At 27.6% G+C, this 144,179-nt stretch overlaps 5 protein-coding genes across 5 annotated transcripts in view; all 5 read right to left on the bottom strand.

Moving 5' to 3' along the window:
• LOC132935173 (uncharacterized) overlaps window positions 1-7,193 on the bottom strand; it is an 11,383-nt gene extending 4,190 nt beyond the window's left edge. The window contains exon 1 of the mRNA XM_061001644.1: window positions 7,006-7,193. The gene's annotated coding sequence lies outside the window, so the exon portion shown is untranslated. The remainder of the gene's footprint in view (window positions 1-7,005) is intronic.
• Window positions 7,194-50,712: 43,519 nt separating this feature from the next.
• LOC132943672 (zinc finger MYM-type protein 1-like) lies at window positions 50,713-52,187 on the bottom strand. The gene is made up of 6 exons (XM_061012715.1): window positions 52,140-52,187; window positions 51,927-52,092; window positions 51,619-51,814; window positions 51,192-51,513; window positions 50,872-51,124; window positions 50,713-50,777 (listed from the first exon to the last, which is right to left on the bottom strand). The coding sequence occupies exons 1-6, from the start codon at window positions 52,185-52,187 to the stop codon at window positions 50,713-50,715; spliced, it is 1,050 nt and encodes a 349-aa protein (XP_060868698.1).
• A 3,391-nt stretch (window positions 52,188-55,578) lies between these two features.
• LOC132937105 (uncharacterized) lies at window positions 55,579-56,405 on the bottom strand. Its single transcript, XM_061003931.1, has 2 exons — window positions 55,952-56,405; window positions 55,579-55,885 (listed from the first exon to the last, which is right to left on the bottom strand). Exons 1-2 carry the CDS (start codon window positions 56,059-56,061, stop codon window positions 55,657-55,659), a joined length of 339 nt encoding a protein of 112 aa, XP_060859914.1. The 5' UTR covers window positions 56,062-56,405; the 3' UTR covers window positions 55,579-55,656.
• An 11,604-nt stretch (window positions 56,406-68,009) lies between these two features.
• On the bottom strand, window positions 68,010-77,793 carry LOC132936187 (acyl-CoA-binding domain-containing protein 5). Its single transcript, XM_061002880.1, has 7 exons — window positions 77,301-77,793; window positions 73,676-73,869; window positions 72,810-72,939; window positions 72,248-72,339; window positions 70,671-70,818; window positions 70,489-70,595; window positions 68,010-70,404 (listed from the first exon to the last, which is right to left on the bottom strand). Exons 1-7 carry the CDS (start codon window positions 77,359-77,361, stop codon window positions 70,249-70,251), a joined length of 888 nt encoding a protein of 295 aa, XP_060858863.1. The 5' UTR covers window positions 77,362-77,793; the 3' UTR covers window positions 68,010-70,248.
• A 5,207-nt stretch (window positions 77,794-83,000) lies between these two features.
• Window positions 83,001-130,904, bottom strand: LOC132933479 (whirlin). The gene is made up of 17 exons (XM_060999750.1): window positions 130,135-130,904; window positions 123,444-123,839; window positions 119,322-119,651; window positions 116,933-117,063; window positions 116,626-116,874; window positions 116,435-116,560; window positions 116,188-116,366; window positions 111,328-111,514; window positions 110,464-110,571; window positions 110,260-110,381; window positions 109,218-109,314; window positions 109,029-109,148; window positions 103,665-103,745; window positions 101,574-101,702; window positions 94,418-94,540; window positions 86,315-86,393; window positions 83,001-86,201 (listed from the first exon to the last, which is right to left on the bottom strand). Exons 2-17 carry the CDS (start codon window positions 123,787-123,789, stop codon window positions 86,059-86,061), a joined length of 2,550 nt encoding a protein of 849 aa, XP_060855733.1. The 5' UTR covers window positions 123,790-123,839; window positions 130,135-130,904; the 3' UTR covers window positions 83,001-86,058.
• Window positions 130,905-144,179: the final 13,275 nt, after the last annotated feature.

The raw sequence follows: 144,179 nt of genomic DNA, 5'->3' as shown, positions 1-144,179 counted from the left end.
ATGTTTGAGTTTGAACGTCTGAATGGTTCGAACACGATAATAATAATTAGAAGTTCGAAACCAACAATAGAACTTAAGTAGACAGTCCTAATATAAATTGCAAAATATGTCGTATTTGACCACTATTTACTATTTCACTATTAAGTAATAATCTCGTTAAGTACTTAAGTCGGTGGCCAATTCGGGTCGTTAAGAATCAAAGTTGTTTACCCCAAATATTAATCTATACCAACACGACACGTTCGTTTTCTGGTGTAACAGTTGCTCCGGGTAAAACATTTCCAACTATATACATAAAAGGCAATATTTGGCAAGATAGTGAAATCGAAAGAACGCGTTAAAATGTAAAACTCATTTGGGCCAACTACGATCATTGTATAGGAGGTAGGTAAATTTTTTTTATGCGTATTGTGTATTGTATATGCGTATTGTATTCGTAGTATTTTATATTGCCTATTCTGTAAGATTATAATATGTTATTAAATATGTGCGCAAAAGTGTCCTCCGCCGATTCGCGGAATATATACAGCGTCGATATGTATTTTGCAGTATCTAATAAACGACTACTTTCCCGTCATTAATATTTATGTATTATTACTATTACTCGCGTAAGAATACAGTGAAAGGTTATAACAATATACGTATGCTGTTTAGGTATAATATTATTATTTCGTGTGTGTACCTACACGATTCACGTCTGAGTCATTGCGCCCGTGAAATACGGTTAACCCTCTTCGACCTGTGTTTATTTAGGTACTAATCTCCATTCAATAACGTCTTGCTCTTGATCGATGTCTATTCAAAAATACTGGTCCGGAAATTATCGTTGGTTCAGTGAGTTGTTGTATTTTATATATATTATATATGTATCAGGGTATTGGGTGCTAATCGTTTATGAAAATAAATTAAGCAAATGTCCATCTAAAGTTTAAAGTTTAAATGATTATTAATAAAAAAAAAACCATCTACCTACTAGTCGTCAGTACTAGCTTCCGAGTAGATATCTATATATTATTTTATAGTGTACTTGGCCCTGGGTAATACTAATCAATATGGTCATGTTATAATAGTACATTTAACTCGATTGACCAAAACCGATCGGTTTAATATTATAATATTTACACCATACAAATATATATATATGTGAGTTTGTGCGCGTGCGCCTTTACACACAAATATCTAATAATGTATTCGAATGCGTGTGTGCACAACGCTTTCACTTCCAGGAGATAAAATCAAATCACGTCCACTTTCAAGGACCAACTGTATATTATGCAACTTCCTTCAAGGTTTCAGTTTCACATTTAAATTAGTGAAATTATCGTCTGTTTCCAACTCGCTCGCTCGCGTTGCCGTATTTCTGCGGTTCACTGATCGTCCTCTCCTTCTTCTGCAACGAGTTGTAGACAAATTGATTTTTTTTTTTTTCCCCCATTGGTAGCCGGTAGGTATAACCCGCGTTTACTGCCATGTTTTTAACATCTCCGACATTACGAAATCGACTTGAACAAAATCGGTTTCCGCCCGACCATGTATAATACACCTACCGTTCTGGTTTCACACTCGTTTCGGTACGGCTAACTGATATTATTAACTATATAATAACAGGTATACGACATTGTTTGCGTACGATTCTTGATAAACGTTTATGGATAGGTGGGCAGTCAGGCCGGTACTACTGTTTTTCCCGTAGGTATGATTTAGATTTTAGATTGCAGTTTGTGGCAGAGAGGGTCTTACTGATCTTCAATCCACTCTGAGTGCATTTCTTGCTATAGTACATATATATATATTATATAATAAGATTACATTGACTCTGTAGCCTCTTTTGTATGTATAGGTATACAGGGCGGGTCACCGAGTTTTCCTAATTTCCCATGTAGCTAACATAGGAAATCCCGTGCAGTATATTGTTCTAAGATATAAGTGCTAGAGAGCCCCAGAGAGACTTTACAATATTTATTATTTGAGCCACCTGTTTGAAATATATTGTCGTCGCAAACAATCTCGACTACAGTATAAATAATAATATTATAGTTCATTGGATCGATGAATCAATTTGGCCGGGCCCGTTCTATGTTCTCAAGTAGAACTTATACAGTTGTATAAAATAATTGTCTCTCAATAACGTACTTATGCGCTAGAGCCTAGATTATGAAGGTCGAGTCGGCGATAGGGACGAACGTGCCCAGGAATGGATCTACTTATAGTGTATTCAATATTACCTAATAAATATAAATTATCCTTCCTCAAAAATCTGCAGAGCTTATCGACATATCGACATGGACATCCTTTTTGGGGCAATAGGGAAAATTCTTTAAAACAAGCACATTGCATGGATACCTAACCTAACCTATAAAGTATGCGACCACTGCGTTGAAATGTTGAATCATCGCTTGCTGGGACCTTGCAGACTGCATTATAACAAATAAGTAATAACAATAACAATAACAACAACAATATCCGATACATATGTAAATATGTAATGCTCCACACCCGTGCACATATTATATAATATACAATATAATAGGTAGGTACATTGTACAAGTGGACAAAAAACGACGGTGTGCGTATGACATAATATTATAATATATTGTTATATTATATTATTGTAGTAGTCTTTATGGAATACACCGCGAAGACGACCGTCCGAGATGTTCAAGAGAAATTCTGCATAATGACATGTTATATCATACTATGCAGGGGCAGACATGTTTTCGAGGACGAATCCTCGGGGTCGTCGTCGATCGGTTCGCGTCGCCGGCGGGCCGTGGCGACAAACAGTTTTCGTTATTTATTTTTAATTGTTATTATTTTCGTTCTTCTTGCGAGATGCGACACCGACGACGGTGACTAGAAAATCCGCAGAAAACCGTGTCCGGTTTCTCTTTCTGAACGCGAGAAAACAGTTTCCATTAATCGTTTTATTTACGGTAGGTACGATTTGCGCGCATTTTGATACCGACAAATGATATCTTGACGTGTAAAATACAATAACCATCGACGCGGTGGTAGATATAAAAGTAAGTAGGAAACCGTACCGAGTATACCGTGGTATACGTTTAATATAGGTGCACCGGTATACACATTAAAACGCGCGTTGAACCTTGGTCCAAATCCAATCCTATGTGTGCCGTCGTCATTGTGCAATACGTATTCGTCTCGTCATACTCATTGTTGTTTCGTCGACCGAGTCGAATAACGACTGATAATTATTATTATTACTCATCACCGCACGCGACGTTGTCTTCGTTACGTATTATGATTTACAGGTAATTAGCGCACGTGTCCGGCACTCAGCCGAAACCACCGATTTCGATTTTCACGGTCATTATAATGTGTATTATTTTCATTTATTATAATATACGTACGATGTACCTGTCGTTGTGGTCGGCGTGTTAAAAAAATATTTTCGCGCGATATGGTTAGGTAGATAAGTAGTGGTTATATTTAGTTTTTACCATTTATTCACAAATATAGGTACATCATTATGCAGCGGTGCAGTCGATGTTCCGAGGTATTTTTTTTTGGTTTCCGATCGTTTTAACGCCCAACGGGTAAACGCATAGGTACCTAACGAAACGGAAATCTCAAAAACATTAGCATTTCGTTGGAACGACTTATTGCGTTAGTTCATCTTAAGAGAGAAAAAGAAGAATGCGAGATTAAACAAAAGTTAAAAAATATTAATTTGTTGTAACAATAATTTATAAACTTTGAATTTCTGAAATATATTTCTCATCTTGGATGTAAGCATGCCGTCTTTACAATATGACTTATCAACAATAATGAAAATTATAGTAAAAATGTAAAACTGTTTTTATTGTTGTTTAACAATACTTCATCCCGCTGTCTAAAGAAGTAAAGAATACATAATTTTTAATTTTCATACGACAGCTGCTGCTGTCCATTAATATTTCAACCAAAGAAAAGGCGTTATTTATTTTGAATTAAAATAGAAAGTGTTTACCTGAAATGTGTTATGTTTGTAGGTGAATTATGTATCGAACAAGTGGCTTACTAATTATTGTCTATTGGTATTTATTACTATTAGTGGGTACTGGGTTGTACCTCCATACATAAGTACATTATTTATGCGTATCTATTCATATACAGACATTATATTATAGTAGGACACTATTGTTACGAACTCTATAGACTTATATTATCTAACAATAATTTTAGGATCATTGTAAAACAACTGAAAAACGAATGAACTTCAAATAAATTATTGATTAGAATACTCACAAAATGTATTTAAGCTATGCCTGGATATGTTATAATTTATAAATGAAGTAATTTAATTCGGAATCAAGATATTCATAAGCAAAATGTAACTGTAACTCATGTTACGAATGTTACGGTTATAAGTGCTGTAATAGCTATAGCCTATATTACATAAATTGTAATTTTATATGATATAAATTAAATATACCACATACGCTTTATTCCATCAAATCTATCAACAAGATATAACAAGATATTTATATATATATCCACGTTGCTTAAAAATGTATTAATTTAATGGTTCAATAAAATTTAATGGGCCACTAAATAATGTTTAAGGGACCATTAGCTCACTATTGGTTCGTTAAATGTTAATGATTGTTCATGCAACCCGGCATTAGAATTTAGATATTATCATAATGTGAAAAAGCTATAATAGTGTATGGTAGCAGATAATCGGATTTGCGGTGTCAAAATCCAACCATGTATTATTTATGTATGACTTCATCTAACTTTGAAATTTATTCTATTCTTAAGAAATATTTTCTAATAGTAAATTAACTTGATATTTTGTATTATACTTTTATATGACTTAATATATTACTCTTGTATATTAAATATGTAGATAATATAGTGAACATACGGAATATATACCCCGGTAACCTCATACCGCTCATTTTAACAAATAACGGATGCTAAGAATTAGCAAGTAAAACTAAAGTAATTATTATTGCATGGAAATTTTAACAAAAAAAGTATTTCCGTGTAAGTACATTCGTACGTTGTTTAGTGTGAAATTTCGAAAACATTAGAATAGAATCGTTATGAAACTTAAATAATAACAATTAACAAGTACACTATAAACAAACAGTAGGTAGATATCACCTTCAAAAAACTAATCACCTACAGTATTCATTATTATTTCTAAAACGCCCTGCTGCTTACTGTGGATTAATGGTATTTTAATGTTCCTTTATTCTCGATCAGGATATAATTTAAAATTAGAATGCTAACTATTTCAATTAGGTTGATGTAATAAATACATTATTATAAGTCAATTAATAATTAAAATAAAACCTTGTACATTTTATTTAACGTTGGATAATCATCATTATAATCACCTCATACCTAAATAAATATTTTAAAATAATCACAGTAATCATCATATTATTGTAAACAACGTCTAACAAGTATTTTAAATATATGTTTGTTTTAAAATTGATATTAATATAATTTCTAGAATAATAATTATGCTAACTTTTCATAATTTTGTTTTTCCTGGGTAAATTATAAATTATAATAAGACTTGAAATCGTTAAAAAAATATATTATACATACATATATTACATAAGACACATATAAAAATACGATATTTTTAGTTTAGTTGATAACCAAGTAAATGTTCTGATGAGTATTTGACTGTGTTTTTTATTTCATATAGTAAATATATTTACAGTAATTACGTACGATAATATATGTATAAAAATACTATATGTTTAGCTTAGTTGATAACTACGTATACGATTTGACGAGTATTTGATTGTTTTTTTTTTAATTCATACAGTAAATAAAATTAAAATATGAGTTCCCTAGTTTACAACATTAGAAGTAAGTACGTAGTAAGTATAACTTTTTGGGAGCAAAATATAACACTATAATATAAAAAAAATAGCCATTATTAGCAGTGGTACGCCGGCATTACAAATAGATAAGTATAAATGTATTTAATTTTAATGTCGAATGGTTTTATTTATCGTTATCTTAAGATTGTGTTTTTATTTAAAAGATTTTTGGTAATCAATATTTTTATGTTGATTTGCGTATAATATAATATATTATAACTCGACTCGATAATATTTTGAATTACATATTTTAGATTTTTCTCTCTTAATAATAGGCACATTTAAGCATCAAAAAAAGTATAAAATCCAATCACCTAACTAAATTTTTATTCAATAAAATGTTTACGATCAGCTGCTAAAGATTGATTAATGTATGCTATCGGCAAACATCATATTGGCTTTGTTGATTTGCAATCAGTGAGATAATAATATTATAAAATTAAAGTATTAAAAAATTCTAAATCGTAAAGCATGTAATACAACAATATAATGCTCAAGTTTAGTTCAATTGTTGCTGACACGCGATGTGTGCATTATGGTGCATTTGTATTAAAAGCAAATAAAAAATATGAACACACAGCTATTATAGCTTATACCTACTACCAATATTGCACGAAAATCTCGCGTACCTATTTCAAATTCAACGACGTTAACGACACGTATGTGTAGTTACGGACGCGTTTTTTATTTCGAAAATCCGCAGATTCACTGTAAAAAGATTATCAACACAAAGCACAACGTATTATCTATTAACCGGGACGTTAAACCACTCGAATGACCGGAGAAAACTATTTTTTTTTAAATATATATATGATAGTGTAATTTTTTCCCTCGCCATAATATGATCATACCTACCACAAGGTACCTATACAATTCGTTTGGGTGGAGGGTATGTCTGATGTTTGAACCATAAGTAACGATAAACACATGTTTTTATCTAGTGTTATTTTATTGTCGAATGTCAAAGACGGTTAGACAAGTCGTAACCACGCTTTACACGATCTAGACGATCTATAGGCGTAGTTATATTATAATATAATAATATGGGACGTGAATATTAGTAAAGATGATACATTAATATTATAAGTATAACTATGTATAATAATGATTGTTATAATAACCTTAATAGTAGGTACATAGTATATCATATACTTACAAGAAGGTGTCTGTCGCCGAGTTATATAGCAGAGCTATATGTATATAATATGTAAATTATATATAGATGCGGGTAAGTCGGGTCCGGCGGGTGTGTTGACAGGGTGGCGCAGCTTCGAATGATGTCTGTATGTGACAGGTACGGTGTGCAGCAGTCGGTGCTGTTTTAAATGAACCACCTCAAGACCACGTCCGATTGTTTTATATAGGTACATACAGGTGGCGGGGTGGGGGTGGGGACGGTCGAAATCGCGGCGGCGGCGGAGGAGGCCGCCTTCGCAGTGCATTATTATTATTATTATTATTATTATTACTACTCATAGTCGGCCGCGGTGGGGAACTTTGGTTTCACTCTTCGCGTCGGGTTGTAGGTACCTACATTAAATATTATTTTATTTTTCTTAGAAATTACGAAAATAAAAGTACTAAGTACGCATATATATTTAGATCAAGGTATACATCATTATTATATTTGGTATAAGATACTTATTAGTTATTATATGTACATCTTTATTCTTTATACTGCAGAGGGCCAACTTATTTTTATTCCTGGTTTATAAGTTTATAGTCAGTGGAGAAATATATTTTTACTACTAGCCTTATTGCCCCAAAATTGTTATTTTATAATTTTATCAGGACCTTAAACAAACATTGCTGTTAATTTGTACAGTTGTACCCATTTATACATTTATATTATACAATTCAGCATGGACATCAGATAACACACAAACAATCAACCCCACCAATTTGCTTTGCATTAAGAAAGTAAGTTTACCCCACGCATCTGAGTATCTTTACATTGTAGGTATAGCATTTTAGTTCTACCAATCATCTATAGCTATATCATTTGTCGAGGCAATTTTTTTCTGGATGACTGAATAACTATACTTGCGCGACGCAATACGGATACACAATGAGTTTTACTTTTTTATTCATCTAAGTCAGTGAACAATATTTTAGTTTTTTAATTTTTAAAGTGTTTGTAATTGATAATATTTTTTTATATAAATATATATTAATTCGTTTTTAGGTCAAACTATATTGTCTTTCTGTCGTTGTTGTTTTTTTTGGTGGTATATAGGCATTTTAAATATTTAATGTTGTATTTGTATCTGCAATCCACGTATATGTATATATGTTTATCATATGGACGTACCTACTTTTCTATCACGTCTTATACGTATATTCGTGTGTTTTTCTTGACTCTCGTTATATTTTTTCACATCGTTATGCTGGCTACTATGTATTACGTTTTCTATGCGCGTTCATGAATTATTTATGTGTATATCAATTCCAGTCGGCTGGAGCTGCTTGTTTAAATTATGAATTATGATCATTATTATTATGTATTACGCATAAACTTTTCAATGAAATGTTAAGATATTATTGTTCTGTTGATGTGTAATATTCTTACTTCTTTAATTTTTCCTTGTAAGTTACACGTATATATAAAATATATTATATACATATATGTCCTATGTATACCTATGATATGCATCATGTATGTACATGCAACCATGCAAATTAACAAAAATAATTATATTGAGTTACTTTAGTCAAATTTATAAATTAATTGTCAAAAAAAAATATTTAACTCTATAATAATAATTTTTTTTTAATTTCCACCAGTCATATATAATATGGGTGATTGGGGTGATATGGTGTACCTGTAAAATGTTTGTTTATCAACCGGTTTGTTCAATATTCATCCTAATTAATGCACCACTATAGTAATTATATTTTTGGCAGTACGATATTTACATTTTATGTCTAGTCTAAATCATCAATATTTGATTTAATCAAGAAAAAAAGTTATTATTTTTATTTACAATTATTGTGTTGATCACTAATTAAATAAAAAATATTTGATTGTTTTTTAAGATTCATCACGGTTCAGACATTCAAGTACCTACCTATAATTGTATAAATATGGTTTCAACTTACCATAATATTTTTTTATGATCTGAGGAAAAAATGTTTAAAAAATAACTCTATTTAGTATACCTGACTAGTAATATCCTCCTGTAATATTTGGGTATATTAATAAAATATGGGTTGAATATTAAATCAACGATGATTATCGAAACAATAACATTGTAGAGATAGTATAAAAAAATTAAATAATAAATATGTAATAATAAACGTTAACAATATTATATAATATAATTTTGTTAGCGTTATTTGAGCGTACTACTTGTTTATTTCTAAACCGTACGGAAACATTTTTTTACCCAATTATTTGTCACAGATATTATTGTTATATTTTATTATGCTCTGGTAGATTCTTGTCTATTATTTCTTTTTCAATGGAATTATTAATTATCATATTTTCCAGTTGTGGTATGAACCGAGAACAAAAAATGTCCAATAACGACCTTGGAGACAATGATTTATTCCCAATTATTTTATGTAGTAGTAACAACTATAAATACGGCATGGTTATTGAACAATCTATATTGTACAAATGACCCAGAATGTACCTAATCCGCATCATTGTTTGTTGTAATTTTTTTATAGCTCGTGGTTAATCTATATATTATATTTTCCTTCAAAATTTTCGGAGGTAATAAAAAAGTGATACTAGATTTACGGTTTTGTTTTTCATAGAGTTTTCATTTACAGAATTCAATACCCAGCTATACATTTATACTAGTTCAATATTATTTATTACTATTATGCATTTTGTTGCACAATAAAAAATAAACTCATATAATATAATATCTGTTTATGTAAATGACGCGCATCGAATTTCGCGCTTTAACTCGACATAATGAATGTCATAAAATATTATGATTATTTTTGATTTGATATATTTGTTACCTAATGGTTGATGTATAATACACGTTTTAAAATATTATGATATTTATAGTTTTTATTAATAAAAGTCTAGTCACAATAAACACATCTTATGAGATCTTTTAAGTGCGTAATGACTACTCGAGTTTTTATCGTTTTTATATCATAATATAAGACATTAATATTATTTGGTTTTGTTGGCAAGACATGCCGGAGTATAAAATTGAAATTAAATGATCAAAAGTACATAAATGCGAAATTAGGTAGGTACTACACAACACGCTGCCGTCGTTGATCAATAAAATGTCCTCAAACTATATGGCCATTCGAGTTTTTTCGATCGCTTTCTGGGCAGCTGGACGTGATTATACAGAGTTGTATAATATAATATGATAGCTATTGCTGTTACATAGAAAATATAAAAAATGTTTTGTCCGTTATTTTTTCACATTTTTCAGCAGAGAGGTTTGATTGTGTGAAATGAAAGCTTTTGAAAGGCACTATATAAAAATTGTTACTGGGGTTCCCCCCCCCTCCCAAATGTTTTATTCTGATTGCGAATATATGCAATGGTACAGTAATAGATAAACAAATTCAACACAGCTAACAGCTTAGATAAATAAACACGTAAGAAATAAGAACATTAAAACATAAAACATGAAACAGTATTACATAAAAGCGTTATTATGATGGCTTTCAATACTTGGCCTCACATTTTATTACCAGAAACGTTTGCTTGCCCTACGTGGTTTTACTCTGCAGCTGTTGTTTGATATTATACACTGGCCAGATCCCAATATTGCGTTCAGTACGGCACCCTAATGATGGACTAATGATGCACCACGAGATTTAATGACAGCATTAAAAAATTTAAGAGCGCAATTTTATTTTAATGGGTTGCAATTAAATTCCACGAATAATTTTGTTTTAGTTATGTTTATAAACATTATTTCAGTAGATATAGGTATTTGAGCATTTTTAGGCGCAGATATTGTCTTTTGAATTATTAATAATTTAATCGCATCGAATTGTATAATAATATAATATAAAATGCACCATAGTAATAGGATTATGATAATAATCGCATAAACTGCAACTTGATGGCTATAATATATAGTGAACCGGTTGCCGAGTGTTATGTGTTACCCGGTCCTAAAGTCGTTATAATATTATTATAATATAGCCAGTCGAATGATTTATTCACAACCACGTGTGCTGCATTATTACAGGACCTTCCGGCCGCGATCTTTCGTACGGAGCGGTGCTATTATGTACATAAGTATATTGTACGTGTATCGTACATATTATATCTGTTAAGTCAAAAGTTGTTTCACGACGGGTTACTAGACAACTGCACGATTATAATATGGTAGGTAGTATAGCCGTATAGGTAATTAAATATAATGCTCATTATTGATCGTAATAAACGTGACCGATCCTAATACTAATAAGTACGTATGAATACGAACCAAAAAAAGTACCTACCGTAAAACGAGAGGTTATTTGGATCGATACACTGCATATATATATACGAACAAATACATATAAATAAATAATTTCTCGTATTATAGTACCTATATAGATTATTATGCGTCTACTTTCTCCTTCGGCTGCAGATATCGTACCTATTATTTTGAAAGTGGCGAATTCAAACTTTTACACTTTTCAAATGTCGACTGTATTAAAATAAAAATTCTAAGTGCATAATATTTATTAAAGCCAGAAAACTAAAATTTCTAATTTTTCGTACTGATATCTTACGCCTATATTGGGCCACACATTTCCGTGCGAGCCTCCCTCACAGATCACAACAATCACTATAACCATACATACAGCTACTGTTTGAGTGTTGAGCTGTATCAGTAGATGGACCTATGTTGTTCGTTTATTTAAAATGGACCAATTATTTTGATCTAATCGGCCTTTTTGTCTAGATTATTGTAGGTGATTAAATTAAGTTAAATTGTTTTTTTTGAATTAATGAAATAAGTATTTACATTTTCAGAAATTACCATATAGGATTTTAAAATTACTAAAAATATAATATAAAAAAATGATTCCCACAAAACCTAGAAAAACTAAAAAAAAAAAAAATTCTTATACTATTACTAATACTGCAGAATTGAAGAATTTGGTTCGTTTGAAAATAATATGGTTCCATTTTTTTCTAGCTTTTTGGTAAACAATAGTACAGGAAATACACCATTCTCAATCTTTTTATCCTATATAATATATATTATTATGAATGTTAGCTTTAAAATTAGGATTTGCACGATGCGCCTGTGATAATATATACTTAAGTGCGATAGTAGTATATTTAGGTTATAATTTCGATCAAAAGCAGGAGTGAAGTAGAGGACATGCGCCACATTCAAATCCGTTGTCAGTTTTATATCAGTGAATTTACCTATACCTAATAATATTTGAAGATAACAACATAATTTCTATTATTGTGTTATTATGTCAGAGGTTTTTTCAATTTTTAATTTAAAGCCAGTTATTATAAGTAAGTAATAAAATATTACAATTCAAACATGTGGTTGGAAAGTAAATAGGAGAAATCTGATTAGATAAACATTTGTTTAGTGATTTTCGATTTTTAATTTATACAATTTTGGTGCAGGCTTTGTTATCATTATTTTCTATGAATAATACATTTGTTAATTTGTATTGCATAATTTATAACTTTTTTAAATATTTGAAATAATTTATAGAAAAGGAACATTACAGTTTCGTTTTATTGAAATATTTTCTAACATTTTAGATGTTGAGCGGAGCGATGAATGTATTGGTTTTTTCAATGATGTGTGTTTTTATTATTATTTTTTTTTATGTGTGTCTGCAGACGTGTCATCATCACGTATTATGGAGAGGAAAAAAAATGTTTCAATCTTCTACGTTGATTGTAGAGGGTGGGTTTCTGGTAGAAAATTGGATCGGGTTGGTACTTTGGCGGGTCAAAATACACAGTAATAGAAAATTCCCAATACCTTTTAAAATAATTGAGAAAAAATAACAAAAAACAGCGGAAAATGGGAATATTTACGCTACACTAGTTGTCAGCAAAATAGATTTTATTCTTTTATCTTAATTTGAAAAGAAATAATCGTAGAGAGTTGAAATGTTCACAAAATATTTAAATGATATATATTAGGTATTTTTAGTGTATTAAGTCTTGAGTTCCAAAGATAAAATACTATTAAATTCCATTTTCTATGTAGGTGGTTTTGTTGTTTTTAAATTTTTGGATAACCTATGATCAAATTTAAACTTTAAATACTATATGTTGTAGGTATCTACCTAATTTTGTCTGTGTTCTATCATAATTTTATTTTTATATATTTACCTTTAAATAGAGTTAAAAATATTTTTAAACTGCCAGATTGTATATAGGTACCTATCAATAAATTCCCTTTAGAATTGAAAAAATTAATTTAAATTTTATAGTAAGTAAATTAAATCTGAACAATCTAGTACAATAAATTGTAAAAGAAATGCAGAATGCGTACCTAAATTGTGTATATTATGTAAGTGCGTGAAAGATAAAAAACAACTACTGATGTGTATGTAGTTTTGTGTGCGTCCTCTCTCAATGACACCGTGTCAGAAATGGATTTTCATTTCCTCACGAATATTCTTGAAAAAAATGATATAATACCGTATAATATAAAGCCATAAGACACCTATATAACGCAAAAAAACCGGTCAGTAAATAATTATTACCTAACGATTTTTTTTCCATTTGCCGGCTGTCGTCCGCAGCGCGTAAAAAGATTTACAAATTGCCTTCTTATTATAATGTTTATTATATTGTTATTATCGGTGCGTATTGTATAGGTTCAGCTGCGCGCGTCGTAAATTGAGTAATATTGTTCAAATAAAATAACTAGCCTAACCTATACCTGATTGTCCACTAACGAACGGACACCGAACACGCGCTTTTCGGCTAATTATATTTCGGTACATAATACATAATATTAATACATTGTGTGGGTGTACCTATAAATGATTTAAAGTGTTTTAACACCAATAGCCATTTGACAGACGTCTGTGTTTCGTGCCCGTATTATCTTATTATAGGTACCTAATTTACAGCTTCATTATTTTTGAAAATACAATATAATATAATATGAATATTTTATTTTGAACAAACGATGAGTATGGATTTTGTTATTTTATCAAACATTAAGACACTGGCGTGTGTATATTTATAAATAACTTTATTATTACATACTTTCAATAAATAATATTATAATTTATAATAATATCAATACACCCCTATCATCTTTGTATTTCAAGTAAAATACTAAAATCTAACTAATGCTGTATAAATCATACACAGTAATAGTGAAAATATATAGAGCAGTAATTCATGGTTCCGAGATGATTATAGTCTGCTATCCATTTTATATAAAGCCCGAAAATGTTATTATGTCAATTATTTTTTATGTAGGTACATTTTTTAAGACGTTATTATTATTTGGTCAATTTTATGAAGTTCATATATCAGAAATATTGTGGCTTGGTGTGGCGCAGTGCGTACTCTCATCTGCGCAAACGCACTGAGTGTACTTAACGGCTGGCGTTGCTAGTTCCCGGATGGGTGACCACCCGGGATATTTAACAACGAATCCTTGCCACACATACCAAACGTGTTTTCTTCCCTCCCCCTACTTAAAAACCTACAAACAAAATAAAAGACCAACAGATAACGGCCTAAACTGCCAGGCTCAAGCTCAATAAAAAAAAAAAGAAATAAAAAATACACACGAAATAATAATATTTTAAGCATAATAATATATACTATAAATTCATATTTAAATTTGAATTATTACTTATTAATAATATATAATTACCAAGATTTAGATTGCTAAATACACCTAAAGAAATATACCATCAATTTAAACATAAAATAAAGGCAAGAAAATTCTGGTTCATAATTATAAAATGTCTGAAATCTGAATGTGTCAATTCCATTCAAAATGAAAGATCTTTGAGAATAAAGATGCAAAAGACAATTAATTTGTAATGCAAGAAGTACCTTACACAAATTACGAATGAAATAGTTATACACGATTATACGAAGCTTATCAGTTGTATTCAAATTATTTATTTGACTTTAGTCTAAATAACATATAAAATATAAAATAAGTTATTTCTTATTAAACAACATATAAAATAGGATATTTTCGTAAGTGCGCATACAAAATCATTTTCATAAACGGGCACCGTACGTTTTTAGACATAATTATATGGACACCTTTTTTTTTTATAAAATTGTATAAAGTATGAAATTAATATACTTAACAGTTTAATAGCAAACTGAACCAAACAGTTAAATCATAAAAAGTCGTAATTATTAAATAGTACAGGAGTTTAAAATAATGTGTGGGTATAGTTGTAAATTGTAAATTATATAATGATATATAACATAACGATGAATGATTTTCTGCATTATGAACGACCACTTGATATAATTTTATACTGCCGATAGAACTATCAGAAAATAACATCTGCATGACTCCCCTTATCATGTCGACAGAGGAGGACTGGCCAGGTGGGACAGTGGGAATAGTCCTACTGGGCCGCAGGCTTTCTAAGGCCGCCGGCCTGAATCATGTATAAATTTATATACTTTATACTAAAACAAAACAAAATATAATAATAATTATCAAAATAAATCTATTTAGGCATATCTTATACAATAAATTATAATGATATTAAAATCTTTATAAATGTGGTTATCACTAGCATTGGTTTTATAATATACTATATTATTAGTATCAAATCAATGTCACTAGACACAAATAAACAATAATATAAATATAAGCAATATAAATTTAATTCAGCCCAGAATTGCTATTTATAGCTTTTAATAAATAATAAGGATAATTTCGTATTTTCATTGAAATACATAGGCTGGGTGGTGGTCAACTATGTAGCTATGTAAATTCATATTAATGTGAGTGAGTTATTTGATCCAAAAATAACAATATTGTTATTTGCCGCAATTGCCGACTGCTAATCTGTAAACAATTCTAACTATAAGCACATATTGCCCATATTCAAACTAATAATTTAGCCATAAGAGCATCATTTTTAGTACAGTGCACCCGTTCAGTTTGTCGTTTATTAATGTTTTATTACATATTGTCATATTGATACTGTGCATTTTAATTTATAAATATGAATTCTAAAAAACAAAAAGGAGGAGCTGCCAAAGAACGTGAAAAAAAAAAAATCAAATTACAAATTGCTGCCCAATCATGTCATAACTTATTAAATTTGTTTAAGAAACCAATAAATCAGACTGATCAGAGTGGCGATCAAACAAATAATGAAAATTCAGTAAGTGTTCATTTTTACAGTTTTAATTTACATATTTACCCAATGCAAAAATATTTACTTTTGATTAGATAAATCATTGGATATGAAAAACGATTCTAAATAGAGATAATCTGTCAGTCTAGGATATTTTTTTTCCCCATTTTCCAAATTTTTCTATTGTTTTTCCTTATTATTTTGAAAAATATAGTGAATTTTAAGACAGGACCTAACTTAAAGTACTAACTAGATTCAATTTCCTAAATTAAAATGTGCAAAAATCAAGCATTATTTCTGCTCCAAAAAGTGTAATTAGATACATAAAAAAAAATACACATCTTTGTAAAACAATACATTCATTGTTCCACTCAGAATTAGTTATTTATACTACACATAATAATTTATGACCAACATTTAATGAAATATTAAATTTATGTAAATAAATCAATGCTGTAAAAAATTATTAAAAAATGTGTTTAGGTATCTATATTATTATTTTTTACACACTAAACATACATTATTATTATACAAATTATATATAAAAGTACATTTGTTCAAATTTTAGCGTGATAGTAATTCTACTGCTATAATTCAAAAGAATCATCTGTATGAAAGTGATTTAACAAGTCACGTTGATATTAATTTAAATTCATCCATTATTATAAATCAGGTAGACACAGCCACAGAGAATTTATTGGTAAGATTTTCAATATTATATTATTAAAAAAGGTGTCTATCTACATTATTATTTTGTACACCCTTAATATACAATATTATAAGAATGTTATCGATTATACAAATTATGTATAAAAGTATATTTGTTCAAATTTTAGTGTGATAGTAATTCTACTGCAATAGTTCATAAGAATCATCTACATGAAGGTGATTTAACAAGAGATATTGATATTGATTTAAATTCATCCATTGCTATAAATCAGATATGCCCAGTCACAGAGAATGTATTGGTAAGGTTTTTAATATTAAATAACTAGTAACTGCTAATTATATTGGTCTTACAAACAAATTAAACGCATTTTATTGCTAAAAGTAAATACACAGTATAATCAGTATAGCTCTTTTTATTTAAAAAAATATTTTAATGTTAATAACCCTTCTAATTACATCTAAATCAAAAAAATATTTAAATCTTCAGGTACACAAATATATTTTACACTTTTGCATCCTCTTTCTAACTTAATTTTAATTCAAGCACTGCTACAAAATCTCAAAAATGTATTATAAATAAAAATAATAAAATCATAATAGATGATTATAAACTATGGATACATAGGTCATCGATTATCATACTACTTATTAAAATGATTTTCAATTTGATTTAAGAGTGTTTTTTTTATTATTTATAATGTAAATATACAATATGTGGACACAGTTAAATCTTAAATAGTTAGGTTTTTATTATTAATTTAATTTGAACTTATATTTTAGGAAGCTGAATCTCTAGAGTATCATTTGCCATCTAATGATGAATTATTCAAACTAAACAAAAATGCTGATATCCTCCAAAAATTAAACTTCATCAAAAAACATCCTATCCAGCCATCATTCTTCAGCAATATCCAACTAGATTTACAAAAGCTCTATTTTAGAAAAACATCAGATGGCAAAAAAATTTCACGAAAGTGGTTATCAGTCCTCTGTATTGATAATGAACTCAAAGCTTTATACTGTCCGTTTTGTATTGCATTCAGTTCATCTCCTACTACATTTTCTAATGGCTGTAATAATTTTAAACATATCCATGAAGTTGTTAAAATACATGAAGAATCGTTAACACACAGGCATTCAGTAGAAGCCTATATTCAATCGTCAAATGATAATTCTGTTGAATTTGGTATTAATAACAATTTAATGGCATTAAAAAAAAGTCAAATACAAGATAATATCCATGTTATAAATGAAGTTTTTGAAATAGTTAAATTTCTTGGTCGTCAAAATTTACCATTTAGAGGTCCTAGAAACTCTGAAAGTCTGTATAAGTGGAACGATGAAGACAATTTAAACAAAGGCAATTTTTTGGAGTTGGTTAAATTTACAGCCAAACGGGATGCTACATTATACAAACATTTGAATGCGGCTATAAAAAACAGCAAACGCAGGAAAGACAATTTGGAAAAAAAATCATTAATTTCTTGTGGCAGGGGTTCACTTGTAACTTTATTGTCTAAAACTACTGTGAATAAAGTTATTTTATCTATCGTGAAATCGATAAGAGATAGAATTAAATTAGAATTAGGTGAACAAAATTTTAGTTTACAGATTGATAGTACACAAGATGTTGGTGTTGTAGATCAGGCAGCAGTATGCATCCGGTACATTTATGAAGGAGAAGTAAAAGAAAGGTTATTTGCTTTATTAAAAGTTGTCGATTCATCAGGAAATGGCTACTATGATATGTTAAAAAAACTTTTTTCTGAACATTCCATTAATTTTAATCATATTATTGGTGAATCATTTGATGGAGCAGCTAATATGAGAGGGGAGTATTCAGGACTACAATCTAAAATTAAAAGTCAAGAAAATCAAAAAAGTGTTTATATATGGTGCTATAGTCATGTGCTTAACTTATGTGTATGTGATACTTGTAAAGGCGTAGAAGCTAAAAAACTGTTTGGATTTTTGAATCGATTATCAACATTTTTTAGTGATTCTTATAAACGTATGCACGTATGGTTAAGTGAAATTGATTCAAGTTTGGGGTCTAATAAATTGAAAAAACTTCAAAAAATAGGAGAAAACAATACGCGATGGTGGTCGCGAGAAAAAGCACTGTTTTGGATTTTTGATGGTGATAAATGTCTTTTTCCTACAGTTGTAAGTGCTTTGCATCATATTTCTATTTCTAGAAATTTTGAACCTAAAGTTTGTTCAGAAGCATCTTCTTTATTAGATAATTTATGTAATTTTAAAATAATTCTCACAGCTCATATATTTTTGAATATCTTTAAAATTATTGGGCCAACGTCACGTTATCTTCAGACAAGAGGTATGGATTTATTATCAGCTTGGAGTATGATAGATTCTGTTAAACAAGAAATTGGACATTTAACCTTTGACAATATTTTAGAAAATTCTGTACATTTTTCCAACAATATGAATGACTTACTTAATAGTATGAATCTTCCGGATGATTTATTAGTACCAAGTACTTTACCTATTACTAGGCAAAGCAGAAAAAAAAGAATGTATGATGAGCTATGTGCAGACGAAACACCAGAGTTACCATTAGACAAGTTCAGAGTTGAAACTTATCAAACAATAGTTGATCAGATTAATAATAGTTTAAATGAACGCTTCACCGACAACAATCAATTGATAGCGGATGTTCAATACTTGATACCTAAAAATTTTAAACAAATAGAACAAATGCCAAACACAGCTTTAAAACACTTGGCCAATTTAGCAAATTTAGATCACATACAACTTTGCTTAGAACTAAATAATTTTTCTAAAATGTATCCCAAGTTAAAAATGTCTACAACAGAAAGAACTAAACAAATATACCGTCAATTTGATACTGATTCAGATGAAAACACAGATAACGATGAAGAAAATATGAATTATGATGCAGCATTTTCTTGTGAGTAAAATTGTGCTTATATATTGTTCTATATATAATTTAAAATATTATTTTGACTGAACTTTATGTTGGATTTTAGGTGACAACAAAAACAGCATACATGATACTAACAATTGTTTACAATGTGTATACAAACTTGTATACAATTTAAACATGCATGTCTCGGCTTATACTCAACTATGCGCTTCATATGAGTTTTTTCTTACTTTGTCAGTCACCGAAGTCAACTGCGAAAGGACATTCAGCAAACTTAAGCTTGTTAAAACAAGACTCAGAGCCAATATAAGTCAAGATAATTTAGAAGCACTCTTAATTATGAGTGTTGAAAAACAATTACTCAATGAAATTGAAATTTCAAATATCATTGAATATTTAAAAGCTAGTTCTACAGTAATGACTAAAATGTTTTCAATATAAAATTGTCATTTCAGTTTTGTTTTATATAATTTAAGTATTTTCTTACCTATAATAAATAATAATGCATTAATTTGTATGGATTATGATTCTTCTTCTTCATTCTCTGGCATGACTACTCTCTAAGAGATTTTGCTGACATTACTAAACTTTGCCACCTATCTCTATCTATGAATTATATTATATGAAAAAAATTCTTTTGAGTCTAATTGTTGATTATCATGTTTTTTAATGTTGAAACTAGACCCATAGTATCAGTATGTAACATAACACACACCAGAGTACGTATTTGACCTAATTAAATTAAATTGTACATGCTATTTATAGGTACCTTATAACAATTAATTATATTTATTTAAGATTTTTTTTTTTTTTGGGGGGGGTGTTTATTTTTTGGGGGGCTAATCACCCTTCAGCCCACCTCTATTTGGGCCGGTGACCGTGATTTCCCACTGGGCCGAACACCCCTCAGTACGCCTCTGCATGTCGATATTCTTTATAATGATTATTGATTAAATAATTGTACCCGTAAACTTTTTTAGGACTACATCACTGATGGCAAATGATTTGTCAACGATATAACTGCAATCAATAAATAATATCACCACCGTGTGAATGAAAATAGAGTAACCATATAGGTTTTAGAGCGATTAAATACTTACACCGATAAATGATAAAAACTATGTTGACTCCAAAATCAGACCTTGCAAATAGAATCCAATTTACAAATAATTTAAAAATTATAACAAATCGTTCCAATTTAATATGTTATAAAATAATGATGTTCATCAAACATGGAATGGAAAATATTTTTTTTTTGGGGGGTTCGGGAATGTTTCGATGGGAGTAAGCCCCTTATTGTCATGACTGCCGATCTACTGAAATAACGCGCCAACAACTTTTACTCAAAGAGTCAATTTTCCTTCAAACAGGTGGCTGCTACTGTCTACTTTACTACTTAGGTTTCTTATACAGTTATATACGTTATACTTTTATTATCGGACGGATGGACTTAAAATTATTTTTACACGAACTGCACACGGCCGTCTACAGTTGCAGCATATATTGTCGAGTCATGATGAGAGCCTGTGATAAGTACTAAGTAGGTGCATCGTTTGGTAATTATTGTTAACGTAATTATTATTAGGTATATTATCATTGCACGCATATCCCAACTGGAACATCTCGGCGGCAAATTGTTATGTTTGACGTTTTGCAAGCTAGGTAGATGGTAGGTACATGACGTATAATATATATATTTAGCTGGTATGGTACGTAATACTAATAGGTTTACCCATACGTTGTTTTTCGTCTTGAATTTTGCAAATCAAACCAATTTTATTGCAATGACTTTCTTATGAAACATAATTTAACGTATGTTTATTGGTAGCTGTACTTATTGAAACAATGCCAGCCGCGCGAAACGCGTATTTAGGCTGAGTTGCATAGTTCATATTAATTATTAATATAATATTATGTTCTTACTTGTGTTTTCTCTAATACACACTACACATATTATTATTGCCATAAACATTTATTTTCGAAAATTAATTTTAACTCTTTCTCACCACTTAGTCGATTTATATAAGAAATAATATATATATAATATATACTTTACTACATTTTAAGACAAGAAATTTCCATCAGCGTAATGTATTTTTTTTTTAAGTGTGTCATAAATTGGCACATTGACCAAATCCTATTTGCCATCCCTGCTATAGATCATGGGAACAACGTCCCTTACAACTGATTTTGAATTTTGATTTTGTAGGAAACTAAATTCTAGTTACACCCAAGAACATTTGAGAACTTCATAGAAATTATTTACCAACTTTGTATGATTTTTGTTCATACACACTTGTGTATAGTACATACTTATGTATAGTATTTCAACACACAATTACACAAATTACATCGATTCGTAGAAACGTAATATATATGTTATTACTATAGGGTTGTGAATTTGTAGAAATATATAAAATATATGTAACATGCACCTATACCTATATATTATATTATGGGTTACGAAATTCCGCTACACTCGAACACTTTGCTTCAGCGTGCTGAACGTTGGAACGTTGTGTATCCAAGCACAAATACAGCCTAATATACGTTTATACGATTAGGTATATGGGTACAACTACCGTGTACAAATCCGAAAGCGAAAAATGTTTCAATAACGTGTCTGAACGCGGTACCTACTACCTTACCAATATAGCAGTGGCGCATAGATAATTTTTGTATGGGGCGGGGGTCTGAAAAAATTATTTAGACCTAGGTACCTGCACATAATAAATAACAAAATACAGATAATATAACATTTTTTTTTTCAAAACCACAAACCACAATTTTTTTAAATGCCTATGGGGGGGGGATCTGACCCCCACATTCACCCCTTAATTTATACGCCCTTGCAATATAGAGGAATTTGTATAATACACGTGCAGCTATATATTATTATATCGATATGGGTGTGGACTGTGGACAATATTGATCACGGAAAAATTAGGATATATGCCTATTATTGCGCAAGAAAACTATAGAGTACTCTAGAGTACAAGAAAATTGAGAGAGCCGTAAAAAATGTGTTTTTAATTATTTTTAATACCTATACCTGACTATATATCAGCGTTTTCCGTCAATTTATTGCCAATATTGAGCCAACCCCCCAACCCTTCCTTGATAAAGTACATATATTGATTAGAAAGAATAAAAACCATTCGTAATCCTGTATTTAAAATATAGGTCATTAAACATTGTTTAAGAGGTATTGTGCAAAATATTAAAAAATTTTTACCAATGTGATTTATGCGTAACAAATTTGTATGGACGCATAATATTTTATTTTATTTTATTTTGGAATTATTCTTAAATTATTTTTTAGTATGACTATAATATAATTTTTTTTTCATATTGCTTATTAATGAAATGAATATTTGAATTTATTTTTTAATAGTACACAATTCATCATTTACACCATATCATACATAAGCATATAAATGTATTCAAGCTAAATGTATAACATGATATAATTTTACTATCTTAAATTTAATTTGAAACATATTTACGGTGTACTTATTATTATTGCACTCAAAAGTCACGTGCTTTGGTTTCCTTGGAATTAATTTCTTGAGCTTAAAGTCTGCATTCAATTGTTATAGATAAATCGAAATTACTAAATGTATATTGGGCATATATGTTCACAAATTGAATTTTTTATTTTAATTTGCTTATAGCTTGTATATTAATAGAATAATATGTAACTATGCGTATGAGTATGACAAGTTTTTAATTTTGTTATATTCAATACCAAAAACATGATCAACTCCTTAACCTATAAACCAGCTGGTACCTTTTTTTTTTTATTCATTTACCAAAATTGTATATTTCAATCTGTATATACTTGTTATACAATGAGTACATTGGATGATTGACGTGATGGGCAAGTCGTTGAATTGACGGCACCCCGAGAGAAAGTAAGCTGGTACCTGAATACATTGCGAAATTAATGGGGTAATATTTCCGGCTGAACTCCCTCCTTTGGACATAGCAAATATGAAATTTGCACCCATTACCTCAGTGGAAGTCGAGCGCTCCTTTAGTCGGTACAAATCTGTGTTACGACCAAACCGTAGATCATTTAACTTTGATACTTTGAGTATGTATATGGTATTTCATTGCTTTAAACATCATGATCAAGATGAATAATGTCGAAGTAAAATAAGTAAATTAGATAATAATGTAATTTATAAAGCAATTTTTAATATTTTTTTCAGTTATGTTTTTTTGTAATTTTTTTTATATTCCATATTTTCATTTTTTTTATCACATATAAAGCGATTTATTGTTACATATACATTTACATATTTTGGTTTTTTTAATACATATAAATCCGAGCCTTAATAATGACCACTGGAGTGATATAACAAATTATTCAACCTACATTATTATTAGCGGGCATTTCTAAAAATCATATGATTTGAAACATTGATGTATAAGTTAGTGAAGGTATAATATATTAAATGAACTTAAGGGATTGGGGAGTGTGTGTTTCTTTTTTGCAATTGTAACGATTATCGTCATCGACATCGTACATTACTACCTACGTCGAGCACGACTAATATGCTGAGTATTAGTAATGACAAATGTGTATATATGTATGAAATATATATTATGCTGACCCCGATGTTTAGCTCACATCGTGTAAATAACCGACCGGGACGCCTGGCGGTAGATAGTTATGATAGAGTCTACAGTCTACAGGTAGTCGATAGAGTCTATAGTCGGCGGTTGATAATTGGATGGTCAAGAATGAAGAGTCATAGTCGGCGGTCGATAGTGGACACTCGAGGGCTGACAACGACCTGAAGAGGACCTGCGGACGACCAGCTCAACCCACATTTGGACATCGGCACCCACGACACACCATGGCCCGATCGGTAACCCGGAGTTATAATTTATAAGTATACTTTCGATGTTGTAACTTGTAGTAGATAATAATAATACAATAATATTGAATAACAGATATACAGATATATATATATATATATTACGTTGAGTACTTTGCTTCACATAAGGTACCCCTGATCCCTAAAAATAATAATATCACACACCGAGGTCGAGTCTCCGATACCTCGTTAATATAAACAGAACGACACCTGAACGGGTAAGAGTGTATAATATTTTATATTGTAATGTGTAACGTGTTGTAATCGATTTCCGTGTGCATATAAAAACATATATTATGTATACGCGAGTTTTGAAACTTATCAGCCCTCAGGTCTGTACCTACGCTAGAGTGCCAGAACGTCGCAAATATTGGTGACACAATATGCATTCAATTATTTTAGTTATGTAGAAAACAAAACAAACACTCCAATCGAGTGCGTACGGACATGAAATAAATGTAATATGTACATTACTATATTTATGCGGTGAACGGTTAAGGAAATTCTTATTTTAGTACAGATTTGTGTTCGAGTACCTTACACGCACGATACACACGTATAATATATATTTGCTTATACAGAGGCTTAGACATGATTTTTTTAACTTTTTAAGGGCAGTGGTGATCAAAATATATTTTAACCATTACCTTATTAACTATGGTTTTAAACCTTAACCTATTAATTGTTAACTAAAAGTAACCTATTATTATCTGGTAATTAAATTCTTAGTAAAAATAAACTCAAGACTCATCAGACATTAAAATAAATAGGTAAATGTTTGTAATAACAGCAAACATGCAAATTATATTATTATATCTTCGTAAATATTATGTAAAAACCGTCAGCCAATCACCGCTCAGTACTAATATGTTTATCCCAATAAAAAAAAAACAATATATTCATAATTCAAAATTAAATTACCTATAGTCTATAGGCTATAGGTAGAACATTTTAGTAGTTTATTCTAAATGGATTTTTAAATAAATTACTTTTTCTACTAATACTTTTCCTCGAATAATGAAGCTAGAAGATTGGTGGGATTAATAAATGTTAAATAATAGTATAATATGTAATTTAAAAGTTATAAACATTTGTCCTAAAATATATATTGCACCCTTGGTACAAGACCGCCACAACTCAAAATTACGATGTTTTGAGTAAAGCATACAGTTCGATAGCTATTATTTTTCTCTACTAAATGCTATACTGCCACAAGTCGTAGCATAATTAACGTATCCGTAATACATTTGTGTCAGTATTGAATTTACTCATTTTTGCAGTAAAAGAAAAATAATACCGCCATATTTTGACTTATTGCCTTGTTGCGTATTTGTATGTTTGTTTTATTAGAAACATGAAAAATCATAAATGCTTCATTTTGATTTGAGGCGTTTTAACTTAATAATTCTCAACTGGATTTCTACCTTTGAAAAAATGAAGACTGCCCCATTTCATTTTGTGGCGTATAAAATATTTGGTTTGAAATGGAATACCGACACAAAACTAAATGTGACAGTTTTGTTATTCCGATTCCTATTTCCAAACTGCCATAACCTAATTTACCTGTGTCTGATTGAGATTTAACGAAGTAGATCAATAAATAAATATTCAGTTTCAGGTAACATGGATAATTGGAAAGTATTAAAACTTAAGTTTTAAAAGTAACGACTTGGGAGCAGATTACAATTTAAAATTTAATTTTCTCAAATCTATGTTTTCTGAGTTGGGGGTCTTGTACCAAGGATGCGATATATTTGTAAAAATGTATAATATGCCATATTATATGTTTTAATTATAATAGAATTAATATAATATACCTATAACATATAATATACCTATAATATACCTATTAAATACATTAAGATAAACAAAAAAAAATTCTTTTTTCGTAAGCTGAAAAAAAATTATGTGTGACCTACCCTTTAGCTACCTACACAAATTGAAAAAAAAAAGTGGATGTCGCTCTGCTGTACAGTAGGTTACAAGTGGGTCACTGTAATGGATGGTGTTAAATTTGAATTCAATGATATAATATCATTGTATAAGAAAAACGATTCTGAGCGAAAACGGTCAGTCAGCCTATGATATTACCAAGTATATTTGATGATATTATTGTGAATAAAGTAATTTATATATAACCTATTTACGTGGAGCCTTGTTTTAAATTTTAAATCCTTAGCCATAAAAGTTAAACATTTTATACATTTTTAACCACAAAATAATTAATAAATTATAAATTTGATAAATGTTGTCAAAATTTGAACTTTAAATGCTTATAAAAAAAAAATTGTGCCTATGTATTTTTAATATTTTTCAACTGCTATTAGAACGATATATCAGGAGCCTTATATTAAATTTTCACGCTTTTTTACCCGACAAATAAAAATTTATTGTTATTTATAGAAAAAAAAACTAAAAAAATTGAAAACTGACAATGTCCGTAAACAGCTCAAAAAGAGTCAAAATATTTTCAACATTTTATGGTGTATAGAAAATGCTAATATGAACATTCAGTGAAATTTTCAAGTATCTACAGTCATTTGTTTTTTAATTACAATAAAATAAGAAAATTGTTACATGAGAAATCGAGTAAATATCAAATGTTGTAAAAATATAAATTTCAGACGCTCATAAAAATTTAATTTAAGTTTCTTCTAGACATTTTTTTTTTGATAAAGGTAGACAAACTTATGAGTAATCTTATATTACATTTTCAAATCTTAGATTTAAAAAGAAAAATTTTTATGAATTCTTAACTCAAAATAATTTGCTATTTTTCGTGATTTTTCCGTATTTTGTCAAAATTTGAACTTTAAATGCTTATAATTAAAAACTGTGACTAAGGATTTTTAATTTTTTTCATCTGCCTTTGAAACAATAACCTAGGAGCCTTCTATTAAATTTTCAAGCTTTTTTACTCAACAGATAAAATTTTATTGATATTTATAGAAAAAAAAACTAAAAAAATTGAAAACTGACAATGGCCGTAAACAGCTCAAAAAGAGTCAAAATATTTTGTAAATTTTATTGTGTATAGAAAATGCAAATATAAACTACCAGTGAAAATTTCATGCATCTACGGTCATTTGTTTTAGAGTTACACCAATAACCAAAATCGATTTTGTTAAAAATCGATTTTGCGTAAAAATTCCCGTTTTTCCTTAATTTTTCTTTTGTTTTTCACATCGCTTTTGAAAACTACTGGGAAATTAAAATTTTGACCTCCCCAATGCACCAACGATATTCACTTTCCCATCGAACAAGATACTGAAGTCGAAAATCGAAGCATTATTTCGACTACTTATCGTGTACACAGACACAAAAATAAAAAAATAAAAAAAAAAATAAAAAAAAAAAAAAATAAAAAAAAAAACACACATCATTGTAAAATCAATACATTCATCGTTTCACTCAGAATCTAAAACTATAAACACCCCCAAGTCCAAAAAATTCTATTGATGTAACTTTTATTGAAAACTGTCCAGTATAGTTTTTGAGTCTATTTAACTTCGAACCAACATTAGTGTTTAGCTATATAACCCGACTTAGCCAGAAAAAAATTGAAAAATATAAAATATAAGTAGCACGATATAGGTTTATCTTGATTCTTGGGGGTTTTGGTGGTTTGGAACTTCAGTTCAATGGAAATTTGCGTCGATGTACCTCATTCATGGACCTTATTACCTCATATTGCAGTGAACTACTTCGACCGAGATGGACAATTCCCCTGTGGCTGATTGGGTATAGCATTTGGGATAAATCTAATGTGGTTCAAACTACTCTCTAAAATTTGATGATATTTCTAAAAACAATTAAAATTTTTTTCAAAGTCGCTTATGTATTTTTTGAGTGCCTATATAAGCTACAAACATAAATTCAACTCTCATATATATTTTAAGATAGAATTTCTTTATTCGAAACCATAAAATAATTTTAAAAAAAAAAACAAACAAACTAATATCTCCTATTACTATATTGTTTTACCTGTTACTTTACCTATTATAATATACCTACGTCCTACATAATAATATACTATTATAATATACAGTGTACCTAGGTACGGGCATATTATGTATACAATAGCTACAGAGATATTCTTAGTCATCGATGAAATTCCTAGCAGAAATATAAATTAGTGCGATTCTAGAAAGATATTATATATTTTGTTTATTCAATTTTTTTTTCGTCAGTTTTATCTTTCGTAATTTTTTCTGGCGGAAGAATGTTTGATCCTGTTTAATGTTTATAAATATAATTTATGTACGTGTATAATTTTATGAATATCCATACGTTATTTTACATATTATAATTATTTAAAATTCAAAAATCGTACGTCAAACTTCTTTTTTATCTTCAGATTTTATCTATATAATGGATTTTTTTAATCTTACGACAACGTCATGTTAATTTACATTTTGTGTTTGGACATAATTTGTGGGTAGCTTTTTTTATTGACTATATACGCGTATTCAGATTATATGACAGTTAAATACATCGTTTTGAGTCACTCACAAGTATTATAGGTATGCATATAAATATTTATAATTAAGCTCTCGAAACGAGACGAGTGTCTAACACATTGTATCCAGGCAGTATGGGTTTTGCTGTGATGTAGCCAACAAATCGACAAGGTAAAGGTAAAAACATACTATGGCTGAGTTAAAACGTTATCAAGGTCTATCAAAATACGACTTTAAAGTAGTTACCTACTGTAGTTGTTTGGTGTAGAGATATTTTTTTGATATTCTGTTACGTATATATTATTTTATTCAAATAGGTTTATATCTTTATTATTATAAGATTATTTAGTTTCGAGTTTTGAATTTAGTTTTGGTTTTATTTTATTAAAAATATATGTATATATTTATTTTTGTATTTAGATACAACTCTAATATTCTCTGGCTTTATAAATATTTGCTTAAAATATATAATAAGTTACTATAAATAACTAATATATCTTCGTTCTTAAGTTGACAGTTGGGTGGGTCCCCGACCAGCAATTCTGTGCGATTGAATTGATACCAATAATAGAACTGAAATGCAATAATGAAATAATTAGTTTAAATAATTTGAGTTCAATATTGTATTATTTTCGCATTTCATAAATTTGTACATTATTACAACAGGTAGGTGGTAAGTATACATAGGTATGTAATATAATATTATGTTTAGTGCGAAGTGAACATCGCCGGAATAGCTTTAGTTTTTTCTATAATTTAGGTAGTTAGGTACGTACAACAATAAAAACCGCTTTACACAAAGGAATAAAAGGATATTATTTTATCGTCTTTCCTGGTAGTTATGTTTAAAATGTTTAATTGTTACGATATTCCGCCGCGGGTATGATTAGGTAGAATATATTTATGCATAGTATGTCTAATAATAATATGCATAGGTAGGTATAATATGTATAAAAAAGGTTTATATATTATATTATAAGGCGTAGCCGCGGTGGCATTCAGGGTAAACGTCAATTTCAAAATAATATAAGTAACTTGCATGCATGGATAATATTTTATTATTTCTTTGTTGTGGATTACTTAAACTTTGAAGTGCATAATATTTACATATAACGTAAGTAGGTCCATAATATTATATTATATTAAATCTGCATAGGTATTCTACACGCACGTTACATACACATACCCCGAACGAGAGGAATGGGTTTTCCTATACGTGGTAATTAATTATTCATTCGCGAGCACAAATACCTATATAATTACAGTAGGAATTTAATCTGCACGTACACCGGTATATATAATATATTTTTTTGTGTTTTAATCTATATACGTATAGATATTTATTTTTATTTATTCGAGTACCTACCTACGCAAGTATGCATTGCCACGGCCGTCTGCATACTTGCCCGATTACTTAAATACCGGCTAGTGTTACAATTTTTAACTTTTTGTTTTTATTTAATAATATATTTGAGTATATTATTATGTGTATTGTACAATATAATATACTCAATGATAATAATATGTGTACTGTGTTCTAAATACTTTTTAAAAACTATTTAATGTTTGTTGACAAACTAATAATTATTAACAGAACTAAATATTGTACCGTACAATTATTAATATGGTTCATTGATTTCCTGTATTCTGTTTAAAATGCTACCAGGAGCATACAAAAGTGGGGAAGTGGGAATCAGATCCCCCACCATGGCCTTTTTTTAATTATGAAATTTATATAAATTGTATGAAATAAAAACTGGGCACTTCGTTTGAGGGGGTGCAGATGGTGCCGCACTTATTTTTGTACAATGCATTTTTTGGTCTACCAAAAATAAAACGAAGCCGTCGATATCTTATATTAGAGTACGCCGTGTCTTCTTGAATCTTATATTAAGTCATTATTTACTATTTTATAAGTTATTTTTTAGATTCAGAGCGGTTTATTTCTGTTATGGGCCACGCCGAGTTGTACCTACTGTAAACAAAAGAATACAATTAGGTTTTATATAATATGTAATAATAATTGCCTATCTGCTATATTATAATATAATGCAGTAGCCAGAAAGTACTTGTCGTTCGTTACTTTATAGGCCATTTTTATGGTACATGCGCGATACTATATTATATACTATATGCATGTTTACTGCCTCCCTAGTCCCTGCAGGATCAAAAATAAATAACAAAATGTCCTTAAAACTTAATCAATTTAATTTTTACTATTATTTACAAATTGATATAGTCACCTACACTTTGTTTTGCCTTAATATGTATGATACATATTTTTTTATTTAAATTCATCAGATTGTATTAGTACAAAACGTGCACTTATGGATCAAGAACACCTCCACGTATTGTATATATGAATTACTTTGAGAGCGAGCTATAAAAAGTCCGCCCGCAAAACTAATACTTACTTAAGGAGTAACAACTTAATAATCTTAAGAGAATGCACATTATTGGAAAAATGATCATTTAATAAAAATTGTGATGGCTCAAAAGTCTTAAGCCTGGAATTAAGGTCACAGTTGAACATTTCTGAATACTCAGTTCTTACTCAAGTTCACATCTTACCAGTTTACCACACCATTATTTTTCATAAGTATTCAGTAAGAAAACATATTTAAACGTTATATATATATATCTATACTTATATCTATTACACAAATTAAACTTCGAATAATGTTATTCAGACGTTATTTATTTTTCTGTATAAGTCATTGTCCGTACTATACTAGCTATCCTGCCCGACGTTTTCCAGGCCAAAGATTTGTATTTTTAATAAATATATTTGTACACAATGTATATGCCATATTTCTTCTAATTTATTATAATATAGCTCATCCCACACACTTCGTTGCCCGTAAGAAATTTCAACTCTTAAAAAAATTGTGATTGTTCAACTCCTTTTGGATGTAGGTGCAACTCAGCCACCCCGCGGACAATGTGCGACAGCATATCAAGGCATTTTGTGAAAATTCGATTGTGTGCATGCTTGATCTGCCCGATTAACCAATGGCAACCAATATACAAATAAAATACTAATTTCTACTAATTATTATTTCTCCTATAACCAATAGGCAATAGCAACCATTAATAAACATAAATTTCCATCGTAAATCTTTATTTTATTTTTTAATTACCCTTTTTAAATTATTAGTCTATGTCACGCAGGGATAACGTAGAATTATAATGGTGAAAGAATTTTTGAAATCGGTCCAGTAGTTTTTTAGGTTATTAACGTTACAAACATCCAAATGTTTCTTCTTTATAATATTATAATATTATTATTTATAAGTATAGATATACATTATATGGATTATAGTGTTAAAATTAAAGCTTTACATATAAATTAACGAATTCCAAGTACACTATGTATTGCCCAAGCCTCAACTCAAATAAACAACTCTACATATTATTAAGAAATTAATACACGTATATTTTTATTATTTTTATGAAGAGATGTGTTAGATTTGAAAAAAAAAGATTTATTCGATAACGATTTGATGTGTCTATTGTGTATATTTATATTGTGTAATACTGTAGTACTATAACATACACATAATGTATATAATATAAACTATAAAGGTTCCACCGCGTGGTGCGCAAGTAACACCTAATGAATAATGATGATTGTTATCTAACATTATATTATTACCACATTTTACAAAAACAAACTAATAGTACACATCGTATTAACAATACCATGTGCGTAGATAATTAATTATTCAGTGATACAATATGTGTATTCAATAACCGACATCAAACAAATAATTAAAAAAATAATTTTCAATATCTGGCAAAACGAATGGAAAACTTCTAACACCAAATTAACTGAAATTAAAAACCACATTCTCCCTTGGCCAAACAACACACTCACCAGAAAAGAAGAAGTAGTTATCAATAGGCTCAGAATAGGCCACACTAGATTAACCCACGCCTTCCTAATGAAGAAAGAAGACCCACCCATGTGCCCGACTTGCAACGATCCCATGACAGTTAAACACATCCTCACCGACTGCAGAAAGTACGAATTACAACGTCAAAAATTCAATCTAACTCACCATCTGGCTGAAAACCTCAACATCAATAGAACTAACGTTCTCAAATTCCTAAGGGATACAGAACTTCATAAAGAAATTTAATATATATTATAAGTATAATGTACCTACCATATCTAATTTAACTTATCTATTATTAAATACTGTGTAATATTTTTTTGTAGCCAATGGCCCATAGTTGCCGAGGCATTTGTCACAATAAAAAAAAAAAAAAAATATGTGTATGTATTTCTTGTTGCTCGGAAAACTCGAAAACATTGATTGCTTGACATATGATATTATTTATAAATATAATATAGAAAATATTATATAGCTATAAGTACCTAATATCATCGAGTAATTGATTTGTGATGATTGATGAAAGTGCCTGTAGGTAGTGATTAAAATAATACGAACTGACACGATAAACAAAAACATCTATGTGGATTTTATTTGTAGGTAATGTATATACTATTATATTATACTCAATGCTAATATACATAATAATATGCAGTGAACGCATATCGATAATTATACCGATCTCTATAAATTATAACTGTATAATATATGGTTTATGGTGCAATATTCTTAGAAATTTTAACAAGGATCACTATGCACATATTAAATCATAATGTTACGTATGATACAGCGTATGATGACTCAGTGCGGAGTCGTTTAAAATTTGTCATCAAATGACGTTGCCACTGAGCAAAGTCTGTTCTATAAAATTACCTGAACTATTATACTCATTATATTATACTACAGTGGTATTTTGACAAAACATTGACGGAAAACCTATAGAAATGCCATTGAATTATATGCTTTTAACCAACAAAAAAACACAATGGGTATAAGTGTGTTTGTGTGTCTATATGGACGGGAGGCATGACCACTATTGCCTCATAGATGCGTCCATATATGATGTCATCTGAAGTTTGGCTATTAGTTTGTAGTTTATAATATACCTTATAGGTACTACTTTATTCGGTGTATTCCTATAAGTATTCAAAAAAAAAAACGTATAATACGAGTTGCTTAAAAAATGCACCGGTTCTTTCTGCAGTGGAATCAATTACCATACTAAAACACTGATTAATATTATATATATATATATATTATATACGTATAATATATTATGCTGCACGCATCAGTTATATAGCGTGTCGTAATAAAATATTTAAGGATGAGTTTTTCTCATTCAAAACATTGTTTGTATTTATTGCACAATAAACTAATAATAATATTATTGTTCCAGGAAGAGTCTATGTAGTTTGTACTTATAATATAATTGTAATTATAATATATAATGTAGGTATATTATTATTCATATGTGATATCATGTATATTGTATATTATAGATAGTGTCCCACATTCAGTATAATCAATTATTTAAATTTATTTTGGATTAGGTAAGTTTATTTTTTTAATTTTAATTTTAATTATTATTTACAATTTGTATGTTTTTTTAATATATTATACAATACCTGACCAAATTTGATGAAAGTACATGCAGTGATTAAAATAATATGAACTAATAAGCGAAAACATCTACCTATGTTTCTTTAATTTGTATGTAATGTATATTTATTTATTTTAAATTTGGATTCTGTATTAACTATTAAGTTCTGAATGTTTTGATATTATTTGTTACAATAGTAAATTTTACTACACAATTAAACTAGAATATTTGACATGTCCCTAGCAATGTAAACACTGGCGTCTACTTTTTTTCATTTTTTGCTTTAAATATCTTATGGTAACAATTAACAAAATATGGACAAAGTAATAGGTAATTAAAATATAGAAATTGATTATTGTATGCGGAGGGTCGGAGCTTCTATGACGAAAATAAGAACAAATTATAAGACCGATGACCATTTTGAATCTACTATATATTTCAGAATAAAATAAACAATACAATTATTCAATAGTTTTAATAACTATTTTATTATAAATAGCTATATTTAATAATAATAATAATTATTATTAATAACTATATTATTATAAATAACTATATTTAATAATAATAATTATTATTATTAATAACTATATTTAATAATAAATATATTATTAATAACTATATTTGTATAACTATATTTATTATAATAAAGACATAAAGTACTTAACTACTTATTCAACTCAATTACATTTGTAATTACAACGGTTGTAATAAATGTGTGTGTGTTTATTTTAAATTAAGTCACAGAAAATATACTTTCTCATTCTTAGTATTTGAGTATACTCAGTATAGATATCTATAGTATTTTAAATACTTCTAAGAAAAAGTATTCTTTACAACAAAACGTTTTTATTTATATGAACTAATTACCCACTTACACGCGTAAAATGATCTCGTAATAGAATTGTTTTTCAAACAAATTTTTTTCTATTTTATTGACAATTTATGGAGACGCAACGCTGTTGTATTGTATTGGACCTGTATATTATATTTGGACAGTTCCCCTCTGCGGGAGACCTTAACGCGTCACTACTCCGATAACTGATATACCTAAATATATAGACGTTATGATAATACACAAATACATATATTATATGTATAGGTACAAATAACCTTGCCAAAGCGAAGAAAGCGAAAACGGTCGATCGTTTAAATAATTAAAACTACACAATAGTCGACTATAGTCGAGTGCATATATACACACTCAATCTCGCATATGCATACTAAGACAGCACACGTACTTATACTTACGATAAATATAAAATATGTAAACACTTAGGAACGGTGTTTGCTAAGCGAGAACAGAAAATGGTGAAACGTATTTTTTTTTACTATTGGTTCGAAGTTGTGAATATTATTATACTAAATTTATCACTTGCATAACTTGAAATAGATATTTTACTAAACACCTAAGAAATGCGGTAAATTTATTTGTTTTAAGACTTCAATTTTTACAATTTCGCTAGGAAAGCAATACTACCTGTTTTAGTATTTTAGTATTTTTATTTTTTAGAGACGCATTTGGGTATATTTAATTTTTTTACTATGCATTATTTTTTTTAAATAAGAGTGTTGACAATGCCAGTGACAAATCTACACAGAACTTAGTACCTAACACCTACACAAGTAAACTCGAGATATTTTTTTATGATTTTTTGTTTTGTAATACAAAATCACAGACATAAGTAGGTATAATACAAACATATTTTAAATCATTTTTTTACAAAGTACCTACCAATTTAAAATGTATATAAATATTAAATACTGGACGAGTATATGCGTATATTTGGTATGAAAAAATTAACGATCATTCGCTCCGCGGAGGGTCACGTGGTCGGCGCTTGCAGTCATATATCTCTATGCGTGAAATAATAATAATAATAAAAGTTTGTCCTGTCATTGCAGAGGTACAATTGCAGGAACGCTATGGCCGCCGAACAATAAATAATTGGCGAGCACGGCCGGCAAAAGACGTGTCCCACGCGCGTTTATTTCGAGGGAGACGAAAAAAATTGCGCAAAAAAAATTTCCGACGTTCTTCGAAACGCGCGCCTACGTCGCGCCATGGCCCAAGAAAACCCGTGACCGACAAAAAAACAACAAAACAAACAAAGCGTAACGAATCGAGGTAATAGCAAAACGCATTGAGCGTATATTATAATCACGCGAATATAGCTGATGACGAATCGTATACACGAGTTATAATAATAATAATAATAATAATAATAATAATAATAATATTATTTATTATTATAATCCCATTACATGGATGCAGTGGGCGGTGTGAGATTATACCATATTATAAATAATACCTAATAAGTGGGCAAGTGGCGGTTGACAGTCTCGTGGGTATATGATGCCCTATATTATAATTATTATTCGGGTAATGGTTTGGCAAGTGCAGCACGAGTATACAAATGAGTTATTTACCTATATGGCTGTATATACGTCATGTATGATGTTAGTTCCAGATGCTATTTTGTACTGTACACTTAATTATATATACTACAATATTACCATATTATTATCAATACCGCCCCCCCCCCAACTGTAAAATATACTGCAAGGTTTTAAGTATTTTTTTCTTTCGTTATTTCCAATTGAATCGCGATACTGGGAATTACTTTCGCATTAGATACTTCTATAACCTGACCTCACATCGTTGATTTTATTTTAACAAATGACAACTATTTGATGTTTCACAGGATTGACCGTGGAGGCTAAATCGTAGTCAGGTGGGGGAGAGGCTAAAATTGTTTAGTTTGTTTGTTAAAAAAATGTGCCATTGCATTTGCTGTTTAAATGAAAGTTTACTTCAAATTGTAAGAATTTTGATAAGCATCGTGGATTTTAAGGTTTTTTTACAATCAAGACCTAATTCTAAGTATTCAATATTAATGTATAAATAAAATATAAAATTTAAAAAAAAAACACTTGCGCTGCACACTTTTTAATTTCATAATGTGCATTTAGCAATATGTATTTTATACAAATGTATCGTAGTGTTTCTGCACAAAATGTTGGTCACAGGGTAGTTGCCACACATCAGCGATAATATTTATGGAGGTTCTAGGTAATAGGTACCTCGTATATTCCTCTGTACAAAACATTCAAAACAAATTACCTTTCCATTTTATTTAGACTGTGACATTCTGACTGAAAATTATGTTAAAAATATTATTATTATGGTAATTACCAATTGGTGTGTGTAGAATTTATTCATCTGTTTAATTATATGTAAATTTACAAATACACTATAATATGATTACCTATGTATAGAGCTATTTTTATATTTATTTCGATATAGATTTTTTTATTCATTTTCTTTGGTTAATTTTAATCTATGAATAAACAAGTAATTTTTATGGTTTAAAAGTTTGAATATGCAAATATATGTAGGTCTAGACTCTACGAAATTATCCAAATCCGTGAACTCATAAATTACAATGTGTAAACGTATTTTAGATTCTGAACGGAACGATGAACATGTATTGATTTGTGTTTTGTTGTAAATGTTATGCATGTTTTATGGTAGAAAATATTCATTTTTAACTTCAGTTATATTAGGTAAGTTAGTACTTTTGGTTGGTCAAAATTAATAAATCCCAGAAATTGTTTTCGCCTAAATCGATTTTCTTATTTCATTGAAATTCAAAAACGAATATAACCGTAGATACTTTAAAATTTCACCAACTGTTAATATTAAAATTATCTATACATGTTATAATATTCACAATAAGTATTTTGACACTTTTTGAACTACTTGAAGACGTTTTAAAAGTTCAATTTTTTTTTTCTTTAAATTTTGATAAAACACTTGGTCAAAACACTTAAAAATGTAACATGAGACTTATTATTATTATTTAGTGTTGAACATAAATCCACAATAATTTTTTATGCTCATTTCAAGTCACTCAATACTTAATAATTACGGCGATCCTTAACCCAGGTACCTTCTTCGTTATTTTGAATAACCTAGTTTCAAAATTGAATGTAAATATTATATGCAAATATGAAATAAATTTAATAGATCACATACAGTCTGATTGTACATTAAGTGTTACTTTATAACTATAAAACAGTTTAAGTACTTAGATACATTAGTTTAGCATACAAAATATTATATATTCACTTATATGTAGTAAATTTAATAATTTTTTATATTTTTTCATCATTGGCGGAAATCTATTACAATTTCAGGGGGCTAACATTATTAACATTAATGTGAGCTTCTATGCCACACAACTGAAAAAGGAGGGGGCTTGACGGACTTTGGGGGGAAGGGGCTAAGCCCCTCAATCTTCCCCCCACCGATTTCTACCAATGCTTTTTATTAATGATCAAGTTGTTTATTTTATAAATTTTAGAGTAATGTATCCAAGTGATTACCTAGGTATCTCTTATTTTTACTTCAGATATTTTTTCAATGACTTCACTTAATAAATAAAGTTAAGTTGATGGTATTTGTTAAATTAATTTATGTGTTCACTACAAAATGTCTATTAATTTTATAATTTATTTTTAACCTAATTTGACTGAGTGAAAAAAAGGGATTGACCGTGAATTTTACATGTATGGTTAAAAGTGTATTGTTTTTTTTTTCTGTTTTTGTGTGTGATCAAAAATTGAAATTATTGAAACTTAAATATGCCGCAAAATTATGCGGCATATTTAAGTTGATATAAAATTCCATGTACATTTTATATAATATTTTTATCTTAATCTTTACAATTTTATCTTTTACATTGTATCATTTTACATTGTATCAAACACATTATGAGAATCTCGCCCTATCACATTACTTTTACTGTACGGGTAAAAAGGTAATTCACCCAAAATTGAATGATTCTACAGAACTACCCAAATACTGAACCAATTATAAACTGCCGGTACTGCAGATAGGTACCACCGATATTTGTGATTTGTCTTTGAATACGAATGTCTTGGAAAACACTGTTTAGGTAGATTATAGGTACCTAAACTTAATATTAAGAGGATGTCTCATTCGCATGTATTGTCTCCATCTTACAAATGTACAATGTACAATGTACAACATAGAAATGTTGTCAAAACTTATGTTGCGTAAATATTCCCGTTTTTCTCATTTTTTGAAAAGTTCCTATACTGAGTTCCTATTTTGATCCCTAGGCTCCAATGTACCGCAACTATATCAAATTTTCTAACAGAAACCTTAATCGAAGTTAAAGATTGAAGCATTTTTCTTCTATAAAAATTAGTGTCTTCGGACACACGCACTTATCATTTAAAACCAATACATTAATCGTTTTGCTCAGACCTAAAATTTACTTTTCTAAAAAAAAATAAATATTTTCCTAAATGCTTTTTCAATAAAATGATAAAATACAAGATACATGCTAAAATAATATTTAAATAGTATATAGTATTATATACCAAACGCCCAGGAAAATTCAAAATTGTAAAATCTTAAGTTTTCTTTGCTACACTGGACTAGGCGTTTCATAAAATACCTACTAGTTGGCAAATTATAATTTTAATTTGACATGTGAAGTGCCTATTTAAAATTCTGAATCTGTAATAAAACAATGAATTATATTTCATCAGATTTTGTGCCCTATCGGTGAACACCGTGGTTGGTGGTATGCTTATAGATTTTATATAGTATTATATTTAAATACATTTTAATATATTATATATTAATTATATTTTAACATTTTATCATATAACTATACATATTATAGCTAGGTGTCTAGTTCACGTATGTGAGTTTTTGTGTGTCTGCGTGCATGTGCGTACTCAACTATTGTGTACCTAGTTTGAATTTTTTAAACGATCGAGTGTTTTCGCTTTCTTCGCTTTGTCAAGGTTATTTGTACCTATACATATATATTTATATTACAATTATAACATCTATATATGTATAACAGGTATTGGAGTAGTGACGCGTTAAGGTCTCCCGTGGAGGGAAACTGCCCGAATATATTATACAGGTTCCCAACATATATAGCGTCGTTTTAGTCACCGTTAATTTTTAAAAAAATTTAAAAAATGAATTTGAAAAATAGATTAGCTATTATGATGAAATATAGAAGCAAGTTCCTACTCGGTACACACACACATTATATATATAATATAAACAAGAATGTGGCTTTGTTGTAAAGAATACTTTTTCTTGAAAGTATAATTAAAATAGTACCATATACCTAGAATACTTTAAGAAAGTATCTATATTATCTGTGTCTTTATTAAACAATATAATGAGTATGACATAAAAACATTTATCACAAGTTATAACCACTGTAATTACTTATGTAAGTATCATTTGGATAAGTATTAAATTAGCTACCTAATTTAAAAATCACACACATTATTGTAATAGGTACCACCTATTTACATTTGTTTATACATTCATCTCTCCGTTTTTAATCTAAAATACATATAGGTAATATACACATCATCAAATGCATACTCCCCCTAAGGCAAGTGACAGATATTTTCAATGAAAGGGGTTATATCAAAAAATCATATGTAGGTATGATATAATACCAAAATATTTTTTTAATTTTATTCATTTTTATACATCTATATTATAGATACATATAGTAAAAAATATCAATAGTGGGGGGTGTGTGAATACCCAAAATTCCCGTGTGTACTCCACTGTTTAAAACACGATGCGAATTCTAGTGTCAAATAAGAAGAAAAAAAACGGTGCTAAATGTATACCCATCCGCCGACGCACCACCTCTTCACCAAACACCTGTTGGAGCGGTCGACTGCCTTTCCACCAAAAGGAACCGCGTTGATATTATTTACGTATATAATCTTCCGGCTAAACGTTAAAACTACTTCCTAAATACGATTAATAATTAGTATTATAAAGAAAAGTTGAATGTTGTAGTGAAAGTGTTAATAATTCAAATCGGGCAGTCGCGTATAATATATATATTATATATACATTATACAGGTATATATCCAATCTATATAGCATAATAACGAGGGGATAATATTATAAAACAACACAAACATAAACACTGTATCTGTGTGTGTGTGTAGCGAATGGTCGACCAAATCTCTGGTTGTTTTCCGTTCTATTATCCGACAAAAGGAAAACCATCATCATCACCGTGGCCGCACCGCTCAAATTTAAATCATGTAACAATATTAACTACTGGTTTTTTTTATTTACAATTATTGTAATTTTCAATTTCACTTGGTTTTTGACAAATATAAATTAAACATCACCGCCGGCCGGCGTTCTATTCATATTATACGCGTTTAATAATATACAATGTAACTTACTGTACTATTTCTATACCAAATGTTGTGTAAACGTCTATTTTTTTCATTCGCACGTAGGTACGTTATAATATATTAAGACACTGCAAATGTACAAAACAGTCCGAAGACATTCAATAAAGACACATATAGGAATGTAGGATGTAGGAACTAGAGTAGCCAGAGTCCGCCCCTGGGCCTGAACCAGTAAATAGGAAATCCCGTCAAACCATTACTTGGGTACTCACATATAATTTTTACCTTCACATGTGGTAGTATTGAAATTCAAATTTGTCACGTAAATTATTACCATCACATTACAGATTTTAGTTGTTAATAAAAAAATGCGATTTCCCAGCTCACCAATATCCAATTCGCGGATTCGCTGACAATCAGTAGGTATTCACGTCGTTTTAATAAAATTATTTATTTTTATATATAAAAAGGTGCGCAAGCGAGTGTCGCTCTGCTGTAATGGATGGTGTTAAATTTGAATTCAATGATATGATATCATTGTATAAGAAAAACGATTCTGTTAGCCTATGATATTACCAAGTATATTTGATGATATTATTGTGAATAAAGTAATTTATATATAATCTATTTACGTGGAACCTTGTTTTAAATTTTCAATCCTTAGCTATAAAAGTTGATCATTTATACATTTTTAACTACAAAATAATTATTAAATTTTAAATTTGATAAATTTTGTCGAAATCGAACTTTAAATGCTTATAAAAAAAATTTGGCCGATGCATTTTTAATATTTTTCAACTTCTATTGTAACAATATATCAGGAGCCTTGCATTAAGTTTTCACGCTTTTTTCCTAACAAATAAAATTTTATTGATATTTATAGAAAAAAAAACTAAAAAAAATTGAAAACTGACAATGTCCGGAAACAGTTCAAAAATAGACAAATTATTTTCAAAAGTGTATGGTGTATAGAAAATGCTAATATAAACATTCAGTGAAATTTTCAAATATTTACAGTCATTCGCTTTTTAATTACAACAAAATAAGAAAATCGTAACGTGAGAAATCGAATGACTATCAAATGTTGTAAAATATGAAATTCAAACGTTCATAAAAATTTAATTTGACTTTCTTGTAGACATTTTTTTTTTTGATAAAGGTAGACAAACTTATGAGGAATCTTATATTACATTTTCAAATCTTAGATTTAAAAAGAACATTTTTTATGAATTTCTATCAAAATAATTTGCAAATATTCGCCATTTTTACGTATTTTGTCAATATTTGAACTTTAAATGCTTATAAAAAAAATTGTGACTATGGGTTTTAATTTTTTTCATCTGCCTTTGAAACAATATACTAGGATCCTTCGATTACATTTTCAAGCTTTTTTAACCAACAAATAAAAGTTTATTGAAATTTATAGAAAAAAAACTAAAAAGATAGAAACTGAAAATGTCTGTAAACGGCTCAAAATAATTCAAAATATTTGGAAAACGTTATGGTGTATATTAAAATGCTAATATAAACATTCAGCCAAAATTGCATGTACCTACGGTCATTTGTTTAAAAGATGCAACAAAAACCAAAATTGATTTTCTCGAAAACAGTTTATCCTTAATTTTTCTTTTGTTTTTCACGGCGCTTTTGAAAACTACTGAGACATTTTTACTTTTGACCCCCCAAACCAACTAGATTCACTTTCCTATCAAAAAAGATATGGTTGAAGAAAATCTAAACGTTTTTACTGTCCTAAACTTTTTCTAACTTAATTTTAAACCACTACATAATGGTGAAAAAAAATTAAATTAACAAGTTATATTATGTAAGTTGTATAGATATATGCTCGTTACAATATCCATTGCTCAAGTTCATGCAGTGAAATATTACTAAAATCTATAATTATGATTTCTATTGGAAAACTACAGTGGACTTTTCATTTATTTATTAATTTATATATAGGTAGGTTGTAGCCTGTAGGTTATAGGTTAGGTAATATATAACATATTAATCGATATCAAGAATCTCGTGATAGGTACCTCAGTACCTCACGATAAGATAAGTTCACAAATTTCGATAATATTATGGTTGTATTGTTATGTCGAAAAGCACGTATTCGTTCATCGTTGTCGCTTGGTCGGCAAATTGGAAATTTTTCAAAAACCATTAAAAATTGTCTTTTTGGTCGAAAATTATAGTGTTATCGAATTGGATGTCTGCAAACTGGGCATAATCCATAAAAAATAATCAAAATTTACAAATGTATCATTAGAAATAGGACTCAATTTACCTATTTCGCTTTACCAGGCTTGAGTATCACTTTAAAAAATTTATAAAACTATTTGAGACTCAATAGTCAATTTAGTATACTTATAAGTTATACTATATTATTATGGGTACCTAGATAACTCAATATTTAAAATTTGAAGAGCACTATTGCAGAAAATTTGCTTTCACAAATATGAAATCATAGCTGAACCTGTGACGTAATTAGGAATTTGGTTTGGGGTGTGATTATACGTTTTTAACAAACATGAATGATCATTACCAATACTTTTATCACAAGTTTTTGGGTGAATCGAAAGAGAGAACCCACCTAATTACGCCCCTGAGCTCAAATGTTTATAATAGGTAGCATAAATAAATTTAGATTTTATAAAGCCTTATAGAAAGGTACTTACACATTGTTGTACATTTTCTTACATAAAATCTACCGTTATTTTAATATTCAGTGGAGCCCATGTGGAAGTCGCCTATAGGTTTTTAACTGTGGTATATCTATAGCCGACACATTAAAATTGAACTAACATACCTATTATAATCATATTATTAACCAAACCTATGTTTAAAACAGTATAAACGAACTTATCAATATAGGTACCTAAATTTGTTTTTTATGATTTGATAACCGCAAAGCACTTAATAACACATAGGTATAATAGTTTATTTCTAAACTAGTCTTAACGTATTTCAATTTTCAAACGAAAAATAATTATAACAAAAGTATTATATAAGGCACCTATTCAATTTTACACTTCCATAAAGACCGTAATAACGTATTAACCTATATAGTCTTTATTCATTCGTCGTAACTATATTATATATTTTGTGTTTTAATTGTCATTGATCAGATAAGTTGGGTTAGGCGAACATAAATTTTAAATGTGTAGAATAGTAGACAGTAGTATTATGACTTGTGAGAAACTCGGTGTATCGTCCGCAAAATTTTTAATGAATCCGTATTACACATCAGTACGCGCGTTTTGTTCATTACATAATTACATTATACGCTTAATAATAAAATCACGACTACAATATATATTATTTTCTGCTTCCTATAATAATTAGGTATTATTTCATAGGACTTTCTACAACGACGGGTAAACCGTTAACGATTAATGCACATAATAGTTACATCTTGCATGTATTATTATATACGTATTGTAATTGACAAGACTATATTTCGCGTAAACGTTTACCTATATGAACTAACCGGTTGTGTCTGTAATGTGTATATATATAATATATTATAGAACATTGTCTGCGATTTATTGTTGATTTAAAATATACCTACCTATTACGTTATGTAATTATACTACCATTTTAAACCTATTTTTTGTTGTTGTTCAGTTCGGTAATTATAGGTACCTAATTGAAGTAGAGCTGCACTAGAGAAGTTTAATTCAGATTTGATTTTACACCCATTGCATGGCCGAAATTAGTAATATAGTGAGCATTTAAAAAGCAGTAAGCACACAAGAGAAAAAGTAGTTCTAATTGACATTGAAAGTTGAAGCTGTAATTTTCATTTAACACCTACCTAATCAAATTTTTGTTTAAATAGAATAGAAAAATAACTTAGAAACAAAATAGAAATCAAAAATTACAATTATTAAACTATAGCCTTAACAACTATATAGACTATAGTCTTAATATTTAATTTATCATGTCAATTCGATAAGGTTCCAAATAAATAACGACGTGACTAGTACTGGCTACGTAATATTTTTTCGGAGAGAAGTATATAGTATTATATTTGAGGTCAGTGGCGTAGCTATGGGTGAGAAGACAAGGAGCCTTCCATGGTGTCATGCCTCCCCTGATATCTATATTTCAAACTAACCTTCAAGTTTAAATATGTGAAAATTCATAAATTCTTAATTCATAAATGACTGAGAAGACCCTCAACTGACTCGCCTTAATAATTATAAACAAATCTTTAAAAAATCGCGGAACTAGAAATTCATAAAGTTTTTCAGAAAAGGCTCCTCACGTCTTTATAGCTACTGGACTAGACAAAATAATTAATAGCCTGGGAAATCGCTCCGTTATGTCATAGATTGCAAATGCATCTCGTCATTGAGTAGATAACTCAAATTGATGAGGAAATCAGTTAAATTAAAATGCACGTACAAGTCAATATCGATGTACGTTCGTATATAGGTTTGTTATAGAAATAGGCCAAGATTTGTCTTCACTCCTATTTAGGATATGTCATTGTACATATAAAATCATGTTATACGTATTGGCGAATAGTTTCAAGTCCCCACCGTTAATATTTTTCGAATATTACAATAAAATAACTAAAAGTGTAACAGGAGAACATTATTAAATTATAAAATATTTTCGTTTAAATATCCAATTTTGTCAAAATTTGAACTTGGAATGCTTGTAAAAAAGCAATAAATTGTATTACCTATATTACGTGTTTACGTGTGTTCGGTATTTGAAATTTCTAAAAGAAAAACTTAAGAGGTAGGTAGCTTTTATATTAAACTTTCAAGACTAATAAGTATTAAACTTGAAAATTTCATGAAGTTTCAAATTCAAAAATTTTTGTAGACTTGATGAATTTTGTCAACATTTAAATTTCAAACGCTTATGAAAAAAAGTTGTTGCCTATGTATTTTCGATAATATTACATCACTAAGAAAACCACCTATACCTATAGTACCTATACTAGAACCTATAGTATAACATTTTAATTGTTTCTTATTGCAAAAGTTTTTAAGGGCGTTAAATTTAACAAAAAAATGTATGAACATTTGATGACGCATAATGAGTGTTTTCAATACATCTATATTCTATATAATATATTCAGACACTGAGACACCTGAATTTTAAATATACATTTCAAAAGTATTTTTAACATCAAGCATCTGTCTACCTAACCTACTTACTGACTGTTGTCTCTACGTATTTTAAGTGCTGTACTACCTATATTATTTACCTACCTATAAAAAATATTTGCAGTTAAGTAAATTGGGTGAGAAATCGAAACCGTCTGCTGTCCACGCCCACGTAACGCTCGTTTATAACAGTCGCGATGATGACTTTAAAAAATCCGCAGCGGTCGATCACATTAGACCCACACGTATTACATTACAATATTACATATTATAATATATTTTATTATGTGTATTATTGTTGCATTCGAGGGCAATAATAATTTTATTGGATGATCGAGGATTTGAAAAACGTTCAATCGTAAAGTATTTATGGGCATTGTTTATTATCTCCTTTTTAAATATAAGATAGGTATAACTATAATTACCTATAACACATTTTTATGTGATATTTTTCCTATTATAGGCATTAGGTAATTATCGTTGGATTTTTCTTTAATATCTGCGGGTGTGTATTTTTTAATACAAAACAAACGAAACACAATAGCAACAACACTAGCTTCAACCATCACTTAACAGTTAATATAGTACTGCAACTGCATAGTATTACCTATTATTGTATTAATGTATTATACTATTAATATTATAATGCCGTATAGAAACCTACCAATATTTTATTGCCTTAGCGAATGATCTTAAACGTAAACCGTCCTCTATACCTATAGTTATATTCAAGATGATCCATGTTTAATTTGCGTATCTTATTAGGTGCTTTTTTATAGACAGTTTTAGATTCTGAGCGGAGCGATGAATGTATTGATTTTATAATGAAGTATATTCATTTTTTTATGTGTGTCTGTCATCATCTTTTACTTTTTAGGACAATAAAAATGCATAAATTGTCTTCAACAGAATCTTGTTCGATGGGAAAATGAATCTAGTTGGTGCATTCGGAAGGTCATAATTTAAAACTCCCAATAATTTTCAAAAGCACCGGGAAAAACAAAATAAAAATTAAGAAAAAACTGGAATTTTTACTGGGTTTTTGGCAAAATCGATTTTGATTTTAGATGTAACTATAAAACAAATGAACGTAATATACATGAAATTTTCACAATTTTGGTTTGTTTGAACTGTTTACAGATATTTTTAGTTTTTTTTTGTATGAATGTTAATAAAAATGTATTTGTTGGTAAAAAAGCTTGAAAATGTAACACAAGGTTCCTAATATTATGTTACTATGGCAGCTAAAAAATATCAAAAACCATGGAAACATTTTTTTTATAATCATTTAAAGTTTAAATCTTGACAAAATACATTAAAATCACGAAAATGAGAAAATTGAGTTAGAAACTCATAAATATTTTTCATTTTAAATCTAAGATTTGAACATATTGAACATAGGACATTCACTCGATTTCTCATGTAGCAATTTTCTTATTTTGTTGTATTCAAAAACTTATAACTGTAGAAACATGAAAATTTCACTGAATGTTTATATTTTTATTTTTTATACATCATAAAATGTTGAAAATATTTTGACATTTTTGAGCTGTTTACGGACAATGTCAAATTTCAATTTTTGAGTTTTTATTTTCTATAAATATCAGTACAATTTTATTTGTTCGGCCAAAAAGCGTGAACATTTAATACAAAAGGCTTCTGATATATTGTTACAATAGCAGTTGAAAAATATTAAAATGCATTGCCTTAATTTTGTTTTATAAGTATTTAAAGTTTGAATATTGACGAAATTTATAAAATTTAAAATTTACAAATTATTCAGTAGTTAAACATTTATAAAATGTTCACGTTTTATAGCTAAGGATTGAACAATTTAAAACAGGGTTCCACGTAAATAGGTTATAACTTATAATATATAAATTACTTTATTCACAATAATATCATCAAATATACTTATAAGTTATAATAATATCATAGGCTGACTGACCATCTTCGCTCAGAATCGTTTTTCTTATACAATGATATCAGTGGCGTATCTAAGATTTTTTCCTAGGGGGTGATATGACCAAAACAATTTAGCACATTAGGGCCAGGCCACCAGGAGGACAAATGTCTAGGATATCTATATCTTATCTTACCTTTCCGTAAAGTACACTATATAGCCATGTCGCCATGATGTTACTTAAAACTATACCAACATTTATAATATTATACATTTATTTTCATAAAAAATCCACAAAATAATATTTAATCGTCTTGGATTTTGAGACATTTTATCCAACACTTCGTCTACATTAATGTCAATATCGCGATGAATGCTTAACATCGCTAAACTATTTAGCCTCTTCTAAATTGAAAAAATAAAACATTACAAAATGCATAGGTTAATATATTATTTCATTATTACTTTAGATATTATTTAATCCTTTTTAAACTAGAAAATGACCGTTCCGGACAAGGTGTAGAAACTAGTAAAGTACATACAATTTTAAATTTAAAATAAATATTAGGTTATACATCTTCATTGTTTTTTTAGCAAAGCATCAAATGCTGATTTCAGACTTGCAAGTTTGTCCCTCCGGCGGCTTGTGCGCGTAGTAAAATAAATCAACAACCTAAAAAAAAAAGGCTCTAGGGTATGATATATCACCCATATCATATACGCCACTGAATGATATTATATCATTGAATTCAATAATTTCATACTATATGAATTTTGCACTGTGATCTTAAATTACATCCATACGAGATTATGGTAACTCAGGAATTAAGTCCAACAGATTGGGGAAAACGAAAAGATTGTTGTAATGAAATCCTTACGGTTGTGCCTCCCAACGCTATTGTGTGGAGTAGCGACGAAGCACATTTCCACATTTCTGGCACAGTGAACAAACAAAATTTTCGTTATTGAGCTGCTGAAAACCCTCTAAAAATACACCAACGACCTTTTCATAGTCCTAAAGTAACAGTTGGGTGTGCTTTGTCCTCGGTAGGCATCGTGGGACCTTATTTTTTTGAAGAGGGTGGTGTTACAGTTACTGTGACTTCCAACCAGTACTGCGAGATGTTGGAGAACTTTTTACGGCCGAAAATTGAAGAGTACGAAAATAGTGATGCCTTCTGGTTTCAATAGGATGGGGCCACAGCTCATACGGCCCGATTACAAAAAATGTTTCCTGGTCGCCTGATCTCCTTAAGGGAAAACATAACATGGCCTCCTCGCTCCCCTGATTTGAGTCCATGTGACTATTTCTTATGGGGATATCTCAAAGCTGAAGTTTTCAAACATCGACCTAGAACCATTGAAGAACTAAAAGTGGCCATCTGTCAAGAAATCTCCGCGATTCCACTCGATATGCTGGCGAGAGTAATGGACAACTTTCGAGAACGGCTCCATATGTGCGTTGCTCGTCAAGGCAATCATTTAGACGATATTATTTTTAAAAAATAACTATAAAAAACCTTATTTAATGTAGTTTTAATAGATAAAAAAAAAATTTCCTATCTTGTATAGTTTTTTTTTAATTCACCTCGGAAATATAACCTGTATAATATTATCCTAAACATCATTCAAAACTTAAGCGTTATTTATTTTAGATAGATATAGTATACTATGAATAGGTATAACTTAGATACTCATACATATACTTGAATTTTAACAATGAAAACTCTTTATAATGAAACTTAAAAATATTTATTTAAAAATAATATATCTATTTTTTTGTGCAAATAAATCTAGTATGGCTTCTTTATCTATTTTTTTAGAAATATCATTTTCAATACTAATTAAAGCTAAGTTATTAAATCTATTCTGTAACATGGATGACCTCAGCCATGTTTTAATCCTTCTCATTGCAGAAAAACTACGTTCACACGAATAACAAATGATCCTTTTTGCATTATTGAAAGTATACCTATAAAAAAATATTCAAAACATATTAAATTAGTCAGGTACTTATAATATTAGACAATAGTATTAATATTTAATTAAAAATAATATGAGTATACCTATAGCTTCATTTACATTTCGGTCCAGTTGATTATCTATTTCTTCTTGCAAAACTACAATAATTGCTTCATAATTGTTTATAACTGACTCACAGTTTTTCCATCTACAATTCCATCTTGTATCACTCAGAGAATTTATTTTTGATATTTTAACTCCTAATTTCCTTTGCATAGTAACTAGAGTTTTATTTTTAGTAGGATGAGAAAAGTGCTTATACAATGATTCTATTGTGTTGAAAACAGTTCTAGTTTCCTAAAAAATAAAAACATTTTAACAAAAATTTTCCCAAAAAGTAAAATATTGTACTGTATTGTATTACCTTTACAATTTTACACATATCAATAACTACAGGGTTCATCCGATGAGCCATGCAATGGGTGTAAATAGCATAGGGAAATTTGTTTTTTACTTTGGATTGAACACCGTTAAATTTGCCAGACATGACACTGGCGCCGTCGTATGATTGTGCTACAATGTGATATTTATCCAATTGGTTCTCAGTAAGAAATTCAAATATTTTAGCACATAATAATTCGGCATTTTGATTTTCTGAAACGTCTACAAAACCCAGAAAACGTTCAACAACATTTAGACCAACAGTGTATCTGACACATACAGACATCTGTTCTTCCTTAAAACATCTAAAATTAAGTATAAATAGCGTGAATAGTTAGCATTTATTACTAATTACTATTGAATCATTTATTCTTCAATATTTAAATATTTAAATGTTAGGTAGTAGGTACCTTGCTTCATCAATCATAATTCCAAATACTTTATTACATTTTATTTCCTCGGTTATTTTGGACCGAATGCTCGCTGCAGATAAGTTTACCAATTCATCTTGAATTAAATGACTCGTGAAATTAGTTGTGTTGCTATACTTTTCTTCAAATTCAGGGCAATTTTTTGCCAGTAAATCACATGTTTCTTTAAAATTTCCTATTTAATAAAATATGAATACATATAAGTATTATAAATTCTGAACACAATATGGCCCCCCATACGAACATGTTCATTGGGATCCATTATTTTCTTAAATAATACTACTCACCTTTATTTGAAGAAAGTTTAGATTCATCATGCCCTCTGAAAGCCAGTCCTTGGTTTCCCAAAAATAAAGTTATTTCAATAAGAGTTTTTATATATTTTCTATTCTTTTCAACAATCAATTTATGGCTTGAAGATAGTTGTTCATGAATGCTACCTGATGACTTAGTCTTAACATGTTGTTCCCATTTAGTCGTGCAAGTCAAATGGTGTTTACAAGTTGAATGTGCTTCAAGTTTGCTTTGCTTATTGCCCTTTTTTCCATCTTGATCCAGTTAACTAAATTGTCAATTACTCAATGAGTATATTTTATAATATTTTGAACATGTCAGATTATAATATAAAAAGTATAGGTACCAACCGAGGTACCAACTATCATTAAATATAGCATTTATAATCAATGCTACCCAAGGCTGGGCATTAACGAGTTAAAAAGTTAAAGTTAATTTTATTTTAACTTTTTAACTTAACTAGTTACTTTTAGCTTTTCATTAACTTAACTGTTAACTTACTAAATTTCTTTCTTAATTAATGTGGAATTAACGAGTAAATTTTGAATTTTAAGAAGTAAGTTAAGTTAATTTATTTTGTTTTTAATTTTATAATATTTCACTATTTCAGTCTATTTTGTTTTCATGTCAAAAAATATATATCGTAAATTGTTCAAAGTTAATAATGTATATCATTCGAATCTAACTTATGTGGAAATACTGTATGAAGTATTAACACTATATCCTATAATTTAGTTTTGGGTTGGAAAAAAATGAAGTCCGCTAGCGTTGTATATACAAATTAACTTTTTTTTAACTTAATAAAAAGTTAACAAAAAGTGTGTATTAACTTTTAACTTCATTGAGTTAACCTATAGTTAAATTAACTTTTAACTTTTAACTTTTTGTTATTTGTGCATATTAACTTAACTTAACTGAGTTAAAAAAATTTATTAACTTGCCCAGCCTTGATGCTACCTATCATTAAGTTTGTTAAACATACTTTTTTTCTAATTTTTAAACCCAGTTAATATAAACACATCATCTTGTACACTTTTTCCAGTAGAATAATTACGACAGCAAAAACAAAAATAGCATCATTCACAATACTATATTCAATCCATTCATATTTTGAATAGTATTTATCATTAAAATGTCGGTTTTGAGAACCAAAATTAGTTTTTAGATAAGTCTACAGTAATAAAATAAAAATATTGAATCAACTTCAAGTAGATAGTCTTATATTATTTGAATTCAATATTTTACAAGTACAAGTAAAAACTAAAAATACTTACTTTTAGCAATGGGCGGACAGGGCCTGTGTCTAAAGTTCCCAAATCACTTATAATCAATTTATTATGCTTTAAATGTTTATTTGATTGTTTTTGTGTCTGTATGTACAGTCGTAGATGATTCAAATAATGCAGAATCAATTACTTGCTCAATATCGGTGGTCGAAACATTATTTTTTTTGAAATTAAATATGTCAAATACATTTTTGGACATATTTAAAAAAAATATCGAACAAAGTTAACAAAAACGAAACGACACTTATTAACAGTACACACGTCGTAATGGGCAATGGTTGAATGGCTAATGATTATTGAAATAGAAATATCACTGTTGTGTGTTTCAAACTGTCGAATTTTACATTGGTATTTACTATTTCGTCTATTTTTAGCTCTCATAACATATTATTAATGATAGCGTCGATAACGCGATGCAGTTGGCAGTTCCAAGAAAATAATGATATCGATGTCTGCGCATTGAAATCAGTCACTAGATTCAACTGATATCGTTTATAATATATACTAATAATTAATAAACTTATATACATTGATACTTAAATATTTATTATGCTGTGCCAGGTGCTCTAAGGACTTTGGCATTTGACAATGAAATCAGAAAATATATCACATCCTATTTTTTTTTCTAAAGTTGTAAATGTTTTTATTTGCGTTCCAACAATATTTGAATTTTGATCAATTATTTGAGGGGGCTAATTTTTCTATTTGTACGTTTTGAGAGGGCTAAGCCCCCTTAAGTCCCCCCCCCCAATTTCCGCCTATGAATTCCATAATAGTGAACCACTCCAAGTCGACAATTATACTGTAAAGTAGATCGGTACCCACTTGCCCACTTTCTTAATAATTTCGTAATAAAATGCAGAATACTTAAAATATGAAAGCTAAAAACGTTTATGTACTTACTCACTTAGTAGGTGCTTTTATCAGATATTGAATAAAACATAATTTTTATTATAAAGTTTTCCCGGCAATAGTCATTTAAACTTAGTGTTGGTAAAGTATTGTTATTGTTTTTAAAAAAACATATTATATAGGTTCCTAGTTATTACATTACTGTTTTTTTTTAAATATAAGTGTTTTAAATTTAGTTGAGCTAATAGTAAGTACTTTTTTTACTGTCCATTCATCCAAACTAAACATCTATTCTGTTTTTTTCGATACACTAAAGACTACACAGCATTATATTTATTTTCTGAATATCATATTAAAAATATAGGTGTTAGGTTAAGATTAGGTTAGGTTAAGTTCACTGTAATCAATTAGATTTTATTTTTTTTTAAACACTTCGTGTTATTTTATACGTTTTATTTTAGTACTTTAATTTTATAATGTACTTATTATTTTTTTTTTTTCCAAAAGGACAAAAATTACCTTTTTAAATAATCTATTTAGTGTAGATAATTTAACGCTTCACTATATATACACTAGATGTTGTATACAGTATACACCTATCATGTGCACGATAGGTACAACACTTGTATAAGTTTTAACTTCGCAATCTTATATTATTTTACAAAGAAAAACTTCTCTTCTTCGTTTAGGTTGCCAAATTTCTCGAATTAGACATTAGATTTCTAGAAGGGGCATTACCACGACGCATTGATAACTATACTCGTAGTATAACCAAGGCTGGGCAAGTTAATGATATTTTTCAACTCAGTTAAGTTAAGTTAAACTAAAATCTAAATTAAGTTAATAGTTAAAAGTTAATTCAAAATGTTCTATCAATTGAACTAAGTTAAAAGTTAACCAAAATTTAATATTAACTTTTTAACTCAAGTTAAGTTACTTAAAAAAAATGTCTTGTTTTCATATAGGTAAAATTAAAACAATCGGTAGGTACCTAAAATTGTTCATGTTATTAGATAAAAGAACTATTATTATTTTATTTTCCAAGAGGTTTAGGTAACAGTACACGCATTTATTAGCATACTTTTAAAATGTGTACCATCAATTTGTATACCTATTATCTGCAATAATTTACACAATTTAAAAATTTTTATAAATAAAAAAAATTTATATGTATACACATTTGTAATTGTATTTATTGTTTTTCTGAAAATATTCTTAAGTGTTTATTAATTATTTTCAATTTTATAATAATAAAATTACATTATAGGTTTTGTTTTAAATTATACTATTAAATTGTATAGATTAGATATAATAAAATATATTTTATATACCTAAAAGTCTTAAACTCTCTTGAAGACATAAATAGATAGTTAGATAAATATAAAAAAATAAAAATAATAATAAAATGTAAAAAATATTATATAGTATTATAAGAATAAAAAACATTATTATCTGATCTGCTTTTTTCTGCTTATTTGTATATATTAAAGTAAATAGAATCTAGGTACTTGTGTTAACAAAAACAAACTAAATAGTAATTTAAGTGGATGGATTTACAATTAATCATCAAAAAACTTATTGAACTTTAGCAAAAGAGACATCTCAAAATTTTTATCACACATAGATCCTCTCCTTTTATCATATAGTTGCCCTCCAGCACTAAATAAGCGTTAAACATGTGCCGTATTTTATCAATAGCTTCTGCAATATTATCATATATATGTCTACCAATCATTCTTCTGCAAGCAAGTCCTTTAGAATGTCGATGTAACGTTTGAGGATCAATCCAATGTACAGTAAAGCCTAGGTATGATCTACAATAATAAAAATTAATGAATATAATATACGAAAAAAAACACAATTATTTTGAATGCTCTAACCTGTGAAATATACTCCAACAATCAGCTCTTAAGCACACATATTTTATGTTTTCCAAGTCATTTACTAGTTGTGAAATAATTTGTTCATAAATGCATTGAACATTGCGCATTAATGTTCTTCTTGAAACAGGAACTTTATTGTTAGTAATTTTACAGTATCTTAAAAATGCAGGGTGCTCTATAAAAGAAAAAGGAGACACCGTACTAACTATAAGCTGCAAATTTGCAGCATCAAATTCAGCTTGAGTCAACTTTTTCACAGATATTTTCCCAACTTCTTCTATCTTCAATTGTTTACTGCATTGATTTAAATTGTTGTTTGACCTCTTCTTTGCACTGTTATTAAAATTATCAAAGTCGTTGGGATGTATAAGTTATATAAAAAAACATTAAATATTAGGATGATGTCAGCGCACTATTTGACATTTGTTTTCTCTCTCTTTAAAACATAGCAAGTTTGCATTCACTAGAACAAAACTTATGCTGTTAGCTCTAGTGTTAAATTTAAATTAACTTGATCTATTATAATCAAACATAAAGCTAAAAATATAATTTGTATTTGTATTTGTATGATGGCCTTTTTATATTTTAATTTTCAAGTGATATATTATAAAATATATTTTTAAACTGAAATATTTTACTAAATCGTCAAACACGCCAACTTAGCCAAAAATATTATGTTATAGTTAGGTTTATAGTTTTACTTCATAATAGTCTCTTATCATTTAATTTATGAGAAATAAATATTCAGTTGCTATCTTAACAATATTTAAAATCACTTAAGTAGTGACGGAGCATCAAATTATAAATGTTAGAATTGATTTTATGTTTGATATTTATCATTTTGCTAACGTCCAAAAACTTGCACAAGTACTCATTGAATGAGATGTTTATATACAAATGTATAACAAAATATGTTTAAATGTGAGTAAAATGTACTACTCTATACATAATAGTAGTATAAATTATTCTAATCTTACATACATTTTTGTAAATTATGTTACACATTTTTAGTCCAACTTGGACCACTATTTACCATTTAACCATTTTAATGTAATTTACAAATTATAAGACAAGAAAGTTAACAATGTTGTCTTTTTTTTATAGATTATTATAATAATTAATAGGTACCTACGACATACAAGTTACAAAATATCAGAGGTATAAATTAAAATATCAGAAAATACACAAATATGAAATAACGTTCTTAATTTTAAGTTTGATAATACTATAATAGGTTAACTTACTGATTTCTCTATACTAGTGTTACCTACTCCAATTACTATACATAAGCTAGTAACATAAGGATGGTTCTAATGAACACAAATTTGCTGTACTTACTTTAATATGTGTTCTTAGATTGGAATTCGAACATTTTGACATTGATATTTTTTTAATTTTTGGCGTACACAACAAACATTTAAATAATAAATTATTTTGACAGTCACTCTCAAGCTGTTTAAAATATTTATTAATACTGGGCCATTTCATCAAAACATTCTCATTCATGATATTAAACCTGAAAAATTATTCTAATTAAATATAATATTACACATATTTTAATAATTTAGATAGGTAATACCACTTACTTGATCAACAAAATTCAAATGTAGAAAAGAATTTTCTGTTCGAGATATTACTATTTGAATATACCTAGTCTCGTGCTGACAGAAAATGGACAGACACTAGACAGTCGATGCCAAAACCGAAAATACTAGCGTAGTTTAACCTAACCGTGTTTTTAGTCGAAGTCGAAATAGGCGAATATTGAATGACTAATGAGTAGCGTATTTATTTTTATACTCGTACAGTGTTTACTGATTACTGAATGCTTATTACTGATAGATAGTTGGCGGTAGGCCTGTGTGTGTTATTACTTGTTAGATTATCAATAACACGAACCGCGATTGGAGATATCTTTAATCGAGACACGAACTAAGAAAATGTTATTATGTTAAATGTATATTAATAAACTCTGGAAATTCCATTTGTAACTGATAAATAATAAGACGTATCGATATCGAATATAGAAACATTGTGTTACCACCACTACGCGTCCACGCCGAAATGCTGGATATCAGCAAAAACGTCGAATTAATAATAAATTATCCAAAAATAAACCCGGTATTACTAAGAACAGTAGTCTGTCCACGCTACCTTCTATACAATTATTAATTCGTAATAACTAATAAGTATAATATAATAATAATATATAAAATAGCTTATAGCAATAAAAGGAATATAACTGGCGACGATGGCGAAAAATAACGGGCATTGATAATATTCGAAATTTAATAATATTATAGGTATTTATATTTTATACGAATATAAAAACATATTCAATAATAATTAAAATTGAAATCAACTTAACTTGTTTAAATGTAAAATTAACTCAAGTTAATTTAAAGTTAATTCAAAAATTCCGAAAGTTAATAATCATAAAAAAAATTAACTTATTAAGTTAAAAAGTTAAATTAACTTAACTTATTAACTCAACTTTAACTTATTAACTCGTTAATGCCCAGCCTCGAGTATAACTATACCTACCAGTTTGTCATCAAGACCAATGTAATGATAATAATATAGTTAATTATTTTAAATTATCATAATAATTTAGCAAAAGATAAAAACATCTTAAGTTTGTAAAAAATTACATTTTTAAAGTAAGGGCATCAGGAATTTTGGTCTGGTCTGCCCACCGTGGCCATACGCTAAAACCACCACTGGTGCATGGTGTAAATCATACCTGTTTATGCGTTCTGGCGTTACATCACGATATCACATATTAATATAATATTTAAACGAGTATAAACGACATATTACATTATTATCCATTCTCGTTCATATTACCTATTTATTAGATACGCGTTTGTGCGGATACCGGATTCCAGAAAGGTTATTTCCTAAATTAATTATGTGTCTAGTGCACTCTACTTCACTCTGCATAAGGAATACCCCGGATAATAATAATATAATAAAGCCGCATAAAAGGTGATTCTTTTATCGCAGACCAATCGTTTTCTCGGGAAATCCAAAATTTACATAATTTGTGTTTATATAACAACATTTACGCATTGTGTCATTGTGTGTATATAAAATATAATAGTATACTCTAAAAGTCCCATACACCCATGAATGATATTTTTAAACTACAACAAAATGAACTAAGACCGTTCTATTGGTAACTTTTCATTAGGTAACTCAAAACGATTCAAAATATATTATACATTTTATCGTGTGTGTAAAATGATAAAATAAATATTTGACAAAAAGTTTCAAGTCACAACGAATGATATTAATTGAATTACAACAAAAAAATTTAAATCGTTATTTTTCGTTTAAATGTCCAATTTTATTAACATTTGAACATGAAATATCTATATAAAAAAAACTGTTCATATGTACCTAATCATGAGATTTTAATTTTCTGTTAGAAAAACTTACGAAAACCTTGAATTAAATCTCTAAGGGCCGTTCTTACAATGTCCGGTAAAGTGTCGGTTAACGCTAACCGACTGATAACAGATTTTTTTACCGGCAGAATTCGGCCGGTTAAGTGTCAGTTAACTTTAACCGGACATTGTAAGAACGGCCCTAAGCCTACGTTATTAAAATTGAAAATGTTATCAATAAAATATGTTCTTGATTTTACGAATTTAATTGTGCCTAGATATACTAGAAAATATGTAGAATGTTTTAAGTTCCATATTATGTTTTGAATTTAAACTTACCTGACATCTTATAGTAATACCTAACATCTAGTGAAAAAATCAAGTACCTATGCAGTTATTTATTTTTGTATTTAAAAAAAAAACAAAACTTTGTCAAAAACTGAGGTTTTTTATTTCTTTGTTATTATTTAAAGTACTGGGAATTTTGTTCTTTTTACCACCCCAAGTACAATAGAAAATTCCAACAAAAATTATAAATACCTATACGAATGTAAGCATATTTTTTAAATCTTGTTTTGTAAATTGTAATGACCTCAAAATTAAAATAATATAATATTTAAAAAACACAAATTTACCGAGAGAATAATGACTTGTGATAAAAACATTACCCTCTATATTGGCGAGTATTTCTATCTGAATATACAAGTTTCTTCTAGAATCGGGAGAATTCTGTGTAACTGAATACTGAGTACTGTTTGTAGTCTTCGTTATATATTTAAGGCAATCTGCAAACTCGTATATAATATTATATTTATATTTAAAGGAACTGCATTTTTTTTAGCATCGAGTGTACCCAAGGCGGGATCGACAAGAATCTCTACATTTCGGTAGGTAGTTATTCTCTTCCTGTAAAATAAAAAACAATGGTTGACTTTCATTTTCGGAAAATCTTTTGAGAAAGCTGCATGCACACCTAACCTAATCTATTCAGTGTTACATTAATGTAACGAAGTATGTAACATTCGCCAATGCACATTATTATTACGCATTTACGCACTATCGTTAATATCCATTTGAATTATAAAAATGTATTCTTATTTTTTAAGTCGAATATAAAGTTAAGTAATAATAAAATATAAAATCGATTTGTCAAACCCTTAAAAATATTATCCTCTACATTTTTTATAATAGATGATTTTACTCTACAATTGAAAATGGATTTCAACTTGAATGGATTTTATCCATGTTGCACATGGGTCTGAGAATATTGGGCTTACATCATTAAATCTTTTTAAGAACTTTCCAAAGTACTAGAAGGATTAGAAATTTAAAATATGCTAATTATATTAACTAATAATAAAATAGTCCTAAGTTTCCATCCACAGTGTGATTCAACAACAATAGTTTAAACAAAACCAAACATATTTGTGAATCATTCTAAGCAAATTTCGACTAATATAGATTCATAAATAATATCCACATCATATTAATATATTTTTTTATTATTTAATTTTAAGTGTCTCAACAATCTGTGATTAAAATTAATTAAACAGTTCTGACTTCTGAGTTAAATAATCAAAAATTAAAAAGAGTATTTTTCAATTAATATCCAAAACCATTAAATTAACAGTAATTTAACATGAATGTAATATCAGAGTATAAGATTAAACTATTTTCCGTATAAATACACCGAACTGAATGATACATTTGGAAAAAATATATACTATTTGAATTTTATATTTATAAGGTTAAAACTGCAACTTCCTTGGTTCACAAATGGCTGAGTAAATAGCATTTTGATTTTTTACATGCACAGTGTGTAAAATAAACTACTTTCATCGATCGATAATTTTTGAGCTGAATGAGATCTGTCGTTTTATTATTTCCTCCCTTAGTTTTTTTTTTTTTGATTATGGGACCTATCCCTAGTAGCATTTTGTATTGATAATATTATAATATTTTACTAATATTATAATCATGAATAATATTAGTATAAAGTGGGTCAATGTATAATGGATTATATTTAACTTGAAATCAATGATATAATATCATTGTATAAGAAAAACGATTCTGAACTGTGACGGTTTGTCGTTCTGGATTTTTTTATATTATTATTATTTATTATAGCCTGTAAATTGAATTAATATTATAATATTATTATATTTATTCATTGTTATGGTGATAAGCAAAGCGTTAGAAATGAAAATCCCATTTTTAGCGGTTTTTCGTAATTTGTCGGTAGATTTTCCCGTGGCATTAAATAACTATTGAGAAATTCGAAAAATAACCTGTCTAAAGTACCATCTTGATCCAATTTTCTAAAAGATAAGATACTATATATTGAAATCGAAGCACACCTTCTAGTAAAAATAATGTATACAGGATAAAAAAAAAAAACACCAATATAAAACCACTAATTTCCTCGCTCCGCTCAGAATCTAAAACACGAATATAATTAGTAAGTCAATTGTATTTTATAGCGAAACCAATTATTGAAAACTTTCAGTATCACCATACTTTTGAATAGCCACTTTTACTTTTTATGATACGATTCTACTTTTTTTTTTAATATCAAATATTTCCTCACCAGCCTGCCTTCTCATCGTCACTTTCATCTCTTTCATTATTTTCGGCTTATTAGAGGACACTCCAAAAGTAGAACATTTTCATCATCTGTATTCTGTGAGTGTTTTGGCACGACTCCTATAAAAACAGCTTATTGGAAGGAATTATTATGAAATACATTAAGAAGTTGTTTCCTATATATTTTATATTCTCTGTAATGGCGTTCTATTATTTTAACTAATTTCAGGATCAAACCAGTCATAAACTATTTTACAGGCACCATAGGATATATTAAAATAATAACGGGAGGAAGTAGATAAAAGTTTAAACTATAAAACAAGTGAAGCAGTGGTGTGAAAAACAAAAACTAATAATACCGTTGCTGCTAAACATAATATAGTAATGCCAACAACAATAGCTTCAAGTTTTTAAAATTGCATTAAAAACTTCTGCTTATAATAATACGAGCAGTGTAAAGCACGGTAAATAGGTAAAAGTATTCTTCACGGCAAATCAACTGAAGTTCATGAGTGGTCCATGTGTATAAAATATTATGTTTTCAATAGGGATTGATGTCACAATATTAATATATTATAGTCAATATATTGTCATATTGAATACCCTGATGGATTTCAATTAGGGCTATTCAATTATTTCGATTAATCGATTATTAAGATGATTATTTTTTTCATAAATTATTTTACAGTTTTTATAAAATGTGATTAATCGTCAAATAATTGAAATTCGATTAATCAATTAATTAAATTACCGATTAATCAATTAATCGAATTTTCGATTAATCAAATAATAATAATATAAATAGTATATTATATTTATGTAATATAAAAGTGGACATCTACATCTACATGTCATCCTGCAAATCGTGTTTAAAACTGTGTAGAAGTTAAAGAAACTTTGGTAAAAAATCGATTAATCGGTTAATTAGTCATTAAAAAATCGGTTATTGATTAATCGGTTGTTAAAAAATCGATTTTCGGTTTGATTATTAATTTTCGTTTAATCGAAATAATCGTTTAAAACGTGAAATTAAAAATCGAGTGGTAAAAAAAATAATCGAACAGCATTAACTTCAATACCTGATCAAATATTTTACTTTTTTAAATTGTATAATACATATTACGCTGCATGACATATTTAGTGGGTTCATAAACGTTATTGTGGTCAAATAATTCTCAAGTACATGCAATGTCAGCAGTTATCGTGGAGAGAGGAGCCAACGAGTTTTACTCGGGAGTTGTGTTGGTGTTAAACTTTCACGACGACGACGATGAGTAACAATATTTATTCAATATTTTTGAAGTTTATTTTCATCAAACGATTTTTCAGAATACCACGCAAGACTGAAAAATGTTTTACAAAAGATCGGAAATTGAATACAGACTTTAATAAAAGTACTTCCCGATAAAAGAGATAAGGAAGATAAAATATGGTAACATTACGATGATATATATCCAAGAGCTGAAAAACCTAGCTATGAGATTTCAGAATTGTCATTGATCGCAAAGTTTAAAATAGAAATAGCAACACACTTCAGCGGTATCAACTTTTTTTTTTTTATAAAATACTATTTTGTTTTATGCTTACAACAACTTGTGTAGAGGTTTTTAGAACACACGTAGACGGTACCTACTTGAAATATTTTTAATAAAAAATGAATAAGTGCATCATTGTAAAATAAATAACACGTATTACTCGTTTGGCACAAAATTAGAAATATCTTATAAATTATTACGAACTAAAATAATAAACATTTTCATATAATAAAAAAATAATAATATAATATTGTAATCAATGTGTTCTAAGGTAGGTATTTAGAAGTATACTGAAGTAATTTAATATTAGAAAGTATGACAACTTTGAAACCCGATTAAAGGCAACACATTAAAAAGTAACAAAAAAAAAAAACGAAAAATGTGCAGTTCACCTATTAATTATTATAATAAATTATAAACTGCGATCGTTTATTATTACGCAGGCGCATTGTATAGGCAAACTTGTTATACACTTCGACTGAACTGATTGTATTATAATATTATATTATTATGTATAATGGTAGGTAAATATATAATAGGTATATTTAATGGTAGGTATGTATATGAATGCAAATATGCAAAAAAAAAAATGTTTAAAATAACGAAGAGAACCCTGGAACGTAAATTGTAAATATTGCCAAACATATTGTAATAAAGACATACCTAATAATGTATACCTACTAATATTTTTTTCTTTAGTAGGTAGTTAAAGGTTTTTTTTACTAAATATAAACAAAATAAAAAGTGGGTAAATGGGTGTCGCTCTGCTGTACAGTAGGTTATACAAGTGGGCCACTGTAATGGATGGTGTTAAATTTGAATTAAATGATTAACTATTATGGTATACGAAAAATGATACGGAGAGGAGACGGTTTGTCAGCCTAGGATATTATTTTATATTATATTTATATTGTTATTATCTATGCCGGTATTGAGTTAATATTATTTGCATATTATCATATTTCAACATTTGTAATATAATAATATACTTGAGAAGTTTCAATTTCAAGTACCCACTAATAATATTTTTAAGTTAGAACAAAATAACTATAATTGTTATTCTTGATTATTTCATATGTAATTTCGTCCAAATTTTAACTTAAAATATCTATAAATAAAACTGTGTTTATATAATATTCTTTGGGTTTTTGGTTACGGAATTAACTAAGTTTACTTACGTGGAACCTTGTTTCACATTTTTAATCCTTCACTATAAAAGTTGAACATTTTATACATTATTGACTATATTAATTAATTTTTATAAATTTTTATAAATTCATAAACATTTGAACATTAAATGTTTATAATACAAAAACATACCTATGTATTTTTTATACTTTTAAACTGCTATTGTAACAATATATAAGAAGCGTATTACATTTTCAAGCTTTTTGACCTAACGAATAAAATTATAACTTTCCATTTTTCTGTCTGTTCCATTCTTTCCATCCAAAAATTATAATTTGAATAAACGTTTGATCTCGATACGATAGTTGTTACGGTCAAAAATTGAGTTTGCTTTACAGTTTACGTGACTATGATCGACTATTATAACGTTACAGCTGGTAACCAAATCGCAGATTAATAATATTATAGGTACCTCTTACGTACATCCTCCACGGTTATCAGGTAACCGTAGTGGTACCTGCTGCTAATCGTCGCAAATTACCGGACATTATAGCACGAGGTGATCAACCGTACGGGTCATTGTTTTTATTCAAGACGTGTAATGTAGCACAATTATGGCAGCCTATAACCATTATACCACGTCTTATCCTATCTATTGTAGGCTATTATTGTACTGACCAAATATCGACTACATTGAGCGCCATTGCCGTGTCCATTTCGAATTACAAAGGAGCTGGCCATGGATACCTAGTTATACAATAGCACGTCCAGTGGCGCAACCAGAATTTGTTGGAGGGGTTTTCCAGTAAAGAACGCGTACCTAACACTAATAAGTGCCGGATAAAAAATAATAATAATTTTTAAGTAGCTATTTATTTACTTGAGATTTCTGTCACTGGACCTCAGCCTCCCCATGTATTATATCATCAAGTAGGTAAATATTCTCCATACTATATCCTAATATTTCTAATCGTACATATTATGCTACAAATTGTCATATAATATAATTATATGATACGCATTACAAAATTGATCTCTCCGAAGTTTTATTCACACGTTTCAAGTAAATTAAAATTAAAAACGTGAAGACAATATAAATTTAGTTTAAAATCTATATTTGGGTCATATTGTTATAGGTACATATTGACCTACAATTAACAAAATAATACAGTTAGGTTTATTAAATACCTGTCTAAAGTTTGACTAATATATATATATATTATTTATCGTACAAGAAAATTCCATTGTTGTCTTACTGACTTTCTGAGTTAATTTTCCCATGACCTCATCTGTATTCTGTAGTAATTGTAATTTCCCGGTGGATATATTCAAATCTGCTAAACCATTGAACCGAAACATGTTAACATTGAGTTTCTGAGGTAAATTTTAGGTCTTTTTAAAGTTATAAAATACCGATAAATGATGACCTTTCTGCTCCACGAGACGTCACCACAGCTAGGTAATGTCAAACGAATTATTAAAAGCTTATAATTATTAGGATCAAGGTAACAAATTTCGAAGGGGTCGATCCAACATTTTGTTAAAAATATTGAGGTAATATATAGGTATTTGTATTGAGCACTATTCATTTGTTACGTTCAAAATATAAAAACTCTTTATTTTTGTTATTGCCACATGCCTTTAACGAAAATATAAAATTATATTATTAATACAATAACCAATAAACAATATTCACAGCTAAAATTGTCTAGTTTTAAAAAATTTCCACCAGAGTTACGGTCTTGATTAGGGTACAGATAAATATTGAATAAGTGAAATTATAAATTACATTAATAGAAGTATGCTGTAGCAGTGTAGCCTGTATCCATTTTTAAATTTGTTTCAGCTCGCAATATTTGAAAGCTTGGTGATGCTAAATATTATCTAATTTCAACTAACAATTTTGATGAACATATCAATATCGTCTAAATACTTAGAATACTTAGAAAATTTAGTATTCAGTTAGATAGTTTTTGGCCACTTAAAAAATTATTTCAAATCCTTATATAGTTATAAAAACTAATTTGGATGGGGTAACCTCATTTAACTACATTTACCATAGAAAATGGTATTTTACGATTGACCATCAATTATCATGATAATAGTATTAAATATTGAGGAGGGAAAGTTCGCAGAGTAGTCAAGTACCTACCATGACTGAATGCGCACACTTATGTATATGATTTGAACCCCAATTACATGAATTTGTTAATTATGATTTGGGTTGTGTCTATTATCGTATGTACAGCCTTGAAAATTCCTACACTCATGGCTACATCTTTACAGATTCCTATAATTGATCACCACCCGAATGTCATTTAAGTTATTGATCACCTAATAATTCTAAATAGATAATTATGCTTATGATCTAATAATAATATCAAGATATAATAATACTATAACTATACTAATTATTACGATAATACCTAGTCAAAAAACTATATATTCTATGGTTGAGTAAACAAGAGGTGGTTGAGTGAGATGGATAATGTTAGGTTTGGTGGAGAAAAATAATTGACACATTAATTTACTTAATAATGCAAGATAATTAATAACATATTGTCGAAGTGCATAGGGGAGAATATGACATTTTGGTGTTTCGATAAGAAATACTGATATTTAAAATTCAAGTACTCTTCAATAACATGACTTATAACCCCCTATGCATTGAGTATTGACTATTGCCTATTATATTACCATTTATCATAATCTACAATTATTACAGAAGTTATTTGTTTATTATGAGTCATAATTTATGACAAATATCTGTGTATAATGATATGTTATAAATTCACAATATGAACTTATTGTAAAGACAATAAATTGTTGAATGCACGATTTCAGGATATAAATTATAGTGGCACCATTTGAGTTTTACGATAGCTTTGCCGGACTTTAAGCGGGCCAAGTTTTTATTCATTCTTTTTAAGTTTCTACGATTTTAAACTATAAAAAAAATTAAATCAATTGTAAGAAATGGGGTTTTTTTGTAAATATTACCATTTCTTTCAATCATTTTGAAAAGTATTGGGAAAGTCAAAGTTAAAGATGAAAGCATTCTCACTGCTCCAAAACATGTAGAGTAAAAATATTTTTAAAAAAACATCATTAAAAATATTAATTTCTCAGAATCTAATACATGATCAACGCAACTATTCAACTACAAATTTTTCAAACAATTATTTAAGTGTAATCAATTATAAAAAATAGATATCATGGTTTATATTATCGTGGAAATAATTAAGACTTATCATTACTTTTGGAACGTTTTAGAATGATGTTTTTTTTTTTAATTTTAAATTTTAAATTATTTATTAAGTATATAGAAGAGAAATATTTGAGATATTGATATTTAATACTTCAGTGCAGGCGATAGATTCATTTTAAATGTGAACAGATTAAGTTGTAAATTAAAAAGTGTAATATTTATTAAATACATATCGTCATTATTGATCATAAAAGTTCTAAATTAATAACCAATGTCATAACCTTCTCCATAAACAATAAAAAGAACATTATTTATTACATAACAAAAAATAAAATAATAAAAAATTTTATTTCACACATTAAAATAATGTGAAATTTATTATTTATTTCAAACACATTTTTATAATATTCTATTAATTTAAATTTGAGTAAAACAAACATTTTGCTTTATAGATTTTTGCTTTTGTAAAGTTTTGATGGTGTGTTTTGATTCAGGCATATATGCCATTACCACAATGATACTAATAAATAAATATACTAAATTAAATTTTAATGTTTTACAAATAAAATAAAATTATGTGATGTAGGTACACACAAACATAAGTATCTATCTATAAAAATCTAGATACTTTTACAGAATAGTTCATATATAACAGTAAACTAACATGATAAAATCTCCTAAGATACTGAGTACAAAATAAAAAAAAAAATTTCTTTGCTTAAAACCTAAATCAACTTGTTGAAATTGTTTTTTTTTTTTTTTATATATAATTGGATCAGTCATCATATATTACGCTCTAAACATAAATACATATTACATACTAAAAAAATATTTGAGTATATTAGAACAATAAATTTATATAAAAAACAATAATTCTAGTTATTATGAAGGAGATTTTAAATTAAATTATAAATAGTTTACATAAACCACAACCGCAGTCGGACAATGCACATTAATATTTTCCAATTATTCATCCGTATTTTAATATACAAGTTATGAATCAGTATTTTAAAATCTACATAAAATAAATTGTATAACTACTATACATTATGTAACTGGTGTTCAACATCATATACAAATAATTAGATAATATCAATATACATTTTATTTTAAATTAATGTTGTTATTTTCTAAAAATATAAAATGATCAAGTTGACTGAATATGATGTATATTGTATATATTAAACTCATTTGTATGTGACTAAAATAACGAAAGAGTTCTATATATTTTGTGAATAATAATAATAATAATAATAATAATAATAATAATAAAAAAAATAATAATAAAAAAAATAAAAATAATAATAATATAAATATAAGAAACTTAAAATTCAACGAAAAATAAAAACAATGAAACAACAAATCTATGTAATATTTTAAAGTACATAATTAATAATTGAGCCAATGTAGGCATTAAGTTCCAACAAAAGTATATGTTATGTTAATATATAATCAGATTTATATAAATTGTAATTATATGGAATATTGTCATTGTGAATGAAATGTATGATTAAATAATAAATGCATTAACGCATTTACCTTTGTTTTATAACTAAATGCATAATTAATAAGAAATATTTTATCAAACATAATAATTTATAAGGATTAGGTATACCTTTTTTTTATCTACTTCATAAATTGTATACAACAATATTTTAGGTTAATTATTAGATTTAGTAATTTATTATTTTTCTTTCGATAAAAACATTTAATTTAATGGTTAAATATCAGTTCAAATAAATATTTGTATGGAGGCACTTTTTTCTATTAAAATATTTTTACTTCATACTTTATTCCATTATAATTTAAACTACATATATTTTATCTTTATTATGATAAAGATGATATTGAATAATTTTTGATATTGAATAATGAATATAAATTAAAACTCAAAAAGTTAAAAACATTAGTTTTTCTATAAAAAATATTGAGCAAACAGACTATTTTTTTTAAATAAAAAAAATATATGGATTTATACTTATTAATATTAAAGAAAGTAGTTGAAAATTCAAGAATAGTTATTTGTAAACGATTCATATTGTTTGAATAAAATATGGTTGAACAACAAGAAAAAATACAAGTCATAAGATTATACCAATCCATGTACTAATATTGTTGTGGTTTACTGATACTTAAAATATTTCTAAGATTTTTATAAAAATTAAATAATATCTATAATTATTTAAATGTGATAGTGAGCATTAGTAAAAATATATTTTTTTTATAAGTACTTAAAATATGTAAAGCTTACGTTAGTACATAGGTAAAAAAATATGGTAAAATTCTCAACAATTCTCTGTGTCCTAAAATAATAAGGAAATTTTTTTTATACCCAAGAGAGTATAACTACTTAATGTCAACAATATTTTAAAGGTATCAATAAGCTTCTATCATTTTTAAGCTGAAAATGATACAATAGATCAAACATAAAATTTCAATTCTAATATAATATCACAAAGTTTTTACGTTTAAGGCTTTTTGTCTATTTTGCCTTTTAAACCAATTGAATATTAGCTGAACAATAATGGGCCAACCAAGTAGGACTACAATCTGGAATAAATTAAAGTATAAAGCTTGATAATGTTTTCGTTCTCTTGTTTTTTTAATCTGAAATAAATTTTAAGTTATTGCTAAGCATTGTTTAAATTAATTTAATTACATAATACACAATACAATACATTTTTATATTACCTCATCTAATTTCAGTTCTATTTTAACAACTCTATTTGTTATAATGTCCAGATCATACTTCATAGTGGATACCGTATTTCTTATTTGCAATTTAAATTCATCTAAAACTATAAAAGGCAAAAAACATAAAACAGTAATTATATTATTGCTATAAAGTGATAATTTCATACAATAATACTAACAGTCATTTGCACATTGTAACTGTATCATACTATTTCCATTTTGTTGAGATATCGGAATGCAATTGTCGGATACAAAATCTTCAATGTAGTCACTGGAACTTAAATATTGATTAACCGATTGAACATTAATCAAACGCTCTCCACTTGACTGAAATTAATAATACAATAATGTATCATTAGTTATCATTTATCAGTGAGGACTCAGAAGTTATAGGAACTAAAATAAACAAAATATGCAACACCAACGTGTTAAATATGTAAAAAAAATATAATGAAAACTTTAAATAGAATCAAATATAATTTTACACATTGATTTGACCTAAGCATTCAAAATTAAAACTATTATGAGGTTAAGGGGCCCAGTACCGATTTATCAAAGTTTCCATAATATAGAAATATTCTAAACAATTTTAAAATTATATTTTATATTGTAGTTGCCTTCTTATTTGGTTAATTCTACAAGACAGGATCATTATTCTTGTAGAGTAGACCATTTAATTTTGAGGACGAAATTAACTTAGTACCTTAAGGCGCCCGGTGCCAATGCCATTTTGTCCTCAAAAATACACTCTGCGGGAATAACGATACCACCTGGTAGAATCAACCAAATTTAATAATTTTTTTTTTAATTGCTAGAGAGAAATATTCTACAGCCTGCAACGATCTCTGTTTTTCAATATTTTATACTCAAACTTTATAATATGTCTAAAAAAATACAAGATAAAAGCATTTTTTTACAATCTTTTTAATACAACTATTTGAAATAAAATACAAAATCAGAGATCACTGCGAGCTGTAGGAAGTCTCCTTCTTTCAGATAAAAAAATAGTAATAAAAATCCGACAATTCTACAAAGCTTGAGAGTTATTCCTGTAAAGTAATTTTTTTGATATAATACACCCTATCAACCCCCCTAAACAGGAACAAGTTTAACAATGATTATAAATATAATATTTAAGGTTATTTTTAAGTTTGGATAAGATAAGCACTTACACATTCATGTACTTATGCTTTTGATATTATTGTTGCAGTTTTTTTATATATTCAAGAAACAACTCTTACACATTATTTTAAAATTGCTTAATATTTTGAAAGTATACATAGAATACTTTAGAAAATTTTATATTAAGTGTTATATTGTGTATCATAATATAGTTTTTTACATTTTATACGTTTTTTTGTAAAAATTATATAAGTTTTTTATTTGGCTGTATAAATAAGATTGGATAGCTATATATTGAGTATGCTTGATCTTGGCAGATACATTCACGGAATAACTATCAAATATTTTTTTTATACAATATTAATTGTTTATTTAAATATAAATATTATTTTTCAATTAAATTAAACTAAAACATTAATCCTGTTTTGTATACATCCGCGTTCCCTTTTATAGCTATCACAACCCAAAACCTAATCCGATTGAAAACACTAGACTACTAAAGGTATCTGATGTCCTGACATTTTAGGACTTTGTTGACTTGCGCCAACTGGTTATTCTTGTTTGGGTGGTTACATTGTAAAATTGTATTTGACTAATAAAAGAAAAGTTATGCAATGTTGACCAAATTGTTTACTTCCAATACGTCATGGAAACATTCTTCATCTATTTCTGTGTCTGCTATATCTTGATGCTCATTTATTGAAATTATACTGCAACTATTTTTTTCTGTAAAAAAAAAAAGTAATAGTACATCTTAATAACAATTTTACAGTATAAAATTCTATAAGATCATAAAATTTATTAACTATTATTATTTCTATTATTATTAAATATAAATAAATTGACAATTTTAACAAATATTACATTTTTTGAGGTATTTATAGTAAAAACATTTGATTATAATTAGTGCTTTATGGTATAGGTATAATAGATTTTTTTACAATATTTGAGAAGAAGAACTCAGCTGATTTATGAAAAGTATAATATTATCTAGATTTCTGTTTTTAAATTTAGTCAAGTACGCATATTTAGTTACAATGGAAATTATGAAATTTTAAAAACTTCAAGAACTTTATATTTAAAACAATATTAAAAAAATTGATTTATTTCAATAACATTAACGGTATTAACCTACATATTTTACAATCACCATTTTCTATTTTATTTAATATTGAATGAACATAAAATTAATATACCTGTTAAATTGCCTCGTTCAATTGGACCAACTACCATTTCTAAGTCATCAATGGAAACTGATTCATAAAATGAATCCAAGCTAGACACAAAATCAGCCACAGGATTTGTATAAGCCATAGTTTCTACAATCTAAAAATTTAAATATAACATGGAAAATAAAACATATAATTAACAACACAACATTTCTGAGAAGCCAGATACAAGTACAATATAATGCATAGTAAAACCACAGTTAAAATTCCTGTTTTGAATATAATTTTTAATTATAATAAATATAATTTATAAGTTATATAATGTATTATATACACATATATAATATATATTATATATTAAATACGCAATACAAATATTTTTCAACATAAAATTATAAAAATAATGGATTAAACATTTAGGTTTAATAAGTCTTTGTTAAATTGGATTTAATTAGAAATTTCAAAAAATAAGAAAATTAGTTAATCAATTTAAAAATATATCAATCTCTGCCTATAAGATTTCAATATTAAAAATTTATTTAGTAAAGTTAAGTAAATGTATTTACAAATTTTGAAATATACATTGCAAAAACTTTTTATCTGTTATTATATTATTACTATAGAAACACAATTTGTAAAGTATTCAAATCATTATTAATTAATTATAGTATACATAATATGTGAAACAATTTTAAAAACTACCTTCAAACTATTCAATGATTAATGTTAGTTTTTAATAGTACTTAAGGATTTTAAATATGTTACATAAAAGCTGATATAACACTAGATAATCCAAACTAAAAGTTACTAAAATGGAAAAATAATATTATATAAACTTTATACATAGGCACACATTCACATTAATTATTATTTAATTACTTTTCTATAACTACCTTTTTTAACTCATCAACATATTCTTGCATTGCATTCTCTTTTGACATATCTCCTAAATTATACCAAGCTTGCCATTTTGCTCGATTAACAACATCCCAAAAACTAGGTTTGGGCTGATTGTTAGGTCCTATTGTTGCTTGTTTGAAATATGCATAAAAACGAAGCAGGAGATCCTTGGACGGTTGGTATGCACCTAAAAACATTTAAATGATAATATAATGAAAATATTTAAATAATACTCTATTAACTATAATAAAAATGTAGGTTTATCATATTTAAAATGCATTTAGCAACGATTAAAAAATTAAGAATATATTATCATAGATTCATATTGACTTAAATTGAAAATCAACATTTCATAAATTAAAATTCTAAAAAAAAGTAATTTAAATTATAGTTTTGTAACTAAGTATTTTTTAAGAACTAATTGACCGTTCATTGTCAGAAACTGCCATTTTTAGGGGGGTGGCAAAATATGATGCCTCGGGGCACAAAATGTTCAAATACGGCCCTGTTTATGAATATTATGAATATGTAAATTGTTAAGATTGTTTATTAATATTTTTTTAACACTAAAAGCTGGTTTGAAATTTGAATGTTGTTAATTTAAAAAAATTGTATAATTTAAAAATATTACTAAGGAATTTATTAAATTATATTTTGTTACATTTATGTTAATTATGTATTTTGAATTGAGCAATAGAGTAATAAGTTATGCAATTTTTGGTATGGTGAATTAAATTATTTAAATTATTACTTATACATAATTTAGATAGGGTATAAAAAAGATGGGGAAGGGGGGGGGGGGTGCAGTCCAAAAAATGATTACTGTTTTTCTGTTCTTTTCTTGAGTATATACATTCATTTTACTGCTTAATAAACACAATTTTTTAATAATATATAAGATAGGTATCAATAAGTTTTGATCCCGGTTTTGATGACAATGTCCAGGAATCTTTAAAAAATATATATATTATGACATTAGCCATGGCGGTGGGGGGTCCAGACCCGGAGTTCATCCCCCTGGGTGTGCCACAGTTGTAGTATAAGTTATTAAAGTCATATTAAATAGATTAGGTATTTAATATAGTGGCCATGGAAGGTGATTTTACTGTTCATATGTAGTGTTATGATGATGACCTTAAGTGGAAGAAACAATTTTTTTTTTATGTGTGAACATTTATTGGCATGCAATAAATATCTTAATATTTATTTATAAAAAATATTTTACTCCATATTTATTTATTGGTTTTCTTTAGTTATAAATTCTTACAATAACCCGGGCAATAACCATACATTTCGATGTTTTACATCTGCAAGGATTACTTTTTTTTTAAATATATATTTCTACAAAATAAGTCAGCAACAATTACATTATTTGCATATATACCTATATGGCTATATTCTGTATATACCTATTGATCAAAGGTGAAAATTCAAATAAAATGGTTTTAAATAAAACCAAAATTACAATAAGTTCATAAGATCAATAATTAATTGACAGTAGAATTAAATATTATTGAATAAATTATTGGTAACAGTCACACAAAAATAAAAAAAATATTATTTTAAATTATAAACAGAAATGCTTTAAATATTTAAAACAAAGATAGCAACCGTAGTCTTTGATATTAAAGTTGAGTTTTCATTGTTTTTGTTTATACAACATAAAATATATACTCATATTTTGAATGATGATTACTACTGATATATTTAACAACAAACTAATATATTTTTTAAATTAGATCTATTTGGTAGGTACTTTTGGGGGATTAAAAAATAAAAACTTTCAGAACTTTAACTAATCTGAAAAAAAACAACAAACAATTTAGGGAAAAATATGGGAATTTTTATAACAAACCAGTTTTTGAAAAAGTCGAATTTGTTTTTTCATTATAATTAAAAAAAAAACCGCCAAGACTTGAAATATTTACTAAATATTTATATTAGCATTTAATTGACAAGATATTTTTAAAAATATTTTGGCTTTGCTTGTTTTATTGAAAGATATTTAAAATTATTGGCTTTTTATTCGATAATAAAATTGAAAATATAATACAAGGTGCATCATGAGTTGTTCTTATGCCAATTCAAAAATGTTAAAAATACATAGGTAGAAACAATTTTATGTCATTGATGTTCAAATGTTGATAAAATGTTTGCAAATTATTTTGTAGTTAACGTGCTACGTGTATAATATGTTTACTTATATATCTTAAGCTAATACATAATCTTATACTGATATTATACTGTACAATTTTTATTAAATTGAGTTATTATGTTGTGTTCCATCTGCAATGACGACATACAGTAACAAAGAAATATAATATTGTCTAAAATGTAAAATATTTTTTTTATGTGCTGATTTTTAAGAAGTGAATTTCAGAAATATGTGTTCTATGGAGTATAGGCATAAACATTAAACATGGAAAATGGCAAAGTAATTCAAAATACCTCTATGACAGGTGATGAAAAAAATAAAAAAGGGAACTTTTAATGAAAAACAATTGTGGCAAAAAAAAAAACAATTTTTATAGACAAGCAATTTTAAATCTTAGATAAATAATAGGTAAGCTGTTTATTGTTTAGTAACTCAATGCAAATTTCTAACAAGCAAATTTCTAATATAAATTGTTATAAATCTTAATTTTTAAATGTTGAAAAAAAATATTAATATTATTGTAAATCAAAGCTACCTACTATTACATTCAGTTAATGATTCTAAATAAATTTAAATAAAATCTCAGTTAAAATATTAATTATTAAAAATATGCAATACCTATACATAAACTGATATACTTTGAACATAAAAATGTATATAAAACCATGCCATTTAGAACAGTAATAAAAACATGTGGGTAATTTTATAAATTAGTCATGCACAAAATGTTGCAACCTAACTAGGAACCGCGGGGTACTTTATTACAGTTTTAAATTTTCAATATCAGCTATTACTTTTATCAATGTAATAAACTAATATATTAATGCTATATTTCATAAAAAACGATTGGTTTAATGGTTTTCTAACATCATTTAATGGATTAATCATGAGCCACTAAGTCTTGTTTATTAGCTCACAATTGATTCATTAAATTTTAAGTGATTGTTTGTGCAACCCAGCATAAATATAACAAACAATAAAATATAGGTTTTTATATTGAACTAAGTGTAGAGCGTAAAATAAATTGTTTAAAAGTAAAAAAAAAAATAATGACCTATACCTAGGTACCCGTTGCATAGTAAATTTAATAAAGTTTTTGTCTTCATCTAGTATCTATATAAAATGTCTAATTAATGTATTGATTGGCTCAGTTATTTTAATTATTTTAATTTTAAAACAAATAGGTAAGTACAACTAATGCAAGTATACAATGGTCTGTGTGCTACCTATAAAGAAATCGGGTTGGTGTGTGTTCAGTTTTGGGTGTTAAGTTTTGAATATTTTTAAATTAGGTACCTACTTAATAAATAACTAAAAAAAAAGTGGTCTGCAGGCCCCCCAAAAATATTCTTAGCAACACATAACATACTATATAAACATAAGCATAAAGCGTGGTTCACATTCTTGAAAAATGTATACATTTACAAATACAAAATCTATCCGTCAAGTTGTATAACACTCACCATTTTTTGGTAAACTCCTAATGACGTTTATAGCAGCCGTAAACTTTTCTTGCGTGGACATCGCTGCTACTCATGTGGACAAATACAAAGAAATACCCGTAGAGCAATGGGGTTTTATTGTAAAGGAATTACTTAAGAACGAATATGAAAAACGAACACTGACAAAATATCAATCGTCCAATACGAACGCCGAACAGTCTATTTTCTTTTCATTTTATGATAATTATTATTACAATTCGACGACTCTAAATTTATGATAATCACTTTCGAATAAACGCACAGACCATTGGATTTAGAGAAAATGACGTTGGAACAGTGTACCGGCCGATCAAGGGCACCATTCGTGTTAGTTGCATTAATTGAATTATACATTTCATTATAAAATTGTTGAAATAATAAAACATTTCTTTACGTCAAAAGGTATTACGGAAATAGGCGATAACAATAAACCATGATAGTATTAATAGTAATAATAATAATACCTGATGTTAATGCGCATTACTGACCGATTACAACTCTGAAAATGTGATAATAATTATTGCTCTATCATATTACGATAATGATAATAATTTTGAACATGAATTATTAATTATAGGAATTTTATTATCGTCGTCGTCATCGTTTTCCGGGCCCACAATCGCTGCATATTATTTTTCTTGATTTCAAAATTTGTCCATAGACAAAATATCAAACTTAAGGTGTCCGAGGGGCACGGAGATCGCGATGCGAATAGGCGACGTATCCGTTTTCGCCTTATTGCCCGACCGTTATCACTGTTATTTTTTCGGACTTGTTATTTTCACAATTTCACGGTATGTCCTCTGATTGGTCGAATTATTAATACGAACAATTTTGATAAATTATTGAACGCCGCATCAATTTGAATTATTAAGCATAATTATTTTTCGTTCTCGAACAAAAATAAATAAGTTATTAATACGAATTAATAATTGGTATAACAAATAATGATTACCTATGTATATCAATTATTAGGAGCCATCAATTTATTAATTTAAATTTTAAATTATAATATAATTTATCTACATTGCTACATACTACCTATAGAGTGCAGCAACACACATCCAACAAATGAATTTATTTAAATAAAAACCGTTCTTGTATGTAAATGTACATACATTTATAATAAGTAGGTACTATATTTTTCCAAATTGAAAATTAGCATCATATTTTAGAATTTAAAACTGACTGTGAGTTTTTCTCGAATTGAATTAGAATAGGTACCTACTCTCTAAGGGGTCAAATTGCAATTTCACAAAATGAAACTCCAGAAAAATTTAAGAATTTTTGTGTATATTTAATTTAAAATAGCCTTGATGATGATTTTGAATTCGCTGATTATATACTGAACAATTATATATCATTCTGATGCTGCGTTTCCACCGATTATATGGGCAACTGAACCTTCAACAGAGGCAATAACGACCAACAATGGGCCAGAATCTTTCCATAGTCACTAGGTATAATGCGCAGTTTTATACATCTCATCCATCTATTCACCAAGTCATATATCTTTAAATAGTTTATTAGATATTCAAAGTGAATCTTATTTAAAAATATATTATAGTATATAAAACAACAAAATATTAACAAGCCTTGTATAAAGAGCAAGAAGAAAATATTATGTTTATAATTAAAATGGGTTCGTGAAAAAAATATAAAAGTAATGAAAAATCATTAAACAGTTATTTACTTACATTGGGACCACGTTTTGTGCTAAAAAGTTATAAGAACTTGATTTTTGTTATTTTATAATTATTTTTTTTTTTGACGCGTAATAATTGCCATGTATTATAATTATTTGTTTTTGACTATGTATACGTATTACGTTATTATTAATGTTGGGAAAATTATTAAGTTTTATAAACTTAATTTATGTTATATAATTTGTATTTTGTTTCATGTATATACTATATACTAGGTTTTGATAATGTAAGTAAATCATTAAAGGTATTATAGGACAATTTTTAATTTATTTAAATCTAACAATTTATAACACCTATTTAGCTGATAAAAAAAAAAAAAACACCTATTTGTTCTGCGCAATATTTGTTGGTTTTCTCAAATATAAAAGGTAAAAAGTGCGCAATCGTGTTCTGCTTTTTCAGGTAAATACGTAAACAATACGCAATTGTGTCACCCCCGAAATGGCTATGTGAAATATCACAAATTAAAAATGCTCACATCTCCCTTGAACTTAGGCGTAACTATAGGCAGGGACTAATATTATACCTACAATCATCGTCCTTTGATCTCCATAAGTACCTACAACGGTTCTGTGCTTGTGACTGATGGTTCTTAATTCTTATTCTGGTCAATGTCGTTATTATTATTATAATAAATTAGTCGAATTATTTTTTCTCATGTTTTCAGGCTTAACTAAACTGAATTAAAATCAGAAATGTTGGTTGGATAAACAATTATTAATCATTTAATTATATTATCATTTAACAATCACCAAGGTCAAAACGTCTAAAGAGTACCTATTGTTCATAAATCTGTTTTTCCAAATTTATATGAAGTGTTACATTTATCATTTTCGGTTCCAACAAGTCTAGCATCTAGTGAAAGAACATTTTCAGCAATGCGTTGAATATATACTTATATAAGAGAAACTATATTACCAAATCGATTCTCTATTGAGACATTAAAAAAAATTGTCAACACAGCACTCAGTGAGCAGAGGCTTAAATTGTAATGACTAGTGTATTATTATTACGTTACCCTAATCAATTATTTAACTTTCACTAATATTATAAAAAAATTAAAAACTTGAATTTGTAGGTACCTACCTAAATAAAATAACATATTATTTTAATAATTTAATGTTTACCTCTTCATTCCACTTTTTTATGATTCGTATTATACACACAGTATAATAATAAAATAATAATTGATTTGCATGTACATTACATTTTTTCAATTAATGTAAAGCCGTGTTTGGGGGGCGTGGGGGGGCAGTGGCCCTCGCTTAATTTATCTATTATAAAAATGTTAGAGCTGAAGCCCCCCTAAATTTAAGGTCAAGTTACGCATACGCCTATGCCCTTGAAAATTAAAATATCGAATATTCTATTTATAATTCTACAAAATTGTACTTATTAACTAATCGTTTTTGGTGAAAATAATGCAATATAGTTTTAGCTTTTCTGTTCTGTTGAATTAATTTTGTACATCTTATTATACTTACGAATAAAATATTTCTCATAGGATATAATTACTTTACGTTAAAAGCACCAATAATCACTCAATTACGATATATTTTTTTTTATAATAAAACAAATGTTTAGTATTTGTCGAGTACTGTACGCTTGTGTTAGGCAGACTGAAAGGTATGGTATGAGTGTATGGGAGTGAACAATTTTATTTGTAAAATTTTGCTTACCTAACCATTTTCTATTAAAATCGCGTGTTTTGCCCCCTTGGCTGATATGATTTGTCTTCCCTATACCTGAAAATGCGTTTACGGATATACGTTAGTCAATCAGAAAAAGATATATTATATTTCATTTTCTTTCACTTTTTAAATCACTTAAGATAAAATACGTTGATATTTTTTTAAATTTAGATAGTTATTATTGCAGGAAGTGGTATGAGAATATTTAGTGGAAACTTATGAAAGTTATATTAAGTAGGTATTTAAAAATATAATATGTCTTAAAAAATTATATTATAAAACTATATTTTAAAGACATACAAAAAAAAAATTTAACAATGGCCCCATTAAATCATATTTAGTGCCAATAGTCAGAAATCGATTGGGTTATAACAAGTCTACAACCAGTAAAATCGATGAAACGTTACCTGTTGCAGAACATTTGTGTTATATTTTTAATTATATATAATAATACTATGTTTAGAATAGTTTAGATTGATAATAAAAAAATTAAGATATGATGCTGAAAACGTTATTGGTTATGGTATACCTACATACCTATTACGTTTTAACGTTTTCAATTAACCATTATTATGGTTACACCTTATATATACACCTTGAACTAGCAATGGAGTTAAATTATTTTACTTGCATTATAGTTGCCAATTTTATGCTCTATATGGCATATCCTAATAAATGTTGTTAGGTTAGCTTATACATAGGTACCATAAACATCAATGATATGATTATGTTGGTGTATATAATACATTATATTATACAGTATGTCCCGTTTTAAATGTACCACTAAATATCTCAGCCCGATAATCTTAAATTGAAATACGGTTTGCTGCAATAGCTAAGGGGTACTAAAGTACACATTTAAGGACAAATTTCAAATTTTTAACTCTTGTAGTATGCGCATGCACAATACAAATTTTTTTTTTTTAATTGCAACACCTATTTTTGTTACCGGATATGGATAGATTATTTTATTCTAAGTAATTTTGATCCATTGACCATGATTCTAAACCTAAAATTGAATGAGCTACAGCTTTTGGAAATTTTAAAATAATTAAATTTTTTTGATTTTACCTAAAACATTACACGCTTGAATTTCATACAAAAGTAAATCATTTTTGAACTAAAATGAAATGCATTTAAATAATTTAATACAAAATTACCTAAAAAAATATGTATAACTAATTTAAATTTAATTAATTTAAAAATAAATTTACCAACTAAATTGACAATGACGTTGTAATTGTGCGATAAAAGTTATTGAATTATTTCCAGTTTTATTATTAGTACTTTGATAATTATTGTAGATATTGTTTTTATTCTTAGTACTTCGATAATTATTGTAGATATTGTTTGATTATCAAAAATGAACTAATGCACTTATGTTCACTAATGTTCACTCAGTATTGTACGTTCATCGATGACACTTATAACTTTTAACATAATACTTTGAAAGATTTTTCTTCTTTAAAATGTTAAACAATAGTGAAAAAGTTGATATGATATTAATTTATGGTGAGTGTCAACTTTTTCACTATTGTTTAACATTTTAAAGAAGAAAAAAAGAAAAATCTTTCAAAGTATTATGTTAAAAGTTATAAGTGTCATCGATGAACGTACAATACTGAGTGAACGTGCATTAGTTCATTTTTGATAATCAAACAATATCTACAATAATTATCGAAGTACTAAGAATAAAAACAATATCTTCAATAATTATCGAAGGGCTGAGATATTTAGTGGTACATTTAAAACGGGACACACTGTATATTGAGTAGGTACGTAGGTATGTATTGAGTAGGTATGTATTCTTATTGAATAGGAAATATCTGTAAGTATTGTATTCAAATTATTCAGTTATATATTATACTATATTACTATACGTACCCATATTATTATATTATCACTCACACTTCTGTCAGTTACGATTTTATTATTGTGTTATGATAATTACTGTTTTTCAAATTATATGCTATAACTTTTTATCCTGCGAGCATACTATTAAATTCTTTTTTCTAGGTACTCAAAAAAGTCTATATGAAATTGTATCCGTGCGTACTATAAAAAATAGGCCATACACTCATAATTATCCAAACAGTTTTCTCCCGTCTATCGCTCTACTATAAATAGGCTAGCTAGAGGTGTCCTCTGTTTCCAGGTTTCATTCAGGTATCGCATAAGTAGGTATATAATAATTAGTAGGTATAGGTTACTCTTAATATTCAGTCAATCCGTTCAAAGAATCAATCGAATTGTCTAAACATAAATTAATAAATAACAAACACGGATGATAATACATATAATATTATAATAATATATAATTTTAAAAAAATACTACATTTTTCAGTAATTATTAATATATTTTTTAGTAACAATTTAATTACGACTACAAATAGTAAACATGCAACATAATAATGTATAGTGCGTGTTATACAACGTACCAAAAATACAGGCTCAAATATTACTTGTCATCGTAAATTAAAATACACATTTTGTGTCAATATATAAATATATAATATACCTATCATATACATACACACACGTATGTATATATATATATACATGTGCGTATGTGTGTGTGTGTATAATATATACATATATTTAAGTATTTAACAGGTGGTCCTAGATGTACCAGCTACACAGTCCGTCACTTGAAAATACCAAGAACATTGTGGGACACTCAGTATAATACTGTATAAATAAATATATATATATATTTATATACACGTGTATAATATAATATGTCCAACAAACAACAAATATGTATTAATTAATTTGTACAAATAAAAACAATAGTTATGTATCTAAAATAAAATATCGAGTCGAGTTCTATATATATATATAATATATATATTTTAATAATATAATATTGCGGTCGTTAACGTTTTACGGCATACCATAATGAATAATACTATAATATATATAGCTAGGTGGTCTAAGTATGGCTAGTATTTATTATCATCAATTTTTTTTTATCGATTAGCTAGAATAATGTAACGGGCGAAGCCTATTATAATATGTAGCTAATATTATACCTACTGCTGCAGTATGTAGGTGTGTAGTATAATAATTATACGCCTGTAATACATCAGCCAAGTTCCCAGAGCTCTTAATCATCCCTATTTAGTTTGAGAATGAAATACCAACACTCGCAGTTAAGTCTTGAATTTAATTGAACTGTGACGAACGGTAACTACGGTGCCGTGTTTTGGGATAGGACGAAGTTTCTTGGTGTGACCAAGTTTTGTGAGAGGAAAAATTGTCGAAAGGTGTTTTTTTAGTAATACTTTCTTATGTTCTTCAAAATTATTAGAAATCAGCAGAATTCCTAAAAAAAAAATATTTTCAAATTCTATAATATTTGTTATACACATAGTGCGCGTTATACTAATAATTTTTATAAATATACATATTGTTTCATTGTCAACTTACTATTCTCAAGTTAAAAATGTGACTCTATGAATATAAATACATTTGTAACAGTGTGATTGTTATTACTCGATTGTTTTGCCGTATAGATATAGATAAATTAATAATAAAGAGTGGCACCATAAAATCTTCCCCCAGGTGGCACAATAACACAGCACCAAATTATTAAAATTACGGATAGTTCACTAATATGCGATACGCGTAAGTACCGAATAAAACCTGAAATCGATAATGAAAAACAACAGCGTATGATCATGACTATGTATATCGTCTATTCATTCTAGTTTAATTTAAAAAAAATAAATTGAGAAAGAGAGAGAGAGAGAGAGAGATAGAAATATTAAATACGCGATCGAACGCAATAAATATCTACATGACACATACATATTATAATATATAGTGTCACTATGTAACTATTTAATAATCATAATAATAATAATAATAATACTATACGTAATTAAATTTTAAAAGTGATGAAAATAATCAGAATGGAATTCGAACGTATATAAAGGCGTACCTTTTAATAATGTAAAATATTATATATATATAATATATTAATATATATAGGTGACGGTTATGTTCGCAGAGGAAAATCACTTGCCAAAGTTATATTATTATAGCATATACCGTCATTGTCATTATATTGTATAAAGGAAGTATAAAATATATAAACATAGGTACCCGTGGTCAGTAGTCGAAGTGGACAAATGGCTTAGAATAACAGGGGAATCGGGGATGTGCACATACATATTATAAAATATATACCTAAGAGTTATGACTTTATTATAAGAGATATAATATGACATTTGTATTATAGGTATATTATAATCGAATATGAGGGATGATGTTTTCTCTCAAAGAGCATTATGCTGTTCGGGGGAGGATTTAAGTGTCTGCACTCATTATTTCGAAAACTTTTATCCTTCCACAGTTTGATGTCATTGCAAAACAAGGTTTTTGAAAAAAATATCTTTTATAGGTTTTTTAGGATATCAAAGACAGGGCCTCAGTTGTTATTATTATTATTATTACTGCTATCTATACCGACCACTACTTTACATATAACATATAATATGTTATAATATGTATGTTGTATATTATACTATATAGTTCTCTCGTATAACAGATAAATTAATTATATAGGCCAATCCGTTTTTACACCCAATCGGAAACCGAGGGTACTTCAAACTGTGAACTAAAATATAATATTAAAAAGTACTATTATATTTTAGAATTGTATACAAAGTGTCAAAGTCTAACAGTTGTAGTGTGGCCTTTACATTTTATTAGGCCATATTATATATTATTATGTATGAATTATGTTAGTACATAATATTATGTAGGTATTGGTACCTACCTACTATTTAATATAATATAATATTATGTCGTATGGTATCTATACATAACACCTATGTATATATTATTATTATTTAATAGGCCGGTTATTCGAAAATTAATTGTACTTCACTATCAATTGCCTATATTTCATGATATATTATTAGATAACATATAATAATAATAATAATAATAATAATAATATGACGTAATATAATTATATCTTATTACTGAATATCAATTTGAACAAGAGTACAATAAAATAAAATTAGATATTCGTAATGAAATTGATTTAGAGAATGAATTATTAAAGAATAATAATGAGAATTATTGAAAATAATAATATTATTCGATAAAAATACTTAAATATGAAATGTTATTTTTTAAATTGAATCAATAACATGTCATCTTGTAATTTATATAGTAGATAAATATAATTAATAATCAAATAAATAAATGTATTTAAACAAACATTTTGCGTGTTTCCAACTAGTTTATTAATGGTCGTCACGTTATTGGGGTTCATCGCTGTACTTAATAAACAGGAATTTATAATATCATCATTCGCGTTTTTTCAACCGGTTAACTTTCCAAAAATATCAGTGCGGTAGGTTTCGGTTCCAAATTCGATTTCTTTGCTTCAACTACAAGGAACTCGATTTCGGATTTATCAGTTTGTGCAAAAGATTCTGCGATTAGCCTGGCTACTTCTTGATGAGGCATTCCTGAAAAAATTACCATTAATAGTGATTTGTATTGTTTATTTATATTTTATACACACATCACACATGTTGCTTAATAATATTTTGGAATATACCAAAATATTATATATACCTACCTTCAACTTTTTGGCCGTCGACTTCTAAGATCAACTGTCCAACTTCAAGACCTCCTGCTTCGTATGCAGCGCCATTTTCCTAAAATTATAAGTTAAATGGAATAAATTAATATTATTTACAACAATTTAATTTACAGAAATGTTAATCATTTCAGACTATGACGTACGAGTGCATATATCTACTAAACGTAGTATAAAATACATTAATAAATCAACAGTAGTATGCTTAAAAATATCATATTATACTTATAGTATCAGTTAAGATTGGTGACGAAATAATTTAATGTTTTTAAATATTTGAAAATTTAAAACATTTTCCCGGTTAAATTTGATGTATGCCATACATATTTTGGCAACTACATTTTAGGTATAGAATAATATTTTAAAACTAACCTATATCTACTTAAATATTCAATAAATTATCATATGAAATATATATTTATAAATTATAATGAATAATATATATTTACAACAAAATTTGAAAGTTTCAATATTATATCGTGTTTCACAACTAACCATTGCAATAATATTATATAATTATACAAATTATAAAATACAGCAGATAAGAAGATACTTGTAATAAATATTTGAGAATCGATTGAAAATATTGTTAACGATAAATTTCACATTTTCACTAGTCCATTGACTGAGTGCCTAAGTTAGTGTCTTTTAAGAGCATAAAGTGTGTAGTACGAAATGTAATGTGCACAGTTCGTTTTTCCATTATGTGTTATTAAAAATAACACTAAATTTTGCAATGAATATTCCATTGCAACTTGAAAATGCAGACATATTAATTATTCTGGAGCAAAGTATTATCATTAGGGAACGGATTTTATTGTAAATACATATTTTTATTGAAATGAGATATTTTTAATCTGATAAAAAATGTGTACGATTAAGATCATTCTAATTAAAATAAACCCACATTTATTTAACATATTTTTACATATTTGGTAAATAAGTACACAATTTGTACATATTTTGGTAATTTTTGATTTTTTCATTAATTTTTGATGACTAAATATTATCTGCTTCGTCTAAATTAACAAGATTAGTAATTTTGGCATTTTTAGCATTTACCTAGGTACTTATTTCCGGCACGCCACATGCCACTATATACATTAGAACTATTTCAGTTAATGTCGATCTTCGTAATGCCGGACGATAAAAATAGAAAAAAAAGGAAGTGGTAGTTAAAAATCTAATTAATTAATTAAAAATATAATTTCAAATCTAAATACTGAAACTTCCACCGTTATCGATAAAGCAAATAATTTGATAGAAAATAATAATTTAAAAAATAATTTAACATACATTTCTGCTAATTTTGGTTTTTTGATTCATACTATAAAACAACTTGAAACTCGCAATTTGAAATGTATAAATGTGATAGAAAAAAATCAAGGAGTGAAAAATTTAAATAATAATTAGAGATATACTCCAATGACTAAATCCAACAGAATTATTGGATGTCGAACTTACACCACTTGATATAGTTAATATGAAGTTAATATGATAGCCATTACGTCAGTCGATGTGGAACGTTCATTCAGTCAATACAAAAACATTTTACGTCCAAATTGCAATGGTTGCTACTTTAACCCGTGCAATATAAGATTATTAATGTTTTTTTTTTTTTAATGTATGCATATATTTTATATATTTATATAATTAGTTATAAATTTATATATATTTATATTTCACGTATAATTTAAAGATTTGAACCATGATCCACTGTATTATGCTTATAAGTTATTATAATGATTAATGAAAATAATTATGACTATAAGTCTATCCAATTGTATTAATCTAGTTTGGCACTATTTATGTTCTGTTTCATATATGGATTTATTTTAATATTGCTTAATAACATTTTTGCGAAGTATTTGGGGAGGGGGAAACCTCCAACAACTTTGTATATAGGTACCAAATATTAAGTGTGCCGTACGAAATTTTTGATGTTTTTAGAATGAATTGACAAGCTGCAATTATTTAAAATACATTTTATTATAAATTCCTGTTGCATCAGTGCATGTAGTTATTGTTGTTTTTTTTGTTACAAATAATTGAATCTTCCTAGTGATTAGGTATAACTGTATAAGGTAGGTAGATATCTACCTACTTATTCATATTAGGTCTTACAATTGGTATTGACCATGATTAGATTATTTTTTGGTTGCATTACCAAGCGTTAACATTTCTATGATATAATCAATGAAACAGTTTAATTTCTGGGTGAAATTTTATTATTAAAGCCTCGGAAACAATGACTCAACAGTAATAAAGCTCGTAAATACCGTGAGATTCGTAATAGCCGTGTCATCAGTTTGACGGCCGACTGAAAAGCCTAACCTAACCGCACTGCAAATGACTTGAGAAAATTTGGCACTTAAATAATAAAAATATTTATATTTATATAATGTGATTAATAAACGTATAAAAAGAGATGGATACTGATAAAATCTGGGATAATAAAATATACGATTCGTGACATCCATGAATAATTTTATAACAGCTGTCATTGAGCCAAATTAACCATAACCCCTAGAAAACTATAAGTAGTAATAATAGTAGGTATAATACATTTTATTATAAGTACGAAGTACCTTCCTAATAGAATCTTATATAATAAATAATAATAAACTGATAAATTGTGGCTTGGCGCGGCGCGTTGGCTGCTATCAGTCACGCAATGCGACTGAGAGTAAGTAGCGTCCGCTTCTATTAGTTCCCGGATGGGTGACCACCCGGGTTCGTAGTAGTAGACCTTGCCACACATACACGTGACTTAACTACCATAACAACCGTAACACCTTATCATACCAACCTTACCAACCACAGTTCATAACCCCTACAGCAAATAATAGTCATTGTCGCCGGGCTTAAGTTTAAAAAAAAAAAACTAATATAGTAATAAACAAGAGAATACCATGACCCATTGATTTGTTTTTTGTTTTTCCCTCGGCTTATGAAAACTACTGGGAACTTCAATGTTGACCTCTTAAAAGCACAAATTAGTTTCACTAACTCCCCAGAAAAGATACTGAAATTAAAAATTAAAGCATTATTTTGACTAATATTAACGTGTACAAACAAAAAAAAAACACACTTCATTATAAAATTGCTCCATTCAGAATCTAACCTAAACTTTTTAACTGGTCAATACCCATCTTTGTTAATAATATTTTATATACTTTTATACAAAATAAATACTATCCAACTTGATCATAGAATCATTATTTATTATTCACATTTATAGGTACATAACATTTTAGATTAGGAGCGAAGCGATTTTACAATGATGTGTTTTTGTCTGTGTATACACGATAAATAGTCGATAAAATCCTTCGATGTTCAACTTCAGTATCTTTTCTTGAAATTCCCAGTAGTTTTCAAAAGCGAGGTAAAAACAAATAAGGAAAAATTCAACAAAATCGATTTCGACCGTATACACATGAAATTTTCACTGAATGTTTATTTAAGCGTTTTCTATAAACCATAACATTTTCAAAATAATTTGACTCGTGTTAAGCAATTTATAAGCATATTACATTTTTAATCTTTATTAGTTTTTTAAAATTAATGTCGATAAAAATGTTCTCTTGAACAAAAAACTTGAAAATATATTACAAGGTTCTTATTATAAGTCATAAATGGTTTTTAGTGTAAATTAAAAAAAAATGTTGAGCGTAATCCACAATAATTTAAAGTCACAATAACAAGTTATAAGTTACATAACGAGTTATTTTTTCTTCAAAAGTAGGTAAATTTTAACTTAACAAGTTAAATTGTTTACCATGTTATGAAGTAACTTATGAGCTAATTAATTTTATTGTCACGTTAAGTTAATTTTTTTCATAAAAACACAGATTTAAAATAAATTCCGTTGTAATATAATTTTATAAACAAAATCTGAAGTAGGTATCAAATATTATTTATAAAAATTATAAATGTAATATGTTATAAATTTAATAATGGATATAATATTGCATATTCGTAGAATATAATAAATATATTATAAACAGAAAAGTCATAGGCAAAGTTCACAAACGGATCCTTAGAACATGACAAAACCATTCCAAACAACAACAAACTGAGGAACATAAAAAAAATAGTATTAAAATAGTCATGTCCGGGCAACTCAGGAGAGAACAAATAATAATTAACAGAGCCCATTTTTCCATTCCACTCCTATTTGATTACTATAAGGACCCAGTCCATCGAGTTACGTACCTGCCTGTGCAAAACTCTCCTTGCAATCAAACACAGTATAATTATCAACTACCCCAAATTCTCAACCTCAAATCATTTTCTCAACAATCCTGCATCACTTGAAGAAGCCCTCAATAAATACAACACCACCAATATTCTTAATTTTTTCAAACAAATAGATTTAGATAAAAACAGTAATTATACCTGTATATAACATATGTTTGTTTCTAATCTATACAACTATATAAAATGAAGTCGGTTTTCTTTGTTCGGGATAAACTCCGAAATTACTGAACCGATTTGGTTGATTATTTTTTTGTTGTGTTAGTAATTGTCAGGACAAGGTTCTTATGAAAGAACATTTTAGGAAAATCCACCAGAAAAGTAGAAAATAGGGATGTCAAAAATATAACAGTGAGCGCCATCTATCCAGAAAAAAATAAACTAAATAATAAAAAATTTAGTTCATTGTTGCAGATTAAAATAATAATAGTGTACTATATATTGGTTGCTATTGGTTAATACAGCATTTTTGTTGATTTGTATTATTATTTTTCGTCAATATATATATATAGGTATATATAAATGAATGTTTGAGTGTAGATTAGACCTCTGGGAAGAAGATAGATTAATTTAAAAAGGGTTAAATTTGGTTTTTTTTATTCATCGGATTTTAGTACGGTTAGGTTAGGTTAGGATTTTGTATTAATTGATTATATTAATCCACCGTAGGTGGAATTAAGTAAAAACGACAAACTTCGTATAACTTTGATACTTAAGAGTTAAATCATACATTTACGTACAAACAGCACGGGGTCCGCGATCTACCGCAGGTAGATTGCCTACCTGATAATCTACTGTTGTAAATCAGAATTTTTATTCCAGGCAACAGAAAAGTCAAGATAAATGTTAAACACCATACACCGAATATTAAATAACGGATTGAACAAATGTTGAGTCATATAGAGTTGGTACATTTAACTGGCAACGTAGTGCAAAATATATTTATCATTAATACTGCTAGAAACATTTCAATACGTTTTCATTAACCATTTTTTATATTTACTTGCCGATCACATTAAACGATAAAATTTGAATAACAAATTATACATATCATCCTCCGGAGGCAAAATAAACAACCAATCACGGGCAAAGCTGTGACGGGTCGGCTAGTATTGTATAAATACATTTAGTATCTAAATAACACTCTAGGCCAGTTGTGGTTCTTAAACTTTTTAGTACCGCGACCCAATTTTCCCCCGAAAAATCTTTCACGACCCACGTGGTTTAACTTTTCAAAAAGTAGTTATAAAAAACAAAATTTGTTTATTACTTTTATTAGGTATTTATTATTTTATATGTTTATAATCAATATATTTTTACTAAATAATGCACTTTTAACAATGAGGCGTATTAATAAATACGACGAATTATTATTTATTATCCACGTAATTTTTGGTACTATATTACTAAAATAATATAAGTATATTTAATATTAATTTAACATAAATTTCTTGGAATCTATATAGGAAAAAAATGTTCACGACCCACCAAAAATTGACTGACGACCATCCAATGGGTCGCGACCCACAGTTTGAGAAACGCTGCTCTAGGCTAATAATCGCTGTAATTGAAGCCTTAAAAAAAAGTTATTAAGGTAATCGCGTCATTGAAAAAATAAGAATATAATTATTTACTCGGTATCCTATACATTTTTCACGTTTTTATACGTACCCATTAATCTTAATTAATTAATAGTCATTACAATTATTATTATATTTTTATTCATTCACAGAAATACAAAAATAGTATATTATTTGCAATTTTGATGGGTAATAATAATATGTGTAGGTAATTAATTATCTACTCTAATAACTCATTTGGTAATTATAATTTAGTATAGTTGTAGACCATAAGATAAACAAATAAATACAAATAATTATCTTGTTGGATTTTGCCATTGATTAAATTATTAATCATGGTTGAAATATACAAGGTTATTGCATATATTATAACACTTCTCAATCAAATACTTGATGATAAAAACAAAAATGGCAGCGTAAAGGGAGCCAACAATAATCAAGTATATAAGCGCGGGATTTTGAATTTGTTAGCTTTAGTCGGCGTATTTTTGATGATAAGAAAAATTGATGTTTTTGATATCCCTTTACGCAGCCATTTTGTTTCATATGATAACAATCCAAGTCGATATGCAATAACCTATATATTTCAACCATGGTATTAATGTAGGTATATTTAATAAGTATCTACTTACAGAAATTAATTTTAATACATAAATGTATTTAAAACTGTAAGACTTTTATTAAATTTCTAAGTTATTTGATAGCTTTAAAAAAGGTATAATTTTTAATTTTATATGAAAAAATTGACTTATATTTTCTAGTTAACTTGTAACTTTTAAAAAAAAATTAAATTAACTTTTAACTTTAAACTTAACTTAACGATTTTCAGGCATCATTTGACAAACTTTAACCCGTGCTACAAAAGTTCTAAAGTTTTAATAATAAAAAGTGTTCGAAATCGTTAGATTTTTTAATATAGTCAACTATAAGTTATAACTAGGGTTCGGATTTGAAGGCAAATGCCTTTCTTTTATTAATCATAATAGAAAAATAATTTTTATACAAAAATGTGTTTCATTTAATTTATTAGACGATGGAACCTTTTTTTTTTTTGCCTTTTTTGCCTTTTTACTTATAAATGCCTTTTTGCCTTTTTTTTACCTTTTGTACTTATAAATGCCTATTTTGTGTTTAATTTTTCAGTTGATTTATAATTTTATACACAGCTTGCGTATATTGCTACAAATGGGTTTTATTATTCGCAATATTTATCGATATCGTCTTATCGAGTATTTGGTATTTACTGAAGACAGCCTATCAAAGTACATGGTAGTCAATTTTTTTTTTAATACCAACTAGTTTATTTTGCATGCAGTTTTAATTTTTAATTTGTATTTTTCTCAAAATGTGTGCAATTGAAAGTGTTTAAAAAATGTTCACTTTTTTTATTTTGTAGTATATTTATGAATTGCCTTTTTATATAAATTAAATGCCTTTATTTGCCTTTTTTTACATTTTAAATGCTTTTTTTATTGATTATATTGCCTTTAAATCCGAACCCTAGTTATAACTAATGAGTAATGAAAGAATAATTGTACATAAAGATTTGTAGGACATTATTATTTATTATCATTACCAAAGTTTGTAACTTACTCATTTTTTTAATTTACAACTTTTTTAAATATTTAATAAGCTTAAATTTTATTAATAATAAATTTGTCATCATTTTTTGTCACAGCAACAAATAAAATATGTGTACTACCTAATTATATAATATATTTTCTAGATAATACTACACATTTTATTCTACGGTACAAAAAAATATTATAGAATCGTTATGTGGGTTTGTTCTTATTGCAGTTTATATATTATCGTACATTAGGTACCTACACCTTGGACTCATTCTACATGTTATCAGATTTAAAAGTTTGTTCAATTCAGATAGTCATTTGTTATTTTACTCTAGCTTTCAGTTGCGATTTCAGTAAAATAGGTAGGTATCTCAAAATTGTAATAAAATACATTGTATGTATTATTATCTCCAACTATTAACTAAAAGATGCGACAAATGAAAATGTTGACTAGATTTTACCAGCTGAATACAAATTACCTACACAGTACACCATTAACAGCTTTTACCAACATTTTCCTACAGCTATAGTAGATATATTATTGTTGTAAGATCGCTGACCAGTAGCGTATCTATTTCGAAATCCTGTCTATCTAGTATCTTCGCTTCAGATCTAAAATCTATAGGTACTAAGACTTATTCTACTAGGTACATCTACATGTATTAAATACTTACGTGTATGTTTATTATCCTTGGAAGTAGATGTTTTGTATTGATTCCCCCTTCAATCGCAATCCCGAGTAATGGTTTAATTTTTTTAACAATTATACGAAGATTGCCTTGTTGATCCAACATTATCTTTAAAGTAAAACACAAAAAAAAAATTAAAAAGAGTCAAATACAAGTGATTTCATACACCTATATGTTTTAAAAAATTACTATTTTAAGATGAGGATGATTCACGTGGGAATTTAGACCTCGCTTGATGTCGTTATTACAACTAAATGCACCCACCAGCTTTTTTTGTTTTACTATTTCCTATATTATACTGCTTATACTTTATACTGCTTTAACAATTGATTTAAACTCCTTTATAATATATTATACCTATATGAAATTATAACTATGCACGTCGCACGTGTGTCAAACCTTATAACTGTTCTAAGCATTATTCAGAGGGTTTGAAACATAAATGTAAAAATGTATACATTAAAAAAAAATCTATAATACGAGTAAATAGCTGATAAATAGAGATAATACCTATCCATTGTTTTAATAGCGATGTATAGTAGGTTTATACATATATATTACCATATATATTATTATAAGTGAATTAAGAAATTTAAGTATGAATTTAAATTATAATCAATGTTAAATATCAATTTTATTAATATTTTAACAGTCAAATTATGATATAGACTATATATCATATAGTTATTACTTAGTTAATGAATTTTAACATACTGAAGTCAAATAAGATATAGTTATACAAAATGTATAGACAAAATAATTATTGAATTAATTCAAACACAAAATTTCAAGTGCAAAAAAACACTTAGTTTATTCAAAGTACTATATAATAGTGTGCCAAACATTAATCGAAATAGTTTTCTATGGGATTTAGTATATTTAGTATTTATTTAAATGCTTTGATTTTCAACTTCAATATCCATGCTTGTAATATAGTAAATCTAGTAAGTACTTAGTTGGGCAAAAGTCAAACGTTTCCAGTACTTGTCTTCATAATTAGGAAAAATAAAACAATATTAGGGAAAAACGGGAGTTTGTTTTTTTGTATAGGTAAACATTTAAAGTTCATGACGTACAATGTACATAAAAAGTTAAATAAAATTTTTATGATTGTTTTAAGTTACAACATTGGATATTCACTTGATTACTCAAGATTTTCCTATTTTATTGTAATTCAAAAACAAATAACTGTAGATACATTAAAATTTCACTGAATGTTTATATTTTCATTATCTATGCACCATAAAATTAATACACTCGTTTTGAGCTGTTTACGGACAATTTCAAATTTCAATTTTTAATTTTAGATTCTGAGCGATGCGATGAATGTATTGATTTTACAATGATATGTGTTTTTTTTTAAATTTTTTTTTGTATCTGTCATCACCTTTTAGGACAGTAAAAGTGCTTGGATTTTCTTTAACAATAACTTTTCTGATAGGAAAGTGAATCTAGTTGGTACTTTCAAAAGTAAAAATTTCTCAGTAGTTGTTTTCAATCGCGACGTGAAAAACAAAAGAAAAATTAAGGAAAAACGGGAATTTTTACGCAAAATCTGTCTTTGAGAAAATCGATTTTGGTTTTTGGTGCAACTCTAAAACAAATGACCGTAGGTACATGAAATTTTGACTGAATGTTTATATTAGCATTTTCTATATACCACAACATTTTCCAAATATTTTGACTTATTTTGAGCTGTTAACAGACATTTTCAGTTTCCATTTTTTAAAATTTTTTTTTCTATAAATATCAATAAAATTTTATCTGTTGGGTAAAAAAGCTTGAAAATTTAATAGAAGGTTCCTAGGTTATTGTTTCAAAGACAGATGAAAAAAATTTAAAATCCTTAGTCACAGTTTTTATTTATAAGTAGGGCACGGTTAGGTTAGGTGATGTTTCATTTGCAACTTTTTTTCTATTTTTTCAATTAATTGCTAAGTAAGTTTTAAATACGTTTCATGTAAGTACGAATTCAAATCTAAAAGTTTTAAGTGCAATTTTTTGCAATTTTTGGGATTTTTTGAATTTTATTGCAATTTTGTCGAATTTACTCATTTAAACAACTATTTTAGCAATATTTTACATTTTTACACATAACGGTCGTATGGATAAGATTATACCATAATATCTGCAGCCATAAAACCCAATTAGTAGTATAGTATACACTACACAGTAATAGTGGTATCTTATCGAAATAAAGATAAAAACAAGTCGATAGGTATTCAATACAATACAAAAATAATTTGTGAAATGTGACTGACTGTATAATCTGTTCTTCAGTCACTCCGTGAATTTTGAACGATTGTGTTGTTACAGTGTTAAATATGCCGAAAATTAAACCAACTATTTCTACCGTTGTTAAAAATTACGTGTTAGAATTTGGAGAAGATGTGTTTTCGTGTGATGAATCCGTACTTTTTTGTAAATAGTGTGAAACAAAAGTAAGTTCTGAACGGAGGTATACAGTTACACACCATATTGAAACTGCAAAGCATAAACGGGCAGTTAATCGAAAAAATAACATCAAAACCTCTACATCGCAACTTCAAGTAACGTCATTTTCCAAAAAATCAACATTTAATAAAGATTTGTATAAGGCAATGTTATCCGCCAATATTCCATTACATAAAATCAATAACGAAGATTTTCGTTTATTTTTGGAAACATATGAAAAGAGACATTCCAAATGAATCTACATTGCGTAAAAATTACGTGAACGAAGTGTACTCAGATACGTTAAATAAAATAAGAGACAATATAAAGGGAAATAAAATTTGGGTCTCAATAGATGAGACCACAGATGTTAATGGGAGATATGTGGCTAACGTTGTGATCGGAACACTCCAAACTTACCAACCAGGAAAAGTGTATTTATTAAATACAGAAGTTCTCGATAAAGCAAATTATTCAACAATATTATCAAATTATTCGATAAATCAATGTTCCTTCTTTGGCCGGACGGTATTCGTCATGATGACGTTTTCCTGTTTCTTAGTGACAAAGCTCCATATATGATAAAAGCAGGGACTACAATTAAAGCACTCTATTCAAAAATGGTGCATGTCACATGTTTGGCCCATGGCATGCATCGAGTTGCAGAAGTCATACGCGGAAAATTTCCTGAAGTAGACAAATTAATTGCTAAAATTAAACAAATATTTTTAAAAGCACCAAGCCGAACTATTCTTTTTAAAAATAAAGTACCAGATACACCATTACCACCACAACCTATTATCACGCGCTGGGGTACGTGGCTTGAGGCTGCATCATACTACTGTAAATATTTTAATGAAGTGAAAAGTGTAGTGCAAGAACTTGATCCTTATGAAGCCGTTTCAATAAAAATATCACAAAATATTTTTAGCCATAATTCAACTTCAGCCGATTTAGCATTTATTCACTCAAATTACGGATTTTTGCCGGACGCGATTTTAAAATTAGAAAATCAAGGACTATCGGTAGTTGAAGCCATTAATATAATTCAAAATGTTCAAAATAAATTAGAAAATGTATTTGGTGAAATCGGGATTTCAATCCATGAAAAATATAAGATAGTTATTGAAAAGAATACCGGACTTAAAACCATTATTAAAATCAATGATATACTAACTGGACAAAGAAAATCGTTCGATTGTTTACCCGAAGACTTAACAGTAAGCGATTTAGCTTATTTTAAATACGCTCCGCTCACATCAACCGACGTAGAACGAAGTTTTTCGAGATATAAGAACTTACTAGCTCCAAATCGAAGAGGATTTGATTTCGAAAATTTAAAACAAACACTTATAGTACAGTGCAATGATGTATAATATAATAAATTTATAATGGCATGATTATAATGTAATGTATATATTTTTTTTTTTTGAATTATTTAGAATTTTAGACTATAATTTATAACAGTAAGCTTAAAACATTTATAACAAAACGTTGTTATTTTTTAGTGCAATTTTTAATATTTTAAGTGCAATTTTTGGTATTTTTTAGTGCAATACTGCAATCAATTTTACTATTTTTTTAGTACTACAACATCCGTGCCCTATTTATAAGCATTTAAAGTTCAAATCTTCCCAAATTACGGAAAAATCACGAAAATTAGCAAATTATTTTGAGTTGAGAATTTATAAAAATTTTTCTTTTTACATCTAAGATTTGAAAATGTAATACAAGATTATTCATAAGTTTGTCTACCTTTATCAAAAAAAAAATGTCTACAAGAAAGTCAAATTAAATTTTTATGAGCGTTTGAAATTCATATTTTTACAATATTTGATATTCACTCGATATCTCATGTAACGATTTTCTTATTTTATTGTAATTAAAAAACGTACGATTGTAGATACTTGAAAATTTCACTGAATGTTTGTATTAGAATTTTCTATACACGACACAATTTTGAAAATAATTTGACTCTTTTTGAGCTGTTTACGAACATTGTCAGTTTTCAAATTTTTTAGCTTTTTTTCCTATAAATATATATAAAATTGTATTTGTTGGGTAAAAAAACGTGAAAATTGAATATAAGGCTCCTGATATATCTTCGTATAATAGCAGTTGAAAAATATTAAAAAGACATAGGCACAATTTTTTTTTATAAGCATTTAAAGTTCAAATTTTAACAAAATTTATGAAATTTATAAATTAATAATTATTTTGTAGTTAAAAATTTATAAAATGTTCAACTTTTATAGATTGAAAATTCAAAACAAGGCTCCACGTAAATAGGTTATATATAAATTACTTTATTCACAATAATATCATCAAATATACTTGGTAATATCATAGTCTGACTGACTGTTTTCGCTCAGAATCGTTTTTCTTATACAATGATATTATATCATTGAATTCAAATTTAACACCATCCATTACAGTGACCCACTTGTAACCTACTGTACAGCAGAGCGACATCCACTTACCCACCTTTTTTTTCTTTTTAAATACCAATAAAATTTTATTTGTTGGGGTCAAAAAGAGTGAAAATTAATACGAGCATAGTTATTTTATACTATTATCTTCATTTACATCATATCTAATTTCGTCCAAATTTGAATTTAAAATGTCTGAAAAAACGGTGTTCACATATTATTTAGATTATTTGATTAAAATACTAACTACTTATGTTAAACCTTGACTTTAAATTTTCAATGCTTAGCTATAAAAATTGATTAATTTGTACATTTTTAACTACAAAATAATTTGCAAATTGTCGTGATATTCTTCGTGATTACTTTAAATGCTTATAGAAAAAATAGGCATATGTACCTATTTTTAATATTTTTTACAGCAATCATAACAATTTCTGTGGGATTTTATATTACATTTTCAAGGTATATCTCCAAGTTAAGTTACCAACATTAATTGTATTGAAAATAATTAAAAAAAAAATAGAAAAATCAAAAATTTCCCATGCCTATTAATATCTCAAAAGAGTCAAAATATTTTGAAGATATAATCAAGTATAGAAAACAATAAAATAACAATTTTGTGAAAATTTAAAGTGTCTACAGATATTGTTTTTAAATCATAACAAAATATCAAAAACCAATGGAAAAAAAATAGAAATAGTTTATTTACGGGCGAATAAGTACCTATCCAATGTCGAAAACATTTGAACTTTAATTGCTCTCATAGAACTAAAGTGACTTTCCGGTGAACTTTTGTATATCATATGTAGAAAAACATAATGAGGTAACTATATAACCTATTGTATTACATTTTTCAATGTTAGATATTAAAGAAGAAATTTTATGAAATTCTAACTACAAAATAATTTTTTATTGATATTTTAAGAATAAAAAATTCAAAAAAAAATCGAAAATGCCAAATATCTCTAAATAGTCTAAATAGCTCAAAATATTTTATTAAATACAGAAAATGTTAATATAAACATTTGGCTACAATTTCATATTCTATATCTATCTATACAGTAATTCGTTACTGTCTTACACTCTTACTAAGTTAACTATCTACACCAAAAAATCAATATAGATTTTGTCAAAAACTGATTTTTTGTAAAAATTTCCGTTTTTCCTTTATTTTTTTCTGACCCTTAAGTGTAAGTATAAAATGTATTATCATAAACCACCCTCAAAGATGAAAATAAATGCATTTTTCTACTATAAGTGTTTTTTTACTAAAAAAAAACCATACAAAATATATCAATCAATATATTAATCGATCAGTGCAGAATCTAATAAAGGTAAATGCCTACTTGAGATTTTCACCAAATGTTTATAAAGAGTGGTTCATAAAAGTGAACAGAATTGAAATTAGTGATATTTTTTTCTGTTTTCATAATAGCACTGATTTAAAATTTGATGTTATCCGTATTTTTAATGGTTTATGAGATTTGGTGTATTGTGTTACACGGTGCGTCTTAATATCGAGCAGCGCATTTTAGAACTCAAAACGCATTACAACTTACAAGTACGGGGAAAGTGCAGTTACCGCAGCCAGAGAGTGCATATACCTGATATTGTGTTTCATACTTAAATCGGAGTATAATATATATTATACACAAGTCATTAATATTATATTATATATATTTTTGTAAAAATGACTTATTTAATTAAGTTATCTCTTAATAATTTCTGTCCATATTTATAAAACATCATTAACATTGTCTATATAGTATACATGGTAGATATTAAATTATTTCCAAAAATATTTTTGATTTTTTAAATTTTTTTACTGCTTTTGAAATTTTTGAATTTTATAATTTTAATTTTTAATGTTGATGAAAAAGTTATATGCTTGGTGAAAAGGCTTAAAAAATATGTATACAAAATCCCAAATAGTTATTCTTATAGCTATTAAAAATATTAAAAATACATAAGCCGTACAGATTTTACCAGTTAAATCTCAAAATATCTATTCAATTATATATTATGTAATAAATGATTTATAAATCAGATCAAATTTTAAACGCCATATTATATATTACTTAGATTTCTGATTCGTTGATTCTCATAAATAACCAATATCGGAATAATATTGCATGTAAACAGTAAGTACCTATATCTTTATTATAAATTCCCTACATTAAAATAATATAATTGTAAATTTTATTTTTTAACAGTTCAAATTTAATATAGGTACTTACTTGTAAATAATAGTAATTTAAATGTATATTATTCAAAATTACCTGAGATTCGTTTTGTATATTATTTGAACATGATGACTCTATAAAACCACTTTCTCTCCGATAACTTCCATCCTCATCCAGCAGTTCATTTTTACCATCGTATGACCGCCCGTGTTTGTTTGATAATTGCTTTAAAAAAATGTTTTTGTTTCATTAATAATTATAATTTACTAAATTATCATTGCCTAGCCTTGTGAATAACTCGAGACAATCACGCATAAATTAATTATAAATCACTTTTTGTTTGTATCGTTATTAAAACGAAAACAATATAAAATTACACTATAGCTAGTCCACCTTAGACTTCTATTTTTAATTGCCACTATAATATAAACGCTGTATCATCAGATCTTGAAAATCTAATATTATTAAAACAATTTGGCAATGTTTAACTTTTCTTTTATGTTTTAGTTACAACTTGTCAACTTGATGTTTTTTTTGGTTACATTCCAAGTTAAAAATTTAAGTCCGAGGACCGTTTAAGTTACTTATTACTTAACATTTAAAAATGTAATTATAATTGAAATAGGTAACAAGAATAAACACACATTTACCTATAGAATTTTATTTTTAGTTGCTTTGAGTTAAAAGATACCCATGTTTAATTACACACATTATCTTTAATTGTAATGAATATTGTAAATACTAATATTTATAATCAAATATCAATCAATGATATTACATATTATCTATAGTCTGTTCAAAATGAGATCGGACCTTGGCGGCGACCAGTTTTCGTTCGCGACGGTCAGGCTCCTGCCCCCCCCCCCCCCCAAGATCGTCGGCGGCGGCGCGTCAGGCCGAGCCGCAGAACAAAGCCACGCCCATGCGCACAACTCGGCCGCCGAGGTTTGATCTCATTTTGAACAGAGTATAATATACGAATAGAAGACTCATTCGCTTTGTTTTACAAGGATATTTGTATAAACCTAGTAACAAAATATTTGTTCTTCCATCCAATTTTAGTAATTACTAGATTATATATTATTATAATTAATAAGTTATTAAAACTACATACATTGAAATAAATTAAACAGATTAAATAGGTAGGTAGGTACCTATTTAATGGTTAAGCATATTATTAATTTTAGATGACATAACTAAAAATGTGATGTGTAAATGTAAATGTATAAACGTGAATAATAAATAATGAATCTATGGAATAAGTTAGATTGTATGTGTATAAGACATACAATATTATTGCAACAACTACTCATGCTTAATATAAGCACTGTTATATTGTTAATTCTGAAGGTTTACTAAGCAAAAGGAATATCAAAAATAATCCTGAGATTTCAAAAACTAAATAAATAACCTCAAAATATTATACTAATATTATTACTTATTTACCTACTACCTACTACACGATATTACGATTATATACAATTTAAATAATTATATTTTTAAATTTATAATAATTGCAATTATTTGTAACTTTTGACCTTCGAGGCAAAACTATAGGATTTGTTTTGAGCTTCTATTTATAAAGGCTGCAATAAAAAAAGTGTTATTATTTTGGTCTTTGACCTATGTTATAGCAAAATAATACTTACTTCACGGACCCTGCTTATTTAAAACAAAAACCATGTCAATATGAAGTTTAGAAAAGCCATATTTTATTAAGTACAAAAAAAATTACCGATGATTAAGAAAAATATAAATATATTCGTGATAAAGTGATTAAATTAATAAAAGCCATTTAAGTATTTTAACTCTGAAGTGCACTTATAGGGTATTTACAAAAATTATTTACCTATGTAATTTTGGAATATGGTCTTAAGTAGCTGAAACACTAAAGGATTATAAGACATGCCGAATTTTGAATTTGAAGGTTTGTTATATGAAAAGTTTGTTAGGTATAGATAGATAAGGAATATAAATTGAAACTACAGTTCTTTAGAAGCTCTAAAATGAATTATAGATCAACTAAATAAAACATATAAACACAGAGCAGTAAACAAGATAATATAAGGTAAAATTCTAGTTAAAGATGAAAATAGAAGACGGTGTTCCAAAACTAAAGAAAACATATCTAACTACTTGGTTCACATACAAAAACTAAATGGAACTGAAACATCAACTGAAACTTACTAGAGAACTTCCATAGTACCAGGATTTCAATTTTTGGGTCCATCCCCCTAAGTGGGATCGCAGTCCCTCCAAGTATCCACTCTGAAAGCATCAGCAATGTTATTTGCGTAAAGTTTAAAAAATACCTATAATTAAGTAGCAATACAACTGTATGTAATTAATTTGCATATTTTATATTTTATTCAAATTTTTTTTTTGTCGAATTTGTGTACTAATTTTAAAAATTATATTTTGCAATCAAATTGAACTGTAATAAATAAAAATGAATGCGCTACTCAAGACCAATTTAACCAGTGAATGTATAAAAATAACAACTGTTTTATTTTAACAAAGAAGGTGTGAATATATATCATATAGGTATACCTATGAATATTTGTTTTTTTTTTATCAGAAAACTGAATATTAAATATAAATACTTTTCATTAATTTTAGGTGATAAAAAGTGAATCTAACTGATGAAAATAACGATATGTACTTCGTGTAAGTTGTTAATGTTGATAGGAAAGTATAGGGATACTTTAGGTACTTACAAGTGCACTTCCACACAATATACTGTATAGTATTTACCTAATTAAAGCTAATCTATTTTTTTTTTTTTTTTTTTAACTAACTACCTACAATATTATATACTCGAGATTGTATGCACTATAACAAGATAACAACGAAGACTAAGAATTAACAATAAAAAAAAATAATGTGTACCTAGGTAAATATCAAAATAACTAAATATTATTGATAGATTTATTATGTTATTACCTATAAAATATATATTACGACAAAATACATGTACCTACGATGAAACATATCAAATAAAATATATTAATAGTTATCACCTAGTTAAAATTAATATTTTATTATTTTACATTTTATAATTTATAGAAATATTACTATTTTATTTAGGTAAGAAAACATTTTTTTTATGTACTTTCGTTTTCCCTACTCTTTATTTTTAAATAGTTAAATATAATATAATGAAAACAAAAAAGGTGGCTAAATGGGTGTCACTCTGCTTTACAGTAGGTTACAAGGTATCTTGTATATGAAAAACGATTTTGAGCGAAGATGGTCTGTCAGTCTATAATATTAATAAGGATATTTTTTTTTTTTATTGATCGTTAAGTCCAGCAACTATGGCCATTAGCTGTTTGTTTGTTTATTTGTAGGGGGGATACTGTTGGTTGGTAAACACGTGTGTGTAGTATTTGGCAGATTTTCAAGTGGGCCCCCGTAGGTATCTGTCATGCCCGGGTGGGGGGATGGCGGCACTTGTTCTCCGGACACCGTTACGAGGATCGAACCCGGGTCGGCTGCGTCGCAACCGACGCCTTGGTCCGCTCGGCCACTCCGTCCCCCCCAATAAGGATATTTATTATATTAATAACGACAAAATAAGAAAATCATTGTATGATAATTTGTTAGTTAACGGGTAAATGGTAATGTCTTACTTCAAAAGAATTTTTATCGACATTAATTTTTAAAAAAACTAACAAAAATCGAAATTTTATTATATCTATAAATAGCTCAAAAATAGTCGCAATATTTCTAAAATTGTATGGTGCAAAATGCGTTGCGAATTGTTGCAAATTGGTTGGAAAAAAATGATATTGATTGGGTTCTGATCGCTGGATGTTGGGGTACCAACTTCACGTACGTCATAGAAATTGCTAATATAAGCATTTTGGGAAAATGTTATGTATTAATGGTTAGGTGTTTGTTTTTCCTGACGTTATTGAAAAGTATTGGGGACTTTTTACTTTTTACCCCCTAAAGTATTAACTAGATTCATTTACCAAGGTATCATAAAAGATGCTGTTAAAGTAAATGGAAGTATTTTTACTGTCCCAAAAGATAATGACAGACACAATAATAATGAAAAAAAATTACACCATTGCAAAATCAATACATTCATTGCTCCGCTCAAAATCTAAAATGCCTATTGTGGTTAAATAATTTACCAATAAATAATATCATGCATTATAATATTGTGTACGTGTTTTTTCTTATTATTGTAATGATGCACCATCAACTAGTGACATTTTAATAATTTTGTAATAACTATCATTGATTATAAATACTAATGATTTAAACTGTTTTAAGTACCTATATTTGCATAGGCGCAAATAGCGTTTGGGATTTGGAGGGGCTAAAGTCTTACTTTGGTAATATTTAATAAGTTTAAAACAAAATTGTTTGGGGGGCTATGGACATTTTTAGGGGGGCTTAGCCCCTAAATCCCCCCGCCCTATTTTCGCCTATGTTAAATATATTCGATACCCGATTGAGCACAGCAATTATCTGCCAACATTTTATTTACCTGATTGAGATCAAACATTTTTTAAATTTTAAACATTATTATTTCGAATTGTAGTAACTATTTACATTATAATATTAGATATATGAGTACATGACCATACCGTGAAGTACATGAAGTTTAAATATGGTCAGTGGTCGAATTGATTAAAGAGGAAAGCTCTGTTAAATATAAAAAAAAGTTTTCTGAATTCTGATTAAATACGTATTATGTGTTTATTCAAGAGTGATTGAAATGTATTAATTTTAATTTTAATTTAAAAATAATATTTATTTTTATAATTTTGACATTATACGTGAATTGTAACTGTAATAACGGTTAGGTACAAGACAATTATCACATATGAATGGCTTTTTTAACATCGTAATTATATTCTATGTATCCTATAACTATATATTTTCATGGCTAAACAATTCCGACTAGGTATTAAATATTAATTATAGTTATTTTGATAAATTGATTCAATAAACTATAAGATTTAAATTTGATTTTCTTAGTGGTAATAACTATTTAGTTGTTTTGAATTAATTAGGTACATGCAACACAAATTACGAAACCTACTCAATTAGTATGCTACCAACATTGGAAACGCAACCTACTCGAGATTCAATTTCGTTTAATATTAATAAAACCAATAATAATAATAATGTCTTACACTCTTACCTTATCTTTTTACACTAAGAGGACTTGGTATCCGCATGTGTTTTCTCCGTCTTACACATGTACAACATACCAAATTTTCGTTCACCATTTTCAATAGTGTTTGTCAGTTTTGAAGTGTGTTAGTTGTGAGTTATTGTGAGTAGGTATATAAAATATTAATATTTAAAAATTAAAATATCGTAAAAAAACAACGAGAGAACACGTATAATGTTCTTACCTGTAAGTTTGATAATAGGTCAATTCACTCTAATATCAAAACTGACAGCACACTATTGAAACTGGTGAACGAAAATTTGGTATACCGTACTTGTGTAAGACAGGCACAACACACAGTACCACGTCCTCTTAATTCACTATTTCTTCGAATTAATAATTCTTAACTTAAAAATTAATATGTGTCAATTTGACGTCGCGTCGTGCGTTCGTTCACTGATCACCACAACCAACACTTCAATTAATTGTTTTTAAAAAAGACATTTATTCAGCACTTTTAACTCTAGTTTGTTGTTCCATATTTTTGCTTGGTTATCCTCCATAAGATCACCGTTTTGTACAAAAACCCATAGGTACAAGCTAAACTATTAAACTCTTTTCAATGGTCTGAATGAATCATTGTCACTTTTTAATTCCATTCAAAATAATTTAAATACCTAAGTGTACATATCTTACAGTTATATCTCGTTTATCAACAATAAAAAATCTTTGCTCTGTGACCTCACCAGTGCGACAGCATAGATCCAGGATAGGTACTTATCTTAATAACTTTCTTTCATTAAAAAATATTTTCTCCATTTCAATAAATAATAATATTATAAAAATATAAAAATATAAAAAAATAAATCACTCTAGCGATCACAACACTAACGCTGTTACATTATACAATACATAGATACTAACTAAATATTATAAATTAACTATCCATCAGACTATAAAAACATGTTATTTATCTTAATTTTAGCTTTTTTATTATACATACCTATTCTGTTGCCCTTATTGTATCATATAGGATTAATAAAATGTAGGTAACATACTAAAATACATTTTTAGTGAAGGTAGCATACTAAACGAGTTAATATATGTGAAAAATGAGTAGACATACTTAACAGTTAAATTTTCAATTATCTACACTTTAAAAAAATTTTATTTTAAGTTGATTAATTTAACGGAAATTAAAAACTATGTATATACCATAGTAATTATTCATATAATGATTTATTATTAATTAAAAATGAAAAGTTATAATATTTATATTGGCAGGTCATTTTTTTTATAGGTAATCACATAAGTAGGTAGGTAATAACTAATAATTATATCAATATATAATAATATAATATGATAAATGATAATAAAAAAACAGTTGTTTTCTAAATGAAATATTGTTATTTTAAGTATAGAATTTTCTAAGTAAGACAACTAATTGATAAATAATTAAAAATAAACAAAAAAGTATGGATAATTTTGTATTTAATTATTTTTCCCATGCATACTAAAAAGTTTTATGACAATGATCATAAATGGTAATTTATGTTCTATAGTAATAATAAAAAAATACATCATCACTTAAATATATAACAATGTTAATAAAATAATCCCCTTTTGGTTTTTTTTTTTAGTGGATCAATTTCATAACAAACCCAACCATGTGGATGCATTATTATTAGCAGTTGGAGTGTTTTGATGGTTCCGCGGAATACGAAGAGAATATCACCAAGACAACAATGTTACAATAAGATATATAGGTACCTAATATATAAATATAATTCTATAAAACTAACAACACACCTTTTATTATAGATTAATTACATTAATTATTTTCTAAAAACTTGTTTAAAACTACAATATTTTCAAGATTAAAACAACATAGGTATATTTTAACCAAATTAAATAGATTGGTAAGTATCATCTTATACTTGTATGAATTATTGTGACTTTATAATATGTACCAGGTACCTATATTATATTATGTTGCTTATTTATTTTAAACTATGTTTATTATTTGAATGTTTTTAAATAAAATGCTCTACCTACATAAATATATTGTAGATAGTAGATAGATACCTATATTAAATTAGAAGGTACATAAATGAAAAATGTTTTAGAAATATGACTAATACACAGTTTAGTGTCACGATACTTTATAAACAATATCTATTTAGTGTAGGTAGGTACTGTCCAAAGAGTAACTTTTATTGCAGTGGAATACCAAAATCTAAAGTTTCTATATAAGACTGAAGTTAATAGGTATAAGAAACTATTTTACGCGACTATAGGTACAAGTTGTACTTTAAAATGTTTACACTCTGACATTAATAGAATTTATAGGTACATAATTTTAGACCATTGAATTTCTAATGTTAACAAATTAATAATTTTATGATTTTGTACTTTACCGATGACCTAGTCATATTAGATTCATCATAAATGCCTGAATTTCGATGCGTATAACCAACATCAATCAAATCGTTATGATATTTTCTTGGTAAAAGCTCAGTTTCCAAGTCACCATAATCCTAAATAAAGAATTATAAGGATCAAAGGAATCCATAACAGTAGTCATTATAACATTTTTTGTAACTTACTTGATGGCTAAATTCAAATTCTTCCACTTCCATATCTCTATGAGATTGTTCGTCGGTTTTCATCGGAGAATGTTTTCCCTCAGATTTTCTATCATTACTAAAAATGAAACAATGGTAAGGTTACAATATTTTAACAGAATAAATACTAATATTCTAATACCTATAGGTTTTTGTATTGATTACAATATAATAATTTATCGTTGACTCAAAAGCTACTAAAAGACATGAAAATGAATGAATTAATTTAATTATAAATATAATATACATAGAATGATGGGTAAAATGTATTTTACATAACATAAGCATAAACCAAAGGTTCTACAAGTCTTTTTTAGTTATTAAATTATCAAACCTATATAGTAAACACCTATATAAATAATTTTTCTAAAACTGTATTTTAATAGTTATTACTTATCAGGTATTAAAATATTTATATAACAGGTAAGTACAATAAATCTAACACGAGTTAAATCTTGTAAATTAATAACTTACTGAAACCTTTTGTTATCAAAAATATTTAAAAACAGAGTAAATACCATGACTGTTTTAGAAAAATGAAAGTAAAAAGAATGTAATCTAAAAAATATTTTCAATTTAAAAATACTACTGTATCGTCGGATGACCATGAATGAGGTAATTATACAAATACAATAAATACAAAAGTGAAATTAGACTATGTATGATGTTTAAAAATGAACTAAATCAAAACGATATATAAATAAATTTTAATAAATTATCATTGTTATTAAACAATTGTTACATAGAATGTGAGCTACCTATATAATTATATTATTTCCTATCAAAGAACGATTGTTTTGTAACGTTTAGAATTTTTGATTTCATCATTTAAAATATTGACTATCAATCTTAAGTTTTAGACATTTTAAATACAATCGTGTTATTTATACAGAAACTTGGAATAAGTTCATAGCCGTTAACAGTAGAAGCCAAGGAACAATTTTTAATTATTATCTCAAAATGTGGTGCTAACGTCAACTTAATACAGAGTAAAGAATCTTTCACGTAATAACTATTAGTATACCTAGTCCTATAATTTGAATTTGAATACTCGGTAGTCCCAATATCCATCCCAGAATTTTCATTAGGAAAATCAAATCCTTTACTTTGGCCTCCAGGTATATTTGAATTAAAACCATCAAGTTTCTGAAATATATAAGTATGCAATAGAATAGGCATTTTTTTCCCTTTAAGTTAAGCTTATTATAATTTTTAATGACATTCTTACTCGGGAGTGCGTTTTTCTGGATTCCCGTCCTCTTCTATATACCAATTGATCAAAACGGTCTCGATCCGAGGGGCCTATTAGTTCGCGCAATTCCGTCAACAGCGTAAACTAAAAAACCAGACCGTTATTAATGCAATCATAACCGCTTTACTGTGAGACAACTCGTGTAGTAGGGACCAATTTAAACACAAATAACTGTACGAATATGGTTGAAATTCAAAATAATGAATACCTACGTCATATTGGTATGTGTTTAAATTGTTCCATTCAACCTTTTTTATTTTAATATATTTTCAAAGCACCCGGTGCCAATGTCATTTGTTCACAAAAATACACTTTACGGGAATAAGATCCTGTCCTGTAGAATCAACCAAATTTGATAATTTTTTTCAGGCTACGTTAAACTCCGTTTTTTAATATTTTAATCTCAAACTTCATAATATGTCTTTAAAAATAAAGCTATTTTATGCCTATTTTACAAACTATTTATACCAATTAATGTTAATTGATATAAAATAAAAAATCGGAGTTCAGTATGGTCTGTAGGAAGTCTGGAAGTTTTCTTTATATTGTATTTTTTCAAATAGTTATCAAAATCTGACAATTCTACAAGGCCTGAGAATTATTCCTGTGCAGGAGTCATTTTTTAAAATATAATACACCCCCCTTGCCTCTAAATAAGTATCGAGCAGTAGATTAGTAAAAAAAGTATTATAATTAACGTGGTAACTAAAATAAAAAATATAATATTCATATGTTATAGAATTGCGGAAAAATTTAAACACCGGCACCGGGCCCCTTAAAGTTTTTTTATTACAGAAGTGTGCTTCTTATAATATGGCAATCATTGATTTTTTTGTTCACCTTATCAGTTGTATTGAGCAATTCGAAAAGTATAGTTATAAATGCGTCAATAGACATTCGAGAACACGAATACTCGTCCAAATAATACCGTAAAGTATTAAATTCATTTTTCGTCAGCAAAATTCGAGCTTTTTCCTCTACCATTTGAGATGCAGCAGATGTCCCTAACTTCAAAGCACCGTCTGCACTAAAATTAATATTGCCAAGTTAGGATTAATACGTTTGAGTTATTTTTTTATTGTTATTAATGTAAATATGATATTTTCAGATTTTCTAGAAAGGAAATTGAAAAACCTAACTTTTTTGAAATAATGACTGTTGATTTTTAAATTAATTATTCTTTGTACTGTATTGGAATACATTTATGTCTAAATTATATATCTATAAAAGTTTTGTCAATAAAAAATATTTAAATTTGTTTTTTATAAACGTGTTTAGTGATTATTATTTAGTGTTTTTATTCGTGAATTTCCTACAATAAAATTATAATTTAAAAGAATACCTATATTGTTATCTGTTATACATTAATAGGTACTTTATTTATTGTTGAACTAAAAAATATGTTCGGATATTAGGTAGGTAGAGGTACTTTAATGTAATAAAACACCTAATGACTAAAGTACCTACTTACTTAGTTACTTATGAATTACAAATATATAGTTATAAAGCTATCCATTAAATTGGAATGGTATTATATATTATCATACCTACACTATAATATTATATTGTTTTTCTAAAATAATAGTAGGGTAAGTAATTATGGGTATGGTCGAATTGCACTTATTTTAGCCGAACTGCACTTGGGTTTAAAAAAGGTAATGTTCGAACTGCACACAGGTAAAAAGCAGGTAGTGGTCGAACTGCACTTGGGCTCAAGAAAGCTATTCCAACAAAAATATCATGCATATGAAGGGGTTAAACGTTTATAAAACACTCATTTCCCTTCCCACTAACAGGCTTAGGACTGACAATGATTTTAATCATTGGAAAAATCATTAGCGTAGTTAAAAATTACTGTTTCATACATACCATTGTCCATTATGTAAATATAATATTACCTATGTAGGTTTAGGTTATAGATATATATATATTAAATCATCAAATATTATTATTGTCATTATTATAACTTTTTTTTAAACAAATTTCGATAATTTTTGTAGTAATAATATAAATATAATTTTTTTATTCTTTTTTTAAATCGTCAAATATTATTATAATAATAAACGTGAACGTCCATAGTGACCTTAAATTTTAACTCCTTTTTTGAACGAGTGCAGTTCCACCACTACCTGATTTTTACCCGAGTGCAATTCGACCATTACCTTTTTTGAACCCAAGTGCAATTCGACCATTTATTTTTAGCTAATAAGTGCAATTCGGCTATCCCGGTAAATAGGTACTATTATAATATAATATACCACGTGTAGCGTATTTTGAAAATCCTACATAAAATAAATTATAACACCAGCTCGTTCAATCTTAACATTCTTATAGACTATAGCAGGGATGGTCAAACTGCGGCTCACGTCATAGACTCATACGGTTCGCATCTTATCGTAAGATACAAAACATTTTTGCAAAAAAAAAATTTTAAGAGGACGTGCTATTACGTGCTACCCGCATGTGTTGTCTCCGTCTTACAAATGTACAACACAGCCAAAAACTGTTTTGCGGGTAACAACTTTACTCTCTCTGTATTTATAGTAGAATTACCGAAATTCCACAACGCATAGGGGAGAACTTTATCTGTGACGTAGCGTTTTAAATTTTTTTTATAACACTAAACAATCATTTTTAATAATTAAATGAAAAGAAAACCTAATGTTCTCAAACTGATAATTTCAGTTGTATTTATGTTATCCAAAAGATAAAAACGCTACGTCCCAGACAAAGTTCCGGGATTGGTAAATTGGGTACCATATGACCTTAACTCGGTAAATTGGGTTCCGGAAAAAAAAGGTTGTAGGTAAGTTGTTCCCGGAAAAAAATATATAAATTAAAATATATGTGGTTTTTATAATATTATGTTCTAAATAAATAATATATTTAAAGATAAACTATTTATATCAGAGTTTTTTAACTCTCTGCAAATAAGTTTCGATGGCAACACCGATATCTCTTCTACCGCTTTTCTCTTGAGATTATTACTTAATTTTTGCCGGTTGATGTCTTGTTCGCTAGGTTTATTGTGATTGTGATCATTAAAAATCTCAGTATCAACACCATTATAAGTTTTAAAAAAACACTTACATGTACTTTTACAGCAGGTCCATCTCTGTACTTCATTTTTCAACATTCTGTGAAACCTAAACTTATGACCATATTTTATTATTATATCTATTAGGTTTAATCAAAGTTACGAGTTTACGACATTACGGTATTTAATTTTTGGAGAAAAGTGGCTACGGCCAGTGTAATAAGATCCGCGATAAGAATACCTGTATATATACACACATTAATATCATGTGTAGAATTAATTGGTGTCTAGGCGGTGTACCACTGTATGCAATATGATGTATTATTGTAACATAATTATTCAAAAGTAAATAACATAAGTATGAAATATTTAAGTTTTAAGTTTTTAATATTTTAGACTTAATTGCGCCAATGATTTATAGCCGGGACCCAACTTACCTATTACCTTTTTATACCCGGGACTCAACTTACCGCTTTCAAAACGAACCCAAATTATCGCGGACCCAATTTACCTAGCTCCCAAAGTTCTTCCCTATGTGTTGTGGAATTTCGGCAACTCTACTATACTATAAATACAAAGACAACATATACGGGTAGCTCGTCCTGTTAATATGAATTTATTATTTCATGTATTTGAAGAAGTATAATATTTTATTAAATTACAATTTATAGAAAAAATTTACAAAAAAATGTATTGTTTTTGATAAAATATTTAAATATTTATTTTTTTATTTTTATTATTAACTAATATCTTATTTTTTGCGTGTTCATTTTTTTTTTTTTGTTTTTTAAAGTCTGGATTATACGTTGTTAGTGCAGTCCTTAACAATTCCGTTAAATGATTTTCCTTTAAAGTTGAGCGATGTCTAGATTTAATCATTTTCATCGTCGAGTAATGACTTGCAAGCATACCTATGTTGTTCCCTAAAATCGATATAAACTGTTGAGCTCAAAGAGTTATTTTTGGATATTTAATAAAGGACACATGTTTCTAAACTTCAAACTAAGAATGACAACTATATTTTAACTGATTCTGATGTCCTTCATCTTCCAATAATTATTCTAAGAGTTCAATTTCTAAAGCGGCTGTATCCATTGAAACCTGTTTTAATATTGGACATTCATTTCTAATAACATTATCTGCAAAGGGATTTTATAAAAATGCAATCGAAGGTTTACCTAAATGATTTAAAATCGACTTTCAAAATCAGTTATAAGCACTCTAATTTATGTACATAATCTTCACAATTCATTTTTTTTGTTATTCCAACCAAAAAATCCTCAATTTATTTTAAGTCGGAAAATGGTTTAAATTATTTGTTCTTAAGTCTCTTTGAAAAAGTTTAGTCTTATTTTGGAAACTAAAAATGTATTATACTAGGTTATTTATGAATTTATTTATTTACGATAATCATATTAATATGACCTATTTTAATTTCGGTTATTCCATATTATTAATATATTGGGTGGCTCGTGAATCTCTTCTCTCTGACCACTCATAGACTATAGTGATATTATCGTTTGAGGTTTAGACATGAGCCTCGTTTTCCTGTGCATATAGATACAATACTACAATAGGCACCTACATATTTTAAAATACACTTAGCACAGATAACTTTTTTTACTTAGTTTTCATCAATCCGATTAAACTAGTATCGGTTATTTGTTTACTATTATTTTAAGTTTACGCTTATTTTAATATTTTTCATTTGGTTTAATACAGTTTAAAAATATATATAATTATATAAATGTATTTTTAAACAAATATAAGCATATAAATAGATATTTTTTATTTAATTATATAATTGATGCTAATTGATTGATAGCTGAAATTGATTTCCTAACAAAAATATATCCAATAACTGTTTGTGCATCAATACAGTTGTTACGACCCTCAACTAGTCTACTATAATAATTATATATGGGCCATTATAACGTTCTTGTAAAAATATAATATTAATTATACTTAAAGTTTTGTCCTATGTCATAGATGTAGACTGTAGTTTTTAAAATTTAAAATATAAAAATTTTATTTTTATTATTTAACATCAAGAAATGTGTAATACCTACTGATACTTCAAATTACCAAAAATTATAAATTATGAATAACCTATTTGTTTATGTTTATATCAATCTAAGTTAAGGGATATATTAGTTATATCTATAGATATTTTAGTAATAATTTAGTTTTGTTAAATATCTGCGGAATAAACATTCTTGATTTATTGAATGGCAGGAATATATTTTTTCTGTAATTATATGGTATGTTATGTTTAAATGTAATTCAAATTATATATCTGTATGAATCGTTAAAAATATAATATAATGGCAACATGAATATTATAATTTCTATATAATATTTAAGATATTTAAGACGTACTATAAACTCATTACTTACTAATATTAAAGTTAGAAATATCTATTGTTAAAATGTGTAAACTAACAAGTATAACAAATTGTTTTTAACTAATTCAATATGTCTAATTAAACTTTTTAATAGCAATCTATTCACTATTAATTGAAGCTTTTATATGAAGAAGTATGATAAAAGTTTTTCCTAAAATACATAAAAAAAATTTAAAACTACACAAATTACCTAAGAAATTTATAAATTATATGATTATTACATTTAAAATGTATTTAACATTACAAAGATGGTCTTACTTGTCCATAGAATGGTTCCAATTTGTATCTGGATTGTATGTTGTGCATGAATGAGGAACTTTACCTACGTCTCTTACGGTAAGTGTCATTTGCTTTTGAAATTTTAATTGATTTACTGCTTCATCGTGTGATAAATTCAAAAAAGATTGACCATTTACTTCCAAAATTTGATCACCAATCTAAAAATAAATATTTCCAACAAAAATTAGAATAATATGGTTTGAATTGAATGGAATTTATTTATTACCATAAGTCCAGATCGATCTGCAACTGACTCTTTATCGATACCAGTGATAAAAATACCTAAATTATATTCAGTTCCACCCCTAATCATCAGACCAAGACTTTGTCCAGGTTCAATCACCAATTCAACCTTAAACAATTTTTGTTGTACAAAATATCGATAAATCAATTTTAAACTCATATAATTACGCTTACTTTTCTTATTTTATCTTTGGATGATCGAGTATAGGACCATTTTGAGTATGGAGAAATGGGTTTGGCATATTCTAAAGGAGGTGACACTGGTTGACCCTTACGATTAATCCATGAATACGTTCTGGACAATCTCCACGCATCGTCTTGATTAGTGTTCTCGTCGTCATCTTTTTTGTGCATGGTAGGCATTGATTGAGGTGGTGATGGACATTTTACTGTCATTGTAATTTGCCGATATGACTTAAAAATCTGAATAAAAAGAAACGAATTAAGGAAAACATTTGTCAGCAGTTCGGAGTCTTCGTACTTTTAATGCTTCTTCATGTGATATAGTTGAAAATGGCCTGCCATTTACTTCTAAAATTGAATCTCCAGGCTTAAGACCAACGCTCTCGGCTATACTTCCTTCTTCTACCCGTGATATATACACCCCAACATCTATTTAAATAAGAATATTTACAATATATTAATTTATTAAGATCGTTAAAATTTAAATACGAATATACCATATACTATTATGGAATTCGACCAACCATAAGAATGCAACAATAATGTAATAACATTTCTATATTTCTTAACTATTATTAATTTTTGAGTGTTAATGTATAATATTACGGTAAAATATCAAATACCGCTGAGTGTTTTATTATAGAACACCTTCCGCATAAAATAGTGTTTTTTCGTAAAATTAATATGACTAAGTCAAAAAAAATATTGTAATATAATCTGTAACCAATGCCATCCATTTAAAATATATTTGATTTTCTTGTGCCAAAACAAAACTTTTGTGTGGGCCACCCTAATAGCAGTATATAGGGATTTAAAAAGATAAAATCACCCTCTGAGTCTCGAGGAATTTATTGGTGTATTAACCGGTCAATTAATTTCTGAGATTATCCGTTAGCAACTTGCGTTACGGTGAAGCGTTTTCATTGGTTTGTACGGAATTACTACAGCAATACATTTTATAGAGAAGGCGCGTATAAAAAGAATCTGGAGATACGTGGAGCTTAAACAAAACATATGATGGAAATTCTTATACGAAAATTGAGAATAATGCATTTGTGATGACAAACTATATAGAGGATGAATGATATGATCTAACACAAACAATTTTTTTAACAATGGCATATTTTTATATTATAATATCCAACAAAAATATCCTCGTAACAATAATAATTTATAAAAGGGTCACTTAAAATACATAAAATATATCTTAACAAATTGTTAACTGAATGAACTCAGATATTTGCTTTCTTAAAACAAACATCAAAAAATTAAAAGATTGTCTAAGAAACTATACATAATCATAGACACATTATAAGGGAATATAATATTATTATAACTAATAAGTAGGTATGTAATTTGTATCACATAATATGTTATAACTATGATTATAATTTCTAAAGAATTTTAAATTATAATATCTTAAATCTTTGTATAGGTCTAAAGCTTTGTATTAGTAGGTACAGTAAATTACAGAAATAAGAAAACCGGGGATGTCACACTTCTATATTATTATAGTAGATTATTTAATTATCTACTTAATTTAATAACAAATACAAATTTTGATGACATTGGATATTGAAACGAAGTATAACGAGTTATCTTCAAACGATTTTTGTTATTTTGTTATAGTAGAAAAAATATTAACCATAGAAACTTGAAACATTCCACTATTGTTTAAACTATCATTTTCCATACACTCACAAAATTCAAAATATTTAGACTCATTTTAAGCAATTTATATCACAAACATAGTCACACCGTGTACCGTATGCAATAATTTATAAATTAGTAAGTAATAAATAATAATAATATATGATTACAGTAATAATACGAATTTTTGCGATGTTAATGGCAAACTTTATTTCAACATAGACAACGTACTATTAAAAGAAAATTTAAGTACTAATAGTAATATAAATAAATTATAAAATATCCTTAGAAATAGAGGCTGACGCCAAAGTTGTTTTTCATAAATTCAAATTTATTAGTGAACAACTTGGCGATTATAGTGCAATCAAAGCAATCCATGCAGCAGATTAAATTCCCCGGGTTTTTTTTTATGAAATTTAGACATTCTTGCCAAATAATTGTATTAGCATTTTCCAGAAATGATTCAATTTAAAAAAAAAGTATTTTGGCTTTCCTGATGATGGGGGCTCCTACCCAACGTACCAAGTATAAATCTAATTTTCTATCAGAAAATATACTCAATATTCAAGATTGAAGCATTTTAATTGAATTGAATGGTAACATCGGAATTTATCAGATACAGAAAAGCCACACATCATTAATAAACCAAATCATCACATCATTCAGAACCTGAAAGTTCAAAAACCGTGAAAATAGTATGAATTCTTTTCATTGACGCAATAGTTCAAAATAATTTTCCTAAGTATACGCATACGCATTACGCTGTCATATTGTATATGTCTTATTGTTTCCTATCGCTTTTGCTATAGTCTACGGGAGGGAAGAAAGTTAAATTACTGTTTGAGACAATAATATTACAATAGCCTCAATGGTCATTTTCTTGGCTAAAATAAATAAATAAATACTTTGGGTAAGTATATAATATAATACTTGAAATAATTTAAGATTTGATTATATTCCTACTTATCAGCAGCTATCACAGATAATAGACATTAAATTTCTGATTTACTATTTTAAAAGAGAAAAATTAATCTTACTTGATTCATCTGCTCCGCCTTTAACACAAATACCAAATCCTTGATTGGATGGGCTTCCTGAAGTTGCATTTGGCCTTGACATCGATATCGTACGTACTGTAAGATTATCATTATGTATTGTGGATGATGTGTTGTTGTGCGGTTGAGAGGTGTTTGAACCATGAGGTGGAGGTGATTGTGGTTTAGCGCTAGACACGTGATACGAAGAAGATGGATTGTAATTGGGTGCTGCAAACATTTTAAGAACTTGTTCCGGAGAAATAGGCCTCTTTTTTCCAGAACTTCCACGTGAACCGGCATTATTAGAACGATTACTATTGCTACCAGTGCCTGTGTGAAAAACAAACGCGTGGTGTACATTTGTAGGACAGAACAACTAGGTAACAACACTTAACAATTACAAAATATTCATATCAAAAAAAGCACTATATATATTATATATATATATTGTATTATTATAAATTTAACTTTAATATAAAATGTAAATAAATATACAAATCATGTAATCAATAATGTTTAGTTTTTAAATACCAAATTAATTTTAACCTTGTTTTTTATTTTGCAATTGTGTATATTTTAAGCCTATTGGACACATGGCTAATTGAATCATTCGTCTATAAGAACTGAAATAGACTGATCTTGATTTGAACGTATACTATCTAACACATAAGAAACAATTCGTCTTTTGGTCTCACTACATTGGTACATGGCGTAAACATATATTTTAAAGGGTATATATCCACAGTTCTTGGTCCATTTCCCCCGATTTTATTTCATATATTTTGACGATTAATACTTATTAAATAAATTATACTTTCTTCGAATCATCACATCAAAAAGTGTTTACATTTTTGAAAATATATTTTTTTTACATAATTAGTACCTAGTCAATACATTTTTTAAAGTAAAAATGTATGATATATTTTTTCGTTACAAATGTTGATATTTCTTTTTTTTATGAATGACAACATATATATTTTAAATACTTATATGAATTAAAATAATACATATTAGAATAATAATAAATAAATAATTGAATAATGAATATTTATTAGTAATTTTTTTATTACAATACAAATGTATATATTTTTATTCTTGGACCTTTTGCCTTATTGACTCATTCGGTTAATGGACTCAATAGGCTTGTTCAAAAGCGAGTTCAATAAGCAGTGGCATCTAAACTCCAAATAATATTCGTCTATATGTCAACGCAATAAATCAATAAATAATTCTTATTAGTTCTATATAACCATTGTCTAAGTCCTAAGATGATTGATTATTTATATTATTATTAGGTACTTATTATTTTATTTAGATGACCTTTTTTTTTTTACTATTATTAGTGCACAAACTAAACAATAATGCTCTCAGTGTCAGCCGGGGTCCCTCCTTTATATATTTTTTTTTTTAGAGTCTCGTAAATATTTTATTTGTTTGGCGTGTTTCTGGTCTATATGAGGAGTAAGGACTCCGCAAAGTATTTATCGAAATATTGAACCGTATGTAATTTTTAGGCTCAATTTTTCTTTACATGGCTCAAGACCGTTAATTATAGGGCACCTTAAAAAACCATGGACACTGGATATGCTTCGTGTGACCATGCCTCTATCTAATAGCAAAGTAATGTTTCTATATTATGGTCCATGGAGATTTCTTATATATTTTCATACATAACTCTAGATTCCAGTCTAAATTATATACTAATCTAATTACAAATATATAATATTGTAGCAGATTAAAATAGTATAGTCTATTCAATATTTAAATGCGTGCCTACTATAAATATTAATTTATACTTCATATGCCTACTATTAAATACTGATATTTTAGATTCACTTCAAATAGATAGCTGGGTTTATTAGTTCTCTGAGTGTGTAAATGTGTAAATACAAATCACATAATATTTTAATTGAACTTTTATATTTTTAATATTTCAATCGCAATATTTTAGAACTATTTAAAACTATTCAAAACAAGTTTCATCTAAGAATTATGACTTAAGTATTTCTTTGATTTTATTCATAATGACTATTGAGTATTAATTTAAGATTAAAAATGTTAGGTTCCTACGCGTATTATACAAAACAAAGCACCTTACAGAAACCTAAAGAGTAGAAACTAAGATGATAGTAACAAATGATCATACGTTCATATTATCAACGATTATACAAATTTCACTGATATCGCATTCTGGTGGATTGGTATAGTAACTAATAACACCATTATCTAATATCTTACATTTTAAATGTAGGAACACAATATCATGTATCGATGAACTTTGCCGAGGTTTGGCTAGGTAACTAAAATAATGAGACCACGCTGAAAATGTGTTTAGTGATGATACGTATGTTTAACTATTCTCTTAAGTATTTTGTACTATATTGTTTTCACGTATTTTTAAAGATTATGATATCCCTATCACATAATATGATTTTTAGAGTCAAAATCGACGGACTGGTATGAAGCTGGCAAAAAACTAATTCAATTATGTTCTCAAATAATAAAATAATTTAATTTAATTTAATTTAAAATTATATCATTCGAATATTGAACTAATTGCACATAACGTAGTTTTAAATAATAAAATTGCTGTTGCAGAATCCATTATTTTTTTTTTTCATTTTAGGACAATGATGGAACCGTCTACAATAAAAATAAATGAAATAATTCAAATCCAGATTCAAAATATAGTGAATAGTTAAAGAGCTTTTTTGGATTGTATTTTTTTTTTCACTTGGAAGTCAAGGATGAATGAGAGTCACGGAGGACTATAATTATTCAGACTACGTACTTAATAATTATATTACTCATGAATCAAAGTTCCCTCCAAACTATGACCTGAGGACCCTTCTACATCACGAACGTAGGTGAATAATTTCGCCAGCATAGACGTAATTGACACATGAACATGTGGGTATAATATAAATACTATAAAATGTATTATTATTGTCTAAGCGATACCTATATGAATTGAAAAATATTCAGTTATACATTAATATACTCACACTCTGTCTATGACGATAATTTTTTTCAAATAGTTTTAAATTTTTAACCAAAAAGGCAAAACTTTTTTACACATGCGTACCTACTATGAAATAGATTAAAATTACCCAAACGGTATCTATAGTAGGTATTTATTAAGAGCAGTGTATTGAAAAAATTAAATTTAAGTACAAGTTACAAGTTAAAAGTAACTTTAAAAAATGGATCTAAATATGTGTTTCCCTAGTACTAATGTAGCACAGATACGCATTTAAGTTATATGTACAAGAACTCAGGTACTTTCCAGCTTTGTTATCAATCTTGTGCAAAATAATTATTAATTTATATTAGTTTAATATATAGTAATTTAATACCATAAGTTATAACTATAACTTTGTATATATGTAAACTTTGGGTAAATTTGTTTTGTGATAACTTCTAAGCTATTTTTACTTTTTATTACTGGTTTAATCTTTAATAATACGTAATAAGAATAACAAAACATTTAATAAAAATAATAGTCTAACCACCCCGGAAGATGTATTCATAATAATTTAAATTTAGAAGTGACTAAAAAGGTACTAGACTATATACATTGTATATTGACTATACGATAGCTCAAACGTCATAATTTATATTTTTGTATTCGTGGATCATGGTCTCATGCTACTATACAGTATCCATTCTAGATCTATGAGCTGATTATTAAATAATAAATAGAAAATTGTTGTAAATTATGACATGTTTACAACAGATACATAACAGATTTATAACTAAAAATAAAGAAATAATTTCAAAAATGTTTGTCATGCAATTCAAAACAAATGTCTAATCTATTGTAATCAAATATGTATAAGCTATATTTTCCTCAAAGTATTTTTAAGCATGCAAAGTTCACGTACTATATTGTTTAAAATGTAGATGTGTTTTGTTACATAATTCTCGAAAACAATCAAGACATTTTTAAATTTTAATCGAAAGTATTTTTCGTATTAAATTCAAATTCAATAAATATAAGACAATTTTAACTACAGCAAAGTGTGTTTCACGAACGAAAGTGCATAGTTTAAAATTCAATATAGTTTTCTTGATCTAATTTTTGAATCCAAAAACTATACATCAACTAACAATAATAATTACCTGGGTGATTTTGTCCAGATACGCCAGCTGACGACTCCCTTAGATATGTTGCTCTAGGTGGTGGAGGTGGCGGTGAGGCGGCTGGAGGCTTTTCGAGTATGGTATAAGATGTACCTGGTGGAGAATAATATAAGCCAGTTCTTATTTTGTTTACACCGCCCTTGGTTCGTCCATAATGTCCCATGACATCTTCAGCTTCGGCTGCTCTGCCACCGCTTCCGCCGCTTCCACTGCCGCCTCCAGTTCTGTTGAATGGCAATGGCAATAGTCGGTGACCGGTACGTTGTCCTGACGGCGGGACGGATCCACTGCTCCCAGGACTTCGACCCCATCCTCCAAGCATCATTTTCCCATTACACAAAACACTTGAAAATTTTAATTGGTTCGCCAAAATACCTGAAAAAAAATGTAATGTTTGAAAATAATACAAGATAATATTATAGACCCATCATAACTCAACATCAACCCTCATTAGCACTTATAGTAAACAATACCAAACTTAACCGCTGGGTGCTAAATATATCAAAATAATTTATTATGTAATATCATAGTTAAATTTATTTTTCCGGTAATTTTATTATACTCATATAGTCAACGTGTTATGATGAGTAAAAACACTAAACAGACTTATAAATCATAGTAAACAATTGACTGGATATCCTCTAATCAATTTAGTGTAGTTTGACAATTTATACTTAAACAGTATTAGCACTCGCGACGCTACTAAACATTCGGTTAATAACGAAAAGGTGATGTATGAACAAGCGGTCATCAATTAACGTCTTCACACTTGTAATATTACAACCCTGTAATGATCAGTATAAAAAAAAAATTTAAATAAACTAAAATAACCAAAATTTGGTAGCAGTAACAGTTTTTCTGTTTATGATTGACAGCCAATATAAAGCATGAAAAAAGTGGGAGTAAAACCATAACACCATACGTTAAACCCACATGTATATGTATTATGTAATATATTCATCCTTTTGTATCACTAATACATGTCATGTATCATAATGAAGATAATTTTTGGTAAGATACGTTATAAATTAATTTGCACGAATATAATATGTCAGATTCTGCTAGTTAACCGACACTATATTAAAGTAATTAATAATATTCTAAATTTTAAATGTCTACAACATTTTACTAACAAGTGACAACTAGATTAATAGAACAATCATTATTTATTTGAAAAAAATTATTATTATTTAAATATAATTACTAATTTAAGTTATTTCATTAAAAACTCACTAAATTGATTGCATTATTGCATTAAAATATATAAAGATTGCACTTATAAATTTAAAAATTGCATCGAAAAAATATAATTATAATCAATAAAATCAAACATATTAACAAATAATAATAATAAAAATTTAAAATGAATATTGCTTACATTATTGCATTACACAACAAATGATTTTTTTAAGTTTTCTTAGCGACCTTAATGCGATAATCGCTCTATAGAAATATTAATAAAATAATAAGTATTACAACAAATTTAATATAGAAATTTGTTCACTGCTACCTTTGCTTGCTTTTATTTTATATATTAAGTTATATAATCTTAAATGTAAACGAAAATTATGAAAAATAGTTAAAATTGCAGTAAAATTAAAAAAGTTTCAAAAATTGCATTTATTGCAATATAATTTTTTTTGTTTAAATTAAGAGTTTAATGAAACATATTTTAATCTCACTCAGCAATAAATATAAGCATTTACAAAAAACATGCAAATGCAAAAACTTCACTGCCCTAATAATTAGGTATAAGTAAAAATATTTAAGTTTAGATAAAATAATTAATACTCATAAGTAATAACTAATAAAATCCAAGCAAACAATAACCTACATTACAAATACAGTTGAATGTGGTTAATTCGAACTTTTTTTAATTCTAAATCGTCGATATCTCGAACTCTTTCCCGGTAACTAGAATTTCTATTATTGTATTATCCTTGGATAATTCAAACTTTTTGGCCAGTCCCTTCATCTTTAAGTCAACCAAGTCTGACTGTATTATAATACTAACTTAAATTTAAATTGTTTAAAATGTATATTAGGTAATGTAAATTAATTTATAGGTCCCTTTTTTTAGAACTAAATGGTTATTTAAAAAAACATATTAGTAATATGCATTGTAAATTAAAATGTAAAATACAATAAATTATTGAAATATTTAGATAAATGCGGAAGTATATTATATACAATATTATATTCAAAACCCCTACACAAAAATGTATTTTGCTTAAAAATTCCATAAATACATTTTCCCTTAAATTATTTAGTAAAAATATTTTAGATAATATGCGTCTTTATAAACCGATAATTTATAATTTAAATTAAAATAAACCCTCATGAAATACTTTTAAGTAACGCTATGAAAATATAAATTACAGTAATTTTGTAATTTATGAAAATTCTTTTAAACCTATTCTTTCTAACCTATAATATTAGAGATTTTATTTCTTATTTCTTCAGCTTAAATTCCATAGTTCCTCCCAAATAATATTCAATTTAATAAATAATTGAAATAGCATAAAATCTTGGATTATAATTAATAATTTCCACTTGATTCCATAAAAGGTAACCTTGGGAGACTAACCTGACCTTGAAATATTATATTCAAGCACTTCATGTTTTAAAAGTTGAAATATATGTTTGTTCTTCAATTTTAATTGGTTTTATCATATAATCAAACTGCAAGATTGCTTATATTAAACCCATTAAAAGTTATTAAGTACCCTGCGGTATTCCTCACTCATAATTATATATAGAAATTGGATATGTAAATGAATTATCGAAGTATTCTACAAATATAGGTAAAAACAATAAATAAATTGTAGGACATATAAATCGATAATGTGAGTAGGTAGTTGATTAAATTAAAAAATATATTCTTATATTTTTTTTTTAATACTAAGTACCTACCTACCTACCTACCTACCTACTTTTTAGTTTACCTTACTAAAATTATAGACTGTTATACAACAGGCACAATGTTTCATGTCTAAATGAATGTTTATAATTAATAATCAGGCAGTAATCACTTATTTTAGTAATATACCTCATGTTATATAATATACAGGATCTGTGAAGTATATATTTAATCTACATAACTCTTAATAATTTGATAACCTATATTTATTTTGTTCATAAAATGTTTAAACAGTATGGTAGCTTAGTAATGTATAGTTAATACTTAATACCATAAAACAAATGAGCTCTAAGTTTATATTTTTCCCTTTATAATTTACCTATAGAATTTATGTTAGAATGCAAATCGTACTATTTGTACTATATTAATTTCTGGCATATTAGATATTTCATATATTATGTGATACCTATGTGTAAAAGCCAATTATAACAGAACTTATCATGGTTTCCTAAGATAAATAAAGTATAATATTATATAAAATTCCAAAACTATCAAAAAGTTGAATTGGAATTTACGATTTTGAATTTATGTTATTAGTGGTTAGTGTGCATGACAGTCCGTCAACTCAACATTATATATTTTTATAATTTTATCAAGATATTATGTAATATATACCTAGTAATAATTAATGTAAACTGTATTGTATGATTATAATTTATTTTATAGTATATAATATCATAAATAGTTATTAGAAAACATAAATAAATCCATATAATGACTACTAAAGCAATTAGTTTAAAAGTAAAATATGTCTTCTCCAAAACCATTCTGTTAGTATTTAAGAAATATTTAATTTTTTTATATATTTATACTATATATACTATATAATATATTTTATATTATAAAGGGAATTCATTCATAATTTTATCGCAAATTTGTTATAAAAAATAATAAATGGAAATTATAAGTAAGTGAATAAAAGAACAAGTACCAAAAGTTAGTACCGGCGCATCTTGGTTTAGTTGTACAACTGGTGAATCAATTTGGCTTAGTTGGGTCACTTGTATTCAATAGTAAATATGTGGTCAAAAAACAGTATTTATCTTTATTCTTTACATAATGTATGGTGTTTTTTGCATGTAAAATACTATACTATTCGTTTTATAATGAGATACTGAGAAAAATGAACCCGCGACAGTGGTGTAGCTAAATAGCCTACCTAAGACGCCGTACGATTATAATTTTATCCTCAGTTTACTCATCGAAATTATTAATTAACAAAAAAGAAAACAGACGAGGCGCTGGAAATAGATCCAATTGTAACAATGAACCATTATTAAAAGAGACAATTTGAGTAGAGAGCATACACTGAATATGTACCTCTTCTTCACTTCACAGTTATTAAAATTGTGCATTTGTATACACATTAAAAATTATATAAAAATATTATAAAAAAAAGTAAGTAACCTAAAATATAATATTTTGGCGGGCGTTATATTGGTGAATATCTATGAAGTTCTATTTCGCCAATAGAATAAACACTGATAACGAATAAATACGAATAGTGAGTAAACCTTGTTCGTAAATATTATAAAACGATGAATTAACAAAAATCAAAATATATAAATATTGTACAATAATTTTCATTACAAGAAATTAAATCAAATTTCAAAATTATACAATAACAGGGATTATGGAATCAAAAATATAATAAATACATTTCAATTAATTAGGTAGGTTTTATACATAAATAAATCTATAATAATTATTATATTAAAATTTCCTGATAGATATAAATGTAATGAGAGTTATAGAGTTAATTTATAATTATTAGGAATTTTTTTAGATAAAATAATGATTTCCATCTTGAATTATCAAATTTAATTTAAAAATAAATATGTTCAAGTATTGCCTGACAAACAATTAAATTAATATATAAATAGACTATTTAGTAGGGTGTCTCATAATAAGTATGCACTTTTTAGATAAAAAATAAATCAGTACAATTTTTAATGAAAATTTATTCATTAATTATTTCTATATTACATTTAGTAACATCTCCGATTTAACAATGCAAATTAATATTCGGCATATGATGCCTTCTAAAATTAAAAAGTGCGTACTTTGTGGTGGATCTTATTGTATGTAAAAATGTATGTATAAAAAAATAAAAATCTTTCAAAACATTTTTAAATTGTTGTGGTTTAGTAAGGAATAATTAAAATTGTTCATCTCTATATTTAGATTCTCATACAATCTTTCAATAATATAAAAATACGATATTAAATAAAATCATAAAATGTCTTATAATATAGAATGCTATTATTTCCTTAGAATGTACCTATAGTAAAAATAATAATATATTTAAAACAATATACCTAAAATTATATTAAAAAAACTTATAATTGTATCATTTGAGAATTTATTTAAAATCATTTTGAGAATTTATATTTGTCTATTATATGATTTATTTTTAAAACTGTATTCATAATAATTTGAAAATTTAAAAATAATTTTATGAAGATGTTATTGTGTTGAATATTTTTTTATTAGGTTTTATAGTTTTACATATTTAATAGATTTGAATCTGACTAATTGTACGATGATATGTATACGCGTGTGTACATTATACGCCTGTAGATTTTTAATTAACTTTTTATTTTTGTATAGATTTCATTAAAAATATTATTTAAATATTTGGAACTTTATACTTGAAAAAACAAAATACTAAAAAAATTCAAATATGCTTTTAACATTTAAGATAAATTCTATTGGGATTTGTCTGTTGACTCCTACTCGGTTTAAAATATTTTGCTTTTCGGAAAATACATTTGAATACTTTTTGATTAAAATACATAAATATACCTCCAGGTTAACTGGCACTTCTAAGATTTTATATGCAAAACATAATAAACGCCACGTCAAGCATTCAAGTGGACATGCTAGTATCATTATTATTATTATTATTAGTAATAATAATATAGTTGCGATGATAAAACATAATAATCATATTATATGATATATAAAATAGTTATATTACACAATATTAATGATATAAGTATATTTGTCAGGTGGTATGATAAAAATCAGTGGAATATTAGAATATCGAATTTTATTGCCTAAATTGTATACATAATACTTCCCGAAGTCGAGGAAATAGCGAAATATATGTACGATCCAAATAAATTGAAATTACGTAGTCCACGATCGTTTTTTATGGCACGCTACATGCTCGCGGGTGTACCCTCTGTGTACATCATTATTTATTGTAAGACAAAGACCGTCGGTACGATAATAAATTATTAACAGTTATTATAATAAAAATGTATAATCATTATAAAACTACAAATTACTTTGTTACATTTTTGTGTTTATTTTTGTCTTGCGTATTACTTATTAGATTTACTGCTAGACGAGCTATAAACTCATTGTACGGCTTTATGCGAATTAAATATCAAAAGTTTTTAGCGTATATTTTTTTCATATTTTATAGGCCATATTGAAGTATTAATACAAATAGTTGTAATATGATTAAACAATGTGTAAATTAAAAGGTAAGACACTGATTTAAAATTCTAATCTATCGTAGCCTGCATATCATGAGTTCGTGACCAATTATACTAATACTTCGAAGCCCATATTTATTTTATAACACAGAGAAAAGAGAATAGAGTAGTGAAAGAGAGCCATATAATATTTTTTTATACAATTTGATGTGTACAATAGAAGAAAAAAATTGGAACATATGATGCGTTGTTTTTTGAACGCGTATTCCGTATAAGTGATTGAAAAATGTATGTTTATACTCACCGAACGGAATGTTTCACGTAGCTGGGGGCGGAGGACATGATATGCGGTGCCAGTCTGTCGGGGTGTTGTCGGTGAAAGAGTGCCGCCGCTGAGTACTGATCTCGTCCTGTCGCGTCGTCGTCGTCGTCGTCGTCGTTGCCGCCGCCGCCGCTATTAAAGGTTTTCGCACGCGGTACGGTCGGCCGGCGAAAATCACAATAAAATCACACGGTGAGATTCTGCGCGCGTCGTTCGATCGTCCAAACACAATATAATATATATTACGATATCAAAATGGATGACGTCGACGTGACGACGCGATTTTCAACTGTACACAAAAGCGGCGTTCGATATGACGCCAGCTTATTATTATTATTATTATTATTATTAATAAACAGCAGTGGGTAATGTAATACCGATCGAGTACTCACCTTAGTAGTCGCGACTACGTACGAAATATTCCGTTTGAGAAACGATGAAAGTAGCCGGATATAATATACGCACGTCGATAAATTTTATAAATAACCGTAATAATCGCGTATGAAATATTATTAGTCTTTCGCGACAACGGCTACGACGCGATGATAGTACCTAATACAAAGCACTATAACGAAATGATATATATTAAGGACAGTGCACGGATTGAAATTCATTATGTGAACGTACTATTCTCCGCGAGAACGTTCCGTGTTTTATTTTTTGCCTCGTTTCAGTTTTGTTTTGTTTTGCTTTTTTTTTATTTTACTTTTTGTGGGTCGCCCCGTTCGCTTTCATTGATTAAAAGTCGAATGACTCCGGAGCGACACCTAGTATTGATTCGGTCAACTAAAACTCCGTCGCCGCCACCACCGTGATATTATATTGTATATAAATATATACGAACGCGTATTTAGTCGTCCCTAGAGATCCTGTGGAGGTGGTTGGTTGGTACTCGAAAGTCGGAGTTGTATATTACATGTATATGAAGTAAACGCGCGCATGCGAACACACTCGCATTAATATAATACACACAAACGCATTACTATGTTATGTATACATAAATAAATATTGTATAATTGCGTGGGCAAAATTCTTCACTTTTCATGTTTAAAATACAAAATACGTATTTTAATACAAATGAAACACTTTATTGTTGCTGCCTCTAAAATCATGTAGTGTCGAAGACTGAAAAAAAAAATAAATCATATAGCTTTCAGTGAAATAACAAAATATAATTTTACTATTACACTGCTGGGCCACCATTTTAAAGGTTAGCTCTTTCGATGGCTCAAAAAAATGTAAACATATTTTAAGTTTTTAATAAAATGTTTTCTAGTACCTAATAGAAATTATGTATTGTAATGTTTATTCCTAATACCGATTATAATTAAATCTCACACATTTTTTGACTGTGCAACTTGTTAACTTCAGATGTCTTCAATTTTATGAGACGAAATTAATTGTACCAAACACAGTCTCACTGATTTTATTACCTACTGATTCTGAGTGATACACGCCATTTCAAGAAAAAAGTATGGCATCTGTTTAAGAAATAAGCTGAAGCTAATCAATCAAAATATGCTAAAAACTCTTTGCGCATAAATAATTCTAAAAATTATGAATTTTCTAAGAAATAACAAATTATTTTTTTTTTAAGTATGAAATCTAAAAGTTTACCTGTACTTGGACACTGTAAATGAATCGAAAAAAACAAACGAGCCCTTTCCACTAGTATAGTCTATAGATAGTTAATGTAAACTATACTTAAATACCTACATACTATACAAATATTTTATATTATATCAACATACATATTATATTTTACAAGTACTAATAAAAAATCTTAATCAACAAAAAATTTAAATTAATTGAACAACTATAATATGCACGTGTTTGATTTAGAAAATGTATTTGAAATATTTCAATATGTATTTTAAGTACAAATGTTGAAACATATAAAGCATTTTTTACAGCGAATTGAAATGTAAAATTGTAAAATACAAAATGTATTTGAAGAAATACTGCCTATTCTCACACTGCATAATATAAGTATAGGAGGTATCATCGACGCCAACCGTTAAAAAATAGTATAGGTATCTACCTAAGACAAACCATAAATAAAATGTGCTGAGATATAATATATTATTACCTACGTAATGATATAGTGAACGGTCTGCGCATATATTACTGTACTTTTGTTCGAATGATGTGTTCACGTCCATAATATACAATACGTGGTTTTCGTTTCATATCGTATTACTATTTATTTCCTTTTTTTATCTCCTTTCACCTTGCGATAATAATTCCCACCCTTTTTTGTTACATCAATAATATACCATAATATACTGTATATCTACTGCGTGATCACGAGAATATTGAAACGATAAGGACCTAATAAGGGTCCTCGTGACTATTACTTTTTAGATCGAAAAATGATCATTCTATCCCAACAGTAGAACGTATAATGTCATTGCGATTCAAATTTATAAAACTGTTTTGGATTCCTCTCAACATATCATTATTTATATACATACTATGTAGAATATAATAGAAAATCAACGGAGTACTATTTTGATTTTAATTTCTCATAATCTTTGAAAAATACCAAATCAATTTTTCTATTTAAAATATTATGTATATAATGATTATTAACAAAAGTTTTCAATAAGTGCTCCGATCGTAGGAATAAATTATAAATGTATGTGTATCCACGCCAATGCCAATGTTCGAGTCTTCGATAAGTACGTAACCGTATTGCGCGCACGCTTATATATGGCATTATGCAAGTGAAACGCCCTGTATAATGCATGTTTATTGTATACGTCATACCTATATACTATATATAGGGCATTACAATAATGTATGCGTATAGTGGTAACCAATCGTAATCGGAAATTAATATTTGAAACGTTTTGCAATGAGTGACAGCAGTACAACGGCCGAAATAATATTATTATTTATTATACACGCGATATATACCCTCGCTTGAACATTACAGAAACAAGCCGCCGGAGCGGCGTCGCGCCGTCGCGCGTTGTCGTCGTCGACGGTTCGGCGTGGTTTATTTTCAACGGTGTGGCGGTGTGGCAGGCGCAGGGTCGGTATATAGAATAGTACCTCTCCTAAATCGCATTATTGGATGTGGAAAACAAACATTATTTTCTGTGTAAACATGCATTATGTAGGGAAAAAACCCCTCTCACTGCGTTGACATTTCCCGAGCGGGAGCTTTATATAGGGAGGGTTGATCTATCCGTTTTTAGGTCAGCGTCCGTTTGATATTATTATAACTACGACACAGAGTAAATTTCATTGACACAAAACAGAATATATTATTATACATTTATACCACTATTGTATATGCATACAACTATGATACTGCAGGTACGATTTGTGCACGTGTCGTTTATTATAATGGGTTGATATGTAATTGAAAGCCAAAGCTATATTGTATTATTATAGCTGCATGTACACGATTGTATAATTAATAATAAATAGAACTTGTACGAATACGTATGACGGGAAATTCTCTCGAATTGCACAGCACTTTAATATATAATATTATACTATATTACTATGCACATTGCACTTACAGATGTGAAAACTAAAAAAAAATGCAAAAATGATTAGGTCGAGAATCCGACTCTTACCTTAAAGGTAAGACACAATATGCGCGTATTCGTTGTTCGCGGTTCGTTATTCATATAAATTCGTGGTTTTTTAATATTTACGAACAATAGCCTTTCCTCATTATTCGTGTGTATTCGTTATCAGTGTTTATTCTATTGGCGAAATAGAACTTCATAGATATTCACCAATATAACGCCCGCCAAAATATTATATTTTAGGTTACTTACAAGTTATAGTGTATAATGTCTATTCAATTTACATATAGTAGTTGTAAAGTTATGAAGCACGTTGTGAAATTATGTGTTAGTTCCAAAAATGCTTCAAATAGTGATGATGAAGCGGCGATCGCTGGTGCAGTTTTTATAGTTATAAGCATGGTTGAAATATACAGGTTATTGCATATCGACTCAGATTATTATCATAAGAAATAAAATGGCTGCATAAAGAGATATCACAAATATCAAATTTTCTTATCATCAAAAATACGCCGACAAAAGCTAACAAATTCAAAATCCCACGCTTACATACATGATTATTATTGGCTCCCTTTACGCAGCCATTTTTGTTTTTACCATCAAATATTTTATTGAGAAGAGGTATAAATGCAATAACCTTGTATATTTCAACCACGGTTATAAGTGCAGGACTTAGAAAGGAAAATAAAAAAAAGTATAGAAACTACCAAAACATTGTTCAAAAATCGAGAGAGGGGACTCACGAATTCTAATGACTTTTATACAATTTAATATTAATATATCAATACAATATTAACATAAATTGTTTTTAGATTCTGAGCGGAGCGATGAATGTACTGATTTTACAATGATGTGTGTTTTTTTTGTGTCTGTCATCACCTTTTAGGACAGTAAAAATGCTTAGATTTTCTTCAACAACATCTTTGCTGATAGGAAATTGAATCTAGTTGGTACTTAGGGGGATCAAAAGTAAAACTTTTCCAGTAGTTTTCAAAAGCGCCGTGAAAAACAAAAGAAAAATTAAGGAAAAACGGAAATTTTTACGCAAGATCGATTTTTGACTTACCGATTTTGGTTTTTGGTGTAACTTTAAAACAAATGACCGTAGATACATGAAATTTTGACTTCATGTTGATATTAGAATTTTATATACGCGATAACATTTTTAAAATATTTTTACTTATTTTGAGCTGTTTACGGACATTGTCAATTTCCAATTTTTTTATTTTTGTGTCTGTCATCATTGTTTGGACAGAAAAACTGATTCGATTTTCAGTAACAGTATCTTGTATGATGAGAAAGTGAATCTAGTTGGTGCAAAAATTCGGGACGGGTCAAAACTCAAAATTCTCAGTAGTTTTTAAAAACGCACAGAAAAACGAAACAATTATGAAGAAAATCCGGAAATTTTTATGCAAAATCAGTTTTCAGCAAAATCGATTTTGGCTTTGGGTGTAACTCTAAAACAAATGACCATAGATAAATAAAATTTTGACTAAATGTTTATATTAAAATTTTGTATAGGTACGTGATAACATTTTCAAAATATTTTAACTTATTTTGAGCTGTTTTGACATTTTCAATTTCCAATTTTTTTAGTTTTTTATTCTATAAATATCAATAAAATTTTATTTGTTGGATAAAAATTCTTGAAAATTTAATAGAAGGCTCCTAATAAGATATTGTTTCAAAGACAGATGAGAATTATTAAAACTCCATAGTCACCATTTTTTTTTATAAGCATTTAAAGTTCAATTATTGACAAAATACGTAAAATTCACGAAAATTTGCAAATTATTTTGAGTTAGAAATTTATAAAAATATATCTATCTAAATCTATGATTTTAAAATGTAATACAAGATTCCTCATAAGTCTGTCTACCTTTATCAAAAAAAAAATGTCTACAAGTAAATCAAATTACATTTTAATGAGCGTTTGAAGTTAATATTTTTACAAGATTGGATATTCACTTGATTTTTCATGTAGCGATTTTGTTGTAATGTTGTAATTCACAAACAAATAATTGTAGATACATGAAAAATTCATTGAATGTTTGTATTTTCATTTTCTATACACTATACAAATTTGAATTTTTACAAAATGTATCAAATTTAAAATTTAATAACGATTTTGTAGTCAAAAATTTATAAAATGTTCAACTTTTATAATATATGGATTGAAAATTCAAAACAAGGTTCCACGTAAATAAGTTATATATAAATTACTTTATTCACAATAATATCATCAAATATAATTAATATTATCATACGCTGTCCGACCGTCTTCGCTCAGAATCATTTTTATATCATTGAATTCAAATTTAACACCATCCATTACAGTGACCCACTTGTAACCTACTGTAAAGCAGAGTGACACCCAGTTTCTCACCTTTTTTTATGTAGATATGGTGGCAATTCTCTATTAAACGACCTGATGTTAGAGAATTCGGATAAGTTTGAAAACTTTTTCCGAATGTCTCCCTCAGATTTTGAGTATTTGTTTAATTTGTTTGGTCCAAAAATAACCAAATCAAGATACTCACCTGAGAAAATGAGTTTCAAAAATATAAAAACACAGTTTTTTTTATAGTTATTTTATATTCAAATGTAAACAAAATTACATATTAAATAACCTAGAGTAACGATTTTAGTTATTTGGTTGTAATTTTATAATATTAATTCAACTTACCACTACCGTATTAATAATAAGTAATAAATATAATATAAAATATCAACCCTGAAAAATCGTCTCCGCTCAGAACCAATTTTGGTATACAATGATATTATATCATTGAATTCAAATTTAACCCCATCCATTACAGTGACCCACTTGTAACCTACTGTACAGCCGAGCGACACCCACTTGCCCACCTATAGTTTGCTTATTTAAATGCATATTCGGTGAATTTGTATGACTACAAGTCCTCTTCCCTATAGAAATAACCATGTGATGATTCGATTTAGTACATTTGGTATCAAAGTACCTATGGTTTGACGTTGACGAATAAAAACTACTATATACGAACACGAAGTAGGTGTGTAGCCGGCATTAGCTGCGGTATTGCCAGTATTTTGTGTTGATCATTATCGCGATTCACCGCAATTCACTGTGGTTTTCGATTCAACCGTTTTTTTCTCGTCACCGTCTGCAAGTGTGCATAATGTATAGAAAGCTGGGTCTTCCAAACTGTGAAAAATATGGTGGAAATCGCGGTAGACCAACGTAATCTCTACCATTTTTCCACACGCATTTTGGAAGACCATATCTATATAATAGTGATGTACTAAGAAATTTCGACAGGCTTGGATGAGCCCCTATATATCACCTCCAGGCTTCGATTCGATAAAACGTACCACGTTATACGATGTACTAACCACTCATTTTTCAAGGATTACGTACCAGCCACCACCTAAATTGTAAAAGTAAGATACTAAAATGCCATTCTAATATTATTATTATATATGTACCTACCTACAAATAACATTATAAAATAAAATTGATCAAAAGTCAAAAACATAAATTATAATTTGTTGACCACACAATATTATACTAGTTTTGCAGAAGTAAACATAATTACTGTAAATTACTTTGATACAAAAAAAAATACAATGGTGATTTGAACCCCTCCCCCAAAATCTCTCCCCTTACACACGGATTCCTTATATTGTAATAATTGCATACGATGCATATTTAGAATTTATTGGAAAAATTTGTTTTATACCGTGACATAATTTATTATGACTATTGACTATTTTAAGTTATCATTGTACTTTTCCAAGCTTATGAGGAATTAAGACTGTCAGACCTCAGACCTTAGTATTATGCTATGCGGGAAATTAAAATGTTTATTATTATAGGTACTTCAGTACTTGTTCTATAATAATAATAGCATTAATTTATTTTTCAATCAATAATTTAGTTTATAATGATGGTGAATAAAATATAAATTCACGTTGTTGTCTTAGTTAATATTATAGGACAAAAAGAAAAATAATTATTTCTTAATAAATCAAAAAAAGTTAACATTACTTTTGAAATTCAGAAAAAAAGAATTTAAAAAAATAATGAGAGCATAATAATATTATTTTTTAAATATTGATAATGACTAATGAGTAAGTAATAAATAGGCTTAATAGGACCTAGGTATAGCTCTAAACGTGCGTGATTTTTATATAACTGTATTTCTTCCACATTGATGGCATCTGATCATTTAAACGAGAAAGAAAAAGGATAATTTCAAGGTGAAAAATAATAAAGAAATCGAAAAAGTTATTTTCCCGTAAATTCGATTTTTGGAGATACTGCATAATTTCTCTTTAGGAAGGTAATCTATATATTCCATACATAATCTATAGGTACACGTACGAGCGTTGTACAACTACATATATTATAGTGGTTTATGTAGAGACTTTCCTTTCACACGTGTACAGAATATCGGAATATTTTTCTTACGTGAAATATAATATATATATTATTATATATATGTTATTATGTTATTATCATGTATCGAAACACGGTTTTGTTCTATTTCTTTTTCACCCTTAAGCTTCGAGTTGAGGGCTCTCCGGAATATTTATTCGGCCTTGGCCTATCCAACAATACCTGTATCAAAACTATCACGATTCAAAAAACAGGAAGATAAAGAATCACAGGAGACGTGTCGGTTTTTAACGAGCATATTATACTATACATTATATCAGGGGCGGCTATACCGTCTATTTCAAAGTCAATCCCTTTTTGTTAGAACTTGTTATTATACATTTAGTAGACACACTTACATATTTCGGTTTAACCTATTTATGTGTGATGACATTTTTCTCACATAAACGTTATAAAATCTGAATTTCGAGGTATACCAAGGTATACACTCTCTAATGATCATTCAGAGCATTGTCTTCGTTCAACAATAATTAGCGACTATTCCTAATTTTATATTTAAATCAATTAGCCCAGGGATGGCAAATAGAATTTGGTCAACGTGCCAATATATGACACGCTTAAAAAAAATTTCAGCCGTGCCACTAATTAATATTGTTAACACGGAGAATTTTTACAAAATATAAATGAAAAATGAATGATAATAATGTAGAAAAAATTATTAAAAAAATCAATTTTTATTGATTGTTAGAAACATTTTACTTCATATTGCTTCAAAGACTTTTTATATATGCCGTTGCTTGCAAGGTTTATAAATATGTTTAGACACATGAAAGTCTTTCGGGTGCCATCGAAAATTTCTCCCGTGCCAACCATGGCACGCGTGCCACTTATTTACCATCCCTGAACTAGCCAATGATATACAACGACGCACTGTATATAATCTATATATCCGTCAACAGTTTAATGTTAATTTATTTTGATAAATCGATTCTCAAAGAAAATTATATTATCAGTAGATTTTCATAAAAAAAAATTTAGCAACCCCCGATATAGCCTATAATATAAAAGACAACTCATTTAATAAAATCATGTACAACACAGAATTATAAATATAATATATATAATACATGGACCTTCACAAAAAATAAGTCTTTAATAAACTCCTACAGACATTTCCTCCACTCATTCATTATTAGTAAATTAGGTACTAACATTAGTATATTATGTCGCTTATAATATAATATTATCTCATTATAAATAATTTGTAATATTTATGAAATATCTTGTATAAGCTATTTCATATTTTTTTCAGGTTATTTCTGTAAAAAAAAATAATACACCTTAATATATAGATAATGATTGTAAAGAAGTCATTTTTAAAAAAAATATTTTAAACCGGCTTTTGTGAGATTAAAATAACGATTAGACAACCAAACTTAAGTCGAAACATTATTATAAATGTATACCAATTATATATTTATACCTATATATTACAAACGCATTTTTTTATTTATGATTCCCATATTGTTCTTATTTTATATAGGTACCTAATAATATATTTTGCCAATTTTTCGCTCAATAATCTATAAAAATATTGGTATGCGTGCAAACTGCAAACATGTTTCCTTCCACGTACCTATAGATACACTGTCTACAAAAAAAAAGAAAAAAGAAAAACAGTTGCTCACGTAATTTTATAAATATACATCACACATACATACAAATAACGTTTATTTATTATATACCTAGGTATATGCAGACATACGTCCTGCTACCCACGTAAAAAAGTCTATATCCGATTAGACGCGCGTTTAAGATGGAAAAGACGTTTCGCCGCACAAAATTATAATATTATATTGACTTATCTCTGACGTTGTTCATCGTCTGTTTCATATACATAATATTAAACGTGCTGTTCACAAGCGTACTTACATGTATATTTTATACAGTACCTGCGCTTAGTCCTTATATACATATATATATATATATATATATATATATGTAGCCTGCAGCAGTGTATATAGTATATACATTATTATGTAATGTCAATGTGAGATGGCAACAACGTTCGCATTTACATGATAATATTGTAATTGTGTTTACGTTTTCTTTATTATGCATGGATGGGGAGCAGCTAGTTGCAACGAACAAGACGGCGCCTCGTACTCTATTACTCTAATTATTATTTAACTTCCACTCAGCTGTCTTAAATATATATAACGCAACGACGGCGTCCAACTAATCGAATCTATATTGCGCGTTGGCGTACCTACGTATTATACTGGGTGGAGCTCCATTCTATGTTTCTATGATATTTCGTTATTATATAGGATCATCTGAAATAATATTTTTCTACTTGGGCTCCGAAAATGTAACTAAATATTATAATATCTACGGTAGACGGCCCAATAGGAGTGGGACACGGACACCCGCTAACTATACCTCCTTCAAAAACATTTTTAACATGGCCATAAAAACTCATAGTTTATTCATAATTAGAATATTAATACGCGTAATAAAGTTTTGAAATATGAGTTGTATACCTACATACATAACCATAAACCATTAATTATTATGTTAAATACTATACTACAAATACGCAGTATAATATAATATTACATTAAACCTATACTTATAGCTACTTTATTTATGGTTAGATCATTTTTACAAACAATAATAATAGTATAAATACTATAATCAAATTTGGTAATTATTGTCTAATTGATAAATTAATTGTTTGTTGTTTTAAATAAAAATAACTTTTTTTTTTAAATGTTAATAGAAATTTTTAGTTCAAATGTCAAGAAAATTATAGATATTTAAACAAAAATTAACAGTTTTAGATATTTTGTTGTACCTCTAAAATATTTTTGTAGTTTGTAGGGACATGAAGTTTTTCGTTACCATGAATATTATAATTATTCAAAATACACAATACAATTTTTATTGTATGCGATTATTTGTTGTTTGCAAAAATAAGTTTGACCTATTGGAATTGCTTATAAAAATAGAAATATATTTTAAAATATGCTTAGAAATATAAGCTGCTAAACCGTCTCTACTTAGAATCGATTTTCGTATTAAATTCTTATTATCATTGAAATAAAATTTGACTACCTATATTCAAGAATCTAAAGCATACATTACGCAGTGACCTACACAATGAAAACTTACGAGATAGGTACACTATACTATTTAGCAATTTGAATTCACAGACTTGTTTTTTTTTAATATTAGTTTGTTCAATTCGTAATATGTCGTTGCCAAATAATATGATTAGTCAACATAAAATTGTAATTCAGATCGTCACACCGTAATGCACCCATAATGCTAAATTAACTGAGACGCACTCGGGAGGTACACATTTTACGTCACACTCGTAATATATAATAAAACAATAGGGTCATTCCGGAACTGACTTTCGGCTTTATACGCGAGTTTCCGTAGACCATATCCTGTGAATTTATAGCATTTTACGATCTCAAAGTCGACTGCAATGGCGGCCGTGAGTAGTAAATATTATTAACTCTGTACGCTATGATGATAATAATAATATAATTATAATTGCGTGCACTGAGTCACAATAATTGTACAATTTTTCTTGTCCGGCTCTTCTATATAGCTACTATACGAATGACTGTAATACAGGAAAATAGTTTATTTCTCTCCGAGTTATCGGCTTAAATGCTTTTGCCTTTTGCTCGTATATAAAAATATAAGACACGCATGCGCACTTTATACTTATCGTAGCTCTGTGTTAATTGTGTGTTTTTATATATATATATATTATATAGTATAACCAGTGTATCTTGGTATCTATTTTTTCAGCATTTTATCCTTTTTTTTCGGTCATAATATACCAACCACCCGACATGAGCTGTTTTCTAAAACAAATCAACTACCCATACTATCACAAGGTATATTTTAAGTGGATTTTTATATAATAAAAAAGTCAAAATATGTGAATATTTATGTTGATATATTTTTGACAAAATATGTCTTAAAAGACATGAAATATTCAACAATAAGTTTTTAATTAACATTAATTTTTAAAATTAGAATCATTTCTTCAAAAAAGAAAAGTACTGAATAGAATAATAATGAACGAACTAGAGCAACTAGTCACAAAGTTAATAGATTGTATAATGTATATACCAATAGGTGTAGTATGGCAATATCAAAAATCGTTTACCTATTTGATCTTATTTAATACGACGATCTCTATTACGATGTACGCAAGATTTGACATACTTCCGACAGACTAATGATTGCTGTCATTATATTTCTGCGAATAGAGAAAAAATAAAATAAATATATATATTGTATATATATTATATATTATATTAAATACTAACACACTTACACACATAATATATTGTATTTTATGTTTACCCGAATGACTACGATAGCATACGAAAAAAAATGGATTTGTTCTTAACGAAATGCCAGTGGCATTTTAAAGGTATACATCAAAATTTTGATTTTTTCAGTACCTATAATACTTCTCAGTCCTCAGACATCACTGCAAAAATATAACATCACAATAAAACCATTATGTAAGTAAATTGAATATACATTATTTGCCATGTATTTGCTCAGAATCTAAAACTGTTTGTAAGAAGTACAATGGCAGAAGAACGGTTAAGTAGGTAGTTTATCGATTATTTTCATTTAAAACACGCAGGTCTGACAACTAAATATATATGAATGAGAAGTTATGCATTGATAATAATTATTCTTGAAAAAAGCTAAGGGTTAGATGTTTCTATAAAGGTGCCCTATAATAAGTCCATAAATATTTTTAATATGTTATAATAGTACTGCTGATTTAATAATAACAATAGTTGTTGTTACTTATTTACGCGTTGGTCATTAGTTTTTTATCCTTTAGGTATACATTACAGTTTATGCTTACAATATTATTTTTTTTTTCCTGGAAAAAATAAAAACGTATGACTATGATTTAATTTTTATGTTTTGCGTGTATACATATATCTATTATTTTAATTAATAATTTTTCTGTGTCACACTAATTACTGTTACTTGCTTCATTGGTTAAACAATTTCAAGTGTACATTTCTCTCATCATATATTCTCACTGCTATAACTTTGACTAACCCTATAAGTACCTACAGCACTATATAATTTACTGTTGAATACTATAGTTTTTAAGAAGGTTATCTGTAGTCTGTATTTTATTATAAGTGTCTGCAAGTTTCGTTATATTTCGTTAGTTATTTTTTGATTCGCTTTGATAATTTGTATGGTTAAATGACAATTTAAGATTATTATATCGAACTAAAATATAACATAATATAACTATTTAATCCTTTAGGTTCTAAACAGAGCGATAATAATTTATTTATTAGTTTTTTTTAGATTTTTAATTTGTTTTTTGTGTAATAATGGCGTCATTCAAAGTGAATCAAATCCTGAAATAATTTTTCAAAGTTTTCCTTAAAATATCGATGTATAGCTTATATATAATTTTTATGAGTATCATTGATACTTGTATTTAAGATTACCTACCTATTCATACATTCAATTATTTTATATTTCTGTAATCATGTATTTTATTTATTATTTAGGTTAAATGGCAACATAATTTAATGAATGGTGAATATGTAGTAGAACTAATTCCTGCTGAGGTTATATAATATTATACTCTGTAAATTTAAATCCAAATTCATATTTACCTCTCAATTGGTATTTGGTACCTACTATCTAGACTTCACTATGGATTATTATCGATAATTATTGCAACAGAACAATTATTAACTAGGTATTGTAAAAATTACTGATTCCATTTAAATCTATTAAAAGATTTAAATACTTTCTGATAATAGTTTCTTTGTGTTAAGTAAATTCATAATATACGTAGACACGTATAGTGACAGTTTGTCAATATAGAATATATCATATTATGTTTATATTATTATTACTTATTACTTATTATTAATACAGTAGCCGGTAAGTTGAATTGATATTATAAAATTAGAAAAAAATAACTAAAATCGTTTTTTTTTTTTTAATACTTATATGTAATTTCGTCCAAATTTGAACTGAAAATAACTATAAAAAAACTGTGTCTATGCATTTTT

Source organism: Metopolophium dirhodum, chromosome 1 (genome assembly GCF_019925205.1).
Source record: "Metopolophium dirhodum isolate CAU chromosome 1, ASM1992520v1, whole genome shotgun sequence".
Classification (NCBI taxonomy): Eukaryota; Metazoa; Arthropoda; class Insecta; order Hemiptera; family Aphididae; genus Metopolophium; species Metopolophium dirhodum.
The sequence above is the reverse complement of the archived record's forward strand: the minus strand, read 5'-3'. Positions and strand labels throughout refer to the sequence as shown.

Excerpts from the sequence above, each read along its gene's own strand:
- LOC132943672 (XM_061012715.1), bottom strand. The coding sequence starts at position 52,187 with ATGGAAAAAAGGGCAATAAGCAAAGCAAACTTGAAGCACATTCAACTT. Across the intron at positions 51,514-51,618 it reads ATTATGATTGATGAAGCAAG|ATGTTTTAAGGAAGAACAGA; the intron begins GTACCTACTACC and ends ACTTAATTTTAG. Across the intron at positions 51,125-51,191 it reads ATATGTGTAAAATTGTAAAG|GAAACTAGAACTGTTTTCAA; the intron begins GTAATACAATAC and ends TTTATTTTTTAG.
- LOC132937105 (XM_061003931.1), bottom strand. The coding sequence starts at position 56,061 with ATGCGCAATGTTCAATGCATTTATGAACAAATTATTTCACAACTAGTA. Across the intron at positions 55,886-55,951 it reads TGTTGGAGTATATTTCACAG|ATCATACCTAGGCTTTACTG; the intron begins GTTAGAGCATTC and ends TTATTATTGTAG.
- LOC132936187 (XM_061002880.1), bottom strand. The coding sequence starts at position 77,361 with ATGTCCACGCAAGAAAAGTTTACGGCTGCTATAAACGTCATTAGGAGT. Across the intron at positions 72,940-73,675 it reads ATGTTGATGAGTTAAAAAAG|ATTGTAGAAACTATGGCTTA; the intron begins GTAGTTATAGAA and ends TTAAATTTTTAG. Across the intron at positions 70,405-70,488 it reads TAGAACTGAAATTAGATGAG|ATTAAAAAAACAAGAGAACG; the intron begins GTAATATAAAAA and ends AATTTATTTCAG.
- LOC132933479 (XM_060999750.1), bottom strand. The coding sequence starts at position 123,789 with ATGATGCTTGGAGGATGGGGTCGAAGTCCTGGGAGCAGTGGATCCGTC. Across the intron at positions 116,875-116,932 it reads CACATGAAGAAGCATTAAAA|ATTTTTAAGTCATATCGGCA; the intron begins GTACGAAGACTC and ends CTTTTTATTCAG. Across the intron at positions 110,572-111,327 it reads TGCTCAATACAACTGATAAG|TTTACGCTGTTGACGGAATT; the intron begins GTGAACAAAAAA and ends CTGGTTTTTTAG.